The following is a 144179-nucleotide window of genomic DNA, read 5'->3' as shown; positions in this document are numbered from 1 at the left end:
TCTTTCAAAAACGTAGTCAACCACCTGTCCGAGCACTTGAATCCTACACGCGGTAACACCGAGAGAAGCAAAGTTTAACGGGCGGTCGACGCTAGCTGCATTTCCAACTGAAGCTACTCTATCGACCTTCTATGCGTTAAAAAAGAAAAGAAAAAAAAGGATAAAAAATATTATCAGCATTAATATTATTAAGTACCGTTCGAGCCACTTATCCTCGCCAGTTCCAGAGCCTTCTCTCGCAGTAGACGTCTGTCCAACGGACTGTTCATCGCGTACTTCTTACAAGCCCATTCGAACAGTTGCTCCTTTACCGCCTTCATAGTGGTCTTTTCGTTTATCTTGTTCGCGCTGCGTTGGGAAAGTATAAAGTATCGGTAGGAATCGGCGATTTAATACGCTCGAAGGGTAAAGTTATTTCTCGAAGAGCATAGCTGCAGGATTCACTGATGATTTTCGATCGCCGATCGAACGTTGTTTCTCGTTCCTCGATTAGGCGGCTACTCGGCATCAATTTCAGAGGGATGCGTCGATTGGAATTTCAAGGCGCCCGAGCATGCTTCTTAATTGCTATGCTTCGCGTCTCGATCGCAATTTTTCGAATGGAATCTTGTCACGTTGCAAAAACCGATAGGTTTGTCGGGGGAATTCGATACTCGGCAACGAATACCAAAGCGCGGCAACAAGTTGCCGACAGCGTTGATGAAAAAGAAACCAGCCCACTCTCGAAAGCAATTTTCCAGAGAAGTGGGGTAAAAGCAGCTTTTATCTCCGTGGATATGCGCGGTGAGAACCGTGCGTTGACCGTTCCATGAATATCGCTCATCTTGCACGCCGAGTTGGATTGCATTCCTCTAGGGCGTCGTCCTGACCAGACACTTTCCATCGTAAATTTTCATCTAATACGCTGCCTTATATTACCCTCTCTCTCCCTCCCTCTCTCTCTCTCTCTCTTTCTCTCTTCCTTCCTATTGCATTCTCCACCCCTGTAAAAAGCCAAACGCGGCTCTCGTTATTCCGACGCGGAGGCAACGCGATCTGTCCTGCGATCGATTAAAACGAATCGGTTACGTTTAATTGGTCGGTCTTGTCGTTTACTTTAACGACTCGATCGCGCGTTCGGAAGGATTTTAAAAGGAATAATTTATCTCACGAACGATCTCAATTCGTCCGTAAGTGGAAACAGGATCGCGGAAGCAAGATACGATCCATGCGGAGCTGAAGCATCGGTCGCGAGCAAATCCGATTAATGGACGCTCGCGATACCACGATCATTAGCAGCATTTCGATGGGACAGGCTCGCGTACCGACGTTATTCGTATCGGCGGATCTCGATGGGTCGAAAGTCGATGATGGATTTGTCGAAGAGCGTGATAAATTCTATCGGCTGTTGCATTTTTAATGGTCGACGACAAAGGACGACGAAAGGGTAAATAGAGTCGTCAACATTCTTGTATCGAACGATTATTTCCAACCAGATCGGCGGATAACGAACGACACGGAATGGCTGTGAAATAAACAGCTAGTTGTTTACAACGCGTTTGTATACCAGAGATATTGACACAACGGTTGTCATTTAGTTTGCAGCTTGGATTCGATGCGATTAGGTTGACAGTAGAGTGGCATTATCGTCATCCTCGCAGTTTCTAACACTCGTTATTTCACCGACGAAGAATCGATAAAAGGCTCGTGATTTGTAGCACTTCGGCGAAAAAAAGGGATAACAAACGCGACGGGGTTGCCCGATAGGAAGCTAAATCCACTGGAGCGATTTGTTATTCCTCTTCGACCGTTCAATGATTCATAATTTAACGACGACTGGAAGAACGACGGACGTTCTAATGGCCGTAAGTGTACGTCCACTCGCGTTTGTTTGAATTAACGACGTTAATTCCGTTTTATCACGGCCGATTGAAGACCCCGGTTTCGTTGTTATTTACGCGGTTGCTGGGAAACGTTCGACCGCTTACCGCGTCACCAGGGATGATGGTGCCGCGCGACTTCTTTTTAAGTTTGGCCGCATCCTCCTCGAGGAACAGTTAGTTAGTTTTCGTGGCGACGCGACATCGTTCTCCGTTTTTCACCGTGCGACCGATCTTTCTTTTTTCACTCGTCCAGAGCGTCTATATCGCAAATTTCGCGATTCGATCTCGCGTTCGTTCTTCGCGCAATCCAAAGCATCCTCGATTTAAACGGACATCGTCGTCTCTGCGAACGGAGAACGAATCTAATCTTTATTCTCGCGGTTAGATCGAACCGTAGTATTCGTTGGTAAGTATTGTTCAGGATACTGATCGGAAGCGAGGTGTTTTCTTAGTTAATTTATTCGTTCTTTCGTCTTTCGTAAACGATTAATCCGTCGCTGGAGGAACTTTGATTTAACGACCGACGCAGTTTCATTCCGTTTCTCGTAATCGGTCCTTTTCGATATTAAATCTCTTTTGCGAACGATCGCCGATACGCAGCGCGGCGAATAAACTGGAAAAGCATCCCGCGTATCGAACGCGGCTAACAAACAAATTATCGGCGACCGGACGATAAATCAGAGGGGAAATGGTTTTTGTATACGCGATACGAGCTCACTGGATTGTTCGTACTCGCGCGTATCGACACAACGACTAATTGCTGGCCAGACCAAACTCGATTCGTTTCGAGATCGTAATCGACGACCCTTCGCGCACCTCCCGCGATATTTCGTTCGTCGTTCTCGCATCGTAAAATTGCAGGCTGCAGTAAAGTTTGTAAAATATGCGGCTAGGCTTCGACGCGCGTATTTTTTCACAGAATTCCCTTTGACGGAACGCGCGTGGAGATACCCCGCAGCTGGAAATTCCCGTGAGAAACAGCGACCACTCGATAACTCGAGGAAAATGGATTTTTCAAAGTTGATGGAAAAAGAATTGACGCGTTACCCGAGGAAAGAGGTTCCTCCACTGTCGAAGACTCGGGTAAAGCCGTTCGACGTTGAAAGTACGCTGGCGAAAGTGACCGAAGCGAGAAAATGTCACGCGAGAAAGTATCACGGCCCACACTCGTTATTGTACTCGGCCATTTACCCCATAGTTCTCATAATGAAAGTGATGGGTTTGGCGCCGTACGATTTCACGGGCGACCAGCTAGTCCCGTCCAACTGCTATCTCTTATTTTCCTTCATCTTCATGGGTATTTATTCCTACGTTATACGCAACGTGTGCGCGATATTCCTTGCCGTGCAGAGAGAGAAAATGATCCTTAACGTGGTCGAAACTGCCAAGGTAATTGCAACATTTTTTCCAATCGCGCAGTCGATTTTCACACGATCTTGCCGAAAGTAGCTATGTTCGTTAGACGATTAACGATGCACGGTGATGGCAGGTAATGGTGAACTACCTGATCGCTATGTACGATCTCATAGCGGTGATATTCGCGAGGAAAGCGTTCTGCCGCATTTGGAACGCGCAGCAGGATTTCGACGAGAGGCTCAGCCAACTGGGTTACCCGCGCAAGGAGGTAAAAACTCGGATAGCGGCGTGGGTTCTTTTGATCAGTCAGATCGTTATTTGGACGGTGGTTAATCAGAGTGGAATGTTCGCCTTCAACGAGACTTGGCTGTTCAATATGAGTTACATGTGTCTGTACGTCAACAACGCGACATCCGTCTACAAGTTCTTCGGAATGGCGAGCTTTCTCGGTCAACGCTTTCATCAGCTGAACCAGATCGCGAGGGAGAATCTACCCTCGAGAGTCGGATACAAAAGCACCAGCGTCAGCAAAAAGGTGCGGCGTACATATCATAGCTAATTAAAATCGAGCTGCGTTTGTTCGTACGATAGCGCGCAATAGCGAAGCGTAACACCGCGTTAACGTTTACTCGAAAAAGACCATCCAGGAATTGCACAACGATTTGATGCTATCCGGTGAATCCCTGGCCTCCATTTACTCGTGGTCGCTGTTCTTCTGGCTAGGAAATTTGAGCGTACACATCATCAGCAATCTCTACTTTATCATCGATTGGATCGTCGTGACGAACGGCTACAACTTATCTTGGCCTCTGATATTCAACATGAGCTCCTGGCTTTTCGGATATATGGGGCAGCTTTTGTCCCTGCACATCGTCTGCGATTACACGACAACCGAGGTAACGTCGATCGCTCCCCGTTCCATTTCTGTTCACTTCATAAATTAATCGTAACGTTCGGAGCGGAGATTTTAATGGAAGAAACGGAAATTCCAGGCTAACTCCATGGCTGTGACCCTCGTCGAATGGAACGCGAGAATAGTTGACAGATATCCACACAATGCGAGTATTTCAATATAAATCCACCGAATATTACCGAATCCACCGTACACGATTGTTCTTTGATCGTTCGTATCTTTTTTTACAGGATACCGTTCGTACTACGCTGCACTTTCTCAATAGACGGCTTCATTTCTCCGCCGGCGGTCTCTTCGACGTCAAGTTGTCATTGCTCTGCTCGGTAAATATATTTTCTATCTTTTCTGCGGAAAAGTAGACTTTAATTACGAACGTACTTCTCCCTTCTTCCTTACGCATCAACCAACCCAAAGAAAAACCCGTCTTTATCTCGTCGCTCGTCCCAATCTCGTTACGTTACTTTCTATCCCACCAAAGCGAGAGATTAATTGGATTTCGCTTAATAACCACGATCTCCAAATGTTACTACCATCTACCACAAATGTTACGTACCATCGTAAATTGCATCGCGAAAAAGCATCCGACAGGTTACCGTAACTCGCTCCTCGATATCCCGGTTCCGTGGCAAAGCTGAACCGAACCGAGTTCGTAATAACAGTTGCACGCGCCAAGTTTGTCCAATTTCCAGCAGACGCTTCGAGCAAAATCGTTCATCGCGATTCCTCGTTTCGGTTCGTTCGAACACGGCTCGGCGCTCGATTGCTATTTTCATACAAACGAGACGCTCGACGAACGATCGACCACCCGTTTAAAGCTGCCGTTCGAAAAAATGTCGCTATTGTTTGCAGATCGTCGGAGTGATGTCGACGTATCTGATAATCCTTTTGGAGTTTCCTTCCACTTCATCTTGAGCAACGACACGGAAGAAAGAAGCAAGCAACGTTCCAAAAAATTCGATAAGATCGTTCGTCTTTCCATCGCCATTTTTCATCAGTTTTCTGGCGCATTCGCGTCCGCTCGGTCGTATATTCGTGAAAACTATTTTCACGCCGGTAAGTAGTACGTTCAGGCTTTTCACGTACCACCAGATCTATAAGTATGCCCGTGCATTTGCATCGGAATTGTATCCGGATTTGCGCAAATGGAATCGAATTTGATATTTTTCCGCAATTTACGTCCTCGTTCGATAGAAATTCTCCGATCGCAGCGACCAGGTGCAACGTTTCCCTCTCTGTTCCGCTTTTGCGGATAAATAAAGGTTATCGCGGCGAGACGTAACATCCTCGGCGTTATACGTTAGAACGATCGTACGATCGTTCAATGCAGATGTCAGTTTAAACGAATTTAGAAGCAAATTTTACGATGTTGTTCGAAGAAGATGCATTGCGATGAGATATAAGACACGGAAGGCGAAATCATCGGGCCTCGTGTGACGAAGCCGATATTTTCGATGAAGCGAGATCTGTCTGCGAGCCCATTGCTCGCGTTAACTCTGCTGCGATCCTCGAACCATTTCTGTTTCGATCAAGAGGCGAATCTTTGATATTTCCGAGACGACACCTGCAGCTCGCGTGCAGCGGGCTCGAAAGATTGTAAGGGAGTTGCAATCAGATATTGGATTTCTCTCGACAGAAAAATGCCACAAAAAGATAAATAGAATTTTTCTGACGACAGACACGGATGAAAAAGGATCGACCTTTTTTCCACAACTAGCGACAAAGGAAAAATAAAACGATCATTGACATCGGACATCGGTGAGCGCAGGCACGTTGCAGCAATTTTCCAGGCCATCACCCTGGAAAATTGCTTCTTTCCCCGTTCTATCGTTTTCCTTTTTTCCCCCTGGTGTACGCACCGACGCTGCGTGCCAATTTCACCTTGCACCGGTGTAACTTTATCAGTCGATTAAATTATTAAGACCTCAACGCACGACGAATCCTTTCGCACCTTTCCGCTACTCCCTCGGCTCTCACGATCAGCGACGCTCCTTTCGTTCCGTACTCGGCGAAACCATTACCGATTCCTTTTCGTAATTCGATCAAGCGGTAAAAGCAAATTCAAAAAGACACGACCTCCGATCTTTTCTTCCTCGTCCGCTTCGCGATGATCTTTCTATTCGTTACGTTCGCTTCTCGGTGCATTCCCCTCGAAACTGTACGAGCTACGACAAGAAACGTACAGTCGTAGTAGAACGACGACGACGACGATTAGGAGAAACCATGGACAAAGCGAATAGCAAAGGGAGCGGCAAGGGAGTTTAACGGTTCTGTACAGACCGAAACATGGTTGTAGCGAGTTCAATCTGGGATTTTAGTTGTATGTGGCTGCGTCGTCGTTGGGACAGGTCTGCCTCGGCCGAGACAAAGGATAAGCTTCCTAAGGATCGAGACAATTTCGTAGGTGTGTGTGTTTGCTAGCTGGATAGCGTTTCATAAATCTTAATCTTCCGAGGATTTGGGAGCCGGGGCTGTTGCCTCGGTCGGCTATTTTCTTGCCTGCCGACCAGATAAACGAAACGTTATCCGAAAAGCCGAGCTAACTAACTCGTTACGTTCGATTAACGTTCCATACCGACTGTAAATTGATAGGAATTAATACGATCAGCCCGAGAAGCGGTGGCAAACGGTTCGATAAATTACAAAGTGATACAGTGATGGCGGACGGCCGCTTTAATCAACTGCCGTGAATCGATACGACCAAACGCTAGTCGAATTATGCAAGCTTTTCGCTGATACGAACAGGAGATTCGATAAGAGTAAATTGTCGATCAGTATCTGCTCGTGTATCTTCGTTTGCCTCGAAACCATTCACGTGAACGCCCTCTGAAACGTCGTTCCCTAATTAATTGGTATCAATTTGTGGTGATCCGGTGCATCGTAAACAGGTCCGATTCGTCTAACTTTATTGGCTACCGAAAGCGGATGCAATTTATACCAATATCCACGTTCTGCTTAAACGGCCACGGACACCAATTACAATCCGCTGATTAATAGCTTTGTTCAAATACAACTTTTAATTCGTTCAACCACTTTATTTTCCCTCTCTCCTTTCTCCGTTTCTCAAGAACCAAAGAATAAACGAGTCGAATAAAATCCGAATAATGCGAATATTTGGAAATTTTGTCGGGAACAACCGCGAACAAGGGGGACGTTTTCAAGCGTTCTTTCGCGAATGTTTTTCATTCGAGGTAATGAGTTACCAGCGCCACTGTTTTCCTGGAAATTTCATGTCGGAACCGAAAAATGCTTGGCCGCACGATACGAGCGATTTACGACCGTACTACGTACACCGTGTGTTATTCCAATATCAAGATGTATATGCTTGCGACGCAAACTATGCGTGTACGCGTCTCTGTCGTTATCGGAACTTGTAACTGTTGTAACTTGCGCGTTAATCGTGACAAAGTTGTAACGTTATCGCTGATCGACGTCGATCAAATTGTTCGCGCCCTTGAACAAATTTATTCTCCCTTATTCTTTCGCTTCGATCGAAATTCGAAAAATGGCGCACGTCGTACGTACCATACTCGTTGAAACATTTCGAAATCTCACGATATTTCGTGATGCTGTTGGTAAAAATTTGCCGGCCTTGACACGTACACCGATCACCAACAATTTCCAGGTACGTTGGCCAACGTAGTTTCAGCGGTGGCGGTAATGGCTGACCGTCACGACCCGCGCTTAGCGTCGTTCGGTATCTACGTCGCAACTGTGTCCGGCGCATACGAGCATTCTGCGTCACTGTATCATTTTATCTACCGCGAGCTGAATTTTACCGTTATGGCCCCACGAGATCCGAGACGTTTTCATAACATCATCGCGATCTCTCTTCATAGTCGTTTCACCGCTGTGAAATGACAAGCGCAAGGGCGAACATTGATCGCACTACGTAACCGGGCTTATCGACGATGCTACTTGATCGTTCTCCGCCTCGTTGACCTGGTGACGTGAACGAGAATCTCGCCAACGACGCCGATAACACTGACAGAACGATACGACTGAAAAGGTTGCCGATTACAGAGTCGATTTAAAACTTAATTCTATCGTTATCCTATCGACGTACGTGCGCGTATGTATAGCATTTTTTGGCACGCTCGAGTCATCGACCACGTCGATTTTCGAACAAATTTTAATTTTATAAACGATAACGATTCGATCGGAAAAGATTCGCGCGAACAGCGGCTAAATCGGTTTTACCGCTATCCTTCGTTTTGATTCTGATAAACTTAAGCGACTTGATCGAAACAAGGAGAGGAATTACGCGAGTGAAATTACGGCCCTCCTTCCTTTTTTTTCACGGAGATCCGATTAGTCCGTGACCAGATTATTCGAGGAGCTGCGCTTCTTCATATCCTAGCGCGTTAGATGGAAATCTTGCTTTCCATTAAAGTAAGCTCCCTTATAGTAGCGGATATATAAGGACGACTGGAGATTTGCATCGAGAATTTTTATTAAAAAGACAAGATATTAAAAGACGTAAAAGACCTAAAAGTATAATTACGTATAAACGTAAATCGTACGATAAATAAAAGTGTACAATTCATAGAAGTAATTGCATCTACGTAAGCTTAACTAACTGTCACTTATAATTCGACGCATGCCACAATTACGTGATATTGGTAAATCTCGAGATCATAAAGTATATGTAGCGTTATGTTCCAGTACACTGTAAGATATTTCTTTACAGAAATACCACGACGGTAGAATTTGTTCTTTTTTTTTTTTTTTGCTCTTCGTGCATTTTTTTTTACATTCTCGTTTCGCGTTTCCAAGTGGCAACGAAAGGAAACGAAAGAGAACGAATTTTAAGAAACAGCTTTAAAATCGAAAATCTATTCTATCGCACGCACGATAAAAGTCTTTGCAAGAAAGTTTCCGTTAGAAACGATAAGTAAGACTTAACGTTTTGTATGATATATTTCTGTCGGGCTAGTTTCCGTTTCTTTCACCACGTTCCAGAGCTTCGAACTAAAAACTCAAAATGTTTCGCGTTTCGTACCTTACGAAAAGGACAAGCTTTTAAACCGTTAAAATACGTGCAAATATAAAAATAGATGGTTCTCGCGATTTAATTGAAATACAAAGTACGCTCGCTTAAAAGAAAGATCTCGTAAAATATTTGTTCCCAAATATACGGGATTATCACACGACAGAATTACATATGTACATGGTTTATAACGTACGATCGTTAAAAAGAACTTGCGTACAATCCTAAAACCACGTTTACGTAAATCTACAAGCATTTAAAAACCGTCCATCCGACCCGAGCTTCCAAAACGTTCGCTGCAACATACTTACAACATCGAAAAGTACTGAAAACGATCGTGAAATACGCAATAATCATAATTATTTGTACTACAAAAAAATTTGTACCGTCGATATCGTTACATGTCATTCCCGATCATATATCGAGCGGCAATTAGATCTAAAAATAAGCCGTGACAAAGCTGCCCAACTAATAAACTAATAAATTAAAGTGATTTCATGATACCTATACCAATTATATAATAATATAATATACCAATTTCGTCTTAAAACAGACGAATCTCAACCGCTTGCGTACAATTATCGTCAAATTAAATTAAATGTCGGTTCAACGATGACAATTGCAACTGGGTGTTCAGGTAGATTCTAGTTTTGTGATGGCATAGTGAGATTCCAAGTCGCATTGAGCCAGAGAGCGGGTGTTGAGATCGGTTTTAGCTTCTACGTGAATGCCCTTTCTCTTCAACGACAGAACGTCATCGTAAATGCTGGACGTAGGTCTCTCGATACTTTGTGACTTGGGAATGTCGTAAATTGGCTCCTCTTTCATGTTTAGCTTCGATTTCGACTTCCGCATCCATAGTATTTCGTTCTCGAACTTGGATAAGAATATTCTGGGGACGTCGTAGTGGTTGGTCACGGACGAAGAGCTGCTATAGACATTCGACGAGGGAAGGTCGTTGCAGCTTCTTCGAAACTCCACTTCGTACAGGTCGTTCTTAATGATCATCAATGACAAATCACTGTTATTGTAATACACGTGAGAGCTGTTAAATTCCGCCAAGTTGTCTATCTTAGTCGAGGTAACGAACGGATTTTTCGGCATCTTCGATACGTATGGATGGTTCGGTGGCCTGGGTACAAGTTCGTCGACTAAAGGCGATGGGAATCGAATCGTCTGGGAAAGAGGAGGATAGCATGAGCCAAGATCCAGCTTCACTTCCTCGCGTGGCACCTCCGTTAGAAGCAGCTGCTTTCCCTTCAGGTTCCTGTGATATGGAACTAACGTATTACTTTGTTACTTAACGAGTAGTAATGCTTATTTATAAAATTATAAAAATATCGAGTACCTACTCCGCAGAACGATACGTATCGCAAAAAGCTTCGCTCTGCTTTTCTTCGGTCGATTTGTTCTTCGATTTGAAAGTTTTCAGATCGCTTCTTCTATTAGATTCGAAATAGCTGCTTTCTTGGTGACGTAGCGCGTCCGCGATGGAAATCAGAGAAGTTAGAGACATAGAGGAGCAAGATCTCTCGTCGTATCCAGAATCTTGGAATTCTTGCGGTTCCTCTTTCAGGTTTCTTTCCGACGAGAACTTTCTGGCGTACTTTCCTCTGGTCAACAAAGAGAGCAACTTCTTGAGCGATCTCTTCCGCGGCAGCCTCTTTCCGTTGGTAGGTATCCAATCGATGAAAGTGTTCTCGACGTCGATCGGTTTCTTCAGAAATGCCCCGAGTACCTTTGGAGATTTATCGACATGTGAAATTTCTGCCGACATCGAATTATCGCTCTTCGGGGAATCGTCGATCAAGGTACTCGTTGTTGGAAGAGAATCCTCGGCTGTAGAAATAGTTTCCGCCGATGAAGTCATGTAGGGATCGACGCTACCCATCGTCTTCGTCTTGTCGGGAGAGAACCTTCTCACCGAGTCGGAAAGGTCGATCTTTCGCATCAGCTCTGCTCTTGTGAAGCAATTAGAGGGACTCGAGGAATCGGAATTGGAACGCAAGAAAGTCGAGCAGATCTCCAGACCAGAAGCTTTGCGACCGAAAGCAGACAGGATCATCTTTGATTTGCCCAAGCACTTTGAATTTTCTAACTCTTTCAGTCTTCTCCGAATATGTCTGTTACTGTCCGACGACGTATTAAGAATTCTCTCCTCAGATGACAAGTCACTTCCGTCAAATTCGTTATCGTTCCTACTATTTGGCTTCGAATGCGAGAAATCGTTTTTGAATGGATTGCGGAAGATCCTGGAACTTCTTTTCCACGATTTCAGCATAGGAGCATCGTTCGACTTATTTCTTTCCGGACATTTTGAAATCTCCTGCGCGGCCTTCAAATCGTTATAAATCTTGCATTCCATTTCTAAAGATTCGACAGTCTTCTTGACGAAGTTCTTCTGCTTGTATTCGTCGGCTGCTCTCTCCTTTTTCGAAGGCGAGAGATAACCCTTCTCGAAATTGCAAACAACGTTCGCCAAATTCGACATTTCTTGAGGTCTCTGCGTCAATTGAAAAATTTCCCGTGAAGTATTAGCCTCGTGGCTGTTGCACGGTTCGCTTTTGCGTGCAGTTCTCATCATATTTCTAGTTCTCGCAGTACCGATTATAACTTCGTGGTTCCTCCCTGAATAATAATCCTTCAGCCAGTTAATCCAATCTTCCTTCATAAGCTCTAAATTCTCTATCTCGTCCTTTCGTTCTTCCTTCTCGTCCTTTCGTTCTTCCTTCTCGTCCTTTCGTTCTTCCTTCTCGTCCTTTCGTTCTTCCTTCTCGTCCTTTCGTTCTTCCTTCTCGTCCTTTCGTTCTTCCTTCTCGTCCTTTCGTTCTTCCTTCTCGTCCTCTTGCCACGCCTCAAACTATAACAGAAAAAAAAAGAAAGAAAGGTAAATTTGCAAATGCGTTAATACAATTTCTTGCTCGTTATTAAGTATTCCGTTATTGGCAAAGTTTTCACAGATAATAGAAAGGATGCGTCGAACAACCAACCTCCCCGTTGCTTTTCACTACCGCGTTATTCATCCTCATCGTACTTGTTTCGGCAATCCTGACTATTGTAAGTTTCACCGAGTCTATGCTCTACACTGTGTCGCGTGGAATTGCCACGATTAAATCGAATTAAATTCGCGTTAAGAATTCCGATTAGTGTCCAGATCGGTCACGCGGTTCACGCAACTGCACATTAAATTATACTTTCAACGTAAACTCGACGTCGAGAGCTTGAATTTTGACTATTAAATGAAGGTCCAGCGAGTAACACAGTCTATTTATAACGTCGTAAACATCGGGGGGAGGTAAGAATCGGTACTGTTTACCTGGCGACTTATCCTGGTAGAACGGAGCGGTCAAGTTGGGTTTATAATTAATTTCGAAACTTTCTGCCAACGTTCCGTCGATTAATTTCTATGTAATTCATAATATTTATATTTGGATAGATTAATTAGCTTTCGCCGCTTAATTCTTTTATCCTAAAACGATTGAAAATATACCCCTAAGCGGTATAAAATCGATACTCGGTAGCAATGCTAGTTTGCAAAAAAATATTCCGACCTCACTTTTTCCTTCTTCCACTTTTTCCACTTCATTTTTACACTGCGCCATAGAGCTCGTTTGGTAATTGAATCGAGACACGCGGTGGAAGTCACAGAGAAAAAGCGTGTGGACGTGCAACCAACATCGATGATTAATTGCTCGTCGTTCTTGAAAATTCCTACCTACGCCGATTCAAAAAATAAAGGAACGCGAAAATAAGTGGAAATAGAGATAACGCGAACTAAATGTTCCTCGTCGTACGAATCGCGATATATTCGATGTATAACGAAAAGATAATTGGATATAATGAAGATTACACCGATTAAGAAAATCAACACGAACATCGTGTAATTTTGTTAAATTTTTTTTTTTTATTTAATAATTTACATTCACAATTTGTCCAATTTGGACATTTGGTGAAATTTTTTAACTGTCTGATTATCGCGTGGGTGGCTACCCCCATCTTCGTGTTTGTTAGGTTATATACTTTGTGAGATCTGCCTTTTCAGTCTTCTTTCCATGCTTGTTGTGTTGATCGTTTCCGCAGCCAGTCGGTTCGGGTGTGTTGCTATTATTTTGTTAAATTAATTAAATTGTTGTTTGTACGGCCGAGGATCGGGCGTATTGTTCGCCGTACTGTTTCTCCTCTGTGTGTACAATTCCCATTGTTCTCGCGATATAGATTTTCCGTTTATTAAAACAGGATCATGCAAATTTATCGGGCGATTGGCGGATGCAAATTTCGGTATCGACAGGACATGACTCGACCGTCCCCATTTCTGAGGTCCAGCCTGCTTATTCGACCCCTTTAACGACCATACCTGCCAGAAATAAGCTTCCTTGCAGGAACGACGAGAAACAAAACAATATTCTGGGATCTTCCAACGGGACAATATATCGTCCTCGCTAGGAAATACCGGTACAACTACCAGCCACCGTAATCGATCGGCATTCGACAGAACGGTTTTACCTGTGCGCGTATCGATACCGAATACCCATCAGGGATTAAAATGAATCGAGGAGAATTTCAAACGAGGGAATTCCGTAGAAAAAGCTGGCTCGTTTGTTCGTTCGGTATTAAATATTACGCTCGGCAGAGACACCGATTGATACGAGGAAATCCGGGAAACTGTGCGAAGGAAGGTGAAACAATCGCAATTAGAACCAATTTCTCTCGTCGTCTTTCGAATACTTGAAAACCACCCACGCGTCGCATCCTCGTAGACGAACGATTACCATTCTGCAGACTAATCGAATCCTGGGATATTAATCGCGTTGCAGAAAACGACGCCCGGTTAGTGGCGCGAGTAAACGTAAAACACGCCGTAGCCGCAAAATAGGCAGAGCGTTTCAGAAATTTCACGAACGCGTATTAAATCGAATAACGCGAATAATACGTTGACCTTAACTATTTAATTAGTCGCGTACAGTAAAATTTATAATTACCACTCGATTGGATCAGATACGATAAAATAATATTTGAAATGTTGAAAATATCCGCCGTATTTTTGCCACGATACGCGGCTTTTAAGTCGTGAAAGATTACTTTACGAGTTTTGCGCAGATACCTATCAGAGAAAAACTCGATAATTCGACGAATAAGGTTTTCTCCGCTTTCCTTTTGCACGAAAGAAATTAAAATATCGATGGTTGTATCGCTTAATAGGTATTGCGTTGCGATATAAAAATCTGTCCTGTCGCTGCAGAGAGAAATTGTTACGTACGGGCGAGCCTGAACGAAGAAATGGAATTTAGCAGTGGATTAATAAATATCAATGGAGGAGAAAAGGATGACCGATAGGATCGTGGGCCACGACGAAGATTACGATATTTCTGTATTCAGCTGGCTCGCGGCAAATCAGGATATCGATACAATTTGCTTGTATCTACCGGTCTTTCCTCACGTCGATTCTCATACAATTCGTATTTAATATCACGTTGCGCTAATTGCCCATGGAAATTAAATACGCGAGACAAACGGATACGCGGCTAGGGAAAGAGGGAAATTGGATTTCTCGTAAACTCGTGCAACGATTAGTGCAAGCTTTTCCAATTTTCTCGTTTCTTTGTACGATCGACAATTAGAGAAAGTTACTGTAGTTGCGACGTTACAATTTTCCCGTAGTCGGTGTAATTCTCGGCGAGAAGCCTCCGATCGGATCCAATCTTCTCGATGAAACGTGAATTAACGCGACATAATTCTTTCCGTATTAACGAGACGGCTACAAGAAATTTACAAGGCGAAGAAAAAAGTCAAGTTGATAGAGCGTTTGAAATATTCGCCAAGTGTACACGTTGGACGAAATAAAGCGTTACAAGTTCTTAGGAACTACCGTAAATACGCGTTTCTTATGAATTTTAGTTTTTTATTTATTTATTATTTATTATTAATTTACCATCAATTCTCGCATTGAGAATTTTCAGTAATTTTCTCTGGCGTGGCGCAGTAACATGGTTAATTATTTGTAATAAGTTAATACTTATTATAGATAAGTATTATAAATAGGTAATTATTACTTAATATAAATATCTGATTAAATCTTATGCTTAGGTCTAACGGGTAGTATTCTTTTAGTCTGCGGATCTGGTCCGACGTGTTAAGTAATTTAGTTATTAGGGGGTTCCGATGTTTGTTGACTCTTTTGCTATATCTGTTGCTATATTTAGTTATTTCTTCTTTGACTGTGGGTGTATTGAGGTCGCGATGTATTACTTCGTTGGTGATACCATACCAGGGTGCATTTATTAGGGATCTTAGCGTTTTCGATTGAAAGAGTTGAAATATTTCCATGTTGGAAATTACTTGCTGTTCCCCATAGTTGGATTCCGTAGGTCCAGGCAAATGCCACTTAGTTTCCGTAGGTTTTTCACTTGTTTCTAAATCTAACGAACAACAAATTTCTATTCCTTACGCCTTACATACACAGTACGAACACTAAGATAGTAATTATCATGGGGATTTCGTACCGTTTACCTGCATTAGTCAGGTAAAACAGAAGGTAGGATGCGCACCACCAATTTATATTTATTTCCGAGTATGCTGTTTGGATTTATGGTATTCGTTATTTGTCACATCACCGCCGTCTTTGTATTGGAATTAGGTAGAAATACCTGACATAGTGTATAGAAACTACCCAACTTTTGTGATCCATTTGTTATAACCCAACATCCATGCAATTCCGGTAAATGTAATAGTAAATTTTTAGTCTGAACGTGTATTCGTTTTACGAATAAAATTTACTAACAATAATAAATTCAACAACGATGAGAAATTCAAGAATGAAAGAAGGTTGGACACGCTATCGTTAAAAGGCAACTCGATACGAAGAAGCACCTCTGTGAAATTATTACTCGCATCTTGCAACGAAAAAACAAATGCTGATCGCGTAGTCCTTAGCCGACTCGATAGCCGCTTATATCCTCATTTCCGAACACGGGAAAAGGATTTTCTCTCCAATTTCGCTTCGGCTCGTCCCATCTGTTTATGTCAGAAATTTAGCTGTAAAGAAATCCGATTGAAATGACGTAATTAGAATACGACAGGTTCAGCTCGCGATTATTCGTGCCGATCAAAGCCAGTTACACGACGATCAGTATCAGAAACTGTGTTACGGACTGGCCTACCGCTTAACTCTTTATCCTTTTTCGAATTTGTCGAATCTGCTTCGAGCCGCGTTACGTACAACGTTCTTCGATTTTACGGACAACCTAACTTATCGATGATTTCATTCACGCAGGATCGAATCACGCCATCGGCTACAGTTTTCCCAGATCGCCCGGAGAACGACGAGAAACGCAACGAGTCTTGACAAGGATAAAGCTTCCGTCGAGGAAAGTTAACGAGACAATGTACGATTCTGATCCTGCTAAACCATCTCCTGTAAAATTAACGCGATTGATAACGAAGCCTACGCGTATAGACTTGTTTCTAAATAATCTGAAACATTTTATTCCATTTTTCATTGCCAATTCAAGTGCGCTAACCTTTCGAACGAATAAATAAATCAATAAATAAATATTCTGCTTATGTTTTAGGATTTCTCTTTTGGATTTAGATTTTCCTCTAGAGTTATTCCTTCCTGTTCAGCAAAATATTTGCAATAACGAGTCGGGATTAGACACTCTCTACGCGTTTTGCGCTATAATCCGGATTTATATGACGAATATATTAACAGCGATAGATACCGTTTAGTCCACGTATACGCACAGTACACGGTCAAATCTTTTTACTGAGCTGTTTGCACGAACACTCGGTCGCTTAGAGTTTCAGAAATACCAAAAAGAACCGTACGTAGCAAGTAGCGCTGCTGCAAACAGCTATCAACGATCCTCGTTTTTAATTACGGTAGTAGATACGAATTTTGCGACAGACCAGAATTAATTACACTGGGACAGTTTTAAAAAGCACAATGCAGCACAATAAAAATATACGATGCCATTGACCTGCAAATCGGCTGAACGTGAAAATCTACCTCTCTTACTATAATATCTACCTAGTCGAGGTTCCATTGTTGAGAAATAGGTGGCTCGTTCGCACCTTTTGCCTGCTTATCCTAATCACGCCAGGCTTTTGTATCACGCTTCCTGTTTCGCATCACCGACGAAAGAATTCAGCCGACTAACGAACGCTTGTCGGTGCTTAAAAGAAAACTCGCGATAAATTCGAGCAAAAATCATCGTCCAAATACATTTGATCGACGCGAATGCATTTCATAAAAGAAAAATGGGATTTCAGAGGTGACTCATTGACAAAGTGACGAATTCACCATCGTGCTGACCTTTGACCTAGTTCTTTGTCCGAGGAAACGTTTGCGTGGGTGGAATACAATGGAGATGAAGCAGCCCCGGGTAAAGAAAATCAGTCGTTTTGGCGCCAAACGCATCGATTTTCAAGAAATCCCAGCAACTTTTCATGCATCAACCATGAAGCCATATCAGACCTCTGGTCCTGATGATCTTTTCGCTTGATCGAATGCTGATCAAATCGTTTCTCAAATACACGACGCTTCCGATTTCCCAACAGTTCGTTTTTCCCTCCACGAGACACTTTATTTTATTTCTATTATTTATTTATTTAATTTATTCGCAATACGTTAACCACGATCGGTCTTTTTCGATTCATGCATGAATCTCTTTGTCGCATACCGTAGCTATCAGGAGTTTCAATAATTCAAAGATAGTTAATACCGTTGTAAATTATTTATCGCTTATCAAGCAAATGATGCAAATTTCACCGCACGCACGTCTAAACTCTGACGTACTATTTCACGCTGCAGTAAAATTACGGATTAATTGTCTGTACGTGCATGCGGCTAAAGTATTTATTAAAGTAAATCCACCAAATCGATTCGAATAATTTTCTTCTTAAAATACGGAACCAGCGATATTAAATATAATACGTTATTCGTTACTTTAAACATTAATATTTAATGATATTTAAATATCGCGAATAAATACGTGACCGGAGCGGAGATATTAAAAAGCTGTCATTGTGCGAAGCATTTTAAACCGTGTTTGGCGAATTGACCTTAGCTGCCCCTTCGTCCGTTACCTGCCCTTTAAGTGAGCCGTTCGCTCTAACGATTCAATAAAAATTTATTACACTCGCATTCGTGCATCGCTGATCCAGGGCCAGTTCCGCGAGTATTTTATTTCCGAGTACAATCGTCGTCTACGCTGGTCGCATCTGTTCATCGTGTTCCGTTGGATAAGATGGACAACATTGTCGAAAAAGAACCATTCGAGAGGGATTTACTTTTCAAAGAAAAGTCGCGTACTCTTGTTCGTCGCTATCCGATTTTCAGAAGTCGATAGATCTCGAGTTTGAAGATTCTTTCTTCGATGTGAGAAAGTCCACGGTTTTTTATCCACGAAGATTATGGATAAAAGGCTAGGCACGAGGTCGGCGATTGGCTGCCGCTTCTTGGACGAGGAAAAAACGAAGAAGACAAAGCGTCGTTGTCGAGAGACGACGGAGTATACGTTGGAACGTAAGAAAAGATCGTTCAACAGGAAGCCGCTGAATGATCATGCAAAGAGGAGCCTGCAACTTTTCTTGCTGATATTCGGGGTTATCCTTCCTTCTCGAACTCGTTTTCATCTTTGGTCAATCAAACAGTGTGTTCGATGCCCACCCGCGCAAATTACGAAGCCCGATTTATACGAGAGATCGCCGCGACTTTCGCTAAACGCGAAAAACGGTAGGGTCGTTGTTCGCAGGAAAGCGGTTTCGGTCGGCGGCGCGACTTGCGAGGCTTTCTCCAGGGAAATTTCAAAGAGCTAGGGAGTCTCAAGGCAACTGACCAACGATAAATTATCTTTGTTCATTCGACCGCTCTATCTTGCAGATCCAACGCGAACGACCGAGTGGTCCAGAGTTTGTTCGTTCTTTCGACCGTCTCACGCACCTCTCGAAGAACGTGAAACACAGCAAGAAATCGACAAAGTTTCCTCGAGAAGCATCCATTACGCGGAGGAATTAAAATTCACGAGGCGCCAGCTGCATTCTCAGTTATATAACACCATCAGACGATCGTGGAATAATCTAGCAGAAAAGCCAGATTACGAATATCGAAATCGACCGACGAATCGATCCACGATGATTCTTTCCTCCAGTAGTTCCAGCGATTCCGACTACCACAGTTTGTGATACTCCAGTGTCTCGTGGAACGAGTCAGCGGAAAGAAGCAACGCTAAAAACACGAAAGTACAACAGCTTCCTTTTGCGTAATTCCGTTACGAACAGCAGAGTAACGAGAGTAGATTTTTCGATAGATTTAATAGTTCTTACGTTACCACGGCGTATGTTTAATCAGGATATACTTGAGAGATTAGGTTGGTTAAAAAGTTTATCGCCAAATTGCGCGTTAGACTTGGTGCACGCTGTCTAGATTAAGAGACGTTCGAATAATTTGGCGAAACGAAATCTGTTCGACGATCTCTGGCGAATGTAATGCAGGTATTTGAAAAGGAAGATGGAGAGAGTGGAGTATTTATGGACTTTACCTCGATACTGGTCCCGTTGAATCAATATTTAACGTCTTCCGCAGGATCTTAACGCGTGGCCGATGACGAATCAATTTTTCGAAATCTTATATTTAGGAGACGCGAGAAATTGTTATTTCATGGCCGCCGAGCGTTGCTGCTGGTAAAAGAAGGTTTAATCGATAGAAGAGGGCTGACCGAGTCGTTGGAAGATATATCTCTGATTAAAATCTAATTGATCTTTTACCCGACACCCACGCTTCGATGATACCCGTATCATTTCGTTCGTATGCATTGATTCACGAGGATGTGTGCGATATTTTGCGTGATTAAACAGACATTAAACTGCGGATGTTTATGGATCTACGAGAAATAAAAAGAAAAAACTCGAGATTCTACGAAATATTCGGAACAAAGTGCTCGCTCTAGTGTCCAGCGAGTGAAATAAATCTCCATTTAGATTCCATTAATTTCTTTAATTGCAAAAATATGAATTTACGTAAAGAGCCGCAGCCTAGTAATAACGAAAATAGCTACAAATATGTTTTATCTCTAAAGTGCCATGCGTTTCAACGGAACAAATTGGATCGTGGCAATTAATCAATTGCAACGTGCGCCCTTTGTAATGTAATCGTATAATTATATCCAGAATGAAGAGCGCGAGTGTTTCAGGCATACCAGGCAGGTTACCCCTAGGCGAAATCATTCTACCGGCGATTTAACGAAAGGAGGTTAATTGCAAAATTATGTGAGAGTACCGAATCCCCCAGGTAGCGTCTTCGCAAGAATATCCAAGACCAGTCGTTTCTATGGAACGACGTGGTCTGACGTTGAAGTATACAATATATAAAACGAAAAGCTCGCGTTATATTCCGCATCCGCTCTCGATATATATTTACACGAAAAAAGATATTTATCTAATAACACGATCATTTCCGATCCGTTTTCATGCTGAGCGAATCGCTAGTCAAATTTTCGTAATTTCCGATGTAATTCGATAACGAGCCTCGCAACTTCCATTCTGACGTAACTTCATTTTCGTACCAACGTTCGACCGATGTTTGTTCGCATTGCGTTTGAAATGGAAATAAAGATGTAAAACTCTGAAATGTTATTGGAATTTGGCCTTTTTCTCTACCTTCGCCCCCTTTTTCGCAATTACAACGCGTATTAGCGACTGTCACGAAAGTTAAATTAGCAAACTTAGCTCCAAACATTCAATCAACTCCGGCGATTCTCAATTAATTTCGACTTGTACAGAACCGCAAAGTTATTTCTGCGTGGAAGCAATTATAGGACGAAAGGACTTTGAATTTACTACTCGTATCGGTGGAAAAAGAACCAACACTTTGCGACACACGTCGAGCCAAAGAAGCGCTTTCTATTCGTTACATGTACCGACGTCCAGCGTGAGACATCGAGAAAGATAAGGAACAGGCGGTCGTAACCGAAAGCGCACGTAACCGTAGCTTAAGTTCCAACCATCGAATTCAAGTACCGCGAATGACGCCTTTTCCAGATCTCTTTTTCCCTTCCAGGGGAAGATGTAGCCACCCCTACAATTTGCATGATTACGTCCTCGGATCATCGGTTCCTCCGATAAGTGGACAAGCATCCATTCGATCGAACAGTTCCTCGCGCATCGCGAAAATAACGTTTCTCGATCGTGCTATTTCTATAGAGGCACGGTCGGTTGCACATTCGCATAGTTAGTCGACCTAGAAACGAATTTCGCTCTGTTCCTTTGTATATATTGTATTTAGTTGGCGATTAATTCTAGAGTCGTAGAATATCGAACTGTTCAGCAACGTTGGACGGATTAAAATAGAAACTTTTTCTCGTCGAGATAACGCTTATTTTCGTATAGTACGATAGGATTGTCCGAGTCATCCATAAGCTTCCATACTCTGAAGTTAAAGACATCAAGGCAGGGGTTCCGCAAGGAAGCGTCTTAGGACCAATACTGTACACACTATACACGGCCAACATACCAACAACTACCAATGGCAAAATACTGACATTCGCGGACGACACAGCTGTACTAGTCAGGCACACTAACCCAGAAACAGCAGTCACATTACTACAGGAACACATCACAAAAATAGAAAAGTGGCTGCAAGTTAAACAAATAAAAGCAAAGCCCAACAAATGCAACCATATTACATTCACATTGCGAAAACAGATGACACCAAACATCCTACTGAACCTAATACAAACAAGGCGAGTCAAATACCTAGGGAAAGTCACACGGAAACAGCATATTAAATCAATAATAGACAAAATACGGACAACAAGGAGACAAATGCATTGGCTAACAAGTCGAAAATCCAAATTAAGCATAGAAAATAAATTAAAAATATACGAAACGATCATAAAATCAATCTGGACGTACGGAATGGGGGATAGCAGCAATGAGCCATATAAACAAAATAGAGACGATACGAGCAAAAATTCTTAGAACAATAGTAAACACCTCATGGTATGTTAGAAACGAGGACATTCGGAAGGACCTGGGAATATCAACGGTCAAGGAGGTGATTGGAAGATGCGCGAAAAAGTACAGAGAAAGAATAGCAACACACCCGAACCGGTCGGCTGCGGAAACGATCAACACAACAAGCGTAGAAGGAAGACTGAAAAGGAAACACCCAGCAGATCTCGCAAGGGATATAACCTAACAAACACGAAGATGGTACCCCGCTGGGGGTAGCCACCCACATGATAATCAAACAGCTAAAAAATTCTACCAAATGTCCAAATTGGACAAATTGTTAATGCAAAGTATTAAATAAATAAAAAAAAAACACCTTTAAGCTTCGACAGCATAAAATTCTTCAAGTTTTATACTTTGCACAGGATAGTGAAGCTTGTTGTATTCATCGTGCTTGTCGTCGTTAATTTATAATAACGTAACAAAGAAACAATGAGAAAATATCGTCTATTTCCGATCGTTACTATACGTTTATTTACTATTATTATTAAATATATCGAATTTAGCGAATTACGAGGTAAATTACTTGGCTTCGATTAAATATCCTTCCGGCTCGAGTAACCGTACGTGTATGCACGTACGTATGATAAACACGGAAGTAGCCAAGGCAAAGAGACGGTCAGCAACGAAAATAGTACGGAGAGAGTATTTTTCTCGTGTAAACCACATTTCTGATATACAGTCATTTAATTTTGCTGTTGGTACCGTTGCTGCGAGCCATTCTTTCCGCTCAACAAGGGTCAGACAGCGTACCAAACATCTTTGTTCTTCCTTGTTGTGCACGAAGCGGTTCCGTTCCTTCGGGGATTCGTCGAAACGAGCTGGTTCCCGAGACGAAATAAATTCTTTCTCGTCGCAGGCTAAAGGTGGCGCATACAGACGAGAAATTTTCGAGACCGTCTCCAGACTAACGTCCTTATATACGAGCTTACCCGCGATGAGAACAACGCCCCGGTAAGCGAAGCTCTCTTTACGAGAATAGCTCCAACGCCAGATTAGAATGCCACGAACCCATGAAATCCTTCGTGGTTTCGCCGATTCCAATGTAATTTTTATCAAGACAAAGTCTGCTAAACCCGGAAATAAAAATCTTCGGTTCTTTTAGCTTTCTGCGTGACCTCTTCGTGATTCTTAAGCAACTATCGCGAAACGAATCGCGAGATACTGGCAACTGAGTGTACAGCCAACGCGTTTCGCGATGCTCTTATCCCGTTACGAAAGAAAAAAGGGAAGAAAGCGCTAGTAGATACGTAAGGTTGGATTAGCTTCAAAGATCGACGAAAGGACGAAACACGATTCAATTTTGTCGAATTCGACTCTCGGTACATCGGATCCTAGATATATATATTTCGCTCTTAACCTTCCCTTTTTACGAAAGCCACTTTACCCTCCAGTATACCCTAAATCGAAACTTCCCTAATTTTCGTTCTCGAGGGTCGATGGCTGAGGATCGTTACGATAGACTAAAGGGTCGTTAAATCAAGGGTGGGTGTGTGTGACGCAAATTAAAAACATTATTACGCTCGATCGATCACGAATCGTTGCAAGATATTTTTAAAACTTGAATCACACTCGGGTACTTAACGTGTTAGGTACGACGCGCCACCATAGTGGCTCTCACTCTACCGACTCATTCGCTCACCGTTTGAACTAAATCTATTTCATTTGTCTTACTGCACACTTTCTTTGCCCTCGCGATGTTTTACAGCAGTGTTAACAATATACAGGCAGAATATATAGTCTTTGGTTTTGTCGATACACCAGTGTCAGATATCAATTGTTGCTTTCCGTTAAAATATTTAAATATGCCATTATTAGATGCTCCTTTTAACTTGCCGATCCGTACCCTTTTAATTTTTTAGAATCTCCCACCTGAAAATGTCGCTAAAAAATAGAAAACGAAGGGCAATTTGAAAAACACTATCTACGAGTGTGAACACACTCAATTGTATTATTAATCGTTAAAGCAAATTACTAAAGTTCAAGCATATGCATCGTATCTTTAAGAAAAATGATCATTTAATTATCAAAAACTTCATTCCGATGTGCTTGCGCAGAGAACAGCATCATCCGCCACGTATCGCAGTGCTGTATCGTTTACGCGTAATTCGCGTGAAACTCTGCCGTACAGAGAAGCAGTCCCGCACAAAATTCAATCGTATCTAAGATGTTAAAAAGCTTCAGCCGTTATCCGCAGATCAGTTTTCATCGTATTTGAAATCACACTTACGCTTGGTTCGAGTTCAAGCTTCGATTAAGCCAGTTTCGAGAAAACAACGCCACGATAATTGTGTCGTTCCGTAACTGTAATTATACTGTTAATATAGGTGTTGCAATGGTTTCGTCGACGCACGAGACGAAGCAACGATAAACTTTCAAGGGAGCGAAACACGTAACAGGGTATTAAGTGGCAGGATAGTAGCAGATCCGCCTACACGTCTTACCATGCCAACGATCTCCAAAATTGTTGTGGCGTACAAACGAGATATTACGTGGTCGCTGATTGCTAGCGTACTCGGTACGCGACTTCCGCCAAAGTAACGACATGGTTGAAACTCTGCATTTACGATCCGTGAAATTTCCTTTCGATAAATAGACACGGATGCACTCAAGATAAAATATACGCAAAGATATCCGACGTACGAAGTTTCTCGCTGTTCCGAAAATATTTCCATGTACGCGTGTTTGTTCGTTACTTCACCAATGAATTTAAACACCCTCAAACCTGCTTCCTTCCGAAAAAGAATTTTTTCCCAAAAAATCAGGCGAATTAAGTTGTCTTCGCTTCGTTCAAACTAGAACGTATAGTATCGATATTTCTTTTTTTTAATGCCGTAGATGTGAAACTAGGAAGATAGAGATTTATCGATTACTTACCGGATAAGAGGCGATAAATGTTCCATTTTACAAATGTAAAAAGCGCGCAGAAAGAAGGGAATGTTTAATTTTGCATTTTTTAAATGTCGAATTAATTTTCATGTCGTCGATGAGATTGCGTTGTGATAAGACTTTTTGATAGCAGGTGCACGTAGTCGAAGAAGTTGTTCCGTTACACCAGTTTCTGCGCGGCAGTCGCACAGCGCACAACGCATTGTCAAAGCGTTACCAAGCATGCTTTGACCGATGAAGCATGTAGCGCGAGTTCAACCAGGTTGTACTCGGGTGCTTAGCCACGTGCTGACACGCGTGTTTCCATATCTGCTTGCGGATGACGTTGAGGGATGGTCGTTAATGTACGACGACGTATATTCCTAAATGTTTGATCATGGATTACCGCATGCGTTCGCGTGTATTTCGCGCGTGACAACTCGCGTGCACACGCTCCTGCGACCGATAGCCATCTACGCGTTTGTACAGGAATTTTTACGCGATATTCCTTATGCATTTACCGCGTTACATACACGCATACATGTATTTCGTAATAATTCGATTATTTCCAAATTTGTCTACCAGGTTTCGCGTGTATTTGCTTATACGTATGTACGTCTGCGTGTTCACTTACGTAATATCGCGTGAGTTTTCCCTCACACGATTTCGATGAAATTTTTCAACTACGCGCGATCGAATTTTCGTATCATGGCTCGCGTAGCGATGTACGTACGATAGCGTTCGCGTCGACGGACCAAGTTTTAACATGAATTTAATCGTTTTCCATATCGTTGTGAAATATCTGGTACCATTGTGAGATGTATATCCAGAGTGTATTTTGTATCCGTTAGTAACAACTTGAATAAGTAGATTATCAACATAATGGAAGATTTTGCGCAGCCACCTCGCCTCGGGCAGAGGCCTGGTGATCGTTATCGTGCTCCGGAGGATATTCTTCCGAATGTGATTCCGGGTTAAGAGCGCCATCAATTTTTCGGTATAGTATCCGTGACTGATATTAAGTGCCATCAAGTATTTAGATTTATCGATGCCTTCGATTCGTAAAAAGTTATTTTCCGATATTTTGTGACACGAAATATCAGCTATCAAACACGTCCCATCTTCTTTCGATATCTTCTTGTCCACGAAAAGCCGAATATGCCGAAGAATTTTTCAACTGGATAAATCGCGGAGTCCACGTTGCTGTATCTTTAAGATTCACCCCGCCAGACGTTTTATCTTCGATTCGTTTCCAACGATGAAATATACCTGCTTCCTCTAGATCAATTTCTTCCTCTAGTTTTAGCCGCCTTCGACGTTTTATAGATAGAATGGCGCGTCATTCGTCTTTGCTAACGTTTACGGTTGAACTAAGAGATAGCGGATCACGTTTCCTATTGTTAAATATCGTCGTGTTCCCCTTCGTTCACCGCTCGGAATATACGCTCGATAATTAAGATTTATAGTCCTTGTTATCGAGTCCGATTCAAGCTTTCCTCGTCTCTCCCATTAGATGGTATTAATAATCGCAATTATACAAACGTTGGATCTGTAACTAATTTGTCGGCTAATTAAGCTTCCGACTTGGTCAAAGTCTAACTCGATCTCTCTTTCTTCTATTCTTACCGTTTAATTAGAATATTTTTTTCTATTTCAGAGTACGCGTACACCTCGCTGATAACAACACGAACGTTGAGAAATTACAAATTCACTCTTGTCCTTTTCCTATTAAACGTTTAATAGTCTCGGCAAGAATTGTAATTGGATCGATTAACCAGTTACCGTACAATTTCCTATTTTTAGGAACTAATATCGTTCGAATAGAATTAGGACGAACACGGTAATTAACCTTTCTAAAACTGTCGACAAGTCAAAAATAGTTCCTTCAACCCGTTGTTTCGATTACGAACGAACATAGGGGTGAGCTAACGTGGGTATAGCTGACGTCACTGCTGCTTCTGTAAATCGTTTACCCCTAATGCAATATGCATGAACCCTTGTTTAAATCCACGTGGCGTGTGAGAAAGTTTGGAAAATTTCACGAATATAGGGATCGGCTATCTGCGAAATCCATACGATTCGCTAAACATTCGATTATCGTTATTGCGAATTATAAAGCGATTTTCTACGTTCCAGAGTTGTTTAATCGCAATTTGCCGATTAATCTTTTTGCAATCTTTGAAAACGATTAGGAGGACAAATTTTACTCTCTTTTCTCTTTCGAATTCGAATTACGAGAAAGTAAAATATTCGCAGAAGACAAATTTTATACGTATGTTGACTCTAATGTAAATCAACGAACACGATATCGATCCGCACTAACGACAATGGAAATCGTTGTTTTCTCAATCTGTTTGGCGAGGTGTGCCGCGATCATCTATGTTTAAGTAGACTCCTTTGCGAAGTTTGTGGACGCACGCGGCCCAACAAGACTACTTTCCAGGGTATTCGTTTCGGTTCACGTTTGTCATCTGTTTTACCCTTCCAGTATTCCATCACTCGGTTCACCTGTTTTATATTCTAAACGCATCGTCACAGGAAACACGATATTTAACTTCTTGCTCTCATTTTTTTGCCGTCCGAAGCAACCAACAATTTTCGGCAAACGCGATGAAATTTGAATATCTTGGGGAGAAAGGTTAAAGAGAGAATCGAAGAATTCATTAGAACGATCTAATGGGAGAAGAAAGAGGAGAAGAAAGATCTGCCGCGATAAATTATCGCGGAACTTGTTATTAAATCGATTTGACAGGGGAAAGTGAAGGAAAGGAAAAGAGATCGAACAAATAGAAAAATCTAATTTCTCTACGTAATCCTCGATTGAAAACGTAAAGTCGTTGTAAATCACTCTTTGCGTGCCACCTGCGAGCGGTCGTTGTTGTCGATAGATCGCACTTTTTATTAAAAATTCCCCCGGACGTTAATTACATTCGTTTAATTTTTCGCCCACACCAACGTACTTGATCGAGAGATCGCGATCGTAATAAAATAAACGATCGGTCGCGTTTTAGCGTACAATACGCGCAACTTATCTTTCAATTACTCGATGATAAGAACGTCGTATCTTTTTTTTATTCTCACGCTATCTTCCGTAAAAGAGATATATTTGTAGGAATTTTTGTGAATTATGACGACGATTAATCATCCCCTATCGTGACATATACGACGTACCATTTTCCAAGAGGCGAAAGTAAATCTGTCTCCTTTCTATTTGTTCAGGCAATCGTATAAAGCTGGCTTATCCGTGGGTTCGTCGATCGTATTAAAATCGTGACTTTAGTTTCCGAATAAATTGTAGCTTTTATTTATGAACTTTCCTTCTACCGTTTCTTCTCCTAAATTGAAAATAAAAACTGATTTCGTTGTATGCGAATCGAAACTGAGAAGGGACCTTGTCTAATCTTTCCTTCTATTCGATAACGTTTCGCCGTTTCAAAGTGCTTATTCCGGTATATAATAATAGCCCTCGTAAAATTTATCTAGACAATTTGCTAGAAAATAGCTGAATGTCGTGAGCACTCAATGGTATAAATAGTTGAAGAGGGAGGAAGACACGAAGTTAGAGGGAACCTCGCTCAACGTACGAGTTAAAGATTACCTTTAAGAGAGAAATTTCCTTAGGTGACGGAGGAACTTGGGAGAAAAACCGCGACGAAACCGAGAAAAGAAGAGAAAAATACGCTCACGCCGACGAGTTTCCGTCCTTTTTTCATAACGCGGGCTATGTTCTCGAGGGAACAAAGTACTCTGGTTAAGAGCAATTGCCCGCTTGAAAATCTTTTGTCATCATAAATAAAATATGACTCGAGGTATCTCCGTGCGATCCACTGATTTTCGCACAAAGATGTCTACGATGTGTGTAATCTTGTCAGTGGACCAACTGGAACAACGTCGAAGTGCTTCAAGTGCGTCTTTTTCTCTACTCGAGAGATGGAGTCGAGAACGCACGTCTCTATCTTTTAACCTAATCGCGTCAAAGCGACGGTTGTTCGCAATTTTCGATGTAGCTTAAACTTCGTTTCGTACAAGCGACCTCGAAGAGTTAATAGGTTTTACCGGTAATTCCGGATGATTAAAACTTGTGTATCTCGATATACGTATTTGGCTAATTCTTCCAATACCCGGAATATAACACTCACGTAACACGCAAACGAAGATCGATATCTTCGTTACGACCGCCTCCCTCCAGTTACGTTGAGTCGACTCTTATTTAAATTAAGAGGCAACATCGTTCGAGGAAAAAATATCAATATCGTAATGGATTTGCTTATTGGCATTCGTCCCGTCCGTTTTTATGTAGCGCGAAATTTCCATTTACCGTACCCTTGATCAAGATATCGCGTGAATCTTTTACCTTTCCCTCGACACGATCCCCTCTTTATAAAAGTATCCCTTGGCAGATTCGTGAGAGAATCGAAGATCGTAAAAGGAAGAGGAGTCTAGATGGAAAATAATAAATTCATGTAGTACTATGAACAAACCGCAATAGCAACCATCGTAGAAATTCCATTACGTTATAAATATAATCGTAGCAAAGTACGTTTATTCCTGAGAGTTCTTCGTGTCATGAAACAACAATTTCCAAGCATACTCCGTACCGAAGAACTCGCAGAATTTGCCATAACCAACGCTGGATCAGCAAATTAATTGTGTTTAATGAAAAACTGAAAGGCGAAGCTTGCGCGTAAGAACACGTAATAAAAATTGAGTTATAATCCGAACTGTTTAACATTTACTCCGATCTAAGCGTCGTGAATCGACGCGAATCTGACGACATGCCAATTTTCTTCGACGATACAAGAATTCTCAAGCATCGATCGAACGAAAGCTAAATTTTAATTAATCGAAATATCATTGACTGGGGTACGTCGAATCTTGTGTTTTACGCGAGATCGCTTCTTGCGTATAGCAGCAAACTTTCCCCACTTAGTCTACATTCTTCCAATAAATGGCCAACTTTTGCAATAAGCATAGAATCGCGTTGTTCCAAATTGCTCGAAAGATCACGATCGCCCAAACTTTCGACATCGTTAATAATCTTCGTGTCTGCTTGCAGCATCGTCTTCCATCGACTAATCATAGCCCCTAACATACTAACGCGTCGTACGAAACACAGGTCGAATAATGGAATCACTCGATCGGCTTTACAAATGGATCGGTCCGTTATTTCAATCATATACCACTGATAGTTAATTTCGTGGCCAATAAAAGTAGGTTCTTCCGCAAATAGTAATAAATAACTGAAAGAACATTCGACGATCGCGTATCGCTACGATATATAATCGAACAATTGTCCGGCGACTAAGAAACGTAGAAAGGATGTTAAACGGAAGTTTCGTCGATCAAATTTGAAGATATAACCAAGTAATCTGTAGCAATTTGCTCCACTCGTTCCACTTTTCGTTGGATATCTTTCCTTTCAACGATTGATCTCTGAAACAAATGTTGTTTTCGTTCAATTTCACGGACATCCGTAGAAAACTTGGAAATTAAAGAAATATTCTAGTTTAATTCGCGGGAGTGAAAGTTGGCGAACGCGTAGTGTCGACATCGTTTCAACGACTTGTCATTGAACGAAATATCGCGAAGATCTACAGATTAGTCCGGCATCCTCGATGTATTCGACGATCCACGAAATATCTCGCGTCGATAGACCAAAACTCACTATCATCGTTTTGTTTCCGATCAAGGAGGAAAACTGGTCTAGGCGGGGAAAAATAAACATCCATGCATGTTTCATGAGGGATAGAACGTTTGAAACTCATGGAGTATTAAGCTTCTGGGTCGACGTGTATATTACCCTTGTTCTCTTTGAAATTCTTCGTTCAACGGTCTGATGGCAAAAATATGCGAACCTTGGAATAACAAATTCTTCTGCTCATACATTGATATTACGATGAATTTCTTTCGATATAGAAAATCTTCCAGATAATCGTGGCAGGGAAACGATTTATATCGTCGAAGAAGTTCTCCATCTTTTAGAATATTCACCGATGCGCTGTCCATTAATTTTAAGCAGATCTTCCAGAGCAGGTCTCAGAGAGACTTTAAGGCAGTCCATCCACGTCTCCCAAAACAAATTCGTTCGCGAATCAATTGCGAAATATAACTCGTGGTTGAAGATTGGTCACAAATTCAGCGAAGGAAAAAGCGTTTCCGTCTCGTTTCTATTTTCGCTAAAGAGATAATGCTACTTTGTCGATTATTTCTAAAAAACAATCATAGAAGTTTATCGTATGATAAAATACGATAGTTACGAAAATGTTTCCGAAGAACAAAAAGGTATTGATCGATGCGAGGAAATCTCGGTCCCTGAGATAATAGACAAATAAATGTAGTTTTGAAACGTTGCAGAAAGAATGGACGAACGATGGAAAAACGATCGAAGAGACTTTCTTCTTCCTTTCTTCCTTCTTCTTTCTTTCTTGTTCGAGACACATTATTAGCAACAAAAAAAGGTCGCGTAACAATACTCACGCACAAGAGGAACGCAAAAAGAAGTCGTGAAAATCTCTGCAACAATCACTATGATGGCGGAAACCTGAAACTGCTGTTAAGTCCCACGAGTTCTTTCCGTAACAAAGGATAAAGATTCTCTGAAACGCGAGTAAATCCGATTTCCACTTTTTGGGGGAAAAAAATACACGCGCTGCTAGTATAGTATTTAGAGAAATTCGGTAGACGGCGGAATGACGTTTGTGTTTTTCGAAAGAGCAATGCACGAATACGTAAACAACCGGAATCTGGCACGAAGCAATTTGTAACGTTAGGGTAGCACCGGCGCGCAATAAGAGAAATATCGGTGTTTATTTAAATTACATCGCACGCTCGTGAGACAACTTCTTTTCTTAATTCCTCTCCTCAATTTGCACGCTGAAAAGGTCAGCGAATTTAGCGAGGTAAAAAACGAGAGTTTAAGATTCTGCGATGATAAAAGCTGCGGTGTAAAATTTTCCGGAGGAAAAAATTTAATTTTCCGTGAAATTAAATCGAACCTCTTTGGTTAAAAAGAATCTTCCGTGTCTATAAAGTCTGCAATTTCTAACGCAGATGGAAATTGTTTTAGATGATAAATTTTCAATAAACTGGCACGGTGATAACGTTCGTATCGAAAGCGTCTTTGCGTCTATTCGTACCAGCGAATTCGTTGAATTTCCATAGTGTAAGCTTCAAACAATCCGATAATAGGGTACCGATATAAATGCACTTCATTGCACATTTCTCAGTGTTTATTGCCTATCGTATTCGCGAAACAATTATATACTCAAAGGTAGAAAATTGTTTAACAGCGGTAAATCGTTTAGGGCAAAATTCGCCTAACATAAAAGTGCGAATGATTCTGTGCGGCCCATGGCCGTCAAAGGTTTAAACGCATGTGTTGTCCATATGGCCCGCGAAACGACGTCCGAGACTAGAACCTCGTGAAAGAATAAATCCTGGGACTTACAAAAATGTGCAAAGGCCTTCGACAAGAAAAAATCCGTTTCTCTACCCCGGAAAAGATCTTTCTCTTTCGGGGAGCCCAGCAACCTATATAAAGGGAAACGAGGAAAAACTCGAGAGACACAGTTAGAGACAATCACAGGGGAATAAGCGAAGAACGGTACAAGTACGGCCCAGGTAGCGCGTGCTAACAAGACCGTCAGGTCGTCATCGTACTCGCTCTTGTTCGCGGGTCCGTGTAATCTGTTGCGCGATACACGCATAGGTCGGTGCCAATGTCCACGAGGAAGGAAATCCTTGAACTCCTGTCGATCACGAATATACGGCGGGATACGAAGCCGTCGTCGCTCGTCGCGTTCACTGACGGCTGCTCGCATTTCCCCGGTTCCTTGTCCACGACAAGGGGAACGGAATTTCGCAATACCACGTAGAATGCATTTTACTGTTGATATTTCGAAAGGAATTTTGTTCACGAAATCACGTAAAAGGATGCGATTAAAGAAAACGTCAGCAAGTATGAATCGTTATTTATCGATTCTTATGACATTAACGTCCTTTATTCCTTTCTTTTCTTTCTCGAGGAGGGGAAAATGCTATTACGCACACCCAGTAACTGAGTATGTGGGACTCGGTAAATGGAGTCGCCATACCCACTAGAAACCCCTCCTTTATCCGCTCCTCTTATGGTACAGGAACCAACCCCGGAACCGCAAAACGACCTCTATTCCTATCTACCAGTTAACCAAATAAAGAGTCGATATAATAAATTTAAATAAAATCGATAAATTGATTTCGTCTTGTCTCTTATCTTATCGAACATTCTTATCTTATCGAATCAGCGAGAGACAGAGATCGTAATAAGTTTATTGTTCTATATAAGCGCAATAGAAAGCCGGATGCAGTGGAACGGGTAGACGAGATTTCATCAGATCGTAGAATTGGTCTGCGCGATTTCATGATAACACTGAAAGAGAAACTGATGAATAACAAACAGTATACGCGTCTACGATAATTTTCCGCTAACTTTCGTTCGAGTGGATTGTGTCCTCGTAAAGGCGTAGTCATCGTAGTCGTTTCGCAGCATTCTCCAATGTCTGCAACGTATATCGCTTCTTCTTTCTTACGATAAGCACGAATAACGTTATATAGCGAGCGATGGTAACGTAAACATACAACGATTTTCATGAAACGAAAACGCACTTTGTGTAAAGAGCTTGCCCATTATCGAATGTTGCGAAGGCGGCTTAAAGATGAGTCAAGTCCCTTTCGCGAATCTAAAGCGTATTCTCGAGATAGTTCGACAACGTTCGTTAAATCCTGGAGATACGTACGTAGAAAACGATATAGTTTCACCAATGCGACGCATTAGTTGAAAAATGAACGACCAAGTTACGAGCGACGTTTTAAATAAAAGGAAACACGCGCGACAATGGACATGAAATAGTTACGAAAGAGGCCAACGACGGGAAATATTCTCTCCTTTCATCCTCCCTGCGTGTCCCAGAATCCTCGTGTCCCGGTAACCCGAAATTCCCGCGTCTTCCTTCTTCTTTTACAAGGACTCTTTTTTCCTTATTTACAGGCATTCCATAGAATTTCATATTCGCGATTCGGTCCGTACATTCGCTACAATAGAGGAACAACGATTTTCCAAATTTACGTCGTATCGAAAAATCATGCGAGCTTATTATTCACATTGTTTCTTGAAAATATTATTTGCTTTCGTTAAATATTCCTGGTGCTCGGTACAATCGTTTCGTGAAAGTTAAAATGTAATCGTAATAAACACTGTTTTTGTACCGTGCGGACCACCTTAATTACGCGAGTCGATTATCAAACAAGCACAGTGCTGGGTATATATTATATATAATAAATTATCGCATTGCCGTAGTTGAAAGCGTAACGACGAATCGCCAGGAACGCGTTTCCGTTTTATCAGTTTCCTCTCTTTACATTCGCGAACAATAACTTGTAATTAACAATTTATATTTAATAAAATGCTTTTATTCACGAGACGCGTGATTCAGCACGCGAAGAGAATTTTAAAATTGGTACGGTCTAATTTTATTGCTACGTGCACGATAGTCGACAAATTATCAGTCATTATGCCTTCGAATGGCAATTGAAAAAACGCCCTCGCTAAATATAAATGACGTGTAACGAAATGAAAATATGACTTTTAAATATCATATTTGGAAAACTTTGGAGAAAATGATACGACAACTGAGTGCACGTAATAAATACTAAGTATGTATGTATGCACTCCCTTTGAAGCCACACTGAGGCAGATGTCACGTACAATAGAGTATTCGAATTTCCACAAACCTAGAGTTACAGCGCTTGTTTCGCGCAGTGAAACGCATAAAGAAATGAAACTATGTAACGTAATGATTAAAATTACATTGAAACTGACGTTGAAATTTATTTAGAAAGAATGAAACGGAGAAGCGCAAAGGTGCAAAAGATATATGAACGTTATGTTTAAACCTGGAAATGCGAGGATTCGAGTAATTTCTAGAAATTTTTATCATGATAAATTTCATTATTAAAATTCCATTATTTGCCAGACAAATATCATAACTGAAACGGAACAAGAAAATAATTTGAATCTATGAAAATGAAGTTGTTATGCACGAAAAGCAGACGTTTGTAATACTATTAGGGATATAAAGCTCCTCGAGTTTCCTTTCAGGAACGGTTCCGTAAGAAATGAAAATAGTCGGAAACTTTTCCTTCGCTCCTCCCAAGATTCTCATGTTCCCTGTTTTGACCTAGCTTTTCAGAAAGCCAGCACAAACGTTCCGCTATATACAGAATCCTAATTACGCGACAAGAAATGGAATTTTTTTAAACTGAACAGAATTGTTATATGTAAAATACGTAACTCGAAATGCACGAGCCGTCAACTTTTCTACTAGAATTGAAAATAATTGCAACGAGAAACAAGATACGGCGGAGTAATCGGGCGAAATAAAAAATTCAAGAACGGATTACGATCAATGAAAAGGTGAAAGAATCGATGGAAGAATTGACCGCAACGAGAAACGTGGGACGATAGACAGACCGGAGCCACAAGTACCGCAGAATTTCTATTTTTTGTCGTTTCGCGTTGGAAACAATCGGTCGATCTATCTCGCTGATTCAACGATGCACGCGATGCAGATTTTCCCACGCGAAGCGCAACGGGAGAAAAATATCCGGCGCAATTTTCGAATTTTCAAAGGACGTTGATGCCAATTTATAAAGCTGAGATTCTCTGCGAACTCTGCTATGTCTCGCTGCTAATCGCGTTTACATAGGCACTTAGGCAGCCGATTGCACGTAGTATGTTACATTTTAAACTTCCAACTCGAAACCAAACTCGTCTCTTCAAGAATCATACCGAACCGGTGACTCGTTTCCGAGTAAAAGAAAACGCCGTTTAATTCAACCCCGACCCTATTGCGCAAACGTCTCTCGCCTCGGCTTAATTGAATCGTGCTCATCGTAAAGGGTTGCATTCGTGCGATGCATCCAGACGAGTAATTTAAAACCGAGCTATTTCATCGAGCTACGATTCTCGAGAAACATTCCGTACAAGTGTCTCGTGAATAATAAAATATTCGCGGCGCCTTCGGCGGTTAGTGGCACAACCGTTTCATTGTATCTGTACGCAATAATTCGTCGCGCTATTCAACCAAGATGAGCTTCCCTCGAGAAGATTTTATGATTTTCACCGTCGCGTGTTCGAGATGCCTTTACACAGATATAAAACCACCGAAACTTTATTCTTTCGTAACAAACTGCTTTATCGCAAACAACGAAACAATTATATCGTTCAGGATTGATTTACCGTTAGTAGAACGATGTGCGTAACATGGACAAAAGGTAGGCGAAATAAACGAACGTTAATCTACATTTACCTTTGTATAAGCTGCAGTGCAATTTAATTAACCGCTTGCATAATCTAAGTAAGTAATCTGAATATCTGAATACCTTGAAACGAATATTTCGTATGTCGCAACCTAACATACTACAAGACTCTAGGAAGAGCTTTTGTTAGCCGTGTAATAACCACAAATTCGCGTGAGCTAAATTACTTTTCACGTGCTTCCCATGAGTGCTTAAATCAAGCAAACCAAGAAACAAAGAAGGAAGTGAATAGTACGGGGAAGATGAAAAGCGTCGGAGATCTATGCCCGCCGAAGAAATTAATTATCGAGTTCCACCGAAACGAGATTATCGAAAATAGATCGTTTTCATATCAGAAACCGTAAAAGTACAACGAGATTGTATCATGGACATCGCCGTCGCTGCGAATCAAAGAGCAGAATCATCGTCGAATCTTTGGTTCGTTTTGATTTTTCGTCGTCGATCGACGCTAATCGATTCTAGGATATCAGTGTCGATCGTTCAGTGTCGAAGAGGTTGATGGTTGGCGGAAGAATTCTCGATCCTCGAGAAAACCGTAGTAAATGAATGGCGACGAAGGAGAAGTTCGTTACGTAGCTTTCAACAATCGTAAGATACGCTATTCATGAACGAGACAATGGAATTTATCTCGACAATTGCTGCGTTGTCTCCTTAGAAGTTCTACGGAGATGATTAAATATTGGGAATAAAATTACACCGTAGTGATGGCAATTTTGTACTTTCCTTTACGAAAGCCACGTAATAATCGACGACACGATGACGAAAATGCGATTCTTCCGAGTTTCTCGAACCGCGCGGGCAGCATGCCAATGGGGTTAAAAGCTGTAAAGGGAATAACGCGCGCCTGTGAATGATGTAATATCACTGTAACGTCGACTTTACTCTTTCATCGGAGGTATCCTCCAATGCAGTATTCCCAAATGTACTTTTACCTCAATATAGTTGCTTTGAATACGAAATGAAGATTTACCCCGGTGAAGCAGTAATTTTACGCGCAATTCGTTCCCCTTGCTATTATATTAATTATAATAAAATAAAATATTTTCAACCTCTGTCTGCAACATCTTCGTTCCAGATTCGCGAGAACGAATCCTCAGGCAGACTACAAACGTTTATAAATGCGTCAAAATCCAATCGAACCAAAGTACGAGCGATCGAACTGGCAGCGTTCGAATAACTTCAACGAATAAACGAGCCTGGGGTGATCGATGAAAGAGATTGGTCTGCGAGTTTTGCGAGCTCTCACGACCACTTAATGGACCTTGAAAATCCTCAAGAGCTCGCGTCGGCATCGCGTCGCAAGAAGGATACTCGACCGACCATCTCTCACGTGCACGTACCAACTTTAACGTATTAGCTAACGATAAACTTTTGCAGATCGATCGTAATATCGCTTTATTATGTTCCTAGAATCTCGATTCGAACGTTCGTTTCCCATCGAATAAGATTTACGGACGGATCTCGTTCTAGAAGATGATACAGCGAAAACCTCTTTTCACGAGCTGCGCTGTTATTAATTGATCGTCGTTCCAACCGGATTTATTAACGGATCGACGGGCCACTTGGAATTTCTTGAGGGCCGGATATCACGAACCTTTCGATGATCAATGATCGTGCGGGTTTATTTACTTTTATCGCGAAAGATATACTTTTAATACGATAAAAATTTAAAGACACTCGTTTGAACGAATCGTCGATTCGATCGCCGAATACAAACTGGAACGGACAAACCAGATCGAATACAAACTAGGTGCGACAATGGTGACAACCGATTTACTTTTCTAAACGCAGCTTCGTCTAATTCCAGTGTACCTGCCAGCAAGCCGGACTCGTCCTTGATCTATTTCACTGCATTTCAACACGGATCCAAAAAGCTATTCGATTACCAACGTTCGGTACACGTACACGTTCGAAAGACCGTTTAAAATGTTTTCGAACGAGTATGAAACAACCGAAACGACGAAACTCGATCGACAATTTGGAAACTTCGTTACGATATTATCTGTAAATTTGCGTTGTCGTCCTGTGAATCACTGGCAAAGCCAATATCGATAGAAGAGTTAAAGCAAATGTACGTGCTGGGGCACTCCTAATCTTTCAAGACTGCAGGGTTTATACAGATTTTGAGATCCGGATGTGTTGTTACGATTCTCGTCACGTATCGAAACACATCTTCCATATAGGCGGTGGCATTTTGCATTCGGAAGCGGTAAGCGTTTCTTTAAATACCGTAACAACTGTGTATGCATATCGGCAAATTGATTTCTAATACAAAAATATTTGCGCACGTTCCGCTCATATTACGCATACTTCGTTATCGATAACCGATATTTGCATGAACAAAAACCTATGCGAAACTCGTTGCAAGATGTACGAAGCAAAAAGCCACTGTAACAAGCATCGAATATCGCGTAAATGCACAAAAATGTTCGTAACAGTTGTCAATGGAGAAATTACAATATTTTTTTCAATCTCGCAACGCGACTTATTCAGAAAAATGACAAGGATGAACTATGATTTAACCAGCGTTCACTGAATACTAACCGCAGTTAACTAAACCAATCGGAGGATTCAATCACGAATCAATCACGAATTTCTTCCATTTATGCAAAAATAATAGAATCGAGCAGAAACGTGTAAAAAATTCTCATACCGTACGAATGTTATTGGACGACTGTATATAACACAAGTTAATTAAATAGGATTCCTTGGGCTTTATCGTGTTACGGTTTAATTAAAGCCTAATACAACTTTGTTAATTGTTGTCGAACCGGCGCAACATACTGCCGTCGTAGTAAGAAATTGCTTATTCCGTTTCCTCATTGGATTCCATTTCAGTAAAATCCTTTTCGCGAACTGTCAGTGACAAGTGTTGCCATAGTTTGTCCTCGAATCTCACGTTACACGCAAACTATGGCGTTGATGTATCTCTCGCGTATAACTTTCTCTATAGTCTCGATCGTCTCTGTTTTGTTAACAATTGTTTACTTGCTTCGCTGCCATGATACAGGAGATATTTCGTGACGCATGTCGCGACTCGTATTTGCAAGAATTTACGAACAAACAGCTTCCTATTAGCCGCATACGTTCTAATAAAATAATTTTAATAGCTGTCGTTTTGTTACAACTTATCGGTGCTCGATGTCGATGTTCGCTGAAATATTTCTTCGAATCGTGCGTAAATAGGATTTATCCTGATATAAATTACACGTAAAATGGCATATTTTTTAATTAAATAAAATTTAAAACGAAAGGAATGTATTAAAAAGATACATAAGATCCTGATATTTATATAAATATCACTACCGGTCTATTGCACTCAAACTTTCCCTTTTTGCAGAGATTGCAAATATCGGGCGATTCAAACACGTGTTCGCGACGCGCGTCTTTACGGGCGTATAAATTTGAAACGCAAAGATCGTAGCTAGCGACGTAGCGGTAATTCTCCGCAATTACGCGTTTGCCTACAAATGGACGTCTAACACCGAACTGCAGGTACGTAAGTTCTAATTTAAACAAAGTAGACGACATTAACGAAGACCGCTGTTTGAACACAGTCGCGAGCAAAGGCTGAATTCGAAACCAAATCGGAAACAAAAGCCAATAAAGTTAGTCATGGAATAAAAGGAGCTGCGATTACTTATCCAGACTTAACGTCTTCCACAGCCATCGCGATAGTTAATTCCATCTTGGTTTCTAGGTTGAGGACTTATGCAAACTTAAGCCAACGATCGATGGCTGCTCTCAGGCAGATCAATGTTGCAAAGATCCATTCGCGAAACTATCGGACGTTGTCGAGATCGTGCTATTGGGACTTAGGGTTGCTCGAAGATCGTGAAAAGTGTAGAAATCGCGCGGTTGGCATCCGATGTTGCTCTAATTTTAAGGACAATTACACAATTCCATGTATCACGTTGAAAATATCGTTTATGCCAATAAATGTTCAAAATATATATTTCGATGAAACGTTGTAGCGTATTGAATATCGCGAGTAGATCGGCTTCCTATTCCAAGCTCGTCATATTTTTTGCTGGCAATTTCAATATCCCGAGCCACGTAGTTCGCCGCACTCGGCCAGATCGACTCGTCTTTTTACCGTGACAGCGTAATATCGGGATATACTACTGTCACGACTCCTGCGTTATTCTACTTCCACGGAACGAGAGATCCGACATTCCTACCGAATCTACATCGATCTGAAAGTGAAATCAGTTTTATTCGCGCTGCCCGCCGGGGAATGATATAGATTCGATAGCCAGAAGGAGGTTCGTGACTCGAGATCCATTACGATATCAAATCGTAATTGATACCACTTCGCAGCGAACGTAACACGGCTGTTAAAGCAGCTTTTACTTCCTGCCGTCCGATTCGCTAATAGTAACAATTTCGATTTCATACCTATCCGTCGCGTTTCCCTCCAACGTGCTATTACGTTCTATCCGCGTGATAATCATCGACAGGTGTAACACATTCTAAGCACTTCCATTCTTTTATACGGATACTTTTCTCGCTTTCAATGGTAATTAATCGTTACACGAAAAACGAGTAGATGCTTTCGTATCTATTATCGTTTGTGGAACATAAAGTGGGGATATCGACGGTAATAAAGAGATAGGAATCTACAAAAAGTTGCGTGCGTGAACACCGAGAAACTTCGTGGAAGACATAAAAGAAAAAGGCCACTCCTTTCTTTCGAGGTTAGCGAGAGCATACGATGATCCGTAGTATTTCGAAAGGACAGGAGCAGGACGAGGAAATTTCACGAGCTCGATTTTCTGCATAGTACCGATCCACGCCGCTTCGACGACAGCGACGATGAGACGGAAGACGTACTGTGTCGTTTAACAAGACCGAAGGAAAACTACTAATAAACTTAGTACTTAACGCAAATGGTAATGTAAGCACGTACACGGAAACAGGATCCACCACTTTTCAAGTAAAAGCTGCAACTTCCATCAGGTTCGAGCAAAGACCGATATTTATCGTTGGATAGAAAATTGAAACGCGACAAAATTATTTAGAATTATTTCGGAGATAAAGCGTCGCAAAGCGTTTTTCGAATCTTTTGCAACATATAGCAAAGTTAATGCCGCTTCGACTCTTTTATCAATTTTTCTCTGCCTTTCAGTCGCGGAAAACGTAAAACCGTGAGACAGCGTACGGAAAGCGTAAAGAAAAGAAATGTGAAAGATCATCTAAACTTTAAACTTCCGAGAGACATAAAATACGATGGTTACAAGGTGTTCGCAAACATTTTACGACCACGCAACAATTTTCTCGCGGCTCGCAACAGAGTTGCGAATAGTTCTGGAAATTTACAATAGTATTTTATATACCTGCTTCCTTTATCCGGAAGAGTCTTGGCGTACACACGACCGAAAATTATCTACACGTACGATAAAGAACAGTGGTAGGGTTGCGTCCGTAGATTGAAAAAAAAAAGTAAATAAAAAAGATAAAACAGGAACACCTCATAAGCTTTAGATAAGATTGGAGTGGTAAAAATTAGTTTCCTGTGGTTTTGTCTGTCTGTTTATATCCACATTGATATAACTATTATTAAATATATATGTATAACTACTAAAGAAATTTTGATAAAGTTTTCGCTGTTGTATAGCTCAGTGGCCAAGACAGAAGATAGGATATTTGTAGAAGCTGAGAAACAACCTGGCATCCAGCAAGTTGTATATGCTTGATCGTCCCCATCTTTGATAGACAAAACAAGCAACGATGGTTATTGTTTACGCGGTGTTCTGAAATCGAACCATCTTACGATTTCATATTTTTTAAATTTTATTACGGAGAATAACTCAATTGTTAGTATAAAAACATATGTAGGAATTCCACTCGTGAAGAATCATCTGCTTAGAAATCGTTCCGTATATCGGTAGTAGTCGAGGCGAACAAGGTCTACGACCGAGCCGCAACGACTTGCGAACAAGAAGCTAGCGTTTCGTAAATAGCGAACAGCAGCATGCAAATAGATAACAAACAGACAACAACAAACTACACGCCATTTATTCGCAAACACCAACGAGGGAACATCTTAATGGTTGCGGGCTGTTTGATTTGCATTCGAACTTTATTCGCGCGAACGTGAGTCATATACGAATGCCACGAAGAAACGCGAAAGCCACAGGTGATTTACACGATACGACAAGCTTTCCTATACTGGGTACACTCCGGCGAAACTCCATTTTGTTGTTCAGACGTATATCTATTTAAGTCACCGCGATATCGCAGTAATCCTCAAATTTAATACCTTTGGAGTTTATCCTATCGATCCCTTTGTCAGTTGGGTGAACTCGTTGACGAAATTACGGAGCACTGGAACAGCAGCAAGCTCAATGTCATGCGAGGAACATAAATCGGAAAAGCACGATCTTGAAGCGATTGGTGTGCTTTGACGGTTGAGCGGGACAGCAGGAGCAATCGACTCCTTTGTAGCAGTGTATGTTGCACGCCGATGCATACAGAGTTAATGACGATACATCACGGTGAACAGTTATGCTCAAACGCTAACGATATTACGATCGATGCAATTAGAACGGTCTGACCGTGGAAAAGCCACGAGTGTCGATGGACTTTGAAAACCAAACCACAGGGAAAAACGTGACGAAAATGACGCGCCAACGAAATTAACTTTCGCTGTTCCGATTTCGTTCCAATTCCTCGCGCTATCCGCCGTTGATCGATTGTCCATCGAACAGAAAGCAAATACGGAGCGGAGGTTGATAGTCCGCACGCCCGATAATCATGGAATTATTTTCCCCGCAAAATTACCTACGCGTCGCCCGGATTTTTACGTAAAAAGGTTCCGCCTGATATAGAATATTTTCGAACGAATACAGATTAAAGCGAGAAAACCTCGGAAAATGTAAAAAGTTGTGACGTCGAGAGTATTGTGCGTAAAGCGTAACGCGCGTCATTTGTTTTCTGCTTCTCCGTTACTTCTTATTACCGCCGCTGGAATATGTAAAGCTTCACGCTAATTCAACCGATGTTATTTATCTGTGCGCCAATTAACACGGACAATGAATCGTTCGTCGACATAAATGTTGCAGTGTCACGGCACAATTACCTTCAATTTTCTGTTTTTATCGAACTAGTTGAATAACGCAAGTCATCGCACGGATGTAGAATACATTTGCAAATGGGAAACGAACGACACAGAGAAGCCGATGACTTCGTTAGACTCGAAGAACGATAACAGAGATTCTCTTGAAACGAAACTACTTAACGGAGAACGACGAAACGTTAATTGGTTCATGGGCTTTACGATAAAACGAAAGACAAATATCAACTACTTAATACGTATATTAAATTCGTAAGAAGTTTCGCGAATGGAAGCGCTTATTTACTGACCGGCAAAGACACGAAACGTTATACAGACGTAAAACTTGCTACGAAACGTTAATACTGATAATAATTAAGGTACATGTAAAACTGTTAATGTGCGTCGTTTGCTCTGTAAGATTCGCAATCACGATAATCGCAATATTTCATCGAACAAATAACCTTTGCCCGAAATAAATTCGAAATTGCTACGAACACGCGAGCAACGAGCCTTTATCGTTAGCACGATTCTTAAAATCGTTAGTTTTCGGAAGAATGCGCGTCATGAGTCGCGCATTCCGAGAAGAAGTTCCACATTGTCGTTCACGAAACGAGTATTAGACGTCTCGAGTTCACCTAACGTCATCCAATCCCCAGTTTGTATCGTCTAGAGTCTAGAGAGCGGTCTAAAAATACGTATCACGTTTAATTCCGGTAATTGGGTCGTACGATCTTCGGTTGGCGGTTCGGAACGGTTTTTACGTGCAAGCGAAAGATGGTCGAGCGGCGAGGACGGATGCGAAACATTATTTTAACAACGCTCGACGATATGAACGCTGTCCTTTAAACGGTTCGAACGAAGATGTAAATACATCGGGTGTCGGTGGTACGCGGTTGATCACCGGCTGAGAGATCGTAAATCACGCGTTGCCCGTGACAGATATCCCTGTGATCTACGGGAAGACCTGCTCGCTCCGCGTCTTCAATGACGATTATAGAATACAGCAAATTGTTCCTCGGTCGGCCGACCCTTTGTCGTCGATAGAAACCAACGAAATCGACATGTTCGACGAGCCGCTGTTTGTTCGAGCGTTTTCTTTCTTTTTCGTTGAAATGAAATTCCTTCTTCGAGCGGAAATCCCTGAGGGAAGTTAATCGACCCGTACTTGATCCGGATTGCACGGAGTACACGAGGAAACGCGATAAGCGTTACAACGTAAGAGTGCAAGGCAAATATCAAAGATAACACAGGTGGAATCGATGAACGATATTCCTAGCGATAGTTGTCCTTGTTCCTGTCGCTTACGTCGCTAGATAAGACGAAATTCAGTTACCTGAATTCGGTCTCGTCGGTGCGACCTTCGAATCCATCCAAACGTAAGTCATCCGTTTTATCCGGAAAGGTCTCCAGAAAAATCGTTTTATAAGACCTTTCGTTTTCGGGTATCCACCACTCGAAGAGGATCTCTCGAGACTTTTTCTTCGGACGATTCTCCCATGGATTCCAGGCGATACGATTCGCCGCTCGAAATCCCGCGAGGAAGACAACTTTCAACGAGCAATTTCTCGCGATAAACGGTTATCTTCGTAGCGAAATTTTGGAACATTGGCAACTTTCGAGCTCGGCCATCAACTCTTCTCTGTCTGCCATCGACAACGCAACCATCGTAGATCGAACGAGTTACTGGGAATCTCGCTGAAACCAAGGTCGTGTTTTCGTTACATATTTGAAACGTCCGACAGGATCAAGCGTATTTCTTCCAAACGAAATTCCTGACTTTCGTTGATTGCAGATGAGCGTTCGAGGTCAAGCTGTATCGCGTATGCGTCGTTTCGCGGTAGAGAGATTGCTTCCGTCGTCGATGCCGATAGCCAAATTCCAAACGTGAAACGAGTCGAGCTGCAGGCGTCGACCCAGCGATCGTGATTGCCCGTGATACTGTAATTAATCGAGTCTGTTACGTGGTAAAATGCTGGTCGCTCGAGGAATCTCCGGCTGTTCATCTCTGCTCGTATTTCCCGAATGCAACGTAGCCTCGGCAGACGAATATTTATGCAGATTGTGCGGTTGAGGAAACGCTTACGCTATTCGAGGAACGGGATATTAACGAAAAGAGAAGATTAAGGCGACAGGGAGGAAAGATCGCGCTTATCGTACGTACCGAGTACTAACTGGATTTCGAGAGACAAAAATAAAAGAGTAGTCTCGGGATTCAAGCAGTCTTGTAAGAAGCTTTGCATACTAATCGCCGTATCTTAGCCGCGCGATCGTGCTTTCCATGATGGAATCGGAAGGATCGAAAAGCGGAACGTACAAGATCGGATGAGTGGTAATTAACGATCGAAGAACCGATGCCGGTAGGTCAAGCACCGCGTAGATCGATCTTTCGAGCCGGCTCTGACGTCGCGTCGCGATATGAATGAAAGTAAAGATAGAGAAGGATGGACGTCGGACGAGAAAGAGACGAATCGAAGTGAAGGGGAGAGAGGGGAAAGGTGAAGAAATGCGTGGCCGAGAGTGTGGGTGGCGAGAAAATAGAGCCAAGAACTAGAAACGAAATCAGGAAGGGGGAGAAAAGGGAGACTGGCGGATCGAACGAGATTAAAGGAAGAAAGAACAGCGAGACAGAGGGTTGATCCTCGTGGGGGAACGACGTCGTAAAAAGAGACGACGGAAGGGAAACGCGGAAAATAAAAAACAGAAGACAATAGGAAAGAATGGAAACGACGCGTAAAAATGAAGCGACGAAAGAAACAAAGGGTAAAAACAAGGGACGAGGAAGAAGAAGCCGAGGAAAGATGGAAATGAAAAACTATGATGATAGCGAGAAGAACAAAGACGGAGTGACGTAATGTTGGTAGGGGAAAGAGAGAGAGGGAGGAGAAACCGCGCAGGCGGCGTCCACTGCCAGGGTCACTCGTCGTGCGTTCGCGAATGCTCTTCTGCTCGGATCATTCTCTTAGTGGAGCACTCAGTGCGCTGCAAGCGCTCCGAGACTGCGTGTCGACTTTACGACCTCGAACGAAGAAACGAGGGGTTCGCGAAAATTCATCTTTTCAATTACAAGCTACGAATGTGAAAATGAATTGTTCAACGCGGGACCGCTGTACAAAGACTCGAAACGGATCGTAGGAAATTTTTCAGCGAATCGGACGTCCGCTTCGGGCTGGCGGGATCGAATTTGCGCGATTCGCCCGGCTAAAAAAAGAAAACAAACGAGATAGCGGCACTCGAGTAAAATTCTGAACGAAGATTCGGGGCAAAGTGATATATCGACGGGCGTGCGACGATAATTTTAGAACGAAACCTTTCGTCCGGTTCCAGGTGCCAACAAAACGACAGAGAGACGTATGAACGAACGAGTAAGGTGTAAGCGTGATTAAAAATTGCATCGCGTCAAGGAAGCGAGGGACACGAAGCATCTCTCGAATCAGCGGTGAAAAACAGCGCTTGAAGAATCTTGCAAAGTTCGAAAGTGTAGCCTGTGTTTGAAGATATCGCTGCTGCTGGAACAACGAAGCAATATGTACGGGATATCAGGAAGAAACTTTTCCGAAGGTGCGATGACAATTTTTACGCAAATAAAATGGCACACAGATACGCGGCTGTTTTAAAATATCACATCGTCGCGATCGTCATCGTCGCTTTTTTTCCAATCAAAATTTCCTCGCGATTAACATTACGCCTAACTATTCCCACGTTCCTACGCCCACAATCATTTCTATTAATCTTCGCTCCCTCCGACGATGCGATTCGCGATGTGTTTAAATAGGTATAAGCAGACCCAGTGTCGTCGTTCAAGTATCCAGTATCCAAGTATTAAAGCTCGAGCCCTTTCGCAAGCCGTTGGTCCGGAAAGGCGTTTTCCCTCGTTACGGATAGCCGACCCTTTTGGTTCCCCGAATGCTAGTTCGATTACCGAGTCTGCTCGCTATTTAGATCGAAATCGCAGTAGAAATTAATTACTAGCGTCGACGTTTCTCGATATCGTTCCACTCGACCATCTTCTTCTACCAGTATTCATTCCGTTAGAATTCGCTAGAATTCATTCGATTCCTTCGCTTGTTCGTTCGCACTTTGTTTCGCGGTTATGACGAGTGTAACTTCGATCAATCGCATAAAAATCGCCGGGTCCCGTGAAAAGTCAATGTTTCTCTCACGGAGACATTTTAATCGTGGTGGAGTAGCTTATCGGACCGAATGAAAAACTAGCGAGGTACTAAGTGTCACGTTTCGAAGAAAGTTTTGCCATGGGAAAAGAATTGCTTGCAACAAGCGGAAGAAAGAAACCGTATGTTTCCATACGGTCTAGCACCGACACGTTAATTACAGTTTTATGAATTTTGTTGGCGACTCAAACTCGGAAACAGGACGGATCCGGATCGGTGATTAATAGAAGAATCGATTTCCGTTGAGGCAAAACAATGGCCGAGAAAAGTTTGTTTCGACGAAGGGGCGAATCAAATGTAAATTGCACGGTATTGCGCGACGCGGAACTATTTCACCAGCGAACACGAAATTACGTTTTAACGGGAATCGTCGTCACCGAAGCTATACTTTCTCGTTCGTCTCGCCTTCTCGAATGATCGATAAACCGCGAGACGGATACTTCTGATTGATTTTTTCGAGTTCTTAATTTCGACGTGTCGCGTCGAATTTCAATGAACCCGGGATTGCCATATAGCAGAACGGTTCGATGAACGAAGAACGAGTTCGTCTGAAGTCTGGTGAAATGACAGAAGAAAGCGGCAAAATCGAAGCGTCGGGATGCAAAGAAGAACGGTAAAAGGAATTCGGTAATACCGTGATCCCTATGGCGAGTAGTAATCGTAGAGGGATGAACTCGATTATCTCGGCTTCCCGAATAGCGATCATTCACACGATCTCACACGGAAGAGACACAAAAAGAGACCGTAGCCTCGAGGACCAATCGATCGCGTTAACGCGAAACGACCGTCGAAAGAAAACCGCTTCGATACCACGATATTGCGATAAGGGACGAACGTACGGCGACAATCTACCCGTTTGGGCTTCCCACTTTTTCTCAAGAGGCAAATCGAAGAACCCGAGAAAGTCCGGGTTCAACGGGAAGAATCGTAATCGACTTTCGGAGCAAGCGATTTCACATCCCTTCGACGTCGTCGACCACCAAGGGAATCGCGTTACGTCTATCGAAAGAAATTAAACTCACGATTATCTACGTGGACGAAGAACGCGTACATCCAACGAAGAATTCACCCTCTGCGAAGGGACAGCGATGATAATTCGTCTCGTGAACGGACATTCAACGTGAACGAAGAGTAAGAGTGAAACGTCCGAGATATCGCTGATTTTAATTAACGAGGCTAACAAAGTGGAACGATGCAGTTATCAAACACTCGACACAGAAACGTTGTTTCAGCGATTTCAACGTAAACCAGTAGATCTCCTTTAAGTACAAGATATAGAGAAGCAAAGTTTGCAAGAACTTTTGTACAGAACGGTGTGCAAGTTCTCGTTCGAGCGAACGATTTAACGTACCGTCTTGTTTGTTCCATTGTGATCGAAAGAACTCGACTTGTCCCGTATTGGTTAAGCTTAACGGCAGTACTTTCCCATTAACAAATTTTAATCGGTCTCGTACAGCGAATAGAATTTCGCGAGTCTTGGCACGTCAGGAGCCAGAAGGAAACGCGACGTATGTATCTATACACCCCAAAAATCGATGAAAGGAAGGACACGTTGCAGCATCTGACGATAATCTCCGAGACGCGCGTGATCGCCGACACGCATCGACCTGCGACTCTGATTCCTTTTACGTACATTCCCGCGATTCGTACTATGATTCGCTCTCACGCGCGATAGCGACGATTGTTAGTCACCGCGAGAGTCGATTAATTATGTCACGGTTTCACGATACGCAAATACGCGCATCTGGAAGCGCGGGCTGATACGTCGCCGCCATTCAACCAGGTGAGCACGTCGAATTATCATTAACGATATTGTGCCTATCTTTAAACGTAATCGAGAAATTGCACGATAGATTTCAATGTTAACGAAATGTTCGATGTGATTGAAAGGACGAACGTACTAATTTGCCGTGGCAAACCTAACTGTCGAAACATGCGAAGGGTAATTAATATTAATACGTATATTTATTGAGCGCAGCAGATAATTAACCCCGTAGATTAATTTCGCGAAAATAGACAAGTATTTCGGAGATTTCGTGACATTCGAAATTGATTTTGTTAAACCGGAATGCGGCTTTGTACGCATCTACAGGAAATTTGAAAGTGTAAAATTGCACAGGATACGCGATACTCTATACTTGATAGATAACACGATTTTCTACCGAGGTTCTACCTTCTTCCTTATATTCTGAAACGTATGAATTTGCGTAAAAATCCTATTAATAACATATTCGATCGACTGTTTCGTGACTGCGCAATAATTAAGGGGAATTCGGTGATCGAAACAACGAGCGCGTTCCGTCGCCCGAATCTATTCGATAGCTGTATCGCCAAACAACAAGAAACACGTTACACCAATATGCATATCGATGCATAGCAACGCTGATTAAATATTTTCTGTAATTTCGAATTTCAGCGTGTCCAGCGTATCTATCGTAGAAAATTAATCGATCTTTGATCCTTCGATATTTCGCGTTCTACCATTTCGATAAATATCCGCGGATACCGTCGTAAAGCTTTTCCATGCCTTTTGCCAGTGTTTCGGCGGCGCTAAAGCGAAGAACATGACAGTTTGATTTGTGGAAACAGTGACGCGTGAGAACACGATGGTCGTGTACGTAATATAAACGAAACTCGTAAGGCAGGAGCAACGCCGATCGAAGAATATTTTCTTCGCGTTTTCAAACACATTTCGGTAGTCGTAACGGCAGCCAGACCGAGAGGCCATTTCGATAATGCGGCGGCAAATAAAACGCGATGTAGGTGGTCCCACGTCGAGGCGAACATGACCGTAACGATCCTAAATTTGCGATTTACGACTGAGATTTTGGTGTCAATCGGTTTTACTAGACGAAGTCGGCTACTCCGTTGGGATAAGATTAAACGTTGATACAGTCAGAGGGTACGCGAGGCTGACGTTTTCTTTTAACAGAATTTCCTTTTTCAACGACGATCTATTTGTGTAAAAACGTCTAATTTTTTACATGGCCTTGATACACGTAACTTTGTTCGAAAACAATTTTCACGACTAGGTAGGAAAAACGAGCCAAGCATTTCGGTCGGACAAATGCGAATAATTTCTTTGAGTCACAGAGTTTCGGGAAGACTGATAAATCTTGTCTTAAGCAGCGAAAGCTTCGGCAAAAGAATAAATCGCATCAGTCTGCGATTAATCATCTTTAGCTCAACCCTCTTCGATATTACTCGTATTCATGACGAATTGATTTATCATTTATCACGAAGCAGGGAGGAACGAACAATATGAAACGACAAACGCAAAAGTGTGCTACTGATTCATTGTGATTTCGGCGTTCAACGGAACGAAAAATCGCTCCGATTCAAGTAGCGCTAATTTATATCGAAAGATTGGAAATTAAGACAATCCGTTGGAACGATCAAAGCTGTGCTTTGTCACAAAATTCGTTAATGCTTATACGCTCGTAACCGACTTGCTTCTCCAAACGAGTATCTTCCACGAAGGGTTAGAATAAACTCTTTGATTAAAGTCCTCGGATACCGTGCATGTTTCATCAATAATTATCCACAGAGTACATCGAAGAAACGATGAAAGAAAAATCGATATGGTAAAATTCACCTAAAAGGAGAACTACTTTGTCAGAAGTTTTAGCAGCTTAACGATCCTCGTAAAGGGACAATAGGAAGAAAAAATCGTTATCAAACGCAATTTACGTCAGTATGGATATTACGCTTGCATTCTAAAATTTTATTCGCATCGCTCGCGTCGTTTCATTAAACGACGTCACGCGTTTATGGAAAATTTCAGTCAAATTCTTGCCATGTAGGATGTTAACCATACCTCTCTCGTATTAATAGAAATTTTGCGATCGTCGCTTTTATCTCGCATGCGAAACGTTTCCCTATCTCGTGCACATGGTGCGCAGAATCTCGTCAAACTTTAGCTCACGTTGATCACTTGCTTCTATGATTTTTTAATTATCATTCAACAGGGATTAACGGAGTTTCCCTTCGATAGAAGACTTTTCCAATTACATTAATACCCGATGATACCGTCGGACAAAATATTTCTCAAGTGGAAACGGTCGACATTGCCCAATTTAATTCGTAGCCGTAATTATTTATAACTATCGGGTAAGTTCGGCTATTTATCCGATTATTGCGAGTAATTTATCCATCGATCGATAATCAATTAAGAATTTGTTAAATGTTTATCATGTATTCACTCGATAAAACTTTTTTACTAGCCACCGTTGCAACTGACGTCGGAAAATTACCTTCGTATAATATAACAATAAACTTGCGACTGGAAAAATCATTTTCATCGAGTTTTCTCGTGGAAGGTAACGTATACGCATTAAGGGTATTTACGTGACGCTACACACCAGGCAATTTTCTTTATCTCGTTTATCGTATTATCACCCGAGGCCAGGATCAAACACGGAATGGAAGGGAACCGATTGCCTCTTCATCGAATTTCGAGAGAAATTCTAAGTGGACGGAATTTTATTCTGTACGATTACAGAAAGACACTTTATTAATTTCCGTTTTATAATAAATAAGCTGCCACAGCGAGAAGAATGCATAAAGTATAAAAGAACGTAAATTATCTCTCTAATATCTACGAGCACAAAGAGAAAATTATCAAGCGAACGAACAGTCGATTACGCCCTTTGGTTAATAAAACACCATAGAACGAAAAGAAAACAAAAGATTCGCGAAAATTTCAACAGACCTAAACTCGTTATACCTAAATCTTAAGGGATATCGATTTTCGATGTTGCTGTTGTCCCTTAATAATCAGAGAGATCTCTTTACCATGGCGAAACGTACGATAAAAGGTAATTTATCGTGTTCGAGGCGTAAAGTAAGAAGCGAGTAACTGTGGGAAATTAAAGCAAGCAGAGGTACGAGTCTCCCTAGACGTCCTGTCTGCCTTTCAAACTTCTCTCGCGTTTCTCCTGTAATAAAAAAAAAAAAAAAAAAAAAGAAACACGAGAAGAGAGAAGACAAGCAGAAGCAAGGTCTATGTTCGAATGTCAAAGGTGAAGATTAGCCAGGTAAATAATCATGTTTGATCTGGCCCGAGAGTCTGACAGTACGCGTCGTGTCTCGAACGAACAATCAAGATAACAGAGACAGTCTTAAGCGCTGCCAAATCCACGTCTTTATAGTCGACAACTTAAACCGTTCCCTTGTAATCGATGTCCCGGCTCGGCTAGAAACAGACGGATGAGAAAAAAGAGCCATTCAATCTGACGAAGAAGATGCGTCATAGGTCGCCCTAAGTGGAGCTTTCAAAGAAGGAACGTTAAGGAATTTTATGATAAATTCTTTCCAGCTATCAGATATATAAAAAGACCAACGAGTATTTGGGGCAAAATTGCCTACTATCTCCACTCGCTTACCCAGAAATATTCTTGGAAAATTTGAAATTTATCCGAGACGTATTTAGAAAGAAGAAACAGAAAAAGTAGGCTAAACAATGGCAAAGAAAGATAAAAGATCGCTACTTCTCGATTCTGAGATCTCATTTTAACGCCGAGCAACGTGTAACACGCTCGTGATGCAGGAATTTGTTTTCAATGTAAATAACGCGATGGTTCTGAAAAAAATCGTACACGCGCGAATCGTAGATGTACGCGAAAATCGGAACGGAAAAAAGTAACGAGACGACACGATTAATATTGAAAAAGCCTATCGTCGGCTCGATAAAATGGTCAGCTGTCGCTTTCGTTATTGCCAACCCTCTAAAAATACGTGTAGCTTCAGTCTTCGACTCTTCTCGCTTCAACTCTGAGTCAACTATAGGAACTTCTTATCTAATTTTAACGCGAAACACTGTGCACGCGGATAGAATATCGCGAAGTACGAGAGATTGCACGGCTTTGGCGATTGTGAAATTTGGATCGGGCCTCGTAAACTCGATCCCAGCATGTTTACGAGAAAATTTGCCGATTAGCAGATACGTACGCTGCCTGTAAACGATTGTATAACTCTGCTATGACATCGCTGCAACACTCTCCTTCGCTTTCAATTAATCGCCAGATGTTCGCAGCTTTCTATTTCACTTTTAAACACCGACACGACGTTTACGATCAACTAATCATTCGCTCTCTCGTAGTTCCTCCGTTACTCGTTCGTTCGTACGAATAAATATCGACGGAGCTTTTACGAAAATTCCAGTCTGATACTTTTCGATGCTTTCTATAAGCAATTTCCGTTTCGTAAATGAAGCAAGTATCGTAAACGTTCGCGATACTCGTCGAAGAAATATACTCGAAGACAAAAGGAGATACAAAAGCTTAAAGGCGAAAAATTTCCCGAAAGCCGTGACATTTACGAAATGGGACGTGCGTAAGAATGACGAGGTTTTCGTAGAACACAGTGACTATAGCGTACCGAAAATAATCCACATGCCATCGTGCCACTTTTGTACGTACGATCGTGTCTGGATCTTTTGAAAAATAAAATTCTGAGTGGCGAGAAACGGTACACGTCTAAAAATGATACCAGCGATATTTTCTTTCTGTTAATCCATCCGCACCTAGCGCCAGTTATCTCGTGTATCACGAAAATGCTAGCAAGAAAGAGAGAAAGAAGGTAACAAACAGATCCAGTGAATTTAGTTTTGTCGAGGTGTGTAGAAGGAGGACGTAACGGAGACCGGAGACACGCCGTCTGATCTTAAACGGCTGTTACCACTTATCGCATTCTCATCTCGTGCCGCGGCTACTCCACTTTCCGTGGCCAATGAAACCGAACGACAATCCAGCAGCAGCTGACTCTTTCGTATTTCTCGTTACACGAACGTGTACCGTTATATTTTTGACAATGACGCGACCGCGAATGCTCGATTCGAGCCATCTGCTTCTAGTTGAACGACAGCAGTCGTAAGAGAAAAAAATGAAAACAAGCACACGTATCAAAAAGAACATTAAGCGAAAAATAGAAAAAAAGTATGAACGATGAATGAACGTGATACGTTCGAAACTTTCTTTCCTGCCGGCTACCGAATTTCCTTTTTCAAGGAAAAACCGTGCTAAAACTCGTGACACGATTTCTAGCTTCCTAATAGCTGTGTATAAGTGAGAAGACACGTTAGATGTTGTTCACACTTGGAGGTTATTACTTATAAGTGACGGTAATACCGTCTCATTTCCTGGCTGTTCCACTTTGCAAGAGCAACGAGATCAGTAGCCTCGACACAATGCGACCGATTTACCAAAGTCGATTTAATGAAACACCACTTTTGTCTCGTTGACTTTACGGTCAGGAATTTACGAAAACGTAAATTCGAAGAATCATACGAAACAGTAGAGATACTCGATAAAAGTGTTCAGTATCACCACATCAGCGTGTGGTGATATGAAGCAAGAGAAACACCGATGTTCTACCGTTTGTAAACATATAGCGATTATTTGTCAGCCTTTCCACTCTGCTCTATCAATATCCTAGTTGTGCATCTGTACGCGTAGCTGATACGACGATATAAATATCGCCTTTAACCGTGAATTATTCTCTCGACAACTACCATTACGCAAAAGTGGAAACGTAAAGGAGTTAGCAGCTCCGAAATACCTCGACGAATAGTATCTAACATTTTGTAAATGTAACACCGATATCAAACTTTCCTTTCGTATAATAGCAATTTATAGAATTAATTACAATGATTGGAAGAATATTCGGTACCGAAAAAGAAATATTCATCCAGTTCTTCGAGTGAATTGCGCGATCGTTTGACGAACCGTAACAAGTACAAGCTCGTAAATAATAATTTAAGGTCGAAGATGTCTTAACGACTTTATTAGTCTTCTTGCCGTAATTACGACTCAGTCATTAATTACGATAACAATTTTGTTCGCCGTCCCGGTTGAAAACCACTATCGATATTGATCTTATCGTTACACCGAGGTTACCGCATTACTTACTCCATACTTCCAAGCATTTCATGCGAGAATTACGTACTTTCCTCTATATCTATTTCCCGAACGATATCACGAAAACTATTCGTACAAGTTCGACCAACGTAATTTGCGTTCCCATAAAAGAGAGAGCTCCATTTCCGCTATTGTCGATAAGATAGCATAATTCGGTTGAAGGTTGAATGAAACATTCATAGACCACTTTGCGAAACCTGTATCGCAAAACGGAACAACGAGAAAACATCTGGATAGCATAATACGGATAAAAGAACCAAGATTCATTTTTATGCAACGAGAGACCAACCCAATGAGACGTTTTCATTTAACTGTTAATTCAAGCAACGATGTACGCAGTCGTTAGCCTTAATCGTGATTAAAGCGACGTGGCTAATGCACCGCGTACTCGGTCACCGAGTATCTCTCCATGTCATTTGCACGCAATCAAAATTAACTGGAGATATATCCGCAAAAATTGGTTCAAACTTGCAGCCCTTATGAAAGATGCGTAGCTCGTACGCGTAGCTATTATTTGGCTGCTTCGAAGGTGAAACTATGTCTAACGAATATTTATAGAAGATGATGATAATTTCTGCGTAATGTTCTCGCGAGGAACTCGCTATGCGTCACGATAAAACGACGGTAGTTACTTAACTTCCTCAAAATCCAATATAACGCGAAAGCTAATTCACGAGTGAATTTCAAGCAATTCCATTACGGACCACCGGCATCGTGAAAAATTTTCAAGATAATTCAGGTTAAACGAGGCAGCGACTATTTCGCACGAGTGAACAGGATTTTCTATAAAATAGATAAAACGTGACAACTATGGTCCGAATATATTCTCGTGCTTAGTCACGGTGAGTCGATGTATTTACTTACCGATTTCGAAAAACAATTCGAGAATGTTTCTAATCATTTCAATTCAGTCGCGTCTCTATCATCGTCACGTAATGTCGATTATTATGTTCAACTGAGATACCACGATATAGACGTCATTTTTATTGCTTCACGAATTCTAAACACTTTCGCTGAATAAGAAGTATTCGAGCCACCAAAAACGATCAACTATTTAAGAGATCTATCTAAAATGTTACGACTACGTAATAAGCGATTCGAACTTGTAGAATAAATTGCGCGAAAGTGATTCTCCAATTAGAGCGGAGAACACGGACGTATTCGACGACAAATTCGTACCGCGAGAGATAATACGATTTACTAAACGTATTCAAATCCTATTACTTTTTTTTTTTTGAAAATGAAGCTTTAAACGGAAAAATTTTATTCTCCATTTTCGACTTATTTTCACAATGTAAAATAAAACTTCCTGACGACTAGCCATGTTCAAGCATACCTGATAAATTTTCAAACACCATTTTCTCGAAAACTAGGCCGAGTGTGTAAACATGTTATTCTATACTTTTTTTTCTTACTTTTCCACAAGGAATCACGTGGTGCTCGTGCTTTCACATGTTATTCGATCGAATCTTGTAACTACACGCAAGCGCGATCACTCGATCTTTGATATTTTCAAGAGTACAGCTAGAGTTTCCGAAATTATGCGTGTTGATATATTAGCTTCCCATAACAGAGGGTAATATAGCCCCCGGGGAGCATATTGCTCTCCATTAACGTTATTTCATTAACATTAACGTTATTTCATTTTTTATTTATATTATAATCACATAGACATGCCGCGGACAAACATTTATCGGAGATCGAGAAGGTTCTATAGCCGAAAAGAAGGATATTCTCATAACTAGCACATAGTGAATGCACATCGTGCGAAAAAGAAAGAATATACGATGTGATTTTTGTATATAAGCAGAAGAATTTGCTTTATTTATTTTTGATCTTAAAATGTTAGCAAAAAGAATTTGTCATGATTTTTGTTAGGCAGCCATATTACCCTTGCTTTTGTACAAGCCCCAAAAACCACTTCTTTTCATAGAGCATGTGACGTTCAATTAAATTGTTTTCCTTCTACCTTTAATTATTTTCTTCTTTTTTGCCATTGGTCAGAGATAACCTTGTTAGTTTACGAACATTTTACGCGAAGATTTAAAACAGTTCAAGTTATCAATCAGATTTTAGAAAGAAATATAAAACTGGGCGCCATATTACCACCCTTTACCACTCTACTCGTGACAATTTATCCAGAACAAGAAACTAGAATTTCGCGAGAACCAAAATGAACGACGGCACTTGGCTCTGCAAAAGTTTGATTAAAAACGTAAGCGTTGCCAATGAGACCTCTCGCCCGTGCAGCACATTCGTGAGAGATACGCGATAAAGTTAAATTTCTTAAATGGTCTCGATTCTTGCTTCGAAAACTTTTCTTTCCCGTTTTTTCTTCTTACATTTCTCATTTCTTTTCCTCTTCTTTTTTAGCGACCGAAGATATCGAGTTTAATCGCTTGTCGATGATAAACGCTCGATTGTTTCTACTTTATTTCGTCCACTAAGCTGTCTACCGCTGCGAATTTGCGTGCAAACTGTCTAAAACGAATCTGAATCGACGCTTTCAAGTTTAAACGGCATTTGATAGTTTCTATTGAAAACAACGGTACATCGATGCGTTGAATCAGTGTTGTGTCAAAAAGGAAACTCTCGTTCGTTTGCAAAATCGACGACACGAACATTAGGAAAGGACGAATTAACGACTGGTTGAAACGTACCAATCGATACTCGAAATGGCGGAAATTGTATCGAACCGATCGTTCGATCGATTTAACAGCGATGCCTTGCCCTCTATATCGTACCAACTTGCTTTACCAATCAATATCATCGACGATTAATACTTTTATTAAATTTATTAAATTTTTCTGTACAGAATGTTCTCGCTATTTTCACAGGTTGATACTTTGCCTCGACAAATGCAGTGACTCACGGAAATATTCGGACACTTATGTTAGTACAGAAAATTGTTCACTATACATACTGTATGAGTTATACGAAACTTCTTGAAGATGATTTCCAAGAATGTTATAATTAATTAATCAAAAAATCATAAAGTCGATCGAAAAATGTAGAAACGTAGAAGAGGCATTTATCGTAAATATAAATAGATATGATAAAGAGAGAATAGTGGTCTTAAATGCATGTATGATTGCAACAAATATCTTTTAATTTCTATATACATTTCCAAGTTCGTTTAAAATTTTACCGATATACCATGATGGCCCCGTGTCGTTATAGCGCTAACAGACTTTTAAAAACTATTCGTGCAAAGTTTCTATCAGTATTCAAACATTTTCGTGCGCCACTATATATTCTACGCATGCATTATTTATAAAAACTTCTAAGATTTCTGACTTACAGACATTCTAATAGCGTCTCTTAATCCGACCGGCTTTTTCAGTATACAATGGCAGGCAAGCGTTCAAACGCTCTCGTTTTGTTGTAAAACACGGCTTCGTTTTACCCTCTCATTGTACTTTCATAATTCGTTCATTTCGCTCGTTCGTTTCACTTCACCGTTGATATCTAAAGCTTTGTTATCGGTTGAACCATTGAAGCTCGAAACTCACGAAATCACTGGATCGCAGATAGTGGATGTGGTTCGCCAGTTACGTTTACTCCCTTCTCTCCATGCTACTGTTTACCGAATAAGGTCGATGTCAATGTCTACAAATACACTTCCGCGACATAGAAACATATGTATCGTTTTTGTGTCGGGGAAGCCGACAAACTTTCGGTCAATTCGATCAACACTTGACGCACCGTTTTTTTAATGTTACGTGATTAAGGACACAGAACATAAGTTACATAAGTTCCAATACGCGTTGTATTGTCTTTTAAAAAGAAACAGGGCGCGACAATCCCGATCTCTGGCGGTGCATATTAGAATTTTATTCCCATTACACAGGATACATATATACATTTATATATTATATAGTTTTACATTTATTTATTATTATATCGATACAAGTTATAAGAATTAAATTAAGATGTTTATATTTATATTACAGTATTTATGTACATGTATTTATTATATACATATACATATACATATACATATATACTTACTTTAAATGTGTATTATGTATATTGCAACCAATAAAAATAAATGAGAAATTACATTTCAGTATACATTTCATACTTTTTGATTACAGATTCCTGGAAATAGAAAACTGGAAATAGAGAGACGAATATCAAACTGTGAAATTATAATATATCGCAGATGTACACACAAGAAGTTAACAAAACTGTCATGAAGATCAAGCAAATCGAATTAGAATCGATACTGTTTCAGAACACACGAGAACGATACGAAACTAGATAACACTTTGGGATTTCGATAAAATATTCGTCATGTTACCAAAACTATTAGTTCTCGGCTCTCACAAAGTCAAAAGGTAGTGAGAGTCGAATCAAAATAATAATAAGACGAACGTATTATGATTATGTACTGAAGAATTGAATCGAACTTAAGCTTAAATCGTTCGAAGCAAAGTAACAAAGACAAATTCATTCCCGAGTGAATCTTCTCCTGAAAGAAATATCTACAGTGAAAAAACGATCTAATTACACTGATATGTATATAAGTGATAAAGACAAGAAATATTTTTGAACAGTGAAGCATAAGATTGAAAGGAAATAAAGAAAAAGACTGATGAAGAATCGGGTGAAAAGAAAAAACGGAGATACTTGAAAACGATGGAAACAAGCCTCAAAATTTTCAACAGCACCAGTTACTACGATGCTGGACAGTTATTGGACAATTTATCGATTAGAGAGACCACGAGAGAACCACTCGAATGTAAACAAGAAATCAATTCGAACGGTCTGTTTGATTTCATTATCTATGGCGTGCTGATGAACCTGATCGGTCTTTTTGGGATATTCGGCAACGCGATTTCGATGATCATTCTCTCGAGGCCGCAAATGAAATCGTCGATCAATTACTTGTTAATTGGCCTAGCCAGATGCGACACCGTCTTAATTATCATTTCGGTAAGTAAGCTTGTTAGTCGGAACGTTTACAGAACTGAACGATCACTTTTAAATCGTGTCGACAAAATATTTAACACGGAAGTTACTAAACGCTCAACTTGAAACTTTCAAAAATTTACGCCACCATTATCTTCTAAAGACGAGAGAGTAGCTTAAAAGGACTAGGTAAAGAAGAATCTTAAATTGCAACCACCTACGAAGCAAATGGGGGATACAGAATTCCTTGCACGATAGAATATACGAACGTTCAGTCATCGTGAATTTATAACTACGGGCCAATCTCTGGAATAAAGTTACTTGGATACAGATTAAGATGAACACCTCGTTAATTTATTGCTCTTTGTCAAATGCTAGCGAAGACGTAAACAAGTTATAATACATATGCTATATTAATTATTAATAAAAATAATTATTGCTAATTAGAATTTCTAAACTCGGTAAAAATACGCGTATCTATAAATCGTCACATTTCACGAATCGCCATAATTTCGAAATCAGTATCAAAAGATATTTTAGAAAGATAAGATAGATAAAGATACCTGCAGATAATTCAAATACAATTTATACGCGCGAAAATATGACGTTTTTAGGGACTCCATCCAATTTATTAATTACTCTAGAGAGAGAGAGAGAGAGAGAGAGAGAGAAGTGTGATGCGTTTTAATTGTTAATGAAAATTTCGCTTTCATCCAATTCTAAACAGTTTTCGTTATATCGCTAAAATGATAAGCGAAAAAAGAAAAAATAAAGTATTAAGTGAAAAAAATGTTTACGACATTTTCAGATATTAATTTACGGCTTACCTGTCATTTGCACGTACACTGGCCAGCTGTTCGACTATAAGTTCATCGTGCACCCGAAGATAGTCCGATTCTTATATCCATTATCATGCATAGCGCAAATAGCAACGGTGTACTTGACTCTAACTGTGACTCTAGAGAGATATATCGCAGTCTGTCATCCTTTACAAGCTAGGTCTTTTTGTACATACGGACGAGCTCGACTAGCTGTATTGGTTATCGTGCTATTTTCCTTTCTTTACAATCTACCAAAGTGAGTAATTTCACTTTCGCCCGATTTAAGCTTGAATTACACCGCTAATATAAAATACATTCTTTTTATCTTTTTTACAGATTTTGGGAGGTAGATTACTATGCGGAAGTTCATTGGAAGTACAATGTTACTATATACTGCATATATCCGGCAGACTTGAGAAGCAACGACTTGTATGTCACCGTTTACGTCCACTGGATGTATTTTTTTATTTGTTACCTGTTTCCCTTTCTTGCTTTGGTGATATTCAACGCTGCCATTTACCAAAGGGTAAGCAAAGTAAATCGTGTCGTGTCGTTAAAAAAAAAAAAAAAAACAAAATTTCGGTAATATCTTAATATCGCGGATTATTATTATTTTCAAAACATAGAGTACTTCAAATCCATTTATTATTTCTAAGTTATTATACAGAGTATCACCGTAAAAGAGAAGAAACTATAATGCAAATGTAACATTGCAATTCCTAACATGTTACCGTACACACGTACGAGCATACCTATTTGGAGCAAAGTTTATAAATGCATACACTTCAGAATGCAACTATGAATACAGGTTTTATCATGTTCGATTTTCCAACTCGCTCATTTCTTTTGCACATGCAGTCACTCTTTTATTTACTAAGTTTTATTTCTCTTCAATCTTCTATATCTATTCAGAATCTTTATGAATCATTGCCGAACTTCTTCTAATCATTCTACATAGCTGAGCGAGTGCAAAATTAATTACATCTCTTTTTTCACAAGCTGATTTATTGTATCTGATTCGTGTAAAATTTATTTCATTTCGAATCAAGCGAAGGCAACACTGTTCTAAAAAATAAGTTACTTCTTACTACAAATAGATTATAAAATTATAATGCGATGTTTCAGGTGAGAAAAGCAAATAGAGATTTGCAACAGCTTTCTCGACATCAAAGACGCGAAATCGGGCTAGCAACCATGTTACTTTGCGTGGTGATCGTTTTCCTAATTTGTAACATCCTACCGCTAGCCTCAAACATTCACGAGACCTTCTTCAGCGATCCGCCACATTGGTTGGTGCAGACAGGCAATCTTCTCGTGACAATTAATAGTAGCATCAATTTCATTATCTACGTGATCTTCGGTAGGAAATTCAAAAGGATATTTCTAAAGCTGTTTTGTAATTCAAAGTTATTCCGACCTGGCAGAGACAGTCCAGAATTTCAAACTTACGACGAGTCGATCGTTACCAATATGACCAATATAGAATTAAGGAACTCTATCAGACATTATCACGTAAACAGATCGAGTACTATCAACAGGAATAACAATATCTCGAATGGCAGTATGCGACAAAGCGTGAAAATATCGGCAAGACCAGCCAGTCCAGGACCTTGTGTGTATTATCCTGCAAGGAGTCCTGTCAGAAGCCCTAGTCAGATGTCCGCAACATCAAGCACATAGAATGGGTGGAGTAAAAAAGATGTAAATTCTTCTTTGTAATAAATCTTAAATATTTCATCTAATCGCAATAAGTCGACGATCATTCATGAATAACAAGGAATATCTTTTGTGCACCAAATAAGATGAAATAAGAAAATCTTTTTGTACAAAAATCATTCAAATTGAATGTAATCAGATAAGCTCGAAAATATTGATGTTTATCTGTCTTGCTAGTTAATTTTCGGACAAAAAACAGCATCGATATTGTAAATTTATTCTCATATGTTATTAAATAATAATTCAATCTCTCGAATTATTTCAAATTTTATTTAAGTTCTATGTACACTTGTTATCTTTCTTTTTCTTTTTTTACAGTTACCATAGATATAATAGATAATTTACACATACTTATTTTTATAAAGACTTTAATATCATATAATAATCACAGAAATTTCAGAAATGCGATGCATTTTGTCACAGATTTCATACAACTGCTTCATAATGTACATATTGTATACGAGACATTTCATCATCGTAATGAATAAATATTACTTAAATATGTGTAAAAGGCATCATTATCCAAAGTTTGATGCACGAATTAGGAAGAAAATAATAAAATTTGAAAAAATATATTTTTCGACTATTAGACAAACAAAAGATATTCAGTAACAAGAATATTGTTGAAAAAACAAAACATAAATCAGTACGTGTTTACTTGTTACAAAACGTATAAAACGAATGATTACCTTGTACAAGCATAAAATTATTTCATATAAGTAACTGATATATGTATGTATATATTAGTTATGAAAGGCATGTATATGTAAAAAGGCATTCTCGCGTTGTTATAATCCACAAAAATTTTAGCAAGTTGTAAATATACTCAAACTATTTTGATATGTTTAAATAGAGACTTATAGGTGAGACTCATTTTTGGTGTATAAGTTATATCTATAATGTCCACTATCTTTTCGGAAAACAGGCATTGAAAGAGAAATGACCAAAATAAGATCAACGTTCCCCATTACTCCTATTCTTATAAAGAAGCTGAATTTATTTGTAAACAAGAATCAAACATTTACGCAAATACAGTATTATCAACATTTCTCCAGCACTGCTTACAATGTTCGAACGAATGTAAATAATATCCAAATTCGATACGAATAAAATTTCACTCGATTTTGTATCTTGAAAAGTATAAAAAATAAATAAATATTTAGATCGCGAAACAATTCGGTTATTTCGGAACGTCATTTATAATAGAATACTTGGATGTGTATAACCGAGACATTGAAACACAAAAATATTGTATTCGTTATAGCTCACTTATTATTCTAAGATGCTAAGGTGTATTATACTGATCAAAAAAATAAAAACATTCATATATATAATAATTAATATTTATGTTTATCATATAACGGTCTTCCCTCTGTGTAAAATAAGCACGTTATTCACTTCATTGAAATCTTTTATCTCATAACTAAAAAAGTATGCCTGTATTTTTATTTTTTTAGATCTATACCTTAGTACTTTAGAATGGAATACAAACATGTACCTGAAATTATTTACTATGAGTAGATCGTTTAGAATCTTTTATATTATGTCGCAATAATTCTTCCGTGAACTTCGATAGGCTTTTGTTAAGAATATTTCATGTAATAGGAGATATACATGTTATCAATATATTTCGTTCTATTATTTCTATCGAGCGTACAAACTTTTATAAGCAACACAAAATGTTACAAATGATATGTATAAATGCAGAAAACGAGAACTGATTTGGGTAGAACTTCGTGATGAATTTTGATTGATTTGAATTTAAAAAAAAAAAAAACGTTTGGCAACGAAATTACATCATTCTTAAAGTAGTAATATCAAAATTTAGGGTCAAATAGAGGGAAAATAAACGCTCTCATAGTTATATGATAAAAAATAGTATGAATCACATAAATATACATTATATTCTAATCACAAGGTTTCAATTAACGGGTAATTAAATTCGAAATTATTGTGATTATATAAATACATAGATATATAGGCAATAAAAATATATCATCATAAATTAATTGTAGATATTATTTCCTTGCGATTGTAGCTATTCAGAACCATTCCAGCTTTGTAGATATTTTAATTTATAATTAATTACGTAAACACATTTTTCATATTATTCCTTCCATTAATAATGCCCTATATTAATTGGGATTATGCTACATCATAGTTGAATAATATTATGAACATTAAAATATCCATACAAAGATAGTAAGTATAGGTACAGTTAAATTTATTTTTAGACTTACAATATGTTTAATTTACAAAAAATTAAAAATTCTTGTCCTAAAAGTTTTGATACATTGCAATATATTAATAAAAATAAATGATGAGGTTTTAATAATTAATAATTCTTTATTCCTAATGAGAATAAAGTAACGCAAAAATTAATATTACATAATGTATCTACTGTATTTAACCTTGTTATTGATTCATTTTTCGTCTGTCTTTTTACTTTTCGGTTTTAAATAGAAGTATAGGCCTAGAACGATCATTCCACCGATTGATGACATAGCCACCTGTAAAAAGAAAAATGATGCCACTACATATTAAATTGTGATACAACTTTTAAGGTATTAACTAGAAAATTCTATATCGTCAATAGAACAAATAGCAGATTTTGAGGTTACTTACATTTGCTCGACCACGTTCGGTGACGCTATTAAAATATTTCGATAAGCCAGTAAGCCCTTGTTCTGCTTCGTTCGAGCTTGCCATTATGTTTCAGTAAAAAAAAATCTACGTGTTTACTTAATACACAATTCAAATTGAAATGTTAATTATCACTTCAATACAGTTCGAATTAGACTGTAATACTTCTTTCTTGTCTCCTTAGCAAAGTTTAAGTGAACACCACTAGAGGGTGCTCAATGCACGTGACATCTAATGATATATGTAAAAGAATCACATACCGTGTACATGATTCTTTTATATACATGTATGTATATTTATTTACATATTTCAAAAGTTTATTTTCATATGTTTCATAACTATGTATATTTTTAAACAAACTATTTGACCTTTATATTGAAGTAATATCGTAATTAAATCTGATGTTTATCAAGTGTTTAAGAAAAATAGAATACCTAAAGAAAAAGAAAATATGTGTATATATATATATATATATATATATATATATATATAAATCCTATAATCAAAATAAAAAATCAAGTCAATAACTGAAAGTAAAATAAAAAGGAAAAAGAAATTAATAGTAGAATATAACAAAATATCCTTCTTAAATTTATCAGTCCAACTTAATCGTCACACATAATTAATAATAATACAAAATGAAAACTATTGTCTTTCTTTTGTTATATTGTAAAGATTATATTAATGTAATATGATATAGTGCTATAGTTATATTGATAAAATATACATACTTAGTTAATATTACTTAACTATTGTCTATTTTCAATATAATATTTAAATTCTCCATAAGCATTGATAATTAACTAAAACAAAGTAAAGCCTAGTGTTATATGCAATGTACAAATACAAAATATTACATGTTTTAATGCAGTATGATCATAATATTTACCCAAATCTTATATTTAATTGAACCATTTACAAATTGTTCATGTGCAAAGATATTATTGATATCTTTATGTGATATAATTTCCAATTTATATAATACCTTTAAGAGTGACTTCAATGGTATTAAGCATAATTTATCACTACCATTTATTATATCATATGTTGCTTTCGACAATATACTAAAAAAGATATCCTCTCTTTGCATTTAATGAATAACAGATATTATCTTTAATAAAATATTTATGATAATTACCTGCCACTTTTTATAAATTCTATTGAATTCTTAGTTCTATCAATTTCTTTAAACTGGATATATATATTGAATGCATATAATAATTTTGCCATATCTATAGTGGTCTCTGATTCAGTAAGTACTTCAATGAATTCATCTACTAACAACCATCCTTCTTCTTGATAATAAAATATATGTATTATTTGTTTGGGTAGTTCTACAAAAATTATTGTGAGATTATTTTCATCAGTATGGAATTTCCATATTTATATTAATTGTACACAGTGAAACATACCAACTGTTCGAAAGAACATTCTACAATTTACAGACAGACATTTTGGAATGTATATGACCTTTCCAACAGTAAACTCAGTTTTCTTTAAATATGAGTTCTTTGCGCCTGCATTATATGCATCAACTTCAAAATCTGACGTATCATCTGGAATAAAGTTTTGTACTCTATTTTCTTGTTGATCTTTATTATATATTACTTTTTCTTCGTTATTTTCAGAAACCCAGCAAATTTTACTGTAATTATTCAATTCAGTAGTATCTTTTAGCGGTTTGCTCCATACATCTACCGAACTTACTACTGATTTCTGACCATTCTGTGCTTCATTAAGTTCCATTATTGGAGATGAATTATATAATGTATGAGAAGTAAGTGAACAACATGTCAAATGTTTTTCATCGATATTTGTATTACTTGCTAAATGAAAATATTCTGAAATATTAACAGGTAATAAACTAGAAGATCTAGAACTACTGAAATCATAACTTGGAGGAAATATAACATTTTCGTTAATACTTTTACAATTCAAATCTTCTTCTGATACAACAAAATCATTACTTTGTACACACGACGATTGATTAAAATTGAAGATACCATTTGCCTGGACTGATTCCTGTTTGTACATTTCCTCAACAATCTGTAAATCATCATCAATAAAAGATTTCTTGGATGGCGAAAAGCATTGATTCTCCATTTCTTTCTGGTGAGCACTATGTTCTGTAAATTGACCATTGATAATGCTTTTGGATGTTGTGTTAATATTATCATCCACATTCCAGTTATGATTAAAAGGTTTTACATTTTCTGTAAATAAATTATTTTTAACATTGTTTGTGTTTTCCAGAAAGTCAGAAACATAATATTGATGATTAAATAATCTATTCTTAAGATCGTCCAAATTTCGATTTGTATTGGAGTTATCATCTTCAAAAGTTATCAAATCATGTTCACCATGATTTTTATTTAAAGTATATAATAAATCATTAGAATGAGAACATTTTTCCTCTTCTGAATCAAGTATTTGTAATTTACCTGCTAAACTAAGTCTGAAAGGATTTGTTTCTTTGAAAGACGTTCCATTATGTATAGAATGTTCTATAGGTGTTGAAAGATCAGTACTTGTAAAACATTTGTTACTAAATTTTCCAAATCCTGGAGAAATACATGATGTTATTGACATCTGTTGATTTAGCAAAGATTGATTTATTGCATTAGTATCATTACTTCCAGACATTAAAGAATTATAATTCACTGTATTCAAATTTCTATCTTCATCCTGAATGTAATTATTTTGAGAAGAGTCAATATGAGTATGAATTCTATCATAAAAATTATTAATTAATGGCTGCTTATTTACACCAGCAGGTGCAACATATTCCATGGGGCAGTCAACATTTGTGTTTATAGCAGTTTTTTTTTCGGTATGAACATTTCCATTTGAAGAAATATTTTCATATGCACTTTCAGTGTTTACATGTAAGGGATTTACAAATATTGGTATTTGTTTATTAATATTCAAAAGTACGCTTTTTATCATATTTAGTGTACTTTTATCATATGTTGAACTGTTATTCTCTAGAGAACATTTTATTACTTCATAAAGAAGTAAACGAAGTGTTGCATTTATTTGCATTAAGTGTTGTATTTGCATTTGCAAATTTTCATTCCATAATTGCATAAACTTTTGTGAGCTTCTGTCATTATTAACTTGACCATAAGGAGTTTCAGCTTGTAAAAATGGATTAGTGTTGTTTTTATTAAAAATTGAATTGCTCCGAAAAATTTGATCTTGAATGTTTTCTTCTGCTAGCAGTATCTCTTGTTCATCAAATAATGTACATCCTGATGAAGGCTTAAAGAACTTATCATTTAAGATACTTTGTGGTGATACCAAGGGTACGTCAGTAGCATTTTCAGATAATTTTTTGTTATTGCCATTAAATATATTAGTCTCCTTCTCATAACATCGTTCAGGCATAAATATTAAATTCTCTTCCACATAAAGCAACAGATTACTCATATCAACACTATTTTCCTAATTAAAAAAAAAAATAAAAGACATATCAAATAATATTACATTCTATGTATTTACCTAGTAATATGTGTATACTTTTTAAATTGAATAGTTTGGGAAAAATTATCACTTTATGAGATTGTTATGTATTATGTAAGAATATTATAAAACTATTGGTATATAGTAAAATGTAGACGGTTGATTTTTTGTCTAAAAGTTTTTATTACATAAGTAACAAATAAACACGTGATACAACACTTATAATAACATAAAGGTCGTATTTTTCCCAAAAAACAGAAAAGCCAATTTGTTTTGTTTAACATGTAAAAATACACTGTAATTAAGCAATTACAGTAAACAAATATATAGCAGTATTATATAATAAAAACAATATATTGATTATACATGATATCTAAGAGAAAAGAACAAAGTTAAAAATGAACATGAGTTGTAAAAATCAGAAATTTTTAATTCTTTTGGGCATAAAGCTAAATACTTGTGTTATTTATATGAACGATCCTTTTGCAATAACTTCGCTTTATTTAACATTTCTATTAATCTTCTCGCTTTACCTTGCGATTTATAATTTAGATTAGACATATATTTATTACTTCTCTCTGAATTGTTTTCAGAATGTATTACGGGTATATGACTTTCAACTTTGATACTTTTATTTGTCAAGTCTTCCATTTTATCTTCCTGATTACTGACTCTATCTGAATACATAACTTCATAAGTATCACCTTCTATATTTGTATAGGTTTCTATACAATTTCCATCCTCAATTGAATTTGAATCGTTTATTTCTACTGTACTTAAACGTGAGTCAAATTCATTGTCACTGAATTTATTTTGAATACTCCCACTTTTCAGAAGATTAGAAAGCTCAGCATATGATATATGTACATCCCATTGTTCTTCTTCTTCGTCAGATTCTATATCAACATCATTAAAAACCGGTATGTCAGACTTTTCAATTACTGTGTTAGATTTTATTAATTCTTCGACCGATACCACTTCTGTTTGTCTAGTTTCTTCACTCAATAATGATTTTTCCATTGATCTTACTGATTCTTTTACTTCTACATTCAACGATGTCTCTTCTGAACAATTAATATTTTTTATTAAATCTGATTTTTCTGTTGTTGTTGATTGCTGTGATGATGTTGGTACCAGGGTCAGATCTTCTAGGTTATCTGCAGATGTGGATATTTCTTCTTTCTCATATACTTCCGAATTGTTGATCGTAGGTTTAAAGAATTCCTGTGAGTTTGAATTTATTGCTTCTGTTTTAACAGAACAATCAACATCAATCACTGACCAAGATTCATTTAATGTACTTTCATGAATGTTTGCATTGCTTTCATATTTTTTACATTCAATGTCAATTTCTGACCAAGATCCATTTGATGTACATTCATGAATGTTTGTATCATTTTCATACTGTTTACATTTATTATTTAACATTTCTACTAATGTTTTCGCTTTACCTTGTGATGTATAATTTAGATTAGACATATATTTATTACTTCTCTCTGAATTGTTTTCAGAATGTATTACGGGTATATGACTTTCAAATTTAATACTTTTATTTGTCAAGTCTTCCATTTTATCTTCCTGATTACTGACTCTATCTGAATACATAACTTCATAAGTATCACCTTCTATATTTGTATAGGTTTCTATACAATTTCCATCCTCAATTGAATTTAAATCGTTTATTTCTACTGTACTTAAACGTGAGTCAAATTCATTGTCACTGAGTTTAATTTGAGTGCTCTCATTAAACGTAGTTTTAGGAAGATTAGAAAGCTCAGCATATGATATATGTGCATCCAATTGTTCTTCTTCTTCGTCAGATTCTATATCAACATCATTAAAAACCGGTATGTCGGACTTTTCAATTACTGTGTTAGATTTTATTAATTCTTCGACCGATACCACTTCCGTTTGTCTAGTTTCTTCACTCAATAATGATTTTTCCATTGATCCTACCGATTTTTTTATTTCTATATTCATTGATTCTACTGATTCTTTTACTTCTACATTCAACGATGATTCTTCTGAACAATTAATATTTTCTATCAAATCTGATTTTTCTGTTGTTGATAGCTGTGATGATGTTGATGATAACAGGGTCAGATCTTCTGGGTTATCTGCAGATGTGGATATTTCTTCTTTCTCATATACTTCCGAATTGTTGATCATAGGTTTAAGGAATTCCTGTGTGTTTGAATTTATTGCTTCTGTTTTAACAGAACATTCAACATCAATCTCTGACCAAGATTCATTTGATGTACTTTCATGAATGTTCGTATTGCTTTCATACTTTTTACATTTATTATTATTATTACCATCAATATTACAATGAAATGATGTAGATTCTGTTAATGTGCTTAAATCGTCCGAATCTAAACTTAAATTGTCATTTGATATATCTTTTATTGATGATAATTTCTCCAATAATTTTTGCTTGGAAGTAATGGTTTTCGTACAAATGTAATCATTTTGTTCATAATTTTCTAAAACAATTAAACTAGTATCGTTTTCAACACTAGTATTGTTAGTTTTCTGTGATAAATTCATAGGTTGAGTATCTTTTACATTTCTAGATGCATCATATAATTTTTCGTCTATCAACATCCCTAACATTTTTTGTGATATAGCAATTATTACATTATTTTTTATGCGCTTTTTACGTCTTTCAATATTTTCTAAAATTAATGGAGATACATTTGACATTTTAGAAATATTTCCAGTTGATGACCAGTGTATATCTTTATCATGCAAAGCAGAATAAGAACTATTATATACTACTTTCAAGAAAGAATTTTCAGCTAATGGTACATTACTTTGTTTCCTAATAGATGTTTCACGAGATATTTTAGATTCACTTTTTTGTGTTATATAGTTCTTTTCTTGCAATGCATTTTTCAAAATAATAGACCAATCTATGTTCTCTGTTATACATACTTCATGTGCATCAGTAACATTTTTTACATCACTAATATATACTTCGTCTTCTGATTCTTGAATATCAAAATGATTAGCATATTGTTTAGGAATATTGTTATGCTCTTCTAAAATATTACATTCATTATCTAAAGTTTTACTATTTTTTCTGTTATTAACAGAAAGATCAATAGACGAAGTATCAGATGTAGTGTTATTATGTTCCATATTATTATGACATGATACGACAGACTTTTCGTACGATTTTTGTTCAATCGGTTGATTTAATACAGAACTTGAATCTAAACATTTTTTACTTGCCATAGTCTCACAAATTTGATTATTACTATTATCATTATTATCATTATTAATTTTGGTAGAATCAATAGATTTTAATTTAAGATGTAATAACATTTTGTATAAAGATTCTGTTTTTCTTGGATGTTCCTTTTCAGGATTTGTGGCAGAACCATATTGGTTGGAAATATTGATACGCTCTTTTAAAATATTGCATTCATTATCTAACGTTTTACCATTTTTTCTGTTATTAACAGAAAGATCAATAGACGAAGTATCAGATGTAGTGTTATTATGTTCCATATTATTATGACATGATACGACAGACTTTTCGTACGATTTTTGTTCAATGGGTTGATTTAATACAGAACTTAAATCTAAACATTTTTTATTTGTCATAGTCTCACAAATTTGATTATTACTATTATCATTATTATCATTAATTTTTGTAGAATCAATAGATTTTAATTTAAGATGTAATAACATTTTGTATAAAGATTCTGTTTTTCTTGGATGTTCCTTTTCAGGATTTGTGACAGAACCATATTGGTTGGAAATATTGGTACGCTCTTTTAAAATATTGCATTCATTATCTAACGTTTTACCATTTTTTCCGTTATTAACAGAAAGATCAATAGACGAAGTATCAGATGTAGTGTTATTATGTTCCATATTATTATGACATGATACGACAGACTTTTCGTACGATTTTTGTTCAATCGGTTGATTTAATACAGAACTTGAATCTAAACATTTTTTATTTGTCATAGTCTCACAAATTTGATTATTACTATCATCATTATTATCATTATTAATTTTGGTAGGATCAATAGATCTTAATTTAAGATTTAATAACATTTTGTATAAAGATTCTGTTTTTCTTGGATGTTTCTTTTCAGGATTTGTAACAGAACCATGCATTTTTTCAATTAAAAAATCATTTTTAGAAAAATTAGTCGATTCAAAATGTTCTGATCTTTTGCTCTTTCCTCCATGTGAAATCAATTTATTATAGGAATCTTCTTTATTACTATTTACTTCATTAAAATTACTACTGTGAGATAAGCCTATGACAGAATCTGTATTATGTATTATTTTATTTCCAAAATTTTTGGACAATTTTTCCTTTATTTTATAAATGTCGCTAAATTTTTGTCGTTTAGAACGTTCTTGACACTCTAAGTAATAACGAATTGGAAAATTCCGTTTTTTAATACAAACCATTTTTCCATATTCTGCTAGCTTTTGCTCCACTAACCAATCATTAATGTGCACATCTTCATCTTCTAATGTGTCAGTCAAATTTACCATCATTGAATTATCCTGTAATAAGAAGTCCCGTGATATTCATAATTATTTTAAAACAAATTTAATTAAAATATAGATCACAAAAAATAGATACTTGAATTTTTTAAATATTTTTACCTCCTTATTAATTGTTGCAATTGTTGCAACTAAAGGTATATCAGATGTTCTTAGTGCAAAATGATGAGTAGCACTACGGGACCATTTAGATCCTGTACATGGCCTAGTGTTAATTAAACCACATGGTATTGCCTGTGCTGGCAGGATAGAAAACCTTTTATGTAAGTAATATATTGCATCGGGAGAATATGTTTTCAGTGTTCCATAGTCATAAAACATTACCTGTAATAAATTGGTATAAATAATAGTTATTACATTAAATACAAAATAATATGTCAATATATCATAGGAATAATAGGGAAGCAACAGTAGGTATATGTTTAAACTGAACATACTATGTATACTTACAGTCACTTGAAAATCTGGTTTCACAGCCTTAATTATACCCCTATGCCATATTCCATTGTATATACATGCACAATTCAAGCCTTTTTCTAGTACAAGTAGTGGAATTGCATATTGTTCATATTGCACTGTATAAAATTTACTGTAGAACACGATTATTAATATAAATATTATGAATTATAATTGTCTAATTATAGTTATAATAATTGTTTAGTGTAATTATACATACTGTAAATCATCCATGAACATTTTAAATGTCTTTTGGTTTTTACGAAGTTGTATCCAAAAGAATGAAGGTGTGAAGACTTCTACAACAATAACTTCTATAAAAGGTTCTTCATTCTGTTCTAAATCTGCAACGTTTATGCAACCTACATAGTCTCCAATACTCATTACATTATCTGGTATTAGCTTCTTACATGTATCGAGCGACTAAGAATAAAATGTTACGAAATTAATGTTATTGAATTTTTGTAAATAGTTAATAAAATTCTTAAATCATTGAAACAAAGAATCTTTACCACTGATGCTGGAACTGCTTCTTCATTACTTGATTCATAAATATCATGCCACTGTGCAATATTATTAGCTTCATGTTTCTTTGTTAGTTTATTTGAAGGTATTTCCCTCTTTGCATAATAAAGCATGAAATCTCCTGTGTCACGAGGTTGAATGCAATGAAAGATTTCAGGTAACTGTGATGCAAATTCTCTAACGCTATTAAAACCAAGTTCTGCATAATTCAAAGGAACTTTATATTCTTCTAAATATTTTTCTGGTAGATCAGCACACCAAATCCCATCAGAGTGGTTTTGAATAAGGTTTTCCAAACGAAATTTAATTCTTTCATTTATAAGTATTTCAATATCTTTCTCATCTAAAACGTTTTCTTTATCTTTCATTATATCATCATCAAATTTCGTTTTAATATTATTACTGTGTTGCGTTTCTTGATCTTGGTATTTAGTTTGCTTTATGAAACTAGATGTAGATTTTTTCTTTGTATTTGACTTTGTGTAATCAGGTTTAGATGTCCGATTGAGATGTGTAACCTCAAGGACATCTTCACAATCTAACGTATCATCTGAATCTTCATTTCCAGCAGCAGTGATAACTGACAATTTGGATTTAGAGTGGGACATATCATTGCGGCCTTTTAAATTATTAAAATTCTTAACTTTAGATTGGTTTGGATAAATCTTATTATTCGTTTGATAAATTCTATGTGATAATTCTTGTAACTGTTCTTCCATTTCTTTCATAGTAATTTTCACGAAAGGCATGCGTGAATGGATTTCTTGAAGTATATAATCCTTATTTAAACCATTAGGTTTATCTTTAACTAAACTGATTACCTTGCTTAATATCTCAGCTGGTATACGAATTCTATTAGGGGCAGTTGTAGGAAAATAATGATTTGGTCTATGTGTTTTTCTTCCAATTGAAGGTTTCTGAGTTTTTTGGCCAGCTATTAATTTACTAACGTGTTTGGATTTCTCTGATGCAATACCATGTATAATAATTGTATTATCTCTACGTTCTATTTGTACTGTTTTTGACATACTATGTAGAAAACTTAATAAAGAGTTGTATCCTAAATCTTTCCATGGTATATGTTCACCCTCTAACTCATAATAATCATTACTTAGCTGCTTTACAGTACATCCTCCTTTATGTGTAATTAATAATGCTAATATTGTAGTTTGAGTGTTTTCACGCTTTTGTAAATCCACTTGCATTTTTCTATCAAATATTAATCTATAAATATTATTCCCTACAAATAAGTTAAATAATTAATTGGAATATCTAAAAATTTTAATTTTTTAATGCAAGCCGAAGAATTGTAAGCAAACTGAACATTAAATGATTTCTTTTATTTATAATACCTGCTTAATATAATAATTGTTTTAGACTTAAATATTTATATCATACCAAGTTCCTTTACTATGATCTTGAAGTATAAATTTGAGTTATACCGTAAAAAATTTTAAATTCACTCGGCCTATCGGTAATTGGTATAATCTTAAACGTGAGCAACGAACAAATAACCTATCTATAACACATGTATATAATTAGGAGGCGTAGTAGAAAAATTTAAAACTTTATGTTTTCTTTATTTGCCGCGCGAACTATCGAACTATCCGCTACTCCTAGAGATACGCTATCATAATCGAAATTTTAAATTAATTTTAGCTTAAATAATAATAATTTTAATTCCAAATTTACAACCTAATATATATCTTTAATTTTTAAATTAATAGAAATATGTAATGAAATTATATATTATAAGTATTCTGATATCATATATGTATATATGATGTATATTATTTGGAAACTGGTTTGCAAGATCAAATCTGAGTTATATTATTAAATATCATAAATATAATATCATTCAAATAAGATAATTTTAAATTACCAAAATAATACGATACAACAAGGTATACATAAATAATATGTAAATTATTTTACATAAATTTACATGAAAAGCACATACTGTTCTTTTATTGCTATTCAAAGTTTTCGTCGGAACGTAAATATTTACATAAGTCATGTTACGTAAATATTTACATATCACTATAATGATAACATAGTTATGAAACGTTCCATTAATAATATAGAAAGTAATTTCATTAGGGATCAATTAATACTTCACAAAGCTTATAATCGAAAACCGCACACAACAACCTCGCACATAAAGTCCCGAACCATAACATAATTCACTAAATGTTCTTATAAAAGATATTCATAAAATGTTGGGTCGGACAAATAATATGTAATACACGTTTACACATGTATATATACATTTAATAAAATAATCCGTAAATTGATATTTGAAACCCAGATAAATTATTTATAAATTATGAAAAAGGATATTGAATAGAATAATGAAAAAGAAACAATCATATAAAAAAATATGAAAGTTAGATTGAAGGTTATGGAGTGCAAAAAACTCTTCAAAGTCATATAAATTGTAATAAGTGAAAAAATCTGAAATCATATTTATAAATGCAGCATGATGATTGGCTGTTGTCCTCTTTTCTATTTATAAATAAAACACCTACATCACTCATTTAGAGTTTTTTTTAGAATCTCAACAAATACATAATTATTTAACATCTGAGAAATAAACTCTGATATAAGATTTAAATATTGAGAACGAAGTCTGTATAAAGTACATAGCTGCGAACTGTGAGCTGCGAGGCACCTGTGTTTTATCTCACCAAAAAATCGACAATCGTTAGCCCGCGGTTCGGCTTGAGTCAATTTCGGCAGTAGGTAGCAAACCTCGTGCTCGTGGGCAGTCGTAGGTCTGCTTTATATTTTCGCAATCTGTAGATATCTAAAAGATTAGCTTTGATAAAAAATAAGCTATATGTTTGTGATTAATGTATAAAAGGCGAGGCTTTCTCATAATATCCTACAATAGTTGAAAATCTTTAGAACTACGTAAGATAGTGCAGAAAAGTGTAATACTGATTTCGCTGGTGTAGTATAAAGAAAATATTAGGTATAGTATTCGCCCTTTCTCGCCATAAAAGATGGCACCTTCGTGTTTCGAGGTGATCCTAGTCGGTCTCTTTCTTCTGATACCTGTATTATATGAAGTGAGCAGGACCTTTCGTTATTATCTCAAGTTTTTTCTCTATTATGGAATTGCAATGCTGAATTCGTTAATCCTCCTCCCGATTGTGGTCTTTCGACCGAAGAACGTGAAAAACTATTTGTTAGTAATTACACCAATTTTGAAAATATGAACGTTGTCTATCTTGTTACATTTCTATGTTCCATTCTCTTATTTTTCTATTTAATTATGTTCTGTTGCTTATGTTTTCATTCTGATTAATTTTGTTCAAACTAATAGGACAAATTTATTGAACGATGGTGATATAGCATATGGATAACAATCCCGATACAGCGATGACGTTTTTTTAAATAACTTGGAATTCTCACCCCAGAAATGCCACATAAATGCGTAAATTTAGATTGGAAAGTAATGTGAATTGTAAAATTAATTTTTTTAAGTAATATACAATAATATCGTTTGTAAACGTAAAATAAAATTTTTATTTTTATTGTTAAATTTGCAAAAATATGTGTAAAGTTTAATTATTGAAATGTATTCTTTAATAAAATAACATGTAAACATTTTAATTAACATTGTATTGAAGTTTTAGTTTTATTATAATCACTCATTTATTCTGTACATAATTTTTATTATATTTGTATTTGATTCTTTAACATATATCTATATAATATTATATAGTGATGGACAATGTAATAAAAAAAGATAATTAGAATGATTTATAAAAATGATATATATATATATATATATATACACATGCACACGCGCACACACACACACACATGTATGTATATATATATTTATATATGTATATATACACATATACAGATATATATGTTACATTTTTTACAAATTAAAAACTAATCCACCATTTGTCAATAATTTTGTTACTAACATAATAGACCTTGCATTAATTATACAAATTATTAATATTTTATTAATTCAAAAAAATATATGAAATATAATTTTAGATTAGGATCGGCTGTGTTTTCTATTTGTGCTCACCTTATCGGACTACGTTGGGAATTAAGGGGGACAGAACATTTAGAAAAAGAAAGGGCATGTATAATAGTATCAAATCATCAAAGTTCTTTAGATATACTGGGAATGTACCAAGTATGGCCAATAATGCAAAAGTGCACAGTTATAGCAAAAAAACAGATTTTTTATGCATGGCCATTTGGTTTAGTTGCTTGGCTTTGTGGATTGATATTTATAGATAAAATGCAGTCAGATAAAGCCCGTTCAATTTTAAATAGTGCTGCAGTCTATCTCAAGGAAGACAAGGTAATTTGATTTGTATAATATAGAAATTTATGCGAAAGGTAATATTCAATTTCCTAGATACTTATTTTTCCATGCTTTTTATGTAGATTAAGTTATGGATATTTCCTGAGGGCACTAGGCGCAACACTGGACAAATTCATTCATTTAAAAAAGGTGCCTTTCATGTTGCAATCAATGCTCAGTTACCTATATTACCAGTTGTATTTTCTTCTTATTATTTTCTATCTTCTAAAGAAAAGAGATTCGATGCTGGTAAGACTTTTTTATGTATAAATATTTATATTTATTTCAATACAAAACATTATGCGATAATCTAATTGATGATATGAAGGTCGAGTTATTATAACAACATTACCACCAATATCTACAGAAGGATTAACTTCAGCTGATGTTGAAGATTTAATAGAAAAGACACGAAATGCAATGGTGGAAGTTTTTCATGCCACTAGTCACGAAGTGCAATCAAATATTTCTTCCTAGAGTACAGTAATTATTTCATGGTAAATTAGTAGAGTTTTTATTATTCATATCTTGATTACAATTTAGTCTTAACTGGTAAACCAAAGACTTGTTTTCAATATTTTTATCAAGGATTTCATCATGAATTTATTGCACATAGCAAATGTGTGCTACAATTGTATGGGGGACAGATAATATTAATTATTAATTTCAATTGATATTTTACTTCCTTGTTTTAAATTTCTAATCGTATATATATATATATATATTTCATTTATACATTTATATTTACAATAATTTTATATTATTAACTTTTTTATTTTTAATGAATCACCTAACCATTTATATAATGATCTTTGATATAATAAATACATGTTAATCGTAATGCATTCTTAAACAAGATTTTATACATATATAAAACAGATGTTAATTTCTTTTGCTTGAAAAACGTAATAGAACAGTTTCTATAGAGATGGAAATGTTTGGGTGGAAAATATAATTTTAATTTTGTAAATGATCCGGATAGTTCAACGAGATAGAGAAGTTATTTACAAAATAAAGAAAAAACTAAATTAAAATTTTACGTGCGTTTTACAAAATTACATGAAATATATTTTATTTATAAAATTTTATAGAAATTTTTAAGTATCTATTTCATATTTTCATTCATTCATGTCCGATGATGCAAGCAATTCAATGTGCGTGTGTGTGTGTATGAATAAGTAAAATGATTTATTTATACTTCCATACCCTTTTTAAATAAAATTTTGTAAAACACTGTTTTATTCATTATAAAAGCAGATGATAATCATGAAAGCACGCAATATCACAAATGTGACACTGAAATAGCGTTTCCCGTTTAATATGGTAAAAATATTCATGCTATGTGATATTATTTTTATTTGTAATTAAATATACTCATGAATGTTAGTTAACACTGAGAAAGAAATTCAAACTATTAATGTTAGCTGTATAACTTTCTCTTAAAATTACAATGTATTCCTACAATTTATAAGTAATTAAATCCAATGTTCCAATATTACATAACATGAATTTTTTAATGTTAGTTATATCGAATTCTTGTAATTTTAGATTGGAAATATTACATAATAATCTTGTTTATAAGTTTGTGACCTTTTATTGTTAGAAATATAAATGTATAAAAGATAACAAAAATATTATTTCAAAACATAAATAAATAAACGGCGCATGCGGTATTTTATTTGTTGACAGTACTATAATTTACATGTTAAAAAAGCATTAATATTTACGAATTTTATTTTAGAAAAAAATTATACAAATATGTGCTATGTACAAATCAACATGTTATATATAACTTATGTATTTCATATAATATATGTGTTTTCTTTTATTTAATGTATATACTTTTTTTTTACGTGGGGAAATCCTCATGGACATCCCGCCGTTCTGGGGTAAGCGGAATTGTCGGACTTTTACCGACTAAAACCCCACGGTGGCCTACCTAACGTTTAACAGGAGTGCCCCGGAACCCCTTTCGAATTGCTGCCGGAGCACTCTTGTGTCCTCTCCCAAGCTGAGGGAGCCACTCCTCAGGTCTAATCTGGGCGCTAAGAGGGACCACACCTTTTAACGCCACCTCCTGGACACTTAATGTATATACTAATCACTCATCCTTATGAATCTTTATTCCTACAGTATTATTGAGTATAATTTGAAAAATGCAACATTAACATAGTTGGATTTTAAAATCCTTTTCAGGTGTACAGTTATGTTTGCGAAAAGCATCAATTACGACATTTATAGAAAATGGAAACTTCTAAATACATCACTACATAAATTTATCATCATTACTGTAAAAGGAATTAGTGAAACCATTTACAACATTTTTTTTATAATCCTTTTTTATTGAATTAATAATATACAGAAGTAAATTGGCTTATGGTGTGTAAATAAGGAATAGAAATATTTCGGAAGTGTATAGTATATACTATTACCATTGTCGTAAGAAAACAAAATACATTAATTCTTAATAATCCATATAATCAAACTTTTTATTTGATTCGAAATATATCATTTTGAAAATTTATGAAATATTTATGTATTTATACAATAGGCTTAAAGATTTTCCTCATAAAACCAATGAATATCTGAACTTACAATACATAACAATGAAAAAACATACAATTCTTATAGCACTTTTACATTTTAATGTTTTACATAATATAAGTTAATTTTTTATATTAATAACCTAAAAAAATAATAAACCTAAGTATTTATAGACATGAAATTAAGAATAGTCTGACAATCCTGCTGCTTTCTTCTCTTGAGTTTCTGTCCACGCTTTGGCTATTGTCTTTTTTATTTCGTCATCTCCTTCTTGATACATCTTCTTCATTAAATTCATCAAACTAGTACCGGGGTCACCATCTTCACTTATATCTGGAGCTGAAGATGTCTTTGATTCCTTGATCCTTTTTTCTACACTTGTTACATGTGACCAATGTTTTGCAACCTTTTTGATAAGGGATATTATCACCATATCAGCCTTGGTTCTAACACTACTTTTATCTGTATCAATATCTTCGCATAAATTATTAATTGCAAAACTATAATTTTTATTGTTCAATCCAAGAATATGGAGATCAAAAGATTTCTCAGTAAAGTTACAAGTCACAGCTTCATTAGCCAACTGATGCACATCTTTCAATGTGACGTATAATTTTACTGTCGTATTTGTTTGATCCCAACCATAGTTATTAAGTTTAACTTCATAACACTTTTGAGAAGAGTTAGACACTGCAACAGCAGGCTTTGTCTGAGATATTTGATTTTCTTCTATCAATCTTGCTAACTCTGTTTGCAACTTCCTAATTTCAAGACTGAGAACATCTTTGCTTTTTTGACGATTAGCTTTTTGAAGCAAACTGTTAAATTCTTCAATGTCCAATTTTAACTGTAAAACAAAATACAGTTGTTCCATGTATTGATTATGTTCAATAAAATTTCCTTTGAACAATTCTATTTAGAACAATCACTATTAATTTCGTAAAAAATTCACATGATTAACTTCTACTGTAATTTCGATGTACATACATACATACATACATACATACATACATACATACATACATACATACATACATACATACGGATAGCACGCTCTAATATTTTACTATACCGGAATTGTATTTCTCTATAGTCACATATACGATAATTATTTTGTTGTATAAAAAGCGCTATATTTTTTTTATCATTGATGATATAAAAAATAATTTAAAAAATTAAAAATTTGCTTACCTCGTCTGCCTTTGTCGACATTTCTTCCTTCAAAATTAGCGACAGATAGAATTTCTAAACGTTTAATGGTAAGAAAAAAGAAAGTCAACACTCACTCGATTATCCTATTGATAATGATATTAAAATCGTATAATTCAATGTTTCTTGACTATAACACCTCGTTCGTCACAAATTTGTCTCGACTGTTGAGAATCGACGAATCGACTGCAAACTACACACTGTACACTCAGTAGAAATTTCTGGAGAGTTCAAAACTTTTCTATAATATGTAGGCAAATTTCTTTTTACCTTGAATAATACTACAGATATTTTTTAAAGAAAAACACATGTTTTTAAGCAAGATCGTTAAACTTTTTTAGAACCTTTTAGTAAAACCGAACATTTTTTTACTAATAAAACATTGATTCAATGTTAAGTAAAATTTATAATTAGTATAATATATAATATGTCTAATATTCAGAATTTTTGAAGAAGTATAGGATATTTGTTTCTATTTGTTTTTTTAACATATAAACACAAATAAAATCGATTTAGTTTACCAATAGATGAATGATAATCGATTAATATTCTTCTTCTAACCTTTAACCTAAAATCTGTATTTGAAATATTATAATTCTTGCATTATGAGGAGGATATTTTTAAATTTCACGAAAAGATCATATGAAAATATTTTGATAGAATTTTGCAATAATAGAATGAGAAATTATAAGTTTATGCTATTTCTTACACGGTTTACTAAATGTATCTTTAATACTGCGTTGTGATTGGTTCATTTGAAATTCAACTGAATCTTTGTCGGGGCTGCAAACTATTTTTCTATAGGAATTATATTTAATTGATAAAATGGACCATTTTCATTCAGTGGATGCATCACATTCAGAGAAGAACTCAGAATGTACGAAAATTGTTCATAAACGGCGATCTTCTGTTTTTCAAAGTCGTACAATTACATTTAACGAATATGAAGGTTAGTTAATTTATTCTATCCTTTTGTACGAAACTTTACAATATTTAAAAAATATTAATAACATATCATTTCAGTAAGATTTCACACAATAATAAATTATCAGGAAAATTAATTTTTAATCGACATTTAATAAATGATATTTTACAATTGAAGGTACACAGTCTGTAGAAGATGGAAAAGCTGCTGATGCTGAAGATGCAATAAAATGCGTATCTAATATATCGCCAGAAAAACCTATAGATTTAGAAGAGTATATAATTAATTTAAGAAATGAAAGAAAAGAATGGATAGAGACATTAAAGCAAAGGAAAGTACAACGAAAAAATCTTGCAAAGCAAAAATTATATTCAGAGAATCGAGGACAACTTTTAGATTTGAATGTTTTAGCAGAGTATGAGAAAGCCTTTGTCACAGCCCGGCCAAATTATCAACATATTTACAGAAATTATAAAAAGCTGTCAGATATAGTTGCAAGGACATCAGTATTGTATAATCTAACTTACAAATTAAATCAAAGATTTGTTCGGCAAATGGAAAGAAGACTGTGTAAAGTTAATGACAAAATTATTGAGATATTAGGCTCATGACATTAGAAATACCATACTGTATTGCATACTGTAAATAGTTTTTAACACAAGATTAATTATTGACATAATGCAAATGTATAATTTTTTTTACCTCAGTAGATATTAAAATAAATATAATGATACATAAAATAAATAAATAAATAAATGTATATATATATTCACATTCTAAACAAGAATAAATAACTGGACAAATAAGAATATCGTTTACTACTTAAATACTCAAAGTATAAAAATTTTATCTTGGTACGAGAGATTTATGGTGCAACCATTAAAATGACAATAGGATTGTATGTGTATTGAAGTAAACATTTGCTTTATCACACTGACATAATTAATGTTTTAAATAATTTAAAATGGAATATAGAAACCAATAGAGCTGTCATCTATGCAAATGAAAACTTTTCCGTCTTGCCGCTTTTCTTTCTTTCTGAGATAGATATTCTTTTCTTGATATGCTATTGTGTAATTCCAATATATGATTTATTTTTCTGACAATTTCTTCAGCTGTCATCGAATCGGCTTCAAATTCGTGGTTTTTAAACGATGCTGATTGATGCAGAGAATGCAACTGTCCAGAGGGTACTGTGAAAAGATGATATTTCTTAGCATTATGTCAGTTTCTTGGGCAATTTGTTTATGTTACATAAAATGTTTAAACTAGACCAACCTAAAATATTTTCAGAAGTAGACGAGTGTGGTGTATAAACTAATGTAAAAATTGTTTTCGTTCCCTTTGTTTCTGTCACTTCACACCAGGCAATATTGTCTATTTGATAACTAACAGCTCTTTGCCTATTCCAAAAGCGTCCTGCACCTTTCCCTGTTATTATTGGATTGATTTCAATTTTTTCACCAGAGATTCCTAGATATATTTCAGTCTTTGTCCTGACTTTATTAATTATGTATACCCTATATAAAATGTTACATATTACTTGCAAGTTATTTTATGATTCTAATAAATAAAAAATACCTGTACGACTGATACAACGGAGCTTCCATAGCAGTCGTATGTCCTTCCATTTTTGCTAAATCTTCAGCAACTTCTTCTTCTTCGTTTTGACCTTCTAGAAAATCTTCCTCGTTCGTTAATTCAACCCAATTAAACATGTTGTGTCGCGCTCTATCGCTGGGTTTCATTTCGGCAAGGCCCAACGTTGTGAATTCAAATTTAGATATCGTTTCCCTAGGATCCAAGCACGGTAAATCCCAGTCAACTTCTCCATCATCTTCAGTAAAATATAAGCCATATCTTGCGATATCATCCCTGAAAACATCAAAGAATCAGCGTAGTTTGTATTGGTTAAATATGAACTGAACAATACAAACTACTACAGAATTCTTCAAGGTAATTACTTTAAAGGGTGATCTGGATGTTCATTTGCATATTTATAGCAAATTAATCCAATGAATTCTAGCACTTTTGCCGTAGCAAGTACAAGTATATGAATGGGATAAGTTCTTTGGTTTTTAGGTAACATACACATAAATATCCTATACTTTCTTATAGGAATATCTACTTGTGCCTGCAATAGAATTCATATAAGTGGTATTGCGAAGCAGCAATTTCATTAAAATTTGCAAAATTTATTAACACATACGCTGCCATCAAACTTGGCGTATTCTATAAATGGATTTTGTGGTACATTTGGACACTTTTCAAGTTGTTCAGACAAGAGAGAATATCTTTTAGTTTGGCCAGTCTTTTTACGAAAATCCTTCCTTTGAAATAATTCTGTTTGTTGAGTAACAGGTATAACAGAATCATTTCTCCACTTTACACTGACTTTAGCAGCCTTTTCCCTTTCAAGATCCATTTTCTCTAATCTTTGCGCGGTATTAGTGCGTTCTCTGTGACTGTATTCCATATCTATATCAATATTAAAATCACAGATCTAAAGTATATATATTTATCTCAAACAAATTTCAGATATTTTTGCTTTCTGGTCATAAAATCGAGTAACGTCATCTTTTATAAAAAAAATACTTTTTATTTTTTCTCTTTTTTAAATTTACCCATTTGTATGTCATAGGATTCTGCGAGAGCATCTAGATCTTCATCGTCGCTTTCTTCCATGCCAGGATAACATTGTAACATTCCATTAGATCTTAGTTGTTTAGGTATATCTTCTCCAAGCATCACCATTTCACATTGACCTTTGAGAAACATCACAGAAGGAAGTTTACAGTTCATCTTTAACCTAAATAGAATGTGCTATGTACCTGTGTTGTCGGTTGATAAAAAACTATCTCTAATATGTGATAAAAGCCAATGTTCGTTATCGTAGAACGCCATTTGTTTATCTGAGATATTTCTGAAGCATGAAAAGATTATTTCCAAAATTTCGTTTTACCGTTGCCCAAATGATTTCTCCTTCCATTACTTTGTATGTGTAAACAGCCTGTTTAAGGAATCGCCGGCAGGTGGCAGCACATTTTTTTATAAATAAGGATAAGAGTATAAAGATTGCCACGAAAATATTTGAAAATAATTTTGAATAGAATAGGTACTGCAAGAAAATGTTAACTACCGCGTGGTTTATCCAGTTAAATTTATAAATGTTGTACAAACTTAACTGCCAAAGCTACGGTATTGAATATTCTTGAAAATTTTTATATATTATCTTATTCACGCTACTTTTCTCTTTCTACTATATTATTTTCTTTTACATTTCGCGACGAGTAGACACATCGGAGAAAGAAAAAAAAAAGCGGCAGGAAATAGAAGAAGAGAAAGACTGCAACACTCTTAATTTCGAACACGAAACCAGAATAGAACGTTTAGCCCGAGGATAGAGAAGGAAATATTCAGAATATCAGATGGAAGAAAGGGTACGATTAGAAAAAGTATAAAGGGAAGTGTGCCAAAGGAAAAATGACAAAAAAGAAGAGGCAAGGAGATGAACCCGCGAATTAAACGACCCGCTGGTGACTTTTCATCTACGAAATGTTCGATTACTTGAAAATCTTGTAAAGCTGGACAAAAAATGGACGTAGTCGATAACGCTATAAGTGTTTCTAAGATCACGAAACATTTCCAACGATCATCGTCTGTATCGTCGATCGAATATTATATTATCTACGAAGAAACAATCCACACATATTCCATTGGTAGTCTTTCAGTTTTCTCTTCCTTCGTTTAATATACAAAATTTGTAAATTAATCCACATCTAAAAAGAACATTCTTTTGCAATAGATGTCTACATAGAGTAGCATAAATCTATCGAATGTTGAACTATATACATATGGTGGAAGCGTCAACGATCGTTTCTAGCCATCGACTACGTAAGTAAGTAAATACGTATGTTTAAGTGATAGAAGTCCTAAAGTAATGCGAAGAACCGTTGTCCTCGTCATGGCGATTCTCGCCTGCATCCTTCACATCGCGAGCCTAGAAACTGCAGTGTGTACGTAATAACCATGTTGCAGTACAAAGCCGACAATTAACCGTACTGGCAGCGAGCGTCATTTGTCATCCTCTACGTTACTGCCACGGAAAATATCACCGAGATTTTCCAGTAAAATATTACTCGAGGATTAACGCGATAACTCTCCGAGGGATGGTGGTCAGTCGTGTTAAATACTAGAAATACGATTCCGGATGCCAGACGCCGCTAATTATTGGCTGAAAAAGTGCGCTATATTCATAAAGAAAACGAATCGATTATTTGTTCCATACTTGCTATGAGAGTTGCGTAATTGAAAGTGAGAGCTAATATGTACGTTCGTCGTTCGGAATCATTTCGATTACGCGACAAAGCGTGGTCGTTGACGCGGATAAAACGCGGACAAAATAAGATTTGAAATTTTAAGCACAATCGATAATTGCTGAAGCAGTCCGATGAAACCGAAGTATAAAACTAGAATCGGTAATGTTGCTTTTTCTGCGTTTCCTTCTCAACGCCAATGTTTCTTCGTTGAATGTTTCTCTGTCTTGTATACTGTATTCTGTATCGTTGTATACGCATTCACTCGTAATAACGACGATTTTAAGGCTAACCAACGAAAGGCCCGCTTACGGGAAAGCGTTTCTCGTTGATCGCGATCAGGGATGAAACGCGAACAAGCATCGTTCCTTTTAATCGCTATTGTATCTCGAGAAAAACGGGGAGGGAGAATTGCCTCGAAGTAACGGGGAAAATTGTCCGAACGCAACGAGGATGGAAACAATAGATAAGATGATTTAATCGATACAAGATTTCAGAATTCCTCTCCTTAAACCGGAAAACTATAGAAGATTCGGTCTCTTTACACACGAGTGATATTAAAGTGGCGGAAAAGCTACGAAAAGCGACATTGCTGCGAATACTTGAACATGTTTCATGGAAGAAAACGAACCGATGCAAAAGGAGGAGTCGTGCGTACCTAGTCGTCTGATGACGTGCGCAGAAGAAAACGGGCCGTGTTATATTATGTATATATAGATGCGATGCGTACGAACGTCGCAATCTTGATATTACGATTTTCGAGTGTCATGTCGTACGAGTATTGCGCGATGCTTTTACAAATATCTATGTAACTCGTGGATATCGATGCATACATTCTATTCTATTAGACGAATATAGTATAAAAGACAGCCTAGATGAAAAATCGTCGTTGGCGTTGAAATTAATTCCAAAGCTTTTTGATAAAATAACGATGATCATTTTTTAATTCGAAAAGTTTCAAGTCAGTTCCGTTCGTGATGCGCGTGGAAGAAGACGCGGCGAATGCAAATGCGCGTTACGATGGATGGCAAAATATGTTCGAGAATAACGAAAAATGATTATCGTATAAGGCACGATTGCTGAGTGGAAGAAACGAGAAGAAGCAACGGAGATAAATTATATACGATGTACATACATTCTGGCATATAAGTACAACGAAAAAAAGAGAAACGAGAAGAGCAATGGGAAGGAAAGAGAAGGGTGGGGGGGGGGGGGGAAGGAGAGGAAGGAGGAGAAAAGCTGGAAAAAGCCAGAGGCTGCAAAACGGTTGAATAGGAAACAATATGCAACGCTACCAACTTAGCAGGAGAAACCAGCCAGCTACGAGCACCACCCCGTTTACTACGCCTCGGGGCTATTTGCAATTGTTCTTTCTCTATCCTTCCCGGTCCGTCTCCGTCTATCTTTCGCCGCCCGATCTTCTTCTTCGTTTCGGAGAGAGAATCATTCTCTGTTTCCTCTCTTTTTACTTGTACCTTCTCCTACAGATCTCTGTTTATCAATCCTTCTTGCTCTCTGTAAGTATCATCTTCTTTCCTCGTGTCTGGCGTGCTCTCTTTGTCGTCGCGTTCCGCGCTTCTATGTCCCGCTCTTTCTGTCTTCACCGTTTGTTCCTGTTCCTGTCCCTCTGGCTCATTCCATAATAACGGGACTCCCATTCAAAGTACAATAGCTGGTCATAAATTATCCTGGAAAACGGTAGCGTTAGATCCTACTGGATTCACCCTTTATACAAACCGGGCGCACGCTCGCTTAATTGAGCATCCTCGATAACGCGATACGATTTCGTACATCCCTGTTAAATTTTCAACGCGCACTTGGGAAATTACCGAAACGCGAGCAATGGCCGAGCGCGGTACGACGGTAGGCCTGCCGATTTTCCAAAGTAAATTTCTTTTTCCGCGCTCGCACTCCTTTCTACTCGTTGGTATTCTTCTCTATCGTTAGCCTAGACTCGGCTGTGCGCTCTTCCAGTGTTTCGTCGTTCTACGAAAAAAAGCGGGAGAAAGTAAAAGAAAAGGAAACGAGAATTTGCACGAATCGAGGAAAGTTTAACCGAACAGAACCTTAGGGAAGAAGGATAAGGACAAGCTTGCACCGATTTCAGCAGCCGGTGATACATAGGAGATTAAAGCGCGCATCGAATTTCTAGCTAATTACAAACATCGATTCCAATTGCTTCGACTATAGTTCGATGATAGGAGTAAAACCGATAAGTCGCAGCGAACGAGACATCGATTTTCTCGTTTCCGATCTGACGGTACAAGCGTTACGTGAAATTAACGCAACGGTGCGTCGCGTCGTTCAATGTTAAAGCATCGGCAGCGTGCCTATTCTGTTCGAACCGTTAAGCGGCGATTTTTCCGATCGCTCCGGCAAAATGTGTCGAGCGAGGCTTTTCGGAGTACCGCTCCTTTAAAACGGATTTCCATCGGTTTTTGATTCGTTCGAATAGAAACGACGCTCCAGGTGTATATCATTTTTCAATCAATTTCATAGCGGTTCTTCTTTACCGCGCCCGCTGTTCGTCCTTGCTTTTATTTAATTTTATTTCTGATTTTAATCAATTTTCGAAACAAAAAAACGCTACCGCTCTTTTTACCCTCGTCTAACGACATCATTGCTTTTATTAGGAACTCTGATCGGAATGGCGTCGCGACCGCGTTATCGTTTATCGGTGCTGTCTTGTGACAAATCCCGTTTTTCAAAGTTTCAGTGCCAACGAACGCATTCGTTGATCCGTTATTCCGCGTTGAAACGACAAGCCACCGGTCGCGGCCGGACGGAAGAAATGTAAATGAAATTCGTGTTTGCGCGGAAACTTCCCGATCGAATTCCAGTTAAATTCTTACGAAGGAACACTGTTTTCTGTTCTTCTTCTTTACGAATCACTCGCTCTCCAACCGGTCCGTTCTATCTCGAATTCTTGTCGATGAGAATCGACTTTAATCGTTAGCATCCCGGTGTTTGTTACCGAAAACCAGAGATCTCCAATCGTGGTGTGGTCGAAACACACCGGACAGAAGACAATAGTAAAAGGAGAGAGAGCAGAGAAGTCGAACGACTGCGATCGATAGAAAAGGAGGAAAAGCGGAAGAAAAACGGAGAAAAGAAAGGAAGTCTGTCTTCGAACGATGTGCGAGCGATCTTCTTTCCTGGCACGATCGTCTCCGACAGGCAATTTAATGTTCCAAGAGTAATCTCAATCTTGTTTAATATTTTGTCACATTGAACCAGACACCATACTGTTTCGCGAGATTGGAAGCAACACTCTTCTCTCGAATATCAACTACTTAGGATAGGGCGAAAGATCGTTGGTGCGAGAAAGAGGAAAGTTAAGGCGGATACGAACCATCTCCTTAAAAAGTTTATCCACCAACGGCAGATCTCCGGTAAGTTTACCGAGGAACTTTCAACCGACCGCTTCTCCACCGGCCGGCTAGCGTTTCCTGGAAAGTGTTTTCGGGTAGACAGCCAAATCGCTCGCAATCAGAGTCCCCTACCGTTTTCGATTACTCCTTATTATCTCTCACCTTCTTGGCTTCTGGCCGGGTGATCTCGAGGCCGAGAAGCTGTCTTTTGTTCGCATGCTTCATAACGCTAATTCGCTCCGTGTACTATCGTAAATTTCAGCACGGCCAAGAAACTGGGGACGCGGACTATCACCGAGATCTCGTTAACCGTTTCTTCGAGCTCACGGTTCTTTCCTTTCAGAAGAAAGCATAATTCCACGTTTCTCGCTCGCAAAGCCGGTCACGTTTAAGTCGTACGTCAAACGAAATACCCTTTGATCCTCTCGTTAACTCGGTAGATGAGTTTGCCCGATCCTGAAAGGATAACAAAAAAGAAAGTGCCTAGAAGAGGAAGCTTTTACATGCGCCTGTCGTACTTCTTTGCTAAGCTAATTGAAGTTTTATAACGATCTCGATATCGTTATTAAGATCGCGCGGAAGCCACTCGAAAATACGCGAGGTTCAAGAGCATCGTGGCGTCGGAATCAAACATTGCAAGAATTTTGCAAATCTTTCGAACGAGGTTCCATTCGTAGATCGCTTTCGCGTATGAGCTTGCAAAAGAAGAAGCTAGTTTTTCTTCTCGAATATTCGTCTTGTAAGCCTATGCTCGTTCCTTCGAACGTTTGCTCCGGCCAATCTTTTCAACCCATTTTGTTTTTCTCTACTTTCTTTCTTTCTCTATTACGGAACAAGCCATCTTCGTTCCATCACGTCGCAACATTATGACGCAGCCTCTTCCTAAACTCCGTCTTTTCCTCGTGTTTCTTCTGTCGAGTCTCTGTTTCCCGAAACACTGAAAAAGCACTTTAAATAGGTTATTTTGCACTTTTCAAAAAATCTGGACGGAAGAAGAAGAGGAAGGAGAGGATGAGGGGAAAAAGCGCGTCGATCTATCGTATAGATCGATAAAGCGAATCAAAGTAAAAGAGATCGATTTCTGTGATTTATTCGTTTCTCTAGTAAGCGTATGCCAAGCAGGAGCTTAGGATTCACCGGTTAATAAATTGGGGCCGACTGTCACGAAGGATAGGTGCGGGAGAAATCAAGAGGATAAGCGAGCCACGACTTAATTCGCTGCTAACACGCCGTTAAATCTTAACGACTCGAAGCAAGAGCCAAGATTTTGTCCCTCCTAAACTCTCCGACGCAGTCTGTGTCTGAGAGTACCGCTTTACCGCTTCCCATACTCCCTGCCTCGCATTTTCCTATCCTGTATTTGCCTCTGCCCCCTTCAAATTCGCCTAATCTCGTCAGCCTCCGAAACAGTTACCGCGTTACCCTTCCATTTCTCTTCATCGCCATCGTTCTCGTTTCGCTTCGCTCTTCCCTGTAAGTGGATTAGGAATCAAACACTTGGACACGATCGTTCCTTATGCGTTTTCATCCTACCAAAGCGAAAATTTGCTATCCCTGGTTTCTATTTTTCGAAAACTCGTCAAAATTAAGCTAAAGTACAAAATAAATAAAAGAAGATAAAATAAAAAAAGAAAAAATAGTCAAGTATCGTTACAGAGACGCGTTTCGAGTTAATCTGTTGTAGCGTCGATTTTCCGGTAAGCGGGTAAATCGGACTTGCCTTTTGACGGCTGATTTCGGGCGTCGTAACCCGACCAATCGATGAAACTCGTTTCTTTACGAAAAATAGTATCTTTTAGATTATACTGGAATAGAGATAAAAAATTCTTTTAGGATCTGCGGAGAGTATCGAGAGGAAAATTCGTCCGAGTATGTAAATGACACGTAAAAGACATTATACTCTACTTACGATCGAGATCTTCGACCTTTCGATCGATGTCCATTGCCTCGTGCTTACGTTCGATAGCCCGCAACGCAGTTACGCGAATCGTTTCGTCCCGATCGACGGTGGATGCAAAGAACTGTATGGAAAGAGATTGCCCAGGGGGAATTAACGAAGGGACTGGACCGTTGAAAAACACGAAAGCGCCTTTAACTCATGCTGCCTGTGTTCCTTTCACCGATCCGACGCCATTACACGAGAAATTGGAAATCAAGTATTCGATTCTGTCGGTAAGCAAATTTCTATCGCGGAACAAAGTGTTCCTGCTTGTTGTTCGCGACGGCGCAGCGCGAGAAAAAAGAGCTGCCTCGCTTAGGGGAAACGTTCGACCGTCATATTCAATGGAGGCGTGCGATTAAAATGCGCATAACGAATCCGCTTTAATTACGCGTTAAGTGAAAAAATCGGGCCATTATTATTGGCCCCTTTTTACGTATTTTTATCTCTGCAAGTTTTCATTTACATTTGTCACAAAACAACTATATAATCGTTGCGATCGATCGTTGAGTCAAGTTATCGCGTAACGTGTGTTTCGAGACGTTGTTGGAACTTTTCATCGAAGTAACGTCTTTTTGGGCTCACCGACGATTTTCAACGTACCTTTAGAGCGAATAAGAAAAATATAGTCCGCATGGAATTTCTCAAATCGTCGGCTGAGTCGTGCGGTTCGGATGATTTATTTTATAGCGGCAAAAGAGAGAGAAACAAAGAAACCGACGAAAAGAAATAGAATGAACCTCGAAAGCAGATGCGTTACGCGCTTTTCCCTTTTTGCTCCTGTCATCCTCCCTCCCCCCCCCCCTCGCTCTCTTTTGTTTGTCCGCTTTCACACGTTTTCATTTCTGCTCCTTTCTCTAAGTTTCATTCCGCTATCGCTCCGCTTTTAAAATAATGGCTCGCGGTATCTCCTACAACCGAGCTAATAAAATATAAAGGTTTTCTTTGTACGTTTTAGCGCGCAAAAGATTTTTGACCTCCGCTAGAAGAGACAATCGTGTTTCTTTCCATCTTTTCGCGTTGCTCGGCCCTCTACCGTCACTGTTTGCACATCCCTTCTCCTCGTACATTATTCTTTTGATTCGTTGACACGCTAGCAGCAACGCACAGCATTTTAAACATGTACAGAGCAACTTGACACTGGGAATATTATCTTCGTCCAACGGTTCGTTACTTTCGTCGCCTTTTCTCTCGTATTCGTATTTCTCTGGCGAACGATGCTTCTTCAACGATCATCCCAATAACCTTTGTCGTCACATACGATCGTCCGGTTTTTTTCACATACGTTTCAATTGGACATATCGTAGATTTCGATCGTATTTCGAAGCGAGGGATAAAACGTGTAGGGTTTTATATCATTTCCGAATTGTCATTACCGGTCAGGTCTACGAGCGCGTCATAGAGCAGAGAATACGAAAGTGGAAAAAGGACTAAATCGAGGGTAAATGGTGAGCGAAGATTTATTTGGGCGCGTACGCCGAGCCGAAAAGAGGCGGTCCGTACGGAAATAACGAATGGGATAATAATTGAAATTAGGAGGCGGCGGGGAGGCTAATACACCGACAAGTCCGACGAGCTGGCAATTAAATCCTGACGTATCGCTATCGCGGTCTCCGCCTTAAGCCAATTTTCCAATGATGGAATGCGATTCTTCCGTCGGCGCGTCGCTTTGTTAACCCTGCCTACCCACTAAATTGCCGTCAGCAATCACGTGACTCTTGAATCGTATATCTTCCTCTTCGTTGGTGATTCTAGGCAGTGCGACAACAGGCGGACGAAGAAATTCGTGGCCGAAAAGTTTGAAAGATATGGCGAAAAGTTGTTTCGAACGGGTTAACAACGTTGGAAAATATCGAGCGAGTTCGTTCTTTCAATTAGCCGCTGTTTCGTAAGTAGCGCTATCGAATCTAATTTCACCTGGTCCCGGAGAAACGCTTGTAAAGTGTGTCGTTATCTTCGAAATTTCGGTTATGCATCGCGGCGGCAGCCAGCAAGTTTGAAAAAGCTATTATCCTTGACGGTGTTTAACGACGCCGATACCGAGCTCACCGTCGAGCCGATCGGCTACGTGGGTTTAAACGTTAAATATGTGGCCGATAAAACACAACGCGTTCGATAACACCGGCTGCACGGCGCGGCGTGTCGTAGCCTCGATTAACCAACACGATCTGCGTCGTGAAAAGAAGTTTCGCGCAAATAGAATACGAGCCGTGGTATTAACGCGGTGGACTCGAGGCGAGGATGTTCGCGTTAGAAAATTACAAATGGTTGGTGGCGAGGAAACGTTTAAACGTTTTTCAGAATGATAAATGCGTCCGTACGACAACGAACTGTCCCAGAGGTTTTCCAGCGTGCAATCGCTTTAGGTGATTCAGGCTTGTCCAGGAGGTATAAAGAGCGAGTTTGCGCCCATGGGGAGATCCACGATGTCCTGACAAACGACCATGGTATTCAGATGTCGATCTCTGTCGAGATTCTCGTCCGGACCGCGTTTTCTCCGTTTCACTTTCGTCGCAGTAAAACTTTTAATCGCCGCGCACTTACGCTGCCAGCAATGTCACCGTTAAACTCTCCGTCGCTTCTTTGTTTTCCCTTTTCATCAGTTTTTCCAGGTCAGCGACGCTTCGTTAATTACGGCTTCTCCGCACGATCGTTATCCCGCTTCGGTTTTAACTACCCGACCGAATTCTTCGTACCGAAACATTCACGCTTTCGCGCCTCCTGTTTTCTCGATAATCCCTCCTTTTTATTCCTCTTTATTCTTTTTTATTCTCGCCTGTATTCTCCCCTACACCGCGGTGTGACCAACGTTACGTTCTGAAATTTGTCTCGCCTCTATCGAAAATCGAACGCTAACCTCGCCTTCTATACTCGTCGGCCTTCGATACCCGATCCCCTTCTACAGATTTCCGCGACTTAACTCAATACCCGTGTGTATGGTCCACGGAGAATTCGCACGTCGATATCTAGATTTGCCTTATTGCCTCTACCCTTTTGCCGCTTGATACGCTACTATCGTCCCGTTCTTCTCTCGTTCTGGCTGAGAAGCTCGATCCCATGTACCGTATCTTATTCCATTTTCCTCCTTCGACAAAATATTCCATTGAAAAGCAACTTTTTCAACGGTCGACGATTCCCAACTCGATTCCCACTCGCAGAACGGACTGTCTCGATTTTATCAAACGGATACATTGTTCGTTTCAATTCTGAAATTTCACCCGCGCCATTCTCTTTCTCTCTATTCCCATTCAAACCGTTCAAACTATTCATACGTACAGGAAATTTCTATGTATTCGCGTTTTTCCTGTCAAGCTTCCGAGGGTAGGACGTACCAAAGGACTACTCGGCGTATTAATTTAACGGTGCGTTTATTAACGTTACCAGAGCGTGTTGCCTGGACCGTACTCGGACCGTTGCCTCCAACTCTTTGTCGACTCGACCGATCGCTCGCAACTACCAAACTCCTCGCAAATCGACTCACGACTAACAATCGACCGAGGTACCGAAGGCGTATTGAAGTTTCTCGACCCTTTTGACCCGTCGGTACTTACGCTTTATAGCGGCACTGTATATACTTCGTGGGTCTTTCCGCGATACAACGATAAGGACCAAAGGGAATCGTTGTGTCAGGGCCGAGAAACGCGTCGTTAGTTGTAGTTTCGGCAAGATGACGGTTCCTCAGGATTATCGCCGGTCTCGGGACGTAACAACGGCCTCGTGCCGCTACACACAGCGAACGACTAATCTTTCGACTCTTAGAACTTTGCGTACCAGCTAATTCGTTTCTTCGAATGCCCTGTCTCGTTCTTCAAGAATTTCCCCTTATTCGCCGTGTTTCGTTCTGATTTTCCACGTTTGATATTCGAACGAAATATTCTTCTATCTTTTATTCTCCTTTCCTTCTCACCTTGCTCTCCTCTCTACGAGCCAGTTTAAGTTTCTTATCTAGTACGGATAAATGGTACCGTTCGTTTATTTGTCACCTCGTATTCTCCGCTTGTTTCTTTGCTACATAGCGTTCGAGTTTGTCGGGATGGAAAATTTCGTCCGTTAATTAACAATCTCGTTATCTTCGCGGACGATTGCACAGACCGAAGCACTCGACATTAATTTGGCGTAACGCGCCGCTTCTACGGAGAACCATTTTCCTCCTGTTTGATTTCTACTACTTACCGCCGCGATTGCCCCTCTTCAAGGGGCCGATGAAAAATAATTGTAGCCGCTGAGCGAACCGGAAGGAACGATAACGACACCGGCTAACGACTTGGCAAAGTGTCGCTGCCAACGTAAATTCCTCGCGAGAATGAAAATTAACCCCGCTTTGTCATTCGTTTCTTTCGTAGAAGTACATTTGTCCCTCCGTTAGTTTATTTTTTCTTCTCTCCCTTCTAACCATTCGTGCATAAACTCGAACGAAAATGCATATCGACGAGATTTCTCGGAAAATATTTGCGTCTTTTGTCATCGATGCCATTAAAGCTCGCTTAGATTCTACGAGCTAAGTGCTTTCCTTAATTTTCTTTGGTTCCAGCGACAGGTCTTTTAATCTTATTAACTGTCATCGATTTGCCGTCAAGCTGCTGCAGGAATTTCGAATAAACGTTCACGGAACGGAAGACGGGTGAAAACGACGCGCGGCCGGCGGAAACATCTCGAACGTATTGCCGCTCATTCTGCGTTTGAACGAGCAAGTCGCCCATCCGTAAACGGATCGAACGTAAATTCAGATCAGCGACGTTGCAACGGAACCGTGCAAAATCCTTCGAGTACAAGACAAGGGGCTTCCCTTTCGTCTCTTTCTAAAACACTAAAACGTATTTTCGCGAAATTTGGCCAAGTTCGCCTTTACAACAACTTTCAAACGTTACCTCTATTTCTTCTCCTCGTTTTATTCGCGACGACACGCTGCGTCTTATCGACAACGCCTACCACGCTTTTCCAACGCTCGAATCGTCCCCGCCTTCCTCATTCCTCGTCTCCTCGAGAACACGTAACCGTTTAAACTTGCCGCTGTCCGGAGTAAGAAAAAACGCGTCTGATTGCACGATCGCTGAAAGTTAAATCCGTAAAGTTAGCGTCCTTTCGCCGGTAAAAGCAACATTGACAGTTTTACAGATTTTTAAACGATTATCCGGCAATTTGGACGGACACACCTGTGCTTAATGACATCCGACTCGGCGGAATTTCGTGGCTCGAGCTGGCGCGCTACAAGCAGCCAGAACTTTGACTCTAGCATAGTACGTAAATATTCGTCAGCAACAGGTCTCTATAATACGAATCGAAAGAACGAGGGCGAAAGCACGGCAAAGCGCTTTCCGCGTGTGCGATATCCGAGTAAGTTGAACCGGAGAAATCAAAAGGTGTCTCGTTATTTTCGCGCCGTAATTGGACGAACAGCGAAATCAGCCGACCGTGTTCAGATACATATTCGCGCGGTGAAAGCATTCCTTTTACGCGATTTCTATGCCATGTGTTTCAATTTCCTCGCGTTTAAGGGCCACGGCGAAACGAATCTAACGTTGAAATTTATATTTCCCGAGTTACATCTGTCGGCGATTTGCCGTCCGTCTTCGCGTCTAGCGCGTCCTAACGCGGAATATTATCGCGACGCGCGACGATGTTAAAAATTTCTCCTGATGGATAAACATCGACGAAACAGATGGGTGAACGTGACCGAGCATAAAACGAGATCGCGAGAGGGTCGTGGCATCGAAATCGAACGATCGGAGGGTGTAAATTACTTTTTCATCGTTTCCCGGTGATAAAGAAGAAACGAGCGACTGAGAACGTACCGCGTCTCCGGGTTGTTAACCGACGCACACTCCTTACCACTGTCACTTTCTGACCGAACGACCGACTTTCCGTCTTTGTCGGATCTTCTTCCTTCCGATCGGCCAATCTGCTTCGATCTTTAAGGCTGTTCTTCCGTCGGAGCCCGTCGAGGTCGGTCCGCAGCCTGAAAGCGCAGTGGAACGACCGCGAATCGTGCATGCGCGACTACCGACAGCGCACGCGCCACCCTCCTGTCTTATATCTATAAGGGCAGCTACCCTCGACGAGGCCAGTCAGTTCTTGCCCGTTTTCGCTCGGGTTACGATCGATCGTTCGCTTTGCGACCTTGTTTCCGTGTTTCCTTTCGTTCCACACGATTTCCACAAGATCAAAGCGGCTAGCGTGCCACGAAATCGCCTCCACGCCGAACCAAAACGAACGATTTTTGTGATCGGTTTTCTGTGAAGTGTCATCGGCTGTGTTGCGCGCCATTCGTCGTTTCTACTATCGAGAGGTAAAAGTGTCGTTACGAGAGGCGGTACGATACAGAGCTCGAGGACGATCTACGAGGATGAACGATCCCGTTGATACACAAACGATTCCTTAGACACGCGACAACGTATCTCGCCTCCGCAACGTCTCGTGACCTACTCCTCGACTAGCTTCGCGGGCATCAGCCTCTTGGGAGTTTTGCTACCGATTACAGAACGTGCCCCTCCACGCTCTCTCAAGATCATCCTGTCACTTTGTCCACGGAACGTGAATCGCAATACCAAAGGTAAGTCGCTAAGACGCTTACTTCTGATCCCGATCGATGTTTGATATTTCTTTTTCCTTTTCCTTTCGCTTTCTTTTTTCGTTTTTCTTTTTTATTTATTACTCGGCTGAACACGCGTATATCGCAACGACCACGAAGAAGATCGCCCCCCGGTGTTTTAGATACAATTTCCAAATAAACGGCAAATAGTGGACGTGTACTTAAAAACAGATCGATCCGTTCTATCGATCTTGTTCCACTTGAACCGCAGCGCGTAAAATTAGGGACGCGATCAACGAATAACACGGAGCTGAACGGAAGAAATGGCCCGCCGATTTAAAGATAAAATATCGAGCTTCGCGATCAACGCAACGAGCAAATGTCGAAATGCGTTTGGTTGGCGCACTTTATGCGGCACGACATAAAACGCAAATGTTATTTTGCGCTCGAAAGCGAAAGACGTTTCGTGCGTGTTTTACTCGCGATCATCTAGTTTTCACGCACCTATATTATTATTCCCTATTTATACACGTCTATTCTTCATCTACGTAATGAGAAAACAACGTCGAGTCGTAGATTAATGTCTCGCCGGTCGACTAAATTAAAGCGGATTCGAGGCTCGATTCATCCTAACGGATGTGTAGTTTGCGCGAAGCATGACGAACAGCCGGATGGAGAATCTCACGAGTAGAATGGGTTAGGAGAATCTCTGTCGTCGAAAATTAATTCAGGTTCGATTAGACGGCGAGTTGTGATCCAAAGGGCAACCCAAAAGGGTTGAAATCTGTTAAGCGCCTATTAAGAACCTGCGATTTATTTCGCCGATCGTTGAAAATCCAACGGATCGATGGAACGGAGAGGCAGACCCTTTTCCAGCGTGCAAAATCTGTTTGGATCTAGCAGGAAATTACGATCGGTATAATTCTGATTGTACGTGTGTGTTAGAGGCAGAGGGCAGGAAAAAAGCATGGATAAAGATAGGATAAAGGAGAAAGAACGGGAGAAAGAATCGGAGAAAAGGGAAAATCTTGACGGAGAAGGCCGCTCTCACGGTGTTGCGGTTCGTTGGCGCGGCTTGATCGAAAGGGTATTTCCTCGGCATACAAGGGAAAAGTTCTTCCGGCAAGATAAACTGCTCTTCCCCCTCAGTGTTCTTCGCTGGAAACTTGGTCGGGCGCGGAAACTTTCGTGAAAGATTCACAAAAGATTTTTTTCCTCTGGATGTTGAAATATAATTCAGAGAAGGGCGGGTAAAGTTTCTACGGAGGAAATTTTAAGCCGTACATGTACACGGCCGACACACAGCGGCAATTTTCAAGGCATTGTCCGGAAAATTAATTATTGCTCGGCACCTTCTAAAGTAACGAAAACCAAAGTCGGCCAGAATTAGCTGCCGCTAGGTGTTCCGCGCGAATAGAATATCAAATGTAACCGCGCGCGTGCTCGCCGCTAGCAATACGGACACGATTAGCGCAACGAAATTTCTTAGCTGTAAAGTTTGGAAACAGGCATCGAAGAACGATATTTTTTCCCCCGAGAATAATATAGTTTTCGCGTTTCACCGTATTCGACGAGTATTCGCGGCTCCACGAGTTACCTTAAGTTCCTTTTTTCTTTCCGCGATTTACACCAACGATCAACGTCGAACGACCCTCGAAGAGACAACGCTAGCGGCGCGAACGAAATAATTTTATGGAAAGGCAAAGACCGTTTTTTCGATGACGAAACGTTCTCGCGCGATTCACCGATTCTCACCGCGGAACATCGGGTCGTCGGACGTTGCTACGATCGACTCGGTCGAATAACGAACGCATCGGTTCCGTTCTATCGATACGTCGATAATTAAAAATCCGACTGCCGAACTCAGCGGAGAATAATTAGTCGGCGCGAAACGTTACCGCGTCTGTCGCGCGAGCGAACCTTTTGTAATCCCAGCCCCTTCCGCAAAGTAGGTCGAACTTTCGCGGGCTTTCTCTCTTTCTCTTTGCCCGGCTCTTTCTCCCTCGCGCTGCATCGTTGTGCTGTCGGTGGATCGATCCTGGAATTATTAGGTAATTACCGTGGTGCGCTGGGAATAATTTCAGAATCGATTAGAGAAGGGGAAGGGGTGGGAAAGGGGGTGGCAACGTTAGGATCGCTAGTGCGAACTTCCTCGGCTGAAATTAAATGCCGACTCGTTTTGCGTCGAATCGCCTAACCTCGATTCCATCTCGCTTCCGTTCAGCCGCCTGTTCTTAAGTCGCTAACGCGAACTCTCGACACGTGTAATTGGACGTTATCGACGACAGTTCTAGTCGCAAAATTACAAACTTCCCAGCAGATTTAAAAAACTGATCGACTATAATCGCACGTACAGAGAACCGCGAATCAGAGCGATGCAAATTGTCGGTCCACTGCTAATTCTCGTAAAATATTCCTTTGCCTTTATTTTTATAAAAAATTCAGTATACTTTCTTCGTGGCTACGGATCGATCAATTGCGGGATCAGAGCGACCGTGCTTTTACGAGTTGAGATACGCGATTCAGCTCGCACTCTCAAAATCTTTGCTCGCGCCACTATGATTTTCCGTCTGTCGAATCGTATCCGATTCCCAAAGCCGTCCGCGAAAGATACGCGGATAGCCGATACAGTTTCAAGGGCGCGCTTAAAGAATTTAAGGTAGAAGGGAGATTAGGGAGGAAGCGAATACGGAATGAAATTTTCCAGGAATTCGACGCTCCGGCCGTTACTACGAGGATGAACCTGTACGAGACGCGTTTGCAGCCGTACTTTTCTTAACGTCTTCATCCTGAATCGTGTCACCGACGGAGGGTACCATCCTGCGAGGTCAAAGCTCGAAGCGTGGATCGACGAACAGGGTGGAGGCGCGATAAACATAAAGAAAATGGGGGTGCCGGATGTAGAGCAGGCTAAGAGACGACTGCAGGATATTCTTAGGAAAGCGCAGAAGCTCGAGATCCCTCCGCAAGAAGTGATCTCGACGCGGACCGCCCAGAAGCTTCTTGCCAGAACGAGGAACGTCCTGGCATGGACGATCTGGATCACCGTTTTTGTCCTGCTGCTCAGCGGCGTGGTCTATGCCCGTTGGCCGACGAGACAAGAAGTCGAGACCATTAGGACTGTCCTTAGGCGAACGGTGAGTCACGCAAATTATTTTCACCCTTCTGATTACACAGGCTTGTTTGTATTGGGAACCACGATACGTTTCATAATTACTGCCGTAGAAATTTTATACATTTTACGTCCTGGTATATATATATATATATATATATATATATATATATATAGTACACCGTAACGTTCAACTATTGAAAAGTATCATATCGTATTTGCACACTGTTTTACGACGATGTTACCCGAGCGAGTGTTTGACGTCTAGCTGAACATTTCCTAGAATTTGTCTTATCTTAACGGTTCTAAAAAGTTGACAAGTTAGTAAGGTCAATGCGTACAAGGTTCTTGTCGCCGTGGAATTTTGGAAAATCGATAATCGTTATTTCGACAAAGTCTGGTTAAGCGGAGCAATTATAAAAATGCGCGTATTCGTGACAATTTGGAGTTTCGGCGGAGCCGAGTTTTTCCAATACGAAAGTAGCTTGTCGGAATGTTGCGTGTATCGAGGACAAACGTAGGCGCATTGGAAACGAGAGGTGAAATTGCATCGGAAAATGAATCGAATTGGTAAGCAATTGGCCCAAGTGAACTCGACGAGGTACGGCGACTCGCATCTAAAATAAAACGCTCGCCTCGACGAACGTAATCGTTGATACGTTCAGAAATAATAAAAAGAGCCTCTCTGCCAATCGTCTCGCAATTGTACTCGTAAAATCGTTGGCTAGACAATCGAACGAGTATCGCGAACGATGATCGCGCGTAGATCGATCGATCGGTTTTTATCCCCGAATACCGGTTCGACGAGGATGGTTACTCGATAACGCTATTGTTTCTTGCTCTCTATTTGCGAATCGCAACTTTCCATACTGTCAACTTGGCTCGCCAGCCAACGGTAATCGGTTTCCATCTCGTCTAATAAACTACAACCGTGTTACGCTTTACGCGCGTTAGTTGCTTATCGCGGTCAGCTGTTAATTGGGTTAACTATGTCTTAATGATCGTTGCATCGTATCGATCGATCCAACGAAAGCGTTATAAATATTTTCCAATAGCCACGTTAGCCAGATAGATCGGTCGTGTCATCGGATCCATAAGCCTGATGGCTCTGTTTGCGATTTCGCTAGCAAACGTACGAGCGAGCGCGACGAATAACCAGAGGCCCGTGTTATTAAGCGAACTTCAAAGTTCACAGGTTGTACCAGCTTCGAAATTAAAACGGAGCGAGTCCAGGGACTAATAAGCGCGCTTGGCGTCCGTCCAAAAACACGGAACAGCGGAGCTCGCTTTTTCCGCGACACCTTATACGCGGATTATTTCGTCAAGTTGGTTGTCCCGTGGATCTGTAATTCCGTGCCGGAATACTCTGCCTAATAGCGTAACGTCGAATAATCCTTGCGCACCGTGGCTCGTGGGTCAACATCATTCACAGACAACGCTGTCGATAGAGTCGCTTGACATTCCACCTTCTGGTCCCGACGTCCTCACAGATTCTTCGATTTCTCCCTCGACTTTTCTCGCGCGAATTCGCATTAAAAAGTTGGAAAATTCTTTGTCTTATCGGAGAAGGTTCTCGTTTTACCAGAGAGCGTTCTCTTGCTTTATCGGACAACATTTCGGTTACTCTGTAAGCGACGTCTGTCGTTTTCAAAATTGTTTGACACGCGTGACAACGTTTTTAGAGATCGAACGATGTTCTTCTGTAGATTCTCGCTTAATCTGAATTTCAACTACGACGGATAAACATCGCGGACGAACGAAAGTAAAGGATCGATCTACCTCGAGTTCCTGTGTTGCACGAATATCTTTGCTAATTCGCGTAAAAAAAAAGTCAGCTGATTGAATCGAAATTCAATTTCTTGTTCGCTAGCAGTGGCAAAGAAAAAGGTTCGTTACATCGTTGAATAATCGGTATACCCGAGCCCAGGTTAGTAGTAATTATCGCAAATCGAAGATGTAAAAGCGAGCGGGTTACTCGTATTCGCGACACGTGGTTCGAATGCGAAAGCAATCTTTTCTACGGATGGAAACCCTGTTGCGTTCTCGATCAAAGCGGTGTTCGTGTATTTCCAGCGAAGGAAACGTTAATCGTCGATGACGAAAAGAAGGTTCCTTTTCCGGTGGCACGAGAAGCGATTTCGACGGATCAATCGTGCTACCATAAAAAACAATTTGCCCGATCGATTTGTTTGAAAGCGTACTATAACGCAGTTACCGTTCCTATTTATTCGACATCGCTATGGATTATTAAACGCCTGGAGCGTCGAGGGACGAAAAACGTTTTGCATTGTCACGGTAGTCCGCGATAGGATCGAATCGGCGAAACCTCTCGCTTTCCGCGTTTCATTACATTTACTTTGGATCAAACAGGTGTCGTGTCGTGCCGTATCGTGGCGTGGCTAATTTTTCGTCGAATCTAATCGCACAATTAAAAGGCGATTTGCCACTCGGCAAATTCATTTATACGTACATCGCGACGTCATCCGATATGTAGAAACGGAAACTTTAAAGCTTGTTCCGGAAAACGAAAATCGGCCAAGCGAACCAAGTGGAATCTTTAGGAGGTAATTGACGAAAGAACGAGTTGCGAGATAAAAACCACCGAAATATTTTCGTCGAGGAACGATCGCCGTCACGACGGCGCTTCGAACATCGTAACGACGCAAAAACTCTGTTACGTTGCCAGCGTGCTTGAAATTAACCGCGAAATTTCTCCCTTCCAAGTACCTTTGGCGAAGGATTTTTTAAACGCGCACTTTCGCGAGCGTTTAATTCGTTCGAATTAGACACGACAGAGACGCGAGGGAAATTCTCACGGCTGATAGGAGAGGCAGGGGGGGCGCGGAGGGTGTGGCTGGTGGTTGGGCATTTTGCATTCGGTCGAGCCGAAAATTTACACGGAGCGAACATTATTCGTAAATTTGGCGAGCCGGGACGGGGGTTACTTCAAAAGTAGCTAACGAACCGGGTTCCGACTTACGGACGCTGCGGCTGCCTGCATGGTAATTGCGTTAACTTACTTAATTAGGATCCCGCTCGCTAATCAACTCGAAGTCTCTTTCGAAAGGTTGTTCAGCTTCCGCCCCATAGCTCGCCGCGTTACACCTTTATTTTCGGCGGACCTTTGAAAGGTTAATTTACCATGGTGTCATTTATCAGCCTCTTGTTCTCGCTATTCCGTGTTATTACGCGCTATACCGATATACGTACGTTGAAACTTTGTAATTTAAACGAATACCACCGGCTCTGGACAGCCTCTATTAATTCATTTTATACGACTCGTGATTCATCGTTATCCTTTCATTTCTCCGACATTTGTTACGAACCAGATACTTGTCTCGTGTCTGGTCCGTCCGTTTCTTTCGACTCGCAACGATCGCGATCGAATATCTATCCGAGAGACCGGTAAGCCGAAAGCGACGTTCCCCGGCACGATGATATCTCGAGAGGAAATTTATGTTTTCAGTGGAAGAGTAATAACGTTACACACTGCCGTGTTGCAGTTTTCTCCAAGAATAATCTTCCTGTCTTGGAATTTCTTGCCAGCGTTTCGCTGATATCGTATCGTGTATATGTATTTTCCCCTTAAACCGTACGTATCCGTTCCATATGTTGCCGCTTCCCATTTTTTCCCCTTCGACCATCGATTCGTCGCTGCGTTCCGTCATTTCGCTTCTTCGACTTTCACGCGTCTAACTCTCGAATTTTCTCTCTTATCGATTCGTCTTCTATCACGTTCCAATCGGAATCGAATGGAAGAACCACGAGTATTTCAATTCCCGTTTACAAATCTATATGATCGTCAAAAGCTGAACGATTCTTCGCATACGTCGCAACGTCGACGAAGCTTCGAATAATTGCGCGATCGCGATCGGGAAGATCGACAGACAGAACGTTTAGAACGGACACAAGAAGCGACAAAAATCTACGTACGTCTAACAAGAAGCGGTAAAGATGCCGTTCGACGCGATAGAGACTTCCGATCAACCGGTTAATTAATTCGCTTGTTTCCGGCCGTGAGCAGAACGTCGGTCTCATTATCTGCGAACACGGATGCTAAATTAATTGTTGCTCGTTCTCGAGGAGTTTGGTCGTGAGGTAAATTCGTGTTTGCAAGTTCCAATCAGCCGCTATTCCGCGTATCGTTTTGTTTCTCGTCGCGTTCGCTCGCGCCCGCCGAGGGAACGCTCCGACTCGGAACTCGAACCTAGACGGAGTGGATTCGCCCCCGTTTTTGAAAGTATAATATTCCGCGAGGAATCCGCTTGCTCTCTTTCGATTCTGCGGCGACGGAACGTAGTAGAATGGCTTTGAACGCGAACTTTCAAAGACGCGTCTGCGCGACGACGGATCGCGCGCGCGGAATAAGCAGTTTTCGTAAAGTTTTATCGCGCCGTGTTTTTTCTGCTGCTTAGGAGCTACGCTGATATTCCTTTCGGTGCAACTCGGTGTCCACTCTCGAAATACTTTGGCGGCAATTGGATTACGTCGTGGAAGGACCAACTTTGCTTTCCGTAAAGCCGGAGCCAAACTACGGCGCGGTCTTCCGATTCGATTTTGCGTTAACGTTGAAATTAATAGAATTCGTTAAAAGCCGTTGAAAGCTTTTCGATATAGGACAACAAACCGGGCACCGTCGAGTTACGTTAGTATTATCGTCTTTGGGGAAGTTTTTACGGAAGAGAGAGGAGCCGATAAAAGCTCGGGTCGCGAACGATCCATCTCCTCGCCACCTCGAAATCGCTATCGATTACGCCGCTACGTAATTATTTTCGAACGTCGATGATTCCATCCACCCTCCTTTGGTTTCTTTTTTTCGAAATCTTCGCGCCCGGATTCAAACTAGCCCGTCACGAGTAAAACGCGGGTCGAGTTGTCGAGTAACTCGAAGCTAGCTGGAGAGGCTGCCAGCTCTCGAAGTGCTCAATTTTCATGGAAATGGCAGGGAAACAGCAGCACGCCCCTTCCCCTTTCGCATTTTTTTCCTTCTTTTTGCCTTTTTTCGCCCTTTTTTTGGCTTTGCTTTCCCCTTCCTTTTCCCGTTGAAACGCGCGCGATGCGACGAATGCGATCGAATATCCACTCGGGCTGTCCCGCTTTCGTCCCCCGTCGTTTCTTCCGTTCGCTCGGCGAGTTTTCATTTGCTCGATTACCATGTGTTGTTTTGTCCGCGAAAAAAGCACAGTCCGAGGACAATTTTCAGGTGGAAAACAGAACGTTGCACGTGTTTTTATCGAAGAAACAGCCGTGTTCGGAGCGACGCGCACAAATACTCGCACAACTCGTTAAATCGCTGTTTTGCGCTTTACCAGTGTTTCGATCGATCGAGAATCTAGAGGGAAATTTCATTCGTACGAGAAATCGAGTTGACTGGATTCGCGTCCGATCGAGTTGCCTCGAGCCGAGCGAACTTTGTCGAGACGAAACAACGAGACGAAAGAGGATGATACGATCACGCGTGTTACAGTCTTATTAAGCATCTGCGATCTCTGTGCACGTTTTGCTCTCCCACCAAGGTTTTTCCTTTCGTCGCGTCAACGCTCCGTCTCTGTCGCATTTGTTCGATTTTCTTCAGTCGTGTATCACTCGGTTGGAAAAAGTATCGCGCAACGGCAACGTTTTCTAAACGAGAAACGAAGAGTTCTTTCTTCGAGCGATCGAGTTAAACGGAGACGTCGCAAGAACGACGTCGATCGAGCTCGCTTTGCTGCCTGCGCGTCGAATTCCAACGACTGGTATCGATTGCAAGTCGTCGAACGTATCGATCGAAGGATGCTGCAGTTAAATGGAAAATTTAGCGACAATTAGTTCCGAACCTTTTTGCGAAAGAACTCTTTTATCTCATCACCTCTGTTCCATCTATCCAACACGGATCTGTTAACCATAGTTGGTGGTATTGCGTTTACGTCACGCTTTGAACTTTAATTGAACTTTCTCGCGTGAACCAGAGTCATCTGAGAAGCAGATAAAAGCAGAACGAACCGTTGTATTTTATATAACGTTATTTACTCGCGATCTCTCGGTTGATTTCGCTTTTTCTCTTTCTATAGAGCACTTTGAATAAGAGAAGTTTTTCCTGCACAGTGGCGAGATATAGGGAGACACAGCCAGCTTACACAATCAGGTTTCTATTGTGTAAGGTCACGGACGAGACCCGTGATCGCGTAACGCTCGCTCGTAAATTTCCTGCAGGAACAGCTTCCTAGCGGAGAAAATCTCTGTCCTAAGAAAATGTTCCTCTAACCAGAGAGTACGATGTCTACGTCGCGCTCCCCTCGCGCGTTCGTTCCGCGCCACCCGCTTTATTATCCGGTGCGAGCGTTTCTTTCGATTAGGTAATTCGGTTAACGACAGGCCTGTCACGTGAATTTTCTTTTTCCATCCAGACGAACGTGCGAACATTTTCCGTCGCGAAAATTCTTCATTTTGGAAAATCATGGAAAAAAACCGGACGACCACCGATCTCCACCAAGGAATCGCTGCTGGCGGCAAAAAAAATTGCATCACGTGGAATTATTTTTGCCGGTGGTTGTGCAGTTGCGCAGTTGCGCAACTATCGTGGCCGACCACGAGTGAAACATTTTTCAACGCGCTTCGTTAATTCTCGGATTTCACAAAGCTGTTTTGAACTTTGACCAACGCGCGAATGTACAACGAACGTGATGCTTTGTTCGCTTTCTTCCGCTCCTTTTCCCTTTCTTTTTTCCATCTTTTCATTCGCCGAATACGATGGGAACCAAAAATGGTCCACCGTCACGGAAGAAGAGGAAACATTCCTACAGCGACCGCTCGTTTTTCATCGTTCCTCCCGCCGCGTTCACCGTCGCAAGATGTTATTCTTTCGTTTCGCCGCGTATTCCCGGTAATTGTTACATTTGCGTTGTGATAAATCGCAGCTGTCGCCAACTCCGGGCAACAACAGTGCCGCCCTAGGGATTTTATCTCTCGTGCAACGCACACGGAAAATGCAAACGTTGCACGATGCTCGGCGAATATTCTTCTTCCGCGCAGCTTCCTCTCGTCTAGTCCCGGTCCTTTGTTCGCTTCGATCCCGCGGCCAACGATCTAGCAGATCGAGGCGAATTCGAATTAACGGTCATCCGAGGACGGTGAAAATGACCACGACGTACGAATCGATTTCAAGGGAAGAGTTACTCGAGCCGCGACGTACGGAACGAGCGAAGCGGAAAATTCCAAACCAGCGGACAACGACAGCGCTTGGATCGAAAGGACGACCAATTATAAGGATGGAAAAAGAGAAGGAAGCGGTTAAAAATATGGAAGTAAAGGCGAAACTATCGTAAATCGTTGGGGAACGTGGTGGAGTCGAGACGAAAGAAAAGACGGAGAAGAAGAGACGGAAGAGTACGTACTCGGAGCAGTTTAGTTGATTCTCTGATCACGAATTCAATTCTCGCTCGAGTTTTTGCTCCTTCTCGCATTACGTTTCAATTAAACGCGAAACGAAGCTGACTGTCCCGGGCGGAGCGTTGCCGTGGCGCGACTGGCGAAATTAGGTTTTCGCTGGAAGCGACGGTTTCGCGTCCCACCAATCGCGGTTATCGCGCCGAGCAATGCCGAGCGTCGCGTCACGTTTCTACGCGTCGAGCAGCATCTGCGATTATTTACGTCGCGTGACGTATCGCTGGAGAGAAAGCCCGTGCATTTGCCGCGAGTTCCGTGATTGCGCACAATGCGCACAATACGCCACGGACGCCGTTATCGCGTTGCAGTTTATAGTTGCTACCGTTACTGTTGCTGGTTGCTAGTCGCCACGCGGCCCGTCCGACCACCGACCGACCGACCGACCGATCCTTTCCCCTTGCGCCGTTTAATTTTCTCCATTACCGGCCTCGCTTCTAGCATGCATCGCGATCGTCGCGTTCCATCCGCTTGTTCCCTTCTTTTCGTTCTATCTTTATCAACGCGGATCGAATGGAAATCGAGTTTCTACGCTTATATTCGATAGTTTGACCGCGGAATCTTAAGCGAAAGGATCTTAAAGTCCAACATTCGTACTGGATAGCTCTTTTACCCGATTCCTATTGTATATATTCCTATTATACGAAATGTTTTGAAATTTTATTAGCACCGTTGTGAGACGCTCGTCTATCGTTGTTATATTGGACGAGTTTGAAACGAATTTGACAAATATATGTAATATCGCGGAATATATTATTACTATATGTTCTGATATTTATGATTTATTTAGAATGAATGGATTGTACAGACGTTGATTAGACAGAAGAACGACGGTTGTTTAACATGAATTAGTCACAATAACGCGCTATAATCTAGATAACTTAATGGTTCATTTGCAACTCTCGCCACAACGGATCCAACGTTCTGTCTCACGCGGACCGCACTCTCTCGACAACGCGACTCGCACTCTCTGACTTCTCGATTCGCACCCTGTGGCTTCTCCACCGACACTGCCTGTTCTAGCATCCCTTTGTCTTTTCTTAGACCCACTACGCACGTGTTCCGTAGCCGCTCGTGGCCAGGGTCACGTGGGCCTTCTCTGCGAAACTATTCAATTGAAGGACCGACGACACATTGATGTCGGCTCTCGCGACATTGTTTATGGTTTACTCGATATCTCTCAGGCCTTTTTTCCACCGTACTACATATATATGTAGTATCGCGGACATAAGGCCTAGGAGTTAGCGATACAATGTCGCGAGAGCCGAGGCGTTCTTCGTATAGTTTTGTAAAAAGGGCCTACGTGGCCTTGGCCACGAACGGTCGCGGAACACGTACGTGGTGGGTCTACGGAAAGACAAAAGAGATGCGAGAGCAGTCAGTTTCAGTTTGCAAGTCGGAGAGAATAAGTCGAGAAGTCAGAGTGTGCGAGTTGCGTTGTAGAGTATAGTGTTGCTAGCGTTGTCGAGAGAGTGTGGTCCGCGTGAGAGAGAACGTTGGATCCGTTGTGTCGAGAGTTGTCTAAATTGTAGCGTGTTATTGCGATTAGTTCATGTTAATCTACCATCGTTTTTCTGTCTATATTTGTACAATCCATTTATTATAAATAAATCACAAATATCAGGATATAATAACAGTATATTCCATTAAAGATACTACATATATAGAAATTACAAGATGTCCGATACAAGTATCAGCCATCCGTACACGTGTACGCATGTGCGTATTATATATCTGGCAGAGTGGCGTATTTTGCGGCACTCTGTACACGACAGCTCGACGAAGAATCTTAAAGCGGAATGAGCCACATAGTGGGACGGTGGTGAAAGGCAAACTCGGCGCGCAGACAATTTTTGAGCGAACAAGCGACGTTTCATTTTCATTTTCCACGTTTCACGAAATTTCAGCGCCGCTCGGCTAATTTTCTCATTAGGAAGTTCCCTTTGCATTTAAATAAGACACCGTGCCTCTCTCCCAGTTCGAACAGAAAACGCGCAGGGCTACGTGTTTCGGGGAAATATTTATGCATGGCGGTGTGAATAGTTGCCCGTTTCAAGGAAAACTTGTAAATTTACGTCTACAATTTCGCCGGCTCGCGGAAATTAACGCGCACCGCGCGCCGAATTAGCTTTTTACTCGATTACGCTGGGAAACGTCAAATCTACGCCCCGAAGAAGAAATTCCGACGAACCTCGCGTGGAATAACGGATAACCGGGTAAACCTCTAAATCACTTTTAACCGGAATCTTGGCCAAGGAGCAGCCACCGGTTTCGCGTATCTCCGTCGCGATTGAAATAGGTTAGCGAGCCCGGAGTTAGAGACAAGAGTCTAGGAGGAATACGACTGATTAACGGGGGCGAATAGCCAGAAATTTCAATTAGGACGGTCCAAGCTTTACCCGATTGTCGTTCAAACTGGGAAACTTTGCCACGTCGATAAAGTCCGTACGTTGGCTGAAACGATGGGCAAACGGTGAAAAGCTACACCGGCCAACGTATTATTCATATACAGCCAAAATCGTTTTACCTGTGAATCGCAGACTGGTTTCTCGCTTAACTGGAAATCGGCCGATCGATCGATCGAGACCGAGTCGATCGATCGGAATAACAAACGCTCCGGACGCCGATGTACAAACGACCGCAGTGTCGGGATGTACTTGGGCAGTTTGAAAAAGCGTCGAGGCGACAAAGCTTGCAAACGCGACCTCGAATTAATTACCGGTACGTCCAAGTTGACAGTTAGATGGGTCAAAGTTAGCGAATATCGATGCAACCTATAAAGCAATCGTCGAATGGTTTTGCCGCGGTGCAACGATTGGAATTCATAGGTGTGCAGCGGTATTGGATCGTTTAATGGACAGACGGCCAGCGATTTTCGAACGAACGGGTAACCGCCGGAAACGAAAGAAATTGATAAACTTAACCGGCGACCGTGTAACGCGGTGAAACGACCGCAAGGATGACGGGCCTCGGATCTCTGTCGAACGAACGTCGATGCTAGAGGGCCAGGTACGCAAAAATCGCCTACGTCGGATCATCGGTCGGCGAAACGCTGCCTGTTTGCCAAGCCTACTCGTTCCGTTCGTTTGTTTCTGGTTTGCGGTGAAACATTCGGATAACCCTGATTACCGAGTCACTGGCAATCATTCCGAGCTGTTTGCTCGGCAGTTTTCCCCTCCGCGAATAGCTTCGCCAAACCGAATCGAGCCAAATGAAACCAAACTAAACCATCGTTGGTTGCCACGGAAAAGGAGGTCAATGCGACACGAGCACGCCTATGAAATCGCACGATGTCGGCCCGCTTCCCATATCTCTCCCGTATCACCTCTACGGTCTTTATAACGAACCCGTCAAGTTAAGCTATAGCTGGGTTGCTTTACCACACGGCCGCGAGAATCTGTCGTTCCTCTAAATTTTTAATTTTTACTAATCGGTATATTTTCTCGTCGAAGCCAGAAATCGAGAAATCTAGAAATTACTTTGTTACTGTCATCCAATTCCACGCCCATCGAGCTGCTAGCCACTAGCTTTTCCTGAAACCCTTAACTCGATATATCGGTATATCGATTGATGGACACTGAATTTTCCCTCGGGGGCTGACGCTTACTTTCGCCGTACTTGGTGGCAATTTGATGGGTAGATGCTCGTGAATTAAGAAACCGTCCAAGGGAATAAGACTGTCACCGACTGCGTCGATTGTATCAACGCGCGCGTTTCGATGTTTCTTCCAAAGGCGCCAACATTTTTTAACGGATTTAACAATGTCCGCTCCGCGTTAATTCGCAGCCAATGTCACTTATTTTCCTCGACTAAACCGGAAAGCAGAGTGGTTTTTTTTAAAATGGAAGAAGCGATGTTAGAGAAGCTCGAGCGTCGAGCATCGTTTGAGAGGCTCGAACGGCTCGGCAGGGACGCGCGCGGTTCTTTCCACCTGGTTAACTTTCGCCCCTCGTATCACGGTTTTTCGCTCGCCAAAACTTCACGCTCGTCTCCTTCGCTCTTTTTTTCTTGCCGGTTCTCGAGTCGGTCGACTAGCCCCTCGTAAAATCCTTCGCGCGAAATGCGTAAAACGACAGGAAAAGGTCCGCTCGTATTATTCGAACGTCGAACGGTTTTTGGTAGCGCCGCGTCTCGCGCTTACCTACTCTACTTCGCACCGACTGTACCTGACACGGGCTGACCCACTGACGAAGTCGACTCCCGTCAACTACCAGCAGTTCTGCCTCCGTCTTTCCTTCGGCCGATATACGCATCCTTACCACTGGACTGCGGATATCGATGCAAATTCGTATTTTTACGTTCTTAAATTTCTCGCGAATACATAAAAATCCACCGTTTATTTATCACGAAACATTCGCCAAGTTTCTTATCCAAATTTGGATCTAGGTTTCTCAGCTCTAATCGGTATTTATGCGATCGATCGTGTGCGTTTCGTCGCTCCGTATTACGTTTTTCGGCCGAATAAATCTGCCCTGCTCGTGGAACATTACTTGACCGAGGGCAGATTCGAAGGCACGGGGGCATGGCCGCGTAAACACGGAGAACGCATTGTCGAGAAACTCGACGTAACGACGTTGGTGGAACGCTCTACGTTAAACTACAATTTGTCGGGGCGCTTAATCGCGACTGCGCTCCACGTTTCAGCTTCTACGATCCGTTGACAAAATTTTGTCAGCTAAGGTGCAACGTCGAACGAAAGACGGACGTAAAGCGATTAATTAGCGGACGTCGCGCACGAAATTGCACGGCACAGGTACGCACGGTTGCGCATTTGCGAACGTACGCGATGTTATCGGTCACTATACCGCGTAGTTTCGACACGAGTACGCTTCTGTTCCGTTTCAAGTTCGCTTCGCTTCACTTCGCGCATGTACCGACACCTTAACTCACCGAGCATTCCTCCGCAACCGTCTTAATTGCTTCAAGATTCTTGCGCGGCGTGCAACTATGAAAGGAATCCACGATAAGGACGGCAGAACGATAATCAGCTGTATACCCTTGGCGCTGCCACGACTCTCGCGATTTCAATTCTCGTATTCACCGCACGTTTACAATTTATATCTCGTCTTCGAATTCATCGATCCATGTTCCTGACAGACGACGAAGAATTACGAAATAATTTAAGGTTAAGCGTAAAGATAGGACCGAATAGCAAGCGAATAGAATTGAATAAGAGCGCGAAGCGCGTTTGACGCGTTTTGCGAGAAAGCGACGTTTAAGTTGCGTTACTTTCAAACCGGAACGTTACGCGCTACGAAACGAAGGATAAGTCGATGTTGGTGGAGACGTCGACAAGCGATTTTCATCGGGCAGGATAGCAAACAGCGGCAACCGCCACTTGGAACGCTCAAACGTTATTTTAAATACTAATTGACAGAGGCAGGCGTGAGAGGGAATAGCTGGCCTATCAACAGGCTAAGTGGTAGGCAGGTTCGTAACGAAGCCGACTACGATTATACATGTAAATTATACACGCGAGTTCACCGTCCTCTGGCGTGGTCTCAGAAAATGTCCCCCTCTGATCCACGTTCCTGCCTTTTGTTCACGAGCTGTCCGCGTTTTCCCACGCTTCTACAGAGAGAGGGTGGCTTTTGCTTTTCGCCACCGGGTCAAAGACATCGCGAGACCGCGTGATTCCGTAAACCGAGTCCGCGGAAACGGAAACGTTTGTTTCATCGTAATCACAGATCGTATCTTAAGCCATAGATTGGAATTTAAATCGCAGCGTTTACGCCGTCTCGAAAGCTTATCGGAAATACAAAGAAACGCGCGAGTTACGCGTTATAGAGCCATTTCGGTAGCGCGTCTCCCCGGAGAAAATGGAGAGCACGAAGAACCAAGTGGAATGGAGTTTAGGGGTGTTGGGCGATTTATGGTCACGCGTCGTACGTTCGCATACGCGTGTATCGCGTTTCCCGTAAAAACGAGGTTGACACGTTTCTCTTTCCCCTTTTTTATCGCGTCTCCTCGCTGCTCGCTACTAAATAATCCAGTTTAGTTACCGCCGTGGTATTTTTCTTTTCTGCGACCGTGACGCGCAATGTCCCTCGAAGCCGCCTTCTGCCGCCGCTTCCGTAACCCGTGGCCCACGAGTTCTTTCTCGAGGTCGCCGCAACAAATTACCTTGTCACGATAGAAAAGGTAATTTAAAGTCGCGATAATGCGAAACGTATGAGCGATTACACGGTGGCAATTAGTTGGTTCACGACAGCGATAATCGGCCGGCCGTTCGCCGTCGCCGAGTCGATTAATTCGAGGAAAAGCAAGATCGATCTCGTTTTTGCTTACTGGCGTTCTTTCGGGTCGTTCGGCTGATATTTGTCTCCGGGGAAAGCGAAAACTGTACGGACGGTAACGCGCATGATAAACGACGAGTTACACCTTTATAGGACACGGAGGGATTTACGCGGACGTTAGAGATGGATACGTCCGACTACCGTCGCATCGTTTCTTAACGCGTTACTTTTACGCGCGTCCAGGAAGCCTTTGCGCCTATATTTACATTAACGTTTTACGTTTGCTCGATACGCTTCCATATAGATCGGGTTATCTCTCGGCCGAACAGCTCCATCGATTGCGGCTACTCGAAACGATTCGTACAGCCAACCCAATGACATTTTCAAGCGTCGAACGTGACGATCGAGGCTCGGCAAATAATTTATCTCTGCTCGTTCGACGACACGATCGATTTACTTTTTCGCTTCTGGCGAGAGGAGATTGTGTTCGCGCGTATATCGACATCGAAGTGAGAAGCGAGGGGAGTTTGTCACGAATACGAACGAATTGGTCACGGGGGTGTAGCAGGCCTGATGAATACACCGTCGTCGACAAATAATCCGCAATGGTTGCTCTGCCACTCGGCGATGGTAACTGCCGGACAGGAGCAACCGTGGAGACTGCGTACCTCGATTCCTCCGCGTTCTCTGCGACGTCATACGACCAATATACATCGGTTGACGTATAGATACGCTGCCCAGAAGCGATAACGCCGACATTCGGCTCCTCGCGATAGTCCATATTTCGCCTTAGACGTATATATACACGCGTTAAGTGCCTTTACCACTGTAACGATAAAGACAACTTAACGTTTATTCGCGTTACCGTTGCCTGTACCAAGTTTCTCCGACATCTCGTTATCGTGACGTTTGCATGGTAGTCACGATAAAATACAGCTCGGTAGAGAGATAACGATCCACGGGCCGTTTGGATGTTTGGATAAAATATGAGGATCGGATAGCGCGAAGTCGATGCAATTTAGGGGTATGGATGCGTAGTTTGCCCGAGCAACGCCAGTCGAACACGCGCGTGTATATATGATAAACAACTGGAACGCGTGACGCACGCGAAATTCAAAATTCATTTAGCTCGTGAAGCGCGTCGGTATGTCGATACGCGAGGCGTGGAGTTTCTCGCGTGCATCGCTGCACATTTATGCAGAGCGTGCAACGAGACAAACTGAGCTCCCTCGGTTGCCTGCCTCCCTGCCTGCCACCCTGCCTGCCACCCTGCCATCCTGCCACCCTGCCGTTGGCTACATGCCGTCACTATATATGAATGCGTACCGACGTTCATTCGATTTCAGCCTCCTAAACGGGCAAGTCGCTTCGTACGCGTCCTTCCGACATTTATACAACCTAACAAGCTCTACTTCCGATACTTTCCTCTTTCAGCTTCTACCAATTGCACTTTTATTCCGGCTTTTCTTTTTGGCACAGTTCTAACACACCGTCGAGTATACGCTCGTCGTCTTATATTTCTCGCAAACGGTCCATGAAGCACTCGTAAAGCGCGTAAATAACTCGCAACAGTAGACTAGATGCAGAAAATACGTGAAAGTAGAAATATACCGAATACGGTTACGAATACGGTTCGTTCGAAGCGCGTTAACTTTCAAGATATACGAGTTTGAGTACATCGGGTACGCGTGTTTCGTTGGCGAAGCATACTTTACCCGTACAAGGATATTCCATTTTGCCACTGATCAAAATTACAAGAAAATTTCTCGCTGTGTTTCAAGAGCGTTATTTTTCTACCTGAAGCACGTAAGCGAAGACTCGACTCGACTTTTATAAAACAATGTGTCGCGCGAGTCGTCAAGAGTGTAAGCAACGTCGCCGCTTAATCATCTTCTCTCTCGAGCGATTCGACAAACCGAGCAACGTTTTGTTATAATCGCGTGGGAAGCGGATGAGAAGCAGAGGGATTATTAAAACGGCGGCGCATTAGAGGCAGGCAAAGTGACCACGAGCACGCAACGGTCAAAGTGACGTTCGTTAGCGCTCACACCTGTTCGCACACTATCGAGTCATTTTCATCGAAGCAACGACCAACTCGGAGCGATCGATCGTCGACAGGAAATTGTAGTTTCTTTTCTTTACCACGTGTCTGATGCGATAGTCTCGTCGAGAGGTGGATAAGGGGCCGCTGACATTGTCGGAGAATATGCTCCGCTCCTATTCAGATCGTGCTGTTTCACGATGATTCGCGAGTTCTCCGTACGTTGCTCGAAACCGACGAAGCATTATCGAGGATCTGGATCAGAGACGAAAGCGCCGACCACGACGGCGAAACAATCGATGGATTCAACGATCGGAGAACGTTGTCACGGTCGAATAAAACTTTGGATCGGTAGGCGTAGATTAGATATTTCGAGATTTACGTGGATCGCGCGTCTGTCCGTCTGTGTATGCATGTACGTGGTGCATGGTTGTGCGACGAATCGTCGCGCGATCGGTAACCAATTTAACCAGCACGAAATGGCAGAGCACTCGTGTCGGCTTTGATGCTATTGCGCCACTGGCTCGTTAGAAGTGGTTGCGGTCACGCGATAGTCGGACCATCTAAATCTCTCGCCTTCTACGTTCCATCCTACGCTCCTACGTATTTTACGCGCGAAAGGATTAAGCTTGTAACGAGCGGAGCACAGAGTTGCGAGACCGATCGAATCGAGGAGATTTTGTTCGATCGGACGTGAAACACAAACTAGCGATGCATAGGTGCGCTAGGTTAAGGAATGCCTTTGCGAGTAGACGTTTCGAATGCGACGATGCAAAGTCGCACGGTCGAACGGCGTCGTGAAAGCAAAGTGTCGTGCAATGCTTTAACACAGGAGGATGCAATCAGTGTTTACCGACGGGCGTAAAAGCCGAGCGAAGCTTACCGTGGAAAAAGAACGAGCAGGCTGCTCGATCGGCTTTCATTCCGTGCGAGAAAACTTTCCGTGGAATCTTTCCTTTTATCCGCCATTTATCTCGTTCACCGGAGTATACTCGCCATTCGCCGTGCCAGCCAATCGAGTCTCGTGAATTTAACGCTCCTCGTCGTTACGAACGCGAGACTTTTTTTTCTTCTTTCGCAGGTTTTCGAATAGAAAACTCGCGCTTCGTTCGTTACGCGAGACGCGGGCTTGCCCGATACAAAAACCGGAATCGTTCTTTCGTCGCGTACACCGACACGTAGTAAACGAATTTTCTCGCTCGCTGAGAGGATATTATTAAAACGATGTCCGTATTTTTCAACTTCTTGCGTAACACGGTCTAACCATTAAGTGGAAAATGTCTCGTTCGTAACCGTCTCTGACTCGGCTCAGAGGGGTCACTGTAAACTTTCCTCCACTTAGCAGCCGCTTCTCTACCAACTCTTTTTCCCTCACTTTTTGCCTTTCTTCCCTCCTTTGACAGTCGAAAGCTACCGTTCGCGCGTCTCAACGTCTCGTGGTCCTATGAAACACAGCGTTTCGAACAATTAGACGTCGCGTTAATGGACGATATCGCTTGCGCGAAATTCAACGAAGAATCAAGACGGAATAATCAACGACGTCCTTTACGGAACTCGCTCGACCAGCGCCTCTTGCTTTTGTCGCCGCTTCGTTTTCCTTTTTTTCGCTCGACGTGAAAACCGTTTGCAGGATACGCGACTCGCTTTATAACGCGTTAGGTTTATCGCGAGAGAAGCCGTTGCCTCGGAACAAAAACGTTTGTCCCAGTTTTGCCGTGGATACGACTGTACGCGTACGTACGACGGCTGCAGGACCGCTAACGATTTCCTTCGCAAACTCGCCGGATAGCCAGCTTTCCCGCGTATCTAGAGGACTGGAAGTTTCAGGAATTAAGCGGCGAAACTACCGTCGTGCCTTTTATCCTTTAAAAGTCGTTAAAGCGAAACGGTTAGCAAGGGATAAAATTTCATCGGCAAGAGGAAGAAAAAGAAAGTTAAGCGGAGCGATACAAACGCGAAGGATTGTTGTTTCCGGTTAGCCGTTGCGCTCGACGAATCCCAAAGGCAACGACGTCGCTTCGCTGGACCAACGAAACGTTGCAAACTGCCTAGAATAACCGTTCGAAGGCCGGATTAACATCGAGTTTCGACTTTTCGAAGACTGGCACGGTACATTGGTCGCTGGTGCAGAAAGCCACATTTATCCGTACTGTCGATATAGCCACTCGACGTTGATGGACGAGACGGTGATTGCGATTGAAAAAGTGCTTGGAAAATGGCTGGAACGCGCCATACGTCTCGCGCGCATCTTTTTTTCGCTCCGAGCGTTCGTTTCCATCGGCCGGACAAGAAGCTACGTTCGCCAGCAAATTTCGCAGATTTTCTTTTCCTTTTTTTCTTTTCTATTTTTCTTTTTTCTCCAGCTTCGTTCGACCGAATGCAAACACGTTTCGACGAGCGAGCAAAAATAATCGCGGTCGAAACGTTCTCGGTTTTCCACGCCTTTTTCGTCTGTTTTTTATTCTCCGGTCATTTCCGAAGAAAATTCTATGCCGGAACGTTTAATTTCTGAACCGGATACGCGTTGCGCGTAATACGAACGGGAGAATCTTTTTGTCCATCGATTTTCTTCTCTTGCCCCGCTGCTACTCACGGCGAAACGTTATCTCGGTGTGCGACCTTTGCCGCGTCCGTGTGTTTTCACACACCTTCGGCATTCGCGGTACCACTTTCAAAACATAATACGATAACGGCGTGTTAAGTACGCTTCGCTTTGCTTTTCTCGTATTCGGAGACAGCGGCCATGTAACGCGCGAAATTTCTATCTACGACTCCAAGCTAGGAATTCTCGAGAAAGGGAGGCCGGGAAAATTTTCGATCGAACAACTACAGATCGGCGAGGCTGGCGAGATTTTTAGGTTTCTCCGAGCGTCTTTGATACTCGTCGACGTCGAGTTTTCTAAATGTTCTTTCGAAAGGTAAAAGAGAAAAAGAGAGAGAGAGAGAGAGAAAGGAGGAAAGTAGATCAGGCTAACGCGAGCCCTTCTTTTAACGAGTGGAACGCCGTTTTTCGACGTTATATCTTTTTCCAGCCTACCGTGGCAGATGAGAGCTTTCAGCCAAGTGGAAATTGCGATAGCGCGGATTTCGCGGTCGCTTTACCGTCCACCTTGCCACCGTCCCGACCTCGCCAAGCCTACGAAAACCGACATAGATCGGATCGCGATGGTAAAATTGTGCTTCGTGCTTTCTTCGTCTCGGAGAACGTCGTTTTCGAAGATCGATAAACGACGCAATGATAAACTGCAACCGATGCGATTGCTATTGCGATCGATCAGCGTTATAAAGTTGCGATATAAAGTTTCAAAGCATCGACGAACCGTCATTTTTCTGCCTCGCGGCCACGTTCGAGGCTTTCCTCTCGAAATATGTAACGCAATTTTTCCTCTTTCCTCCGAGCGGATGAAAGGAGGACTCGAGAAAGCTTCTTAACCTGAAACTGTTTTTCTTTGCTGATAAAACGTCGGCGATTTTTTCCGAAACTATATCTCTCGAATACCGTCGGAGATAAAGTTTCTATTTACGGTAAAAACGGCTGCTGGTATTATAGCTACATCGAACAGACCGTCTAGCTTCCTTCGAAACGTCGAAATTTAAGCCCACGTGGAAATTTGCGTGGAAAGACGAGCGAAGTGGTTCTTAGTTGGCTGGTTCTCGCTGGAAATTTCTACGACTTTGCGCGAGGCGCGAAGTCGGACGGAGGTGTGCGCGCGAGAAGTAATCGCGGCAGGCAAAGCCACTCGAAAATATCGCGGTGAAAGAAAGCGAAGTGGGTAATTAAAGAAGAACCGGCGGATTCCTGGATGGGCGCTCTCGCGGCTGTAACGTTTGCTTGCCGTGACATTTGCATTGCGTGGAGGAACGAGGCGCGGGAACGCGAGCGAAAAGCACTCGAGCCCGATGGCGAACTCGTCGCTAGAACGTAACGCGCTCGAACGCCGGGAAAGGGAGAAAATCTTCGGCGAGTTCTCGACGCTTTGGCTTCCGTAGACGAGCCGGAAGACAAATATGCTCGAGGACGAGCTCGACGAACTCTTCGGAGAAGACGAGTCGCTTTAAATTCAAAAGTAACTATTTGCCCCCTCGCTTGTTTGCGCTTAAATTAATTTGCGTTAACGGCTCGAATTTGGCGGGTCAAGCGCCGCTTTTCGCTCCCCTGCTTTTACGCGGCCAAACGTTTTATCGCCATTTTCCTTCTCCGTCGGACCGTTTACGAGCTGCTCTCGGCGCGGTGGACGCGCGATCGCGCACGGTAAGAGGCGGCGATGAAACAGATTTACTCTTACTTAGGAGCAGCGAAGGCATTCCCCTCTCGGTTGGAACGGCGCCAGGTTTAGGTAGAAACACCCGTTCGAGGTCGGACGAATTCCAGCGATCGGTCTTCGCTGTCCCCTTTAAATTACCTTAGCGCGTCCTTCGTGGATCGCGCGCTTATCGCTCGTTCCCTATCTCCGGAATTAATCTGATCGGCTTCGGAGACTCAGCCGGGAAAAAGCGCTCGCAAGAAGCGACGCAAACGGAGAATAGGAACGGGCCGCGCGACGCGTTAAACCTTCTCCTCTACCTCTTTAGTCGCGGAATCTTTCCGAGGGAAGCGTCAGTCGCGTCTTTCGATATCACCGATGATTCGATATCGGGCTACGTGCCGAACGTTGGACCGGTCGCTTTCTTGTTTCCCGTTTCCGGACTCGGACGAGCAACCAATCTGGATCAGGCTTATCGATCTCGAGTGCCGTCTCGTTCCGTTTACGGGATAGCGATCGAATTCGTGAAACGATTTTTCACGACGAGGGGACGGGCGAACATCGGCCATAAGAGCGGATAATTAACGAAGTCACTCGCGCACGAAAGCGTCGATGTCGAACGGTGCCGCGCGACAATTTCGTTGCGCGAAAATATACCGGCGAACAATGAAGAAGAATGAGAGAGAGAGAGAGAGAATGAAAAAGACGGCCATGCCATGGGTGAGGCGCGGCAACGATCGAAGAGACAGGGCAGAGACGAGGGCGGAGAAAACAATGTCCAGTCTCTGTGTTGCCGCATAACGATTGCGTTAATTCGTTGGCTCGGCCGCGATTATCTAGAGAGGCAGAAACGAGCGTCGCGTGCAGCCTTCCTCTTATTCCGCAGCGGTGCATTGTGAACGGAGCACGAGAGACAAACGCGAGCACAACAAAAGCGCCGTTGCCGTCGGAGAGAAAGAGAGCCGACACAGCCGTGGAAAAAGGGTAGCGGGACTGTCGTAAAACTCGTAGCGGTGCCGCGAAATAAAAGAGAAGTCGCGAAAAACGAAGGACGGAGGTCGGGGGTCGGAAGACGCGACGAGGCTACGCCGTATTGCTACTCCTATTCCCGGTGAAAAGAGTACTAGAAGTTGCGAGCACGAGACCTTTCCATCGCAACGCCCGTTCGCGTTTCGACGGCGAACCCCACGCCTCTACCTGTTCTCTACTCGTTCGATTCTTCCCTGCAGATTTCTCTTCCACGATGCTCGCGTCTACCGATACCGCTTACCAAACACGGATAACTACGCGCTAACGGTGTCGCAGAGAAGCGACACGATCATCGCAAACTTCGATATCGAGGCCAGTTGCTCGATTTTCAGCACGATCGAACCGGCATTGAACGATCTTTCGTGATCGAGTCGAGCGATCGCGACGCTCGAGCCTCCGAACCTGGATCAAAGTTTAACAGCGGACCCGATAGCTGTCTCCGGTCTCTCCGCAGTGTCCGGTTTACGCGATCGTTACACCAAGGCTGCTGCATAATGTATGCACTTTCGCGCGCCGCGATCGCCAATTCGCGCTTAATCGAGTAGCGCGCGTCGCTCGCGCGATTCTCTCGGCTCGCTGTTGCACGCTTCTCATCGTCTCGTTTAAATTTTCTCGTTTTGCGATCGGAGAAGCGGTCGCTCGAATTTGTAATTGATTAGCGTGCACGTGTAACACGATAACGTCGGACGGATACCTTTATATCGAATTCAAGGAACACCGTCGTTTTAAAAATGTAAAAGGAAACTGGAAAATATTGGACGATCGCCGGCTCGAACTCCGCGCGTCGAGAGTACCGTTTGTTTGCACATTTTATATATGCGTGTCGGACGAACGAGAAATATCATCGTTATTCGCGAAACGCATACACGTGGTAAACAACGATAAGTAGAATTTATCGACAACAGCGAAATCTTTTGGAAAAAATAAATGTTTCCGCCCGGGATCGAACCGGGGACCTTCCGCGTGTTAGGCGGATGTGATAACCACTACACCACGGAAACTGGTTGAGAGCAGAAGCAATCTTTACGAATCTCAGGTTGAATTTAACCCGATGCTTCCTTTCGTTGATCGTGGAACGTTGCTTTAACGAAGCGGATAATAAGAGCGAAACGCGCGCCTATGCTGTCTATCCGTGTAGGAGTCGGTGTACGAGTGGGTGTAAGCAGTAAATGCGGTCGCGGGGGGTATTTTATGTCGCATGAAATTGAAATGTCACGAGCGTCGTTTCCGTATCTGATAACAAAGCGCAATAACACACACGACCGCGCAATAATGCACACGCGTGTATGGCCCACCTACGTGCTCACCCGACACGCACGAGCCGGATAATATCTAATTTCGGATAGAAAATAAAGCAGAGAGAGAGAGAGAGAGCAAAGCCATCCGATCTCTGACCACGCTTTCAGAAAGTGTCGAAAAATGTTCAACGAAACAGAGAACTGGTGCGTATTGCAGAATAGAGGTTAATGGGAGTCGATAGCATGGCTCGTTTAATTCATTCCGCGACCATCGCTCGGTGCCGTATACCTTTTCCGTAAACGTTGCGTAATTACCGCAAAAAGTAATCTAACCCGAGACCTCTCGTATAATTAAACCAACATTACGGAATTTTACAAGTTGCAGATTACGAACCTTGCAAATTGTACGACAAACTGGCATGACTTATCTCGCGTCGAGCGGATCGGTATAGCTCGGCTCGATTTGACCAGATTCGACGTTAGTCGGCGGCTGCGCTTCGATACACACGCGCGCTCGTCTCACCGCTTCTCTTGTTTGCCTTTAAATATTCACGGTTTAATCGAAACTTTCGTCTTATCGCTAGGAACCGGGCTCACGGATTGGCCGTCAGTCGGTCGTCGATTCGATCCACCGAAGCTGTTCGAAGGATGACGGGACTGCGAACTCGTAGCCCGAGCGCTACCCCGAGGACTCGTTTGGCCGAGTCGTTCGAATCATCGCGAAAAATCTTCGTGTCAGAAAATCGATTTTTGACGATCGCAGCGAACATTCGCAATGTTTCGAAATTGGGATTCGATCGATAATCTTCTTCCTTTTCGGAACGAGGAGCTGGGTCGCATCGACCGTCGGAGGTTTCCTCGACGTCGCGAGGGTAATAGAAACGAAAAGATCCAGAGCAAAGCTTATTACGTAAAGATTATTACGTTCCTTCGAGAACGGCTGACAGCGGATGGCCGAGATGAGAACTTTTGAAAAATGACGATGACCTGGTTACGAGAGGACGCTTGCCACTCGCGAAAATTTATTACCAGCTTCAAAATTTATCATTCCGCTGGAACGAAAGCATTCTCAAGTTTTTGTTTGTTTAACGAAGTTAAATCGGTCGGCGAGTCAACGTTCCTTGGAAATATCAATCACGGACCAACGCGTTTACGCTTCTTCGCGTTACCATTTCTTCTGCTAATTACGCTTAACGAAAAGATCTCCGTTCGATGTTATTCGACGCGATAACAGTTCGTTCGAGGTTCCTTTCAACCGGACGTTCAGATAGCGCGATACCGAGTCGATTCGTTTATCGAGAGCTTTCGGTACTCGCTGTGTTTCGCTCGCGTCGCTCGTGCGGAGATCGATTCGAGCGGAAATTATCGAAATAAAAAATAAACGAGAAATCATCGAGACAGGATTTCGCAACGGAGACCGGCTATCGCACGGCTGGTCTAGCGTCGATAACAAAGTGGCGGTAAAAATGAACGGCGCGACGATTTACACGCGAATTTGTTACTTCGCGTTCTCTCTGTTCGCCGACCAGCAAATAATTTAGACGCGTGAAATTATCGCTCCATGTTCTTTGGACGAAGTGGGTGCCGCGAGAGCGAACGAACGCGAGTTCCAGCGAGCCGGGTAGTCGTGGCCGTTTTGTCGTTTTACGAGTGCGGTATCGGCCCGGTTTCTAATAGAAGGGCGGTCGAGGAAGGGCGAAACTGGTGCGCGGCAATCAACGGCAAATTTATAACGTAAATCGGCTTCGGTTACGACATAATTCTCTCCGACTGGCGATGCATTAAAACGGACGCATATTTGCGGCGACTGTTTCCTCGTAGCTGCATTAAAATATTGATTAACGCAACGCTGCGGCAACCGAGCGCACGCGGGTCAATGCAAACGGTTTTGCTTAATTAATTAATCGGTCGCGCCACTTTCCCTAATGAATTTGTCGCGCAACCAGGAATTTCCTAGAATCGTTCGATGTTGCCTCGCGGCTTTCTACCAAACAATTTCCACCCTACCGTCGATCGATCGTGTTTTATATTCTCTCCCATTTTTTTTTTTTTCTTTCTTTTTCTCCTCTTTTTTTTTTGTCGGGACACGCCGATATACCGATGGAACCGTAGCGAGACTCGTTAAAAGTAAGCACGGTTTCTGACCTGCAAACCCGACGAGGATGTTGCAGTGTCACCGATAATACGCACGCGCATTTACTACAGCGAAGTTACTACAGCGAGATCCAGCAAATTTTAGACTACGGACTCGAACGGTTAAAGGTCAAGATGAAATTTCGGTCAACGACGAACGAACCCGTCTGCGATTCACCGAGATGATTCGAGATTCTGACGTCAACGAACGAAAAGGAATCGGGCCAGGACGGAAATAGACGTACGTGCGTGGTTACAATGCGCGTACATCGCGGCAAAACTGTCTCGCGAATGTACTTTCGCGTTCGCTCGCTTCGAATCTCCTCGTTCGTGCGTGTACCGAAGAACAAGAGGCGGTTCGCGTCAAGTTCCTTCGCCTTCGCAAATGTATCGTCCCATCAGACGTATCGTGACAAATCAACGAATTCGTCGAATCTATACGAAACAAATCTTTCCTCCTTCTCTTTATTCTTCTCTCGCGCGATTGTGCATTTCGAGCAAAGTTCGAGCCGATATAAGCGACTGGTGGCGGGCTTGTCAGAGTTGAAAACAAAATCGTAAGGGTAAAGGGCCGAGAAAGGCAAAAGGAGAAGGAAAGGTACACCGCGATCTGACGCAAAAAGGGTCCCGCGTTGCATTTCGTCGAGTACATCGGTTGCCGTTTATCGATTCCCACGTGCGACTCGAAAGCTCGTGGAGAAACTTTTTCGGTGGTTTCGGACTGTGGTTTCCACCTTTCGGAAAAATCCGGTTAATCACCAAGGACGAGATCGATCGACTCTCGCGATTTTCTTCGCGTTGCTTTTATAATCGTCGGTTTTACAAGCGATAGTCGTTGGCACTAAGAATCGATCTTAGTCGATTTAGCGGCTTATTTAGCGGCAAAGAGATTATCAAAAGTTGGCGAAGACGAACAGCGTGTCGAAGACGCGTCAGCAGCGGTGGCGTATGCTTTCCAGCAAACTTCACCTTCGTTAAACATAGCCACGTAAATACAAAGCTTATGGGAATTTGCTCGAACGACCGAAGGAAGAAACGCGGTGTACCGCGTGCTTGGATCGATCGAACTTTAAGAACGTACTCGCCATCTGTAACTTGCCGCGTAATCTCACATCGGATTCCGTTTGATTTCGCGTTGATTTCATCATCGATTTTAATCATCCTTATACGTTGTAAATTTTCGCGCAAAAGTAGAAACGTTGCTGTCGACCGTATCAAAATGCCGCGTGAAAATACCACGGTGTCGTAAGATTCCGTAAACACGTATCGGCGTTTGGAGGACTTGGTCGGATCTTGGTCGGTTGGCGTTGAAGCAGCAACCGTGGGTATCGCGTTTCCGCGTTAACGCGTTATTCAACGGCGCGAGACAAGTACTCGACAGAACGACGCTTCGCTGTAAACCGAGTGCGTAATTTACAAAGGTATATCGGTGTATCGCATCGGCGATGGTACGAGGGAGGATGAGAGGACGAGAGAACCGCGCAATGCGTTTCGTCCGTTTTTATCGGCAAATATTTGAGCGGCCGGGACCCGTTTCGAAGGTGCAAAAGTTCTTTCTTCCTCGAACGATATTTATTTTTCTTGGCAGCGACGATAATGGCGACGGTGGCGATTTTTTAGCAAAGTTCTCCACGTGCTTCCGCGCCCTCGAAGGATTTGAATAATAATGCAACGCTCGACAGATATTCCAGAAGAGATAATTGATATTCTCGATTGACCGGAATAAATACGCATTAATAAAATAACAAATTCGCGGCGCCGCGCCGATCGATCTCCGCGTTGTTGCATGCATTCGAACGGCCCTCGTTAATAATGGCGCTCCTTTACGTGATCGAAATGCAAAAATTCCTCGCTCGCAATGACGCTGGGCGGAATAATCGACGAAACGAAAGCCGCGTTCCGTCTGTCGAGTCGTCTCTGTCTCCGTCCATGTCGGCCGTTCGCAACGACAAAGGTGTAACGAGAGAATTTATGCCGTATTTACAGTTCACGGTTACTCCAGAGATTAATAGAGGGTGATTCACCGATTCGGCGAAACAGGAACGACCGATTGGACGGTAACGTTCGTTTCGTTATCGCGATCCGAGTTGGCGTCGACGATTCTGTCGCGCAATTTTCTAATTTCGTTGGAGAAAGTAGCGTTTCGGTTGTAGTCGTGTAGCCTTCGATAGGATCGATCGGACAATCGCAGAGACAAAAAGATCGCGTACAAACGTCGTATATGCCGTTTCGAATTACTCCTTCCTCGACGCTGTGAAAAACGCAACGACCGTTGCAAGTTCGTAAGCCAGCGCTCAAACACCGTTTCAACGAACAGTTTCGACGAATCGAATCTGCGTTCGGATTGTGCGCTTACGAGCTACGAGCTACGTGGCTGTCGCGTGCCGGAGCATTTTTCACGGCAGTTTGCGAAGGCGATACAGCTGGACGTTTCATCGTACAGCGGCGGGTAGACACGATGGGAACCGATCGCGCATAAAATTTCATCGTAAATGAAATGCTCTTTTCTCGGCAGAATAGCCGTCGCTGGGTCGTAACGAGGATTTTATCGTGGACACGGTACGTTTATAGAGGCAATTATCGTCATTGCCATTAATTTCCACTCGATCGACACGAGCATAATGGCGGGCAGGAAGGCAGAAAGGCAGGTCGAGGGCGATTCTGTCAGGCTTTCGCTTTATTCGCTGCCAGTCGCCGCGGCCGAGCGGAATTATCATTGTTCCCCTGTCGGACAATCATTTTCCTCGAGTGCCTGCCGCTCGTCAATAAACGCATTTCCGTTTTCGCCTCGATCACCTCGCGGTAACGCGACGCTCGTTCATCGTTCGCCGTTCATTGCAATCTCGCACGACGCTTCAATCTATTGGTCATCGGCCGTATTATGCACGCGCTCGACCTCTCGTCGTAGCCCCGTCGACCCACCACGCTCCGTAACGCTAAGGACCTTATCGTCGATAAAGCTGTTGCGATAATCGCGTTATTACGCATTTCCGAGAACCACCTTACCACCGTTTTATCGCTTCATCGTCGCGACTCTCGTCCCATCGAAGAAAAGGAGAAGAACGTACGCGTTCGCTCGAACCGGCCAAGCCTACGCGTCTTTCGCAACGTTCTATTCCCATCCTTTATCTGTTTCGAAGCTGAACCGATTTAACGCCGAGATCGCGAGCTTTCGCGAAAAGCGTTCACGTTTCGGGTCGCTTATTTTCCCGGCGATCCTTTCGACCGCGAATTTGCATCGAAGCTCGTGCTTGTCGCTCCTCGCGTTTTATCTCCTTCCGGAGGAAAGATGCAGCCACGTTGACGACGTTTCTCAGGTAGCGGAACCGCAAGGTACCGCGTCGAGCCGTAAAAACGAACGGTTTACGACGACTTTTACGACTCCGAACGTACGCGTGTCTGCGTTTACGAAGGCCTCGTATTTGAATTTCGTGGCTTGTCCGCGATATAATGAACGCGCGCTGAAAATCTTCTCTAACGTCTTTATATCGCTTTTCGCGTGTAGGCGAATTTAAGAGGATACCGACGCTGTCACGCGAGCTTCGCCCGGTAATCTCGTTAGAGACGAAGCACGTAATCTAACCACCGTCCGCCATATTTTCTCGCGATATAACGTAAATAAGGATAAAACCGTGATGTCCTTAATTCGAGTTTCATCGAGACCGAGCTTCGTCGCTTTTCCTGGCTAGGGAATCTTCTTCTTCGTATTTCGTCGAGCGGGCAATGTACGCACTGCGAACAACGTTCGTACGATTTGGCGAAAGAAAGCGTAGCCGTATCTGGGTGGTAAAAGGGCTTAAGATCATCGCTTATCCTCGCACGACCAATGCGAAAAGCTTATCCCGCGACGTACGGAATAATAGAAGGTTCGCTTATGCTTCGCTGTCTCGCTGGATTTGTGGTATACGGTGAATAAACGAATACGCCCAGTGTACGTGGAAACTTTCTCTATCACTTTATACCGGTTCTCGACGCATTGTCGACTAAATGGCAGTTCGTTTGATTAGATCGACTAGCACGCAAGAAGACGAACGCCAATTACGGATATTCTTATTTTATTTCTACTTTTATTACATTTATTTGTTTTATAAGTAACAAAATTTTCGTCGCCGTTCGGTTGTTCAATTCGGAACGATATTAAGCGAAAGAAGTTATAGAAGGTATTTCTTTGAGGAATACGCGTGCATCTTGATTTATAGGAAAATGCGAAGAAGAGCAGTATCCCCCGAAAGGTGACTAAATATACGGCGAAATTTCTAGCTTCGTAGCTTCGGAGTGGTAAATCGCGGAAGAAGGAATCTGAAAGTCGCAACGAAACGCCTTTAAAGACACGGTTCGTTGTCTAGGAAGAGCGTGGCGTTCTGTCCGTAAGAGGGACGAAGAAGCGGTAGTCCGGTTGGAGTAATTAGGAAAGTTACAGCCACGGCTTGGACCGTTATTAAAAGCGGCCAGAACGCGTCCCTTAAATCGAAATTTATATCCGAGTCCTCTTTCGGGCATACGCTCTGGGAAGCACGAATTTATCATCGGAAATTTCAGACAGATTTTAATTAACCCGTTTCGCTTCGTCTAGCTATGGTCTCGCGTTTGCTTCGTTCCTCCTAATTTTACTTCGTTCCGAGCAAAGTCGCGCCAAACACCGTTCTCCCGTCTTCCGCTCTCTTTTTCTTTCGTTTCGTTTCGTTCAATTTGGCGGTCAATTCTTTACCGACGTTTAAAGCGTTTGACGAAGCTTCGTTCCGGAGCTGGCTTCGTTTCGCGCACTTTGGAATCCGGAGATTCTTGCGACGAACGATCTCGAAAAATCTGGCCGACGAATTTCAACGAAAGTTGACGCCTAGCGAAACAGCTCCGTGTTGAAACAGCCGTCGAACTGTACGCGTATAGGCAGAGGGAAGAACAGATCGGTCGGCTCGCGATTCCACGAAAGGAAGATAGTTTGATCCTTTTTGCCCGCCGAACGCTATACTTGTGTTGTATCTTTGCCGATCGTAGGTATTGGGAAACCTCGATACAATTATTGGAAAACTCTAAGGAATTTTACGTAACCATAGGCTAAGACGTATCGTAATTCGTATTGCGACCGAACAAACCACGTATACGCGCGATTAGCCCACCAGTTGCAAAGTTGTCTCTAAGTTGGCGCGAGAATCAAGGCAATCGCGAACAATGTGTTCGAGAGTAAACCGTTGCTATTCTTAGAAGACCGGTGTACCTATCGTCCGTGTTCTATAGACAGCGACCGGCGGGAATTGCCATTTTAGAAGGACGTTGCTGATGGTATTCCTCTCCATCGTCCTCTTGCCCCTCGAACGCAATGAAATTTTTACCAAGTAAGGTCGGTTTATCGACTCCGGTAAATACCCAGAGTGCTCTCGAACGCGGCCCAGTCTATATCGTCGTCTGCATCGCAAACGACATCGTTTCACAGTCTCGTTAACGTGTACATCATTTTTTCTCTTGTTTTCTTTTTTCCCCGTTTTTCTTCCTTCCTTTTTCAAATATTCGTACGAACTAGACTCGTCTCTATGGATGCCAAACGCAGACCCATTATAATCCCCGACACGCGCCGAGCATTCGTTGTCATTTATCTCTGACACCGTGCACAATACGCGTAATCCTCTTGCGCTTTCATCCCGCTCCCTTTAATATCGCGGCTATTTGACACAAGCTGATATATCTCTTCTTACGAGTGTCCGCGAAATCGGCGTTTATTCGCAATTTTAATATCGCCAGACTCCGAAAGAACGCGAATCGTTGCACCTCTTTCTCAAAGTTCGAGCATAGATCGGCGCAGCTTAGCAGACGGTCACCGTTCGAGAATCTGCGTCCTTTGCAACCGAGATCTACCCTGAATTCGAGCTCGTGCTTTTCCTCGTGCGATTTCCGCGAAACGATTCTCGGAAACAAGGGCGAAGGCACGAAAACGAACGTTCCATCGAAGAGCAACGACGGAGAAAGCGCGAAACTTTCGCCAAGTTTCGCCAGTACGGTCGTATCGTGGGGACGAGGGGAGATCTCTGGCTGGTTGAAAAGCGCTCGTCCAACGCGCGAAATACTTCCCGCAGAAGTTCGATCGAGCCGCGCGACGAGTGAGTTAAACAAGAGAATGTCGCTTCGACGAACCGACTCATCGTTCCTTTCGCTCGAAAGCTTACCTGTAATTATTCGAGGATCGAACGAACGATGCGTTGCACAAACGCAGACAGAGCTTAACTCCCTCCCTCCCTCTCTTTCTCTCTCTCTCTCTCTGAAGAACGGAATCGTTGCGGAATTATACCAGAAATGTTATACCACTGTTCAGCAACAGTTGGTGAAGCGGAAGTTTGCTGGTGACACGGCTAAAGCTGACTGCCGCGAGAAGCATTACGCGGATCAACGTATTCCTATTTCGCTGTGTCGTCGAATCGACCAAGAAAGGATAACTTTCCCCTCTCCCCCTCTTTCTCCCAAATTATATCCCCCTTCGCGTTGTTCCATTGCGTTTTTTTCCAGCGTTATCTTCAGCGTCTGGATCTTCGAACGGTCTCCGGGTTTCCTCTCTCCGTCGATTTGTCCAGCATCTTGGCTTCTCGAGGGCAACGCGCGACGCAACGGGCTATCAACTATGCGCGATTCCCTTCTTCGAGATACGTTAACGAATCTGACGAATATTTCAAAGTCCTTATCCATCTCTCGTCTGGATTCGCCACCCAACGTCTAACTTCTCTTTGTCTAAGGGTTAATGCTCTCATCGATTAGGACGTTCCTTTCTCTTGGTCGAGCGAAGCGTTATACCGGCTCGCTAGCGTTTCTTCATAATTGAAAGAAACGACGCCTCTTGGCCTTAATCGACCATCTCGGCCAGAAGCAACGACTAATTGCTACCCGATTTCTCGTCCAATCTTATAGCACGCTGTTGTCTGTCGTTCGAATTAGTCGACCGTGTCAAACTAGCCATAGGAACGTATTCGCGATGTACGTTATCGTCTGTAAGCGATCTCGCGCGATTTCAAAATTTACTCGGAACGAAACCCTTTGATCTAATTTTCCTCTTCGACCTTATCTCGAGCAATCGGCGACGGAATACGCGCGAGTATCCACACTTTGGATACACCTGGGCGAGTGTAAAGAGTTGGAAACGTAAGAGATCGTTACCGCGCCCACCGTATCGTTGATTACCTTTGCGTAAAAGTGCGTTCGCGTGCAATCGCGATTACTCCAGCCGAACGCGAAGCGAGCGTTAATTAGGTATCCCGTTTCAAGAATCAGCGCGTTTGTACGCAACGAATTAACGAAACTTTGGCCTTGGCTCGTGCCGCTCGACCGATCGTTGATCAACTTCGATCCGCTTTTATTTCCATCCGGGTTGCTCGCTTTCGATTCGTCGACGATGGAATTTCCTTTTCCGTACGAGCGAACAAAACGATTTCTGACGAAGCATTTCGACGCGGAGGGCATTGAACGGCGACGTAATTGCGTGTACGCGACGTAACGTGGCGCGAGAACGCCGCAGGAAAAGCGGAAGGTCGACGATAACGCGACGAAACGGGACTGTAACGAGAAAAGTCGCGCAGTCACGGCGAATGCGATAGCGCGGTCTCCGCTAATGGCCAAGGTAAGCAGAGGAGACTGCTAATCGCAGCAGATTGCGCATTGACAAGAATACGGAAAGACGGAATAGCGCGTCGCGGCTGATACAACCATGTTACGGATTGAAATTGTGCCCGCAAACTGATTTGGACGAGTTGGAAAATCGCTCGAACGGTCGATAAATCCGTCCTTGTGTCGGTCGAGAGACTCCGATACGATGGAACTCGGTTCGTCGGAACCGAATTTCGGTTAATGCCCAGTCACCTGATTAACGAATACAGGTAACGAAGGAAAGGAGAGGAAGGACGGGTGGAATGGGAGAAATTGGAATCGAGTTACGAAGCGCTTAACAGATTCGAAGACTCGTGCGAACGTTTGGCCGTACGAAAGACGATCACAGTCCATTCTCTGGTTAACGTCGCGGCGGGGTTTACCGCCATCGGACGATGGTCATCGCCGGGAGAAGCGTACATTTTAATCCTGTTACAAAGCACTTAACGCCTTTAACGGCCGTTTCTTACTTTCGCCTTGCGTTTGAACGGGATCGAAGTGGCGTCGAGCGGAAATTGCGCAAGTTTCCTACGAGAAACTATCGTAAAACTTGGACGCCACGGACTAATCGAGAGCATGGCCGGCTGCTTAAATCGAAGCTCGGTTAATCGAGATCCAGACATTTTCAGTTAACGCCAGCTCGAACAGTTTTCTCGGTTAGGCGAGTCTTCCAGCAAGTTCGATCGTTAAGGATTCTTTCTTTTTCGCGGCGCCGCGATCGTATAGCTCGTTTAACGGGATCTTTGCGTCGAACGCGTCGAAGGAAGCGCAACGATAACGCGGAACGTTTACACGTAGCAACATTCAATTTCTATAGGATTCAGTCGCAGCAATTGCTCCGCGCAACGTATCCGCGAAATCGTATCTCGCTCGAATTGTCCGTGGTTTGATGGCAGATCGTTAAAAGCGCCGCAATAATCTTAAGCGATGACCTCTCACCGGCTGCGCTGCTCCTTCGTCTTTCGCTTCACCGTGAAAGATTTACGACCGGAACGTAAACCGACGGTTACGCGATCCGACCAAAGACCCTACGACTGTCACGTTCTCGCCGATCGTCTTTGCCGAGCAACGCCTGCAAATTTATCGATAATTTGCCGAACCAGCTGCTATTCGTTACGCCACGCGTCCGGTTTATCGTTGGAAACGCGCGCGCGCTCGATCGCCAGACTTCGAATAAATTCCGGGAAATTAGTCGGGGAAATTTCTTGATAGCGCACGATTATAACGGACGCGTGAATTTTTCCTGACGTCCGCGCAAACAGCGCTGGTGTCGGCAATTTGCTGCGTCTGACCAGTGAATGGACTATTCTGCTAATTTATTCCACTTGTTCGCGTTCGCGTTAACTCGGTATTCCACGTATAGTAGCATTAATCGTACGCGCTGCAGATTTCTACCGGACGAACACGGACAGCCACTCGACGCGTCATTTTTCCATTAAATCAAATCTCCACCGAGCAAGATAGATATGATTTTAATTAAATCTCGCAGAGGTATCTTTTTCAAAGAAATTACTATCTCGGCTACGGTTAAATATCTCATCCATTAAGGCAGCTTTTTTTCGAGAATTTCAGAATCCACGAGGAAAGCGGGAACGTAACGGGTAGATTACGCGTTCATCGGGGCAGAATATTTGCCGTACTTATGCGCGCCATTTGATAAAAATATCTCGTTTCCCCTCTGTTTCGAACGTTACGCAACGCTGCGAAAATCGTAACAAGACTGTACCGAAATAAATCGACGCGCGACAGATGCGCGTCGATCGACGCTTTGTACGTAACAACGATACGTGGCAACGCTTTTACGTTTCGCGTTATTTCACGTTAAACCTATCTATAACGATAATCGATAAAGAAATAAAACAGATACTAACGAGAAGGAAACCGGTAAACGCGGCGTATCGCGCGACTACGGAAAAATTGAAACGCAGGTGTCGCGATCGAAATGCCGAGTTTCAGGATATTTGATATTGGCGCGAGTGCAACGATCCGTGGCGGCACGGAGGGCTGTCGGCAGGTCGTGGCGGGCAAAGGCGACGAGCCGATGACGACGCGAAAGCTGTCCCCTTCGGAAGACTTGACTCGGCACTCGGCCACGAGTACGCGCCAAGATGCTCTCCGACCATCGCACGCTCTCGTCGATAGCTTTGTAAATTATGCATGACACGGTTTCGCGCGAGCCGACCTCCCGATACGGCGGCTATTCCTCGGGGAAAAATGCCGAAGGTAAGAAGACTGGGTCAAAGAACAGGTAGGAGCTTGGCGTTCCGAGCTCCTATCCGAAGCAACATCTTCCAGCAAGTAGAGACGCTGTTTTAAAATTCAGGCGAACGTCGTTCGGTACGGATTTCGGGCAGTGGGGGCGGCGAGCTATAAACTGTTCGCTACCAAGCATGTAATTTAAAAACACAGCGACTCTATGCTCGAGGGTGGAAGCGGCTGCTTCTTGTAAGAGAAAGCATCGGGCTGGAAATCTGGATCGTCGTGCGAGAAGGGTAGCGAGGCGCGTCTTTAGTAATCTCGGCATCGTTAATGGCTCGTATATTTCAACCTCGATGACCAGTCGGATAAGCTCTCTGGTTACTGGTAACCGAAGGGTGAACCGGTTGGCGAAAAGGCGTTTCAGATTTTGACAGGTTGTTCGATAAACGACGGTGAAAAGTTGGGCGACGCGAAGCAACAAACAAGGGGCCATTTCGATCGATGACGACTCCATTTAAAACGGTTTTCGCGTACGGGTGGGTGTCGGTGGGACGAATTGTTTTGACAATGGGTGGAAAATCGATCGATTTCAGAGCTAATTTAGCAGGCGAGCAAGTGCACTCGTATTTTTTCAGTCGCGCGACTCTTCTGACGCTCTGGTTTTGTGTATCTTGGCTGGAAAATAAATACGCGATGAAAGGTAGCCCCTGTTTTTTTAGCAGCGCTGAATTCGCGAAATATCGATTTCTTCCGTGAACGCAACGCTGCGAACGAGCACGCGTACTTTTAAATGAACGAAATTTGCATGGTGTTTTGCTGGACGAGACGGGGGCAAACGTTGGAAAGTTGGAAAGCGACGCGAAGCTCGATACGGCAACCGATCGAACCGTTGCGAAGCGAAGTGGTTGTTCGGTCGCGTCGGCATTGTCAAGGCGAGCGCTGGTCTGTTTGCGCGCAAACGGTATATTTCCCAAAGTTGGAATAAACGTGCGAACAAAGTTTGCCTCTGCAGCTTCTTCGACTCGTGGATGCACGTACGCGTGAACTGAAATCCGCTTGACGATCCGTCTAAAACCAGACACGGCAGACCCTAATCAAGCTCATTGTGTCAAAGCTAGCGGTAATTAAACATACGCGCCACGATGAATACGTATCGTCGCCGTGTCCTCGAAACTCGATGAAACTTACTTCGAAGTCGTTCCGAGGCGAACGTCGCGCTGATAACCCGTCGTCCACTTTGGACCGGGCAAGCAAACCTTGGTCCAAATCGAATCGAACGACAATCGCGGCCCAACGACAGTTTACGGTTCGTTAATATAGAAACGATAGTTGGCGATGCCGGCGTATAAATTCGTTAGGACGGGAAAGTTTATCGGCAAATAATTCCACCGTACGGCGCTCCTCTCAGCGATCGAGTCGTCGAATTCGTCGCGCGCAAACTTGCTTCTCCAGCATTCAAGAGTCTGGTCGACCTGACAATTTGGTCGCCGTTCAACGAATACGATTCTCGTTTCGAGAAAAGACGGATTTCATTTTAGACGAAGGTGCGTAAAGTACGAGGGCAATGGCAAACAGACGTTGAAAGATATGGAAGAACGGTAGAACGCGGGCATTTCTAACGGTGGCGTTAAAACCAGAGGAGAAGCGCGGCAAAGTTCGCGAAGGAAACGTCGAAATAAATCGTGTCTTTAGCCGTGACGAGGTTCGCTATAAACGCTCGTCGTGTTTCCCTCTGCTTAAGTGCCCTTCAACGTTTAATTCCACTAGATTTAACAGAATCCAGCCTATATCTGGCGGATATATATTTCCTCGGAAAGCTCGCGATCCTCCGTCTTCCCTCTTTCCTGCCTGTTCCGCGAGCTCCATTCACGATCCTGCAAAGATTTCCCCTTTCTTCGTCGTGCCAGGAAAATAAATGCGTGATTCCTCTTTTCGCTCTCTTTCTCCGCCGCTTCTCGTCTTTCTCTGGCCCGCGCCCAGCGGCTCGTTCCCTCAAACCTCCTCCGCGGAAACGCTTGCTCGTATATCAGTTGACTATTCGCTTGTCTGGCTCAGATACGCGGTTGACGCCACGACGACCCGCGGAAAATTCTCTTAAACTTTAAGATTCCATTAAGCCGCGTACACAGAAGCTGTCGCCGCCAGACTCCGGCGCATTATCGAATTTATGAAACCAATAAGCGGCTAACTGACGTCCCCGATGTCCCTCTCGTCTCGTCACCGGCATAATTTGCCTCGATAAAAAATTTGAAACTACCGTCCTTCTCGTCGCTAATGCCGTCCTTTTCTTTCGCCCTCTTTCGCCCCCTTTTGCCTCGTACAGTTCGGATAAATTCGCGGGAAAGAGGACACGGCCGATCATCTCGCCGTAAGAAACGCGTCAGTTTGCGAGCTTTCTCCGAAATTACGTCGCATCGCCAGACGTTTCGTATCGAGCGACGATGTTCCTTCGATTTCTCTCGACCGTTTTAATTAAATCGTGGATCGTCGAGTTTCGCCGAGTTTCGCCGAGTTTCGCCGTCTTGGGAGCCAACGAACGAGAGGAAACAATAACGCGCGTAAGACGGTGATAAATAGCGGCGGGCCGCGTCGGTGATTCGTAATTAGATTTTAATCAGAACGAATCACCGGACACTGGAGTCGAGACTTGCGGTATCGCCGATCCACTAATTCACGACGCATTAGCTCCGCCGCATTCTCCGTTGGCTTTAATGGCTTCTGCCGGTTGCTTCCTGCAGAGAAAAAGACCCTCGACCGCGTCCGACCGCTCTCGACCATCCGTTTCCTCCGCACTTCCTCCTACACCCATTCCGAAAGGACAATTTCCACCGCGATCCTTCTCTCTCGTGTCAATTTCGTCGTCCAGCGGAGCCATCCCTTCTACCTGAATCGCTCGATTATCGGTCATTTCCTCGGCATATCCGCGCTTCGATCTCTCGTACGAGACTCGAAACGTACGTACGGACGGAAAGTACGATCGAAGACAAATCGTCCCGTTAAATTTCTTCGTTGCAAGAACTCTCAACCCATGCTGTTCCCCTAGGATACCAAACTCCGCGTTTATTCGTCCTAAGTCTGTTCCCCCATCGCCCGTTTCCTGTATTTACGGCCGCGTTCTCCTCTGCCCCTGTTACGCTTATATGGATGTATTTCTCAAGTAGTCGTAGCGGAATTCATTTGAATATTTAAGGGCGAACGAAGACCGTTGAATTTCAGATCCGAACGCGCTAGACGGTCACGAAGTTAAAGTCCCTTCTCTTGTTTTACGAGCCTGCTCACCAGTCGCGTCTCTCTCTCTCTCTCTCGCGGGCTCGCGCGCGCGTTATCTTTCTCTCTGATATACATAATCGCATGCAAACTGCATACGCAGGCGAGTTAATTCACATCGTGATAATGCGTTCTATATCCTGGCGTTGCATCGCGCTACTGTTTACGTACTAGTCGGCGGGTCGCGGGTCGACTTTGCGCCTGAAACGCTATCTCGATATCGGAGCGCTAGCCTTGAGTGCTAATAGAGGCGGTTTCGTAGTTTAGACCACTTACAGCCCTTCGACCCTCCTGATCCTTTCCAGGGTTCTCGTGGCTTACCGCTTATACTCTCATCTCCCTTATCGCTAATTTCGTCTGCTCCTTAAGGAACCCGTTAGATCCTTCCCCCCCCTCCCTCTTCGATTATTAGCTTCTCCATTAAGCTACCCTTGCAGCGAGAAGGCTAAACGAAGAAAAATGAAGCGAGCGTCGATCTGCTCTAGGGAAACTTTGCTATATCGCGGGAGCGCGTTTAAGAAATCAAACGCGAATAGAAAGCAGCGACCCGTAAAAGAAAGTTTGGAAATTTATTAAGGAAACTTGGCCTCGAGTTAAGTCGCACGGAATCTATAAATGCAAGAGTACGATTCACCGCGACGCAAACGTAAGGCAAAACGCGTTAAAGCCGAAGCTATCGAATCGTCGTGCCGCTTCTTTTGGAATGCCGATAATAGATACGGCTGACTAAATTTAAACTGCAAAGCTTCGGGATACCACGGAATACCGTAGAAACGACAAAGAAACGCAGGCATTTGTCGTTAAAGCGTCCTTTACGCTTCGTTCGTTGATGAACGAACGAATCGTCGAAACGCGTTGAATCGGTATCGAAAAATTATCGTTTTATCATCGCACGTTTCGGTAAACATTGACCACGTTATATTCGCGATCCATCGGGGAAGCAACGGGATATCCGAATGAAAGGCAGAGTACGGTCGCTCGCAAAGTTGCACGAAAAAGACGACGGTTAGATCCGAATCCGAGATTCGCCGTGATAAAAAGAGGCGTAAAGTCGCGATACACGCGACAGATAAATAAATATACGCCCGCGATACGGTCTCTGGCGCCGTTTCTTTACGATACTCGCGTACTATTTGCCGTAGGATGGTAGTCGAGCCAGTATTCTTTGTACTCATAATTCGTAGCCAACGTGGAAACACACCCGTGCGAGAAACGCAACGACGTCCGCGTTATCGCGTCGTCACCTTGCGAACCTTCGACGAACGCACAACGCTGATTCACCCCGAGAGGGCAGAAATTTTTCGAATAACTAGAAAACAGTCTTATAGCGATTACGAACGTTGCTTCTCCGATGTTCGCCGTTTCTCCTAGATGCTTAAGGAACAAGGAGAGAAGAGAGGACGTAGCCGTCGAATCGACGAAACGATATCCGGAAATCAGCAAAGATGCGAAAACTGTTCAAATATCCGATGGAGTCATCCTCGACGGAGAAACGCAAGGTGCATCGTTCGACCTTCCAGCGAACGTTTCTTCCCTCCTTTTTTCACGTCACAGTCCTCAAAGAGATTTCGCGTTACACCAGGAATTTCACGGGGCAGTTTTGGCTAACCACGAGCTTCGCCGCGTTTCCCCGAGTAGATTTGACTTGCTCGATGGCGCGTCGGGGGATCTAAATCGGAGCGAACTTTAATTACGAACCTGACCGGCATATCAGCGAAAATTTAGACAATACCAACCTTCCTCTCTCGAACATTCGTCCGTACCACTTTTGTAAACTTTGACTGTTTATCGAAACTTTGCCGGAAGACTTTGCCTCGGTGGCCGATAAAAGTTGCAAAACCAGCTTCGTCCAACGTTGCGTTCGAAAGTAGTACGAGCGCAAAGTTTAACCGGAGGCCTAAAGATCTTAGCGCAAGGTATTTTCTTTGTTCGTCGAATAGCTACTACGGGGAAAAGGTTGACAGAAGGTCGCGAGAAGAGAGTCAAAAACATGTAAAACGGGTAGATTGACGGACAGACAGACGGGAAGTAACAGGCAGCGGTACCTGTTTTCCCACTGAAAGTAGTCTTTCGAGCAACTGGATCTAAGAACCGTAAGTGCTCGAGAAAAGTAACAACGTAATTGTGTTTCATTCGTCCGTTTACCGAGAGTACGTTGCAACCGCTAGAACCTGCGATTCGCTGTAACCACTGTATGTGGAAATTTCGTTCGTTTCAACGAAAGGGCCGGAACAAGAGTACGATCTTCGTTCGCGTATCTTGGAAAAGGGATTCCAAGGTAACGAACAAATTAATATTTATAAATTACGATTAATAGATGAAAATGAACGTTTCGTTTCGCGTCTCATATCGAAATCGGTGTCACACGCGTAACTTAAAGATACACCGTGCGCTTGTCGGACGAAACTCGTTGTCTCTTATCCCGTTGTTCGAATCGGAAACCGAACGAGAACTTGCAATTCTTTTGAAATCTTTTCTTTCTTAATTAGCAGTTAAGTTTATCGAGCAAAAACGCGGTATGACACGAAGGATGGTAAGATTTTCTTACGGCGGGCTTAGTTTCTCGAGAGGCGGGCAACCTATTTTCGCGGAAACTTGTTTAATAAAAAAGTTTCGCGCTGAGGTACGCCGGCGTAGTCGTTCGACCGGGAAAGGCCGCGAGGACTCGTAATCTGCCACGTCCGGTCTTAATTATGCGAATGCAGATTTTGATATCGAAGAGACGAAAGAACCGAAAGAAAGAGATACTAATATTTTTCTCGAGATAATAGGAGCGACTGGACCGATCCAATTCTCGGTACCGACCCTCCCGTAACCAATGTAATTTCAAATTAGTAATTCTCCCTCGGCAACGGAACCGTCCGCTTCTCGTCTGATTCTGGTGGAAATGCGCCGGTATAAATATTCAAATTGTCCCCCCGAATGTGACTGGTGTCGATAGGTAAGAATCTCGAGCGAACAAGTCAATAATGGAAACGTCGAATTCGAGCATCACTCGGTCCCAGGAATGATTTACACCGAGGGAGAAGCAAAGGGCGATGAAGTTTCAGGATGTACATCGAGGACATCGAATGCCTCTTGTTCTCGCTATCCGTGCTCTCTTCGCTTTTCCATTCAGCTCTCTCTCTCTCTCTCTCTCGTCTCCTTTCGCTGCAGGCCTCCTCTCTCTTCACCAAGGACAATGCGATGCTTCTCCTTTCAGACTGGTTCCGTGACTGTACATTCGTTATCCACGGTACAATGCTCATTCAGTTGCATCGTTTTATCGGAGACAAGCTACGAGATAGGTTCCATATTCCGAAATATCGGGCGAAAAAATCTGAGATTTCGTTAGACAGATCTATTAAAAGTTACAGTTCGTTCGACAACGGCTAACCTATGGACAACCTACGGCAAACGTGTCGTCTTTTGGTAGTGCGATCGAATTATCAGGCCAGAGTAATATCGAAGATTTTGGCCAACCTTCGGTTATCCAAGGTACAGCTTGTTCGTCGAATTTAGTATCCGTCGTCGCCTTTGCTCCCTGCATCCGTGGAAAAATGTACGAGAAGACAAGTTGCTCGGGGCATCGTGACGAGCCAAAGATCAGTTTCTCGAAAAATTGTGTCATCCACGTTATCGAGAACTCTGTTAGTTATCGAATTCCGCGCTTTTCTATCCGATTATCGCTTAACCGTATATCTTTATCGTGTTAAAAATTGGCACTCGTTATTTGGTCGGTGTAGTCGATAAAACTACGCGTTAACGATCAGGTGTCTTTAGGCTTTAACGAAGGGCAATCGATAAATTGCGATCTTCTGTTACAAGTATCGTCCATTTTCAATCAACGTGGAGGGAACGTCGTTGTCGGCTGCGTATCGCGAATGTTGGAGATTCTCGTGAAACGTAAAATTAGAAAAACA

The 144179-nt window shown here is 41.4% G+C and overlaps 10 protein-coding genes, 1 long non-coding RNA gene and 1 other non-coding gene across 14 annotated transcripts in view; 5 read left to right on the top strand and 7 right to left on the bottom strand.

Moving 5' to 3' along the window:
• LOC122565745 (tigger transposable element-derived protein 4-like) overlaps positions 1-7826 on the bottom strand; it is a 10885-nt gene extending 3059 nt beyond the window's left edge. Inside the window, exons 1-3 of the mRNA XM_043722045.1 lie at positions 7654-7826; positions 197-983; positions 1-43 (exon numbers count right to left, since the gene is read on the bottom strand). The exon at positions 1-43 is cut by the window's left edge and continues 561 nt beyond it. Coding sequence (XP_043577980.1) covers positions 1-43; positions 197-320 — 167 coding nt within the window. The 5' untranslated portion in view covers positions 321-983; positions 7654-7826. The remainder of the gene's footprint in view (positions 44-196; positions 984-7653) is intronic.
• On the top strand, positions 2868-19086 carry LOC122565993. The gene is made up of 7 exons (XM_043722638.1): positions 2868-3251; positions 3352-3753; positions 3857-4114; positions 4211-4274; positions 4360-4454; positions 4981-5184; positions 18999-19086. Exons 1-6 carry the CDS (start codon positions 2868-2870, stop codon positions 5041-5043), a joined length of 1266 nt encoding a protein of 421 aa, XP_043578573.1. The 3' UTR covers positions 5044-5184; positions 18999-19086.
• LOC122565722 lies at positions 9752-11812 on the bottom strand. The gene is made up of 2 exons (XM_043721998.1): positions 10471-11812; positions 9752-10385 (listed from the first exon to the last, which is right to left on the bottom strand). Exons 1-2 carry the CDS (start codon positions 11787-11789, stop codon positions 9752-9754), a joined length of 1953 nt encoding a protein of 650 aa, XP_043577933.1. The 5' UTR covers positions 11790-11812.
• A 27269-nt stretch (positions 19087-46355) lies between the features above and the next one.
• Positions 46356-63815, top strand: LOC122565728 (FMRFamide receptor). Its single transcript, XM_043722010.1, has 5 exons — positions 46356-46964; positions 59589-60429; positions 61214-61482; positions 61563-61752; positions 62352-63815. Exons 2-5 carry the CDS (start codon positions 60133-60135, stop codon positions 62904-62906), a joined length of 1311 nt encoding a protein of 436 aa, XP_043577945.1. The 5' UTR covers positions 46356-46964; positions 59589-60132; the 3' UTR covers positions 62907-63815.
• A 1556-nt stretch (positions 63816-65371) lies between these two features.
• On the top strand, positions 65372-81068 carry LOC122565735 (1-acyl-sn-glycerol-3-phosphate acyltransferase alpha). Of its 2 annotated transcripts, XM_043722024.1 has the most exons (5): positions 65372-65506; positions 65770-65871; positions 78582-78897; positions 78984-79149; positions 79229-81068. In XM_043722024.1, the coding sequence occupies exons 2-5, from the start codon at positions 65804-65806 to the stop codon at positions 79375-79377; spliced, it is 699 nt and encodes a 232-aa protein (XP_043577959.1). In that variant the 5' UTR covers positions 65372-65506; positions 65770-65803; the 3' UTR covers positions 79378-81068. The 2 variants fall into 2 exon arrangements, with proteins under 2 accessions (XP_043577959.1, XP_043577958.1); XM_043722023.1 differs by lacking the exons at positions 65372-65506; positions 65770-65871 and adding an exon at positions 77160-77751.
• LOC122565718 (GATA zinc finger domain-containing protein 4-like) lies at positions 65394-69041 on the bottom strand. Its single transcript, XM_043721991.1, has 5 exons — positions 66998-69041; positions 66724-66919; positions 66475-66649; positions 65568-66388; positions 65394-65452 (listed from the first exon to the last, which is right to left on the bottom strand). Exons 1-4 carry the CDS (start codon positions 69012-69014, stop codon positions 66335-66337), a joined length of 2442 nt encoding a protein of 813 aa, XP_043577926.1. The 5' UTR covers positions 69015-69041; the 3' UTR covers positions 65394-65452; positions 65568-66334.
• On the bottom strand, positions 69508-76192 carry LOC122565713 (uncharacterized protein MAL13P1.304-like). Of its 2 annotated transcripts, none has more exons than XM_043721960.1 (6): positions 75914-76192; positions 74549-75801; positions 74257-74459; positions 74031-74169; positions 73683-73904; positions 69508-73580 (listed from the first exon to the last, which is right to left on the bottom strand). In XM_043721960.1, the coding sequence occupies exons 2-6, from the start codon at positions 75764-75766 to the stop codon at positions 69510-69512; spliced, it is 5853 nt and encodes a 1950-aa protein (XP_043577895.1). In that variant the 5' UTR covers positions 75767-75801; positions 75914-76192; the 3' UTR covers positions 69508-69509. The 2 variants fall into 2 exon arrangements, with proteins under 2 accessions (XP_043577895.1, XP_043577896.1); XM_043721961.1 differs by having other exon boundaries at positions 75960-76192.
• A 153-nt stretch (positions 81069-81221) lies between the features above and the next one.
• Positions 81222-83036, bottom strand: LOC122565737 (calcyclin-binding protein). The gene is made up of 2 exons (XM_043722027.1): positions 82636-83036; positions 81222-82291 (listed from the first exon to the last, which is right to left on the bottom strand). The coding sequence occupies exons 1-2, from the start codon at positions 82654-82656 to the stop codon at positions 81626-81628; spliced, it is 687 nt and encodes a 228-aa protein (XP_043577962.1). The 5' UTR covers positions 82657-83036; the 3' UTR covers positions 81222-81625.
• A 178-nt stretch (positions 83037-83214) lies between these two features.
• LOC122565742 lies at positions 83215-84263 on the top strand. Its single transcript, XM_043722038.1, has 2 exons — positions 83215-83602; positions 83756-84263. Exons 1-2 carry the CDS (start codon positions 83479-83481, stop codon positions 84187-84189), a joined length of 558 nt encoding a protein of 185 aa, XP_043577973.1. The 5' UTR covers positions 83215-83478; the 3' UTR covers positions 84190-84263.
• A 142-nt stretch (positions 84264-84405) lies between these two features.
• On the bottom strand, positions 84406-86615 carry LOC122565726 (target of rapamycin complex 2 subunit MAPKAP1). Its single transcript, XM_043722006.1, has 7 exons — positions 86410-86615; positions 86203-86343; positions 85788-86056; positions 85543-85712; positions 85160-85453; positions 84857-85098; positions 84406-84771 (listed from the first exon to the last, which is right to left on the bottom strand). Exons 1-7 carry the CDS (start codon positions 86480-86482, stop codon positions 84569-84571), a joined length of 1392 nt encoding a protein of 463 aa, XP_043577941.1. The 5' UTR covers positions 86483-86615; the 3' UTR covers positions 84406-84568.
• Positions 86616-94714: 8099 nt separating this feature from the next.
• Positions 94715-102617, top strand: LOC122565747. The gene is made up of 3 exons (XR_006316266.1): positions 94715-95092; positions 99444-99754; positions 102441-102617. It is a non-coding gene; the product is annotated as an uncharacterized LOC122565747 (long non-coding RNA).
• A 22128-nt stretch (positions 102618-124745) lies between these two features.
• Trnav-aac lies at positions 124746-124818 on the bottom strand. The gene has a single exon. It is a non-coding gene; the product is annotated as a tRNA-Val (tRNA).
• Positions 124819-144179: the final 19361 nt, after the last annotated feature.

This window comes from Bombus pyrosoma, linkage group LG3, assembly GCF_014825855.1.
Source record: "Bombus pyrosoma isolate SC7728 linkage group LG3, ASM1482585v1, whole genome shotgun sequence".
Classification (NCBI taxonomy): domain Eukaryota; kingdom Metazoa; phylum Arthropoda; class Insecta; order Hymenoptera; family Apidae; genus Bombus; species Bombus pyrosoma.
The sequence above is the reverse complement of the archived record's forward strand: the minus strand, read 5'-3'. Positions and strand labels throughout refer to the sequence as shown.

Coding starts and splice junctions, on each gene's coding strand:
- LOC122565993 (XM_043722638.1), top strand. CDS start 2,868: ATGGATTTTTCAAAGTTGATGGAAAAAGAATTGACGCGTTACCCGAGG. Junction 4,115..4,210: donor GCGATTACACGACAACCGAG/GTAACGTCGATC, acceptor CGGAAATTCCAG/GCTAACTCCATGGCTGTGAC. Junction 4,275..4,359: donor AGTTGACAGATATCCACACA/ATGCGAGTATTT, acceptor ATCTTTTTTTAC/AGGATACCGTTCGTACTACG.
- LOC122565722 (XM_043721998.1), bottom strand. CDS start 11,789: ATGAAGGAAGATTGGATTAACTGGCTGAAGGATTATTATTCAGGGAGG. Junction 10,386..10,470: donor GATACGTATCGTTCTGCGGA/GTAGGTACTCGA, acceptor TCCATATCACAG/GAACCTGAAGGGAAAGCAGC.
- LOC122565728 (XM_043722010.1), top strand. CDS start 60,133: ATGGAAACAAGCCTCAAAATTTTCAACAGCACCAGTTACTACGATGCT. Junction 60,430..61,213: donor CCGTCTTAATTATCATTTCG/GTAAGTAAGCTT, acceptor CGACATTTTCAG/ATATTAATTTACGGCTTACC. Junction 61,753..62,351: donor ACGCTGCCATTTACCAAAGG/GTAAGCAAAGTA, acceptor GCGATGTTTCAG/GTGAGAAAAGCAAATAGAGA.
- LOC122565718 (XM_043721991.1), bottom strand. CDS start 69,014: ATGAGTAATCTGTTGCTTTATGTGGAAGAGAATTTAATATTTATGCCT. Junction 66,920..66,997: donor AATGTTCTTTCGAACAGTTG/GTATGTTTCACT, acceptor TAATTTTTGTAG/AACTACCCAAACAAATAATA. Junction 66,650..66,723: donor GAATTTATAAAAAGTGGCAG/GTAATTATCATA, acceptor TATCTTTTTTAG/TATATTGTCGAAAGCAACAT.
- LOC122565713 (XM_043721960.1), bottom strand. CDS start 75,766: ATGCAAGTGGATTTACAAAAGCGTGAAAACACTCAAACTACAATATTA. Junction 73,905..74,030: donor AACCAGATTTTCAAGTGACT/GTAAGTATACAT, acceptor AATTTATTACAG/GTAATGTTTTATGACTATGG. Junction 73,581..73,682: donor TTGCAACAATTAATAAGGAG/GTAAAAATATTT, acceptor TTCTTATTACAG/GATAATTCAATGATGGTAAA.
- LOC122565735 (XM_043722023.1), top strand. CDS start 77,567: ATGGCACCTTCGTGTTTCGAGGTGATCCTAGTCGGTCTCTTTCTTCTG. Junction 77,752..78,581: donor AAGAACGTGAAAAACTATTT/GTTAGTAATTAC, acceptor ATATAATTTTAG/ATTAGGATCGGCTGTGTTTT. Junction 79,150..79,228: donor AGAAAAGAGATTCGATGCTG/GTAAGACTTTTT, acceptor GATGATATGAAG/GTCGAGTTATTATAACAACA.
- LOC122565737 (XM_043722027.1), bottom strand. CDS start 82,656: ATGTCGACAAAGGCAGACGAG. Junction 82,292..82,635: donor TGTCGACAAAGGCAGACGAG/GTAAGCAAATTT, acceptor TTTGTTTTACAG/TTAAAATTGGACATTGAAGA.
- LOC122565742 (XM_043722038.1), top strand. CDS start 83,479: ATGGACCATTTTCATTCAGTGGATGCATCACATTCAGAGAAGAACTCA. Junction 83,603..83,755: donor TACATTTAACGAATATGAAG/GTTAGTTAATTT, acceptor TTACAATTGAAG/GTACACAGTCTGTAGAAGAT.
- LOC122565726 (XM_043722006.1), bottom strand. CDS start 86,482: ATGGCGTTCTACGATAACGAACATTGGCTTTTATCACATATTAGAGAT. Junction 85,713..85,787: donor ACGCCAAGTTTGATGGCAGC/GTATGTGTTAAT, acceptor ATTCTATTGCAG/GCACAAGTAGATATTCCTAT. Junction 84,772..84,856: donor TACTTCTGAAAATATTTTAG/GTTGGTCTAGTT, acceptor ATCTTTTCACAG/TACCCTCTGGACAGTTGCAT.